General features: G+C 40.4%; 3 protein-coding genes and 1 long non-coding RNA gene across 15 annotated transcripts; 2 read left to right on the top strand and 2 right to left on the bottom strand.

The window, feature by feature from the left end:
• Positions 1-10,869: 10,869 nt before the first annotated feature.
• On the bottom strand, positions 10,870-17,929 carry C6H9orf40 (chromosome 6 C9orf40 homolog). Its single transcript, XM_030567336.1, has 2 exons — positions 17,486-17,929; positions 10,870-12,254 (listed from the first exon to the last, which is right to left on the bottom strand). The coding sequence occupies exons 1-2, from the start codon at positions 17,864-17,866 to the stop codon at positions 12,096-12,098; spliced, it is 540 nt and encodes a 179-aa protein (XP_030423196.1). The 5' UTR covers positions 17,867-17,929; the 3' UTR covers positions 10,870-12,095.
• Positions 17,930-21,356: 3,427 nt separating this feature from the next.
• LOC115654102 (carnosine N-methyltransferase-like) lies at positions 21,357-69,155 on the bottom strand. Of its 12 annotated transcripts, XM_030568071.1 has the most exons (16): positions 68,881-69,155; positions 67,309-67,369; positions 66,376-66,466; positions 65,315-65,363; positions 63,363-63,534; positions 63,185-63,256; positions 61,484-61,590; positions 57,370-57,454; positions 47,865-48,060; positions 46,660-46,823; positions 33,684-33,824; positions 31,624-31,716; positions 26,578-26,756; positions 23,846-23,959; positions 22,783-22,886; positions 21,357-22,480 (listed from the first exon to the last, which is right to left on the bottom strand). In XM_030568071.1, exons 1-16 carry the CDS (start codon positions 68,963-68,965, stop codon positions 22,364-22,366), a joined length of 1,830 nt encoding a protein of 609 aa, XP_030423931.1. In that variant the 5' UTR covers positions 68,966-69,155; the 3' UTR covers positions 21,357-22,363. The 12 variants fall into 12 exon arrangements, 11 of the variants coding, with proteins under 11 accessions (XP_030423931.1, XP_030423932.1, XP_030423934.1 ...); XM_030568072.1 differs by lacking the exon at positions 31,624-31,716; XR_004001093.1 differs by lacking the exons at positions 21,357-22,480; positions 26,578-26,756; positions 31,624-31,716 and having other exon boundaries at positions 22,803-22,886.
• Positions 69,156-69,314: 159 nt separating this feature from the next.
• Positions 69,315-94,585, top strand: OSTF1 (osteoclast stimulating factor 1). The gene is made up of 10 exons (XM_030567112.1): positions 69,315-69,573; positions 82,127-82,173; positions 84,201-84,251; positions 84,351-84,414; positions 87,765-87,818; positions 88,351-88,458; positions 88,994-89,043; positions 89,157-89,235; positions 89,704-89,802; positions 93,604-94,585. Exons 1-10 carry the CDS (start codon positions 69,540-69,542, stop codon positions 93,660-93,662), a joined length of 645 nt encoding a protein of 214 aa, XP_030422972.1. The 5' UTR covers positions 69,315-69,539; the 3' UTR covers positions 93,663-94,585.
• Positions 94,586-96,709: 2,124 nt separating this feature from the next.
• LOC115653624 lies at positions 96,710-100,236 on the top strand. The gene is made up of 2 exons (XR_004000970.1): positions 96,710-97,612; positions 100,113-100,236. It is a non-coding gene; the product is annotated as an uncharacterized LOC115653624 (long non-coding RNA).
• Positions 100,237-127,268: the final 27,032 nt, after the last annotated feature.

Here is a 127,268-nt window from a genome sequence, read left to right as displayed (position 1 = left end):
CTCATTCTCAAAACCAGCCAAGTCATTCTGGGTGACATTTTCCAAGAAATACATAAATTCACCCTGAGTCACACACACAGCATGGAAATTTTCAGCCCAAACAGTTACATTTTGGTAAACCTATAAACTGGGTCTTACAATGGAAAGTGTGGGCAGGGCCAGTGCAAGGATGTTTTGCGCCCTAGGCAAAACTTCCATCTTGAGCCCCCGCCCTGAGGTGCCCCCCCCCGTGGCAGCTCTCCCCCTCCGCCCTGAGGTGCCCCCTCATGGCACCTACCCTCTCCACCCTGAGGCACCCCCCCGCCCCAGCTTACCCCTGCTCTGAGCACCTTGAGCACACCGTTGCTGCTTCACTTCTCACACCTCCCAGGCTTGTGGCGACTAAGCTGATTGGTGCCGCAAGCCTGGGAGGTGGAAGTGAAGCAGACACGACGTGCCTGGGGTGGAGATGGAGCAGGGGTGAGCTGGGGCAGGGAGTTCCCCTGTGTGCTGCCACCCCCTTATTTGCTGCAGGAGGCCCTCCCCGCACTCCCTCTACCCCAGCTTCCTCCACCTAAATGCCGGCGGTGACCAGGGCGGCCGAAGAACCGGCTGCCATGGTTGCTGCTGAAGAAAATGCTGCCCCCCAAATCCCAGCACTCTAGGCGACCACCTAGGTCGCCTAAATGGTTGCACCGGCCCTGAGTGTTGGACAACTTTAGTAACAGACATTGCTACTAACACTGCCTACAATGTAGGTTCTGGTTCTGCAATGAGTTGTGCACAGGTACACCCCATAGGTTTCATTGTGGGTCCAAGCAGGGGCACACATCTGCCTGTGTTCATTTCAGTGAGGGACGGAGGGCATTTGGCATTTTCACAATTCCATGTTTCTCACACCTCATTACAAACTATATGAATTCTTTCAGTCATGACAGATTTTATGTTTTCCCTAGCATTGGACAGGGCTCAGTGTGGGTCATCTCTAATACTAATTGCATAAAAATAAAAAATATTTTATAGTATACTCCACCAGTATAATCACCTTAACTCTGTTGTAAACTTTACCACCATATTCACCAATAACTGAAACAAGGATTTTCTAAAGACCCAATATTTGATACCTCAGGATATATCTAACCTCATATCAGCTAACTCTGACTTGTGGGACTTGAGCTGCAAGGCTATAAAAATGCAGTGTAAATGTTTGGGCCTGGGCTGGAGCCCAGGCTTTGGGTCAGCCCATGCCTGAATATCTATATTACAATTTTACAGCCCTTCAGCCTGAGCTCTGTGAGCATAAGTCAGCTGACATGGGCCAGTTGCAGGTGTTTGTTTCAGTGTAGACATACCCTCACAGACCACTTAACTATCATTTTAACCATCAGGAATCTATGCATATTCTACCTTTTTACCACATTATCTCCTTGTGTCTGAATTACCGAGATGTTCCTATTACAATTTTCCTAGAAAATCAATCAATCCTATTTCAGTGGGACTCACCTTTAGATCAGAGAGCTCATTTACCCATTCTTTGTCTTCAGTGTATCATTTCTTATCTGTAAGGTATTACTAACAGCAACAACATCTACAAGAATAGGTGAGCTTAGCCAGGGGCTCTTTTGTACCCATTAGAATCAAGTCTTCAGAGTGCCACATTCTCTGCTTCTGATATTCCACCTAAGTGAAGTATCTTATTTCGACCACAATCCAGATATCATATAATCAGAACTGAACCAAAAAGATAAGTTTGAGAACAGCAGATGTTCTTTTCCAGCTTTGTTAAGGGTGTAAGAACTCTTCAAAACAAAGATGATTTTAGGGAGACTAATATCCACTTGTTTCCATGCCATATCCAGAACATTATAATATATGTCCACTATGGTCTGATGGATCAAGCCTACTGTTCAGGAAATATACGAAACCCAGGATACTTTACCAGCCTGGCTTTAGCCAGGCAAGATCTACTATAGGCATGTCCATATATAATTTTGTGCTGAAAGAGCCAACACCCAACTCTGACATACATACAAAGCTGCTACATAGGGAACTCCCAACATGTTTCTTCCTCCCCGAACACAAGCTTTTGAAATAGGGTTTATCTTTCACCTTTTCCTACATACTTGAGCAGAGAATAAGGGTTGAGATGAAGAAAAGAATGAGGAACAAAATAATTGAGCCATTACACACATTGAATCTATTTCCCCCATGTTAAGTATCCTCACAGCTTCTTGTCAAACTGTCTTAAATAGGCTATCTTGATTATCACTACAAAAGCTTTTTTTCTCCTGCTGACAACAGTTCATCTTAATTAATTAGCCTCTTAGAGTTGGTTGGGCAACTCTCCCATTTTCATGTTCTCTTTATGTATATATATCTCCTCACTATATGTTCCATTTTATGCATCTGATGAAGTGGGATGTAGCCCATGAAAGCTTATGCTCAAATAAATTTGTTAGTCTCTAAGGTGCCACAAGTACTCCTGTTCTTTTTGCGGATATAGACAAGCACAGCTGCTACTCTGAAAATAATTACTGGTAACAATTGTCTATATGGTTCCTTTCTCCATCTCTGCCTCTATGAACCCTCATTTGAAAATCTTTAATTCTAGTAAAGATCCTGCTCTAGGCCCTGAGTCAGGTTAGACCGCAGGCAGAATTCTAAGGTAGAGCGTAATGTTCACATTGAAATTTGTCCAGGAAATAGGATTATACCATTACTCCTATAAAAGTTGTCTATTAACTTTATATATGTAATGGTAATTGTATTCATAAACTTTTCATTATGCAATCTCTCTCTCACACACACCATTTTATCATATTTAAAATACATTACACAATCTTAATATAATGCAAAAAGTTGTTATATTGGGAACAGGGATAGAACTGGTCAAATAAAGTTAACCAAAATGTATTTTTTCCCCTACATTATTTGATCAATACTGTTTAGACCCTCATTTAGTAAAGCATTAAAGCTCATGCCTGAGTTTTGACTTCAATGAGATTTAACACATGCTTAAGAGTTTTGATGAATCAGGGCTATAGAGCCAGGTGAATAATTCAAAAATCTTTGTGTATATGAATTCTGCAAATATTTTATTTGTAAATTTTTCTTCAGTGTTTGCCCAGGTCTTATTTGGAATATATTTAAAAAAAAACAAAAAACAAATCTGAATTTGCTTTGTCTTTCCTTGTGATACCTAGAACTTTTTTTAAAGTTAATTTAAATTAGTTCTAATGTTCACCTAGCTGTTGAAGGGGTAAATATAACCAAGTGTATTAGCTGAAAATTCACTTCACACAGCAGTGGTTAACACATGCTATTGCTGCCAGACATCTCTACATGGATCAAGGACCATCCAAACACTGATACTGATCAGCAGCACTTCCAATATTTGTCATTAGAGGTAAAACTTAATGTTTTATTAGACTCAAAAAGAGTTTTTGAGTTTACAAAATCTTTTGGAATTCATTTAAACATTTAAAAAACATAACTGCTTTGTTTCTTTACAAAAATAATAAAAGTTATCTAAAAATGATCACAGCTGCCCAGGCAAATCCTAATGTAAGAGGACAAACTTGGAGGCACCTTTAACTCTTGAACACACAGGCACAACCACCTTGGTCCCACCAGCTTGGGTTCTGCATTGAGCCTAATTCAGTTAGACCCAAAAAACCAAATAATTCAGTCCTTCAAGCACTTGTGTGTAAATTTTCTCATTTGAGTAATCCCACTGATTTAAATAGGATGATTTATGTGTTAAGTACACACACATTTGAAGGATCTGGGCCTTAGTAAAGTGAAACATTTTTCTGGTTACAGATATTGGTGTAGGAATATTACAGGTTGAGAATGGGAGGATGGTAGCTATACATACTACATATTTCTACAGTGGATAGACCATTTGTTATGAGCAATCCATCCATGTTTTAAAACTGTAAACACTGAAGTTTAACATTTAGAACTTTGCTTTCTGCAACTATCCTTTCTGTAATAAACAAACAGTACTAGTACCTCTCCATGGTTCTGATCCTGCAAACCTATGCTCATGGGAAAGAATAGTCCTTACTCACAGGAGGAAGAGTTTGCAAGATCAAACTTCATGAGATGGGATAGTGTACAGCTTCAAGGGTTCTCTCCTAGTACCTAGGTTTCTTGTAGGATCAAGTCCATATTCCTTGAATAGTTGAAGTGCAACTATATACAAAGAGAGCTGAAGTGTGGACATAAATATGTTATTATTGGAAAATCTTATCATGCCCTCCAGAGTCTGCAAGTTCAAGTCCATGCTGAGTGGAGAGCAAAATGGTCTCTTTTAAAGTAATGAGATGTCATATTAATTCTGTTGTACCTGTCGTCTATGGTTATATTGTAACAATTAATTGCTAGTTCTGAGTGGCACAGAAATATTTGGTGTTAGTAACTGGCACATCTGTGACACAAAAATGAACTTTAAGTTGTATCAAGGATAGATATAAAATACAAAGAATCAATGTAATGGGAAATCATTTAATTTTGGTTAAAACTGTCTAGAACAGAAAAAGATACATCAAAAACCAGGAAAAACACTACAACAACCCCCCAAAATTCAATATTCTCATCAATATTTTACAAGCAATTTAGAGCCTGATCCTGAGATAATGAGTGAACAAGCTATTATATTCTTATGTATTTACTCTTTATTATTAAGGTGCTCAGTTACTACAATTGTGGGTGTCTCATAAAAACTTAGATAAATTAGCAGACAGATGGATCAATCACTTCGTTTTTGAGAATGCTATTTAAGTTTTTCTGATCTTAGGAACATATTAAATCATTGAGTGAAATCCTAGCCCCATAAAAATAAACTGGAGCTTTGACACTGATTTATATGAGGCCAGGATTTAACCCATTGTATACTCTTTTTAATTCATTATCTGTTGAAACATTGCTGTTTTGCTGAGTGATGCGTTTCTTTTTTCCAGTTTTCTAGAATTTGTAACACACTGCAGGCGAAATTCTGCTCTCTGCTATGCAAATGGTGCTCCCATGAACAGGTCAAAGGGAGTCACATACTTGCATATTAATTGTGTATGTGAATACAGGTATTGACTTCTAGTAGTATTTGTGTTTTGATTCTCTAAGGTGAACTGAAAAGCTATTTTTATAAATAAATTACTTAAGTCCCCAAATAAATACAAAATATGTATAGATGTGGACAATACAAATAAACATACTTTTTAAATAATTGGAAATGATTGTCTCCTTGATTACTTATCTGCTGAGTCCTAAGGGCTTAATCCTGCAAATGCTTACTACTAAACTTAGTGTTAATACTGTGGATGGCCCTATTGATGTCACCATTTTAGTGTCTACTCATGGCAATAAAGTACTACTCTTTTAATGTCTGCAGGATTTAGCTCTAAATTAGAATACTGTATTTCCCCTGCAAAAACAAATGCTCTTTCTATCTCTTATAATAGAACAATACAGAAGAAACAAAGACCTTGAAAATCAGGTCTTGAAAGGCAAAATGTTTCTTATTTTTATTCGTGGGGAATCTGAATGCATATATTCACACATAAAAGGGGAAACCCAAAAAACCCTACTACATAAAATAAGATTGACAGTAGATATCAGTAATTGAAGGAGGGAAAAAAAAACAACCAACCCACCCAAACCACCACTTCCTCATACTAAAGAATGATAATGCACAGTTAAGGCATCAAAGAAATCTTAACCTTACCTTGTAGTTACACCATGCAATCATATTACTTGTGATTAAGGCATTTTAGTATTTGGGTTCCAGCTCAAGCTGATTTTTTAAAGTCACTTCAGTTTGGATATTATTCATTTTAAGAGGTTTTATTTGGGGGGGGTGGGGGAATTCGCACTGCCCCCTGCCCCTCGCCTTCAGGGTGTCACTATAGAATGCAACTGAGAGCACAATTTGGCTGTCAACACTGAATGACTTTGATGCACCTGATTATAAGAAAAAAGCTATATATTTTCCTCCTTCATGCCATGTATTCCTTCTTAAATTGCATGTTAACTACAAGGAAGTACAAAGTATTATCTGAAGCATAGTGCTCCACCATTGAACCACAGAAGGTTTTCCATAATTCATAAAAATGAATACTTAAAAAGCACATTAATAACACTCTAATATGAGCATAGTAGCAAGATTTTATGATACTGTCTGGTCAAAATAGACTGTGATTGACAACCGACAATTGTAAAACTGTGCAGCATTTAGTGTATATCTCTTATTTATCAAATTAATGTGTACAGCATTTATAAAATTAGAAGCAAAAATTATCTGTTTGAGATCCGAAGAAGAAAAGGGAGAGGAAACAAACTAACAAAAAAATTACAGAATCTGGAATATAAAAGATCACAAAGGAAATCAACTCTGCACTTTCCCTTTATAAAGAAACAGTAGGTTTGACACTTAAGGTTTGATCCTGAGAGACTACATTATATATGTTTCAATGTAATTAGAAGTATATCATGCATTATTCCAAACAAGGGCATTATAAAACTTAGCTGTGTGTGGCGTCATACATTGTGTAAAAGTTCATGTCTGTGGTCCTATATACAGAAAACAGAGATAACTAACATTTTCCTTCAAGTTTTCATTGAGGCCACTACAACTTATTCTTTTAATTTCTTCTTCACAGCCTCGTATTTCTCATGCAGTTTTGTTTCCACGATATTAAAATCAGATCCCTAAAAAATTCTGTCATCATAGAACAAACAAAGAAAAAGAGGTGCAGTACTTCACAAGCCCGTTCCCACTTTCATCAGTTCATTCCAAGAAAATCCAAAGACAATCTGTCCGATTGCCCATACAGTCAACTATGAAATGATATTATCAGAAAACCACTTTCCAGTTTTTCAGATGCTAGCAATAAATAGCATTAAGGAACTGTTTTTACTTCAGACAAAACCAGTCCATAACACTCTGGAGCGATTTGCATGGTTTTAATATAGGAAGAATGGTTTTAAGTACATTTGTTCAATGATATTGGATACCATTTCATGGCACAAAAGTGCTCAAATTACCTTCATATTAACAGAAGAGTTCACTTAAAGAGAAACACTGATGATTAAAAACTGCATTGCTTACTGTATTGAAATCAAATCCCATAATAAAATATGCAGTTTAAATTCAAGAACATTTTAATGAAGCAAACATATTCTTGTTTTCACTAGTTACTGAAAAGAATCATAAATTAAAACTTTAAGAATACATTAGAAATTTCATCATACATTTCAAATGCCTGTTATATACAAAATTCTTAAATATTGCACCTAACAATAACTCTCGTTCTTATGAGTTAACATACTTACCTTCTTCATCCCTATGACTAATGAATAAACTTCATGTAGCCTTCAGCCATTGAATTTTAGACTGAAGTTTCCATCCACCACACAATCAGATAAAGCTTGCTTTGCAACTGCAGCTAATGGAAACAGTGCTGAGAAACAATTACTACAAATTTCCATGTGCTTAAATTGAAAAGCTTTGAGAGAGAGAAACAGGGTGATGGACTCTGAAAACTCTGGTGAAATGTTTTTACTGTAATAAAATTGAAGAGCTTGTGTTACCTTGTAATCAGGAACTTGTGCCTTGATCTGCCTTCAGTTGTGAATTACAGTAAAGAAATGATTAACATTCACGATGTCACTTGCTTGAATTTTCAGCAATAGTTCAGGATAACATTCCAATGAAAACAAAATATTCCGTTTTACAATATTGTGTATGCACACTGCCACCTACAGTGTCAAGGTTATAACTGAATGCTCTGAAATAATTAACCCAGTCAAATGTCCAGGTTGGTCTAAAAGTTATTTAACATCATAAGAACAGCCATACTGGGTCAGACCAAAGGTACATCTAGCCCAGTATCCTGTCTTCAGACAGTGGCCAATGCCAGGTGCCCCAGAGGGGATGAACAGAACAGGTAATCATCAAGTGATCCATCCCATCACCAATTCCAGAGGCTAGGGACACCATCCCTGCCCATCCTGGCTAATAGCCATTGATGGACCTATCCTTCATGAACGTATTTAGTTCTTTTTTGAATTGTTATAGTCGTGGCCTTCATAACATCCTCTGGCAAAGAGTCCCATAGGTTGACTATGCGTTGTTTGAAAAAAAATACTTCCTTTTGTTTTAATCCTGCTGCCTATTAATTTCATGTGATGACCTCCTACATTGTGTGTTAAGACAAGGAGTAAATAACACTTCCTTATTTATTTTCTCCACATCAGTAATGATTTTTTAGACCTCTATTATATCCCCTACCTAGTCCTCTCTTTTTCAAGCTGAAAAGTCCCCATTTTATTAATCTCTCCTCATGCGACAGCCATTCCATAACCCTAATCATTTTTGTTGCCCTCTTCTGAATCTTTTCCAATTCCAATATATCTTTTTTGAGATGGGGTGATCATATCTGCCACTCAAGATGTGGGCGTACCGTGGATTTATATAAAGGCAATATGATATTTTGTCTTATTATCAATCCCTTTCTTTACAGGATTCTCAAGTTTCTGTCTGCTTTTTTGACTGCCACTACTCACTGAGTGATGTTTGCAGAGAACTATCCACAATGACTCCAAGATCTCTTTGAGTGGCAACAGCTAATTTAGACCCCATCATTTTATATGTATAGTTGGGATTATGTTTTTCAATGTGCATTACTTTGCATTTATCAACATTGAATTTTATCTGCCATTTTGTTGGCCACTGACCCAGTTTTGAGAGAGCCTTTTGTAGCTCTTCGAGACTGCCTGGGAGTTCACTATCTTTAAATATCAGAGGGGTAGCTGTGTTAGTCTGAATCTGTAAAAGCAGCAAAGAGTCCTGTTGCACCTTATAGACGTATTGGAGCATGAACTTTCGTGGGACAAAGTAGGTATTCACCCACGAAAGCTTGTGCTCCAATATGTCCGTTAGTCTCTTTGCTGCTTTTATCTTAAGTAGTTTAGTATCATCTGCAAATTTTGCCCCCTCACTGTTTACCCTTTTTTCCAGATCATTTATGAATGTTAAATAGGACTGAGCCCAGTAGAGACCCCTGGGGGACACCAGCATCATCTAAGGAACACAAGAATTGCTTTGTCACACCAGCTTTGTCCATCCAATCTAATATTGTCTCTATGTCATACCAGATGCTTCAAGAAAACATGCAAGAATTATGCTAGGGGCATGTTAGCCCATAAGCGTCTTCCTGCAACCTCTTCCCCTACGAACTCACCCCAGGAATCTTCTATGAGCTTTACTCCTGGGGAAATTAAAAGTTCTGTGCACAGCCTTTTGAGCTGGCTGAGGAAATATCTGAGCCATTAGTGATTATCTTTGAAATGTCATGGAACACGGGAGAGATTCCAGAGAACTGGAAAAGGGCAAATATAGTGCCCACATATTTAGAAAGAAAGAAAGAAAGATGGACGACCCAGAGAATTACAGACTAGCCAGCTTAACTTCAGAATCCGGAAAGATAATGGAGAAAATAATCACGCAATCAATTTATAAACACCTAGAAGATAAGTAACAAGTCAGCATGGGTTTATCAAGAACAAATTGTGCCAAACCAATCTAACAGCTTTCTTTGATAGGGTAACAAGCCTTGAGGGTAGGGTGGAAGTGGTGTATCTTTATTTTAGTAAGGCTTTTGATATTGTTGCGCATGCCCTTCGTGTAAAAAACCTCCTTCACCAACTAGACACTTAAATGAGTGTTGTGCCCAAAAGCCATTAAGAGGCGTGATTTGTGTTCTAATCTTGAGAATGAGAACAGTTCTGAGTCTTGTACTAAAGAATACATGACCTAGGAGTGAGAATCCTGCACAGATGATATATAGAAAACAATGATGTACTAGTAACCAAATTTGCCTTTTCAGCATATGCAGTGTAAGATGTTTAATTTCACACACACTTTTTTTTTTAATTCTCTATTCTTCTGCCTCACATTTTCTTACCTGGAATTTTGAAGGTAACTGAGGCACCTTTTGAAACAGTAATTGGGTCTAGTCAGTGTTTGGTTCAATAGGCTGCTAAATAACTGGGTAGTGGAGTATGACTGTAACCTTTGTTAATGTGCATGTTATTTATGTTTTACAAAAACACTGCCAGAAATATGGTCAGCTTAAAATATCAAATTAAAAATAATTTTAGGTACTATGCTTGCACCTGACTCCCTTAATAGTTTGTGATTTTATATTATTTTCCTATTTTTAAAAATGATTTTTCTACTTTGTTGTTGCATAAATAACCCACAAGAACTTATGGAAATAGGGGGACTCACCACACACAAAGATGTCATCAAATCACAAAAAGAAAAAAGAAAGAAAAATCTTATTTTCTACTAACTTCTTTCAGTTATAGTAAACATAAGTGTTATTGAAAAGTACATAATTTTTTAAAAAAATTATGCACAAGTGATTTTTAAAAAAAGTTGACTGTGTCCCTTTAAATCCAAGATGCTGTAAAACAAATAAAAATTGAACAGTTAAAACAAAAAATGAAACCGTGATATAGTAGCAATGATTAGAGCATTAGCTACACCTCTGGAAATGTAGGATCACATACAAATTGAAATGAAATTCATTTTGTTTTGCTGTAGTGCAACTGAGGTCTAGTCAAATAAAAACACCAATACAACCTGACAAATATCCAGCAATACTGGCCACTTGAGTTCAATAAGTCTATTTAGAGGAACACAGCAAAGGGGAATATTGAGGAGAGAACGAGGATACACTGAAGCAGCATGGTAAGGAAGATTTCCAGCAAAAGCTTCATACTATGCCCAGGTCTAGCCCCTTTCTTCACCTCTGTGCGCACCACAAAAAATGAATTCAAGCTGCACACAGTGTAAAGACTGAAGACAAAGTACAAACACTCAAAAGGATTTTCCAAATGTTTACTAAGTAGGCAATCCAACTTAGTACTGTAAACAAACATATCCAAGCAATAACAAATTACAATTATGTAAATAACATTCTGAAGACAGAAGAAAAGTTGGGTAGTTTAAATATAGTACAAAAATGCTGAAATCTACATTGAAAACTTTATTGTTTTTAACAAAATAAGTTTTTTAAAAATTTACCAAAAACTTTCTCAAAGCAGATATGATACCAACAAAAATATCTCGTTTCCACCATACTTGGAGACAAATCACATGGAAATCAAAGTTCACTGATAAGACATCTAATTTCAGCCAATTACCACCGACAAGAGCTCTAATGTCCCAATCCTGCAGCAGCACATTAACTCAATGGAACTACATAGGTGTGAAAAGTTATGTATGTGCTCAAGTCTTTGCAGGCCCAGGACCTAAATCACTCAACCCTGAAAACGTGCCTAATCATTTCACACTGCTCTTCTTGTCAGCTTTGTACATCTCAGGTAGTTCAACTCCACAAAATGTTCTAAACCCAATGACACAAATAACGGGAATAGCGCTAACTTGAGCATGTGAAAAAGAAAACAAAATACCCACCAGCCACCCACTGCTTCGAGTTATCACTAGAGAGAAGGTGAAGTAACTTAGGGCAGCTCTGAGCAGAAAAGAATATCCCACCATAGTCATTTCTGGTTTGCACAGAAATCTGATTGATTGTTTTTGTTCAACATCTAAAGCAAAAACATCACAAAAGATTGTAAAGGTGGCTGTTTTGGTGTAGTTTTTTAAATAAGTGCATGGTATAAAAGTCTCACTTTTATGTATGTTAACTACATCCTTTCTGTTCACGGCAGGAGGAATGTTTTGGCATTTGTCTTCTACCGGTAATGCTCCAAGCTATTCATTTTGCTGGCTCTGAAAGTCCAGAAATAAATTCTGATTTTCTACAAATTGTTACACATCCATATTTTCAAATATTTCTGCCAGTCCTGCGTCAGTAGCCTTCTCTTCGTTGTATAGGTAAATTCACCTTTCCAGTTTATTGGCAAGTGTCCAACAATGACCCTTCAAAGTAAACAAACTCATTCTTACTTGTGCAGATTGACAAAAGTATAAAATTCTTTTTTCAAAATGTCAGAAACATACTTATTGTTCCAAAGTAATAAAAACCTGAACACGGACAGAAACAAGCCTCCTCAAAATAGATTTGCTACGAGGAATTAATTACTCAGGTCTCCATTTCAGTCTCTATGATTTCAGTCCTGGAAGTAGTTCTTGCATCTGACATGTTCTTCCCATCTAAGTCCAGAATGACAGACAGATCAATAACAGGTAATGGTGCTCTCCAGTACTGGAATGAGTTGTATTGCCAAAATTCTTCCTTATGCTTTAGAAATAAAAACAAAATGTGTTAATGTATGGCACTGCAGTAGAAAGAAGAGAATAACCCCCTTCGCAAAAGAAACTGAATCAAGAGAGATTTCCCAGATGGTTTTAGGGTTATATATTTTACTTTCTTAAATGTTTTAAATGTAATACATTAAAAAATAACAGACAATCCTAATCAAATAATTTGCTTCTGTTTTTGGCATAATTTAAATATTTTTGCAGAGGACTACTGTATTGTCTTTGAGTACCTTGTGTACAATCACGTCTACTGCAGCTCAGTTCGAAATACACGAACGCTACACACAATATCAAAGTCTGAGACTCATGAGAGTTTCTTAGCTTAAGGAATATTCAAGAACATTTCCATAAGTCAGGGGTGGGCAAACTATGGCCTGCAGGCTGTATCTGGCCCCTCAGGGCTTTGGATCTAGCCCCTCAGGATTGGCACCCCGCGCCGCTCCTGGAACCAGCCGGCACCACATCCCTGTGGCCCCTGGGGAAGGGAGGAGGGGCTCTGCGCACTGCCTTCATCTGTGGGTTCCACACCCAAAGCTCCCATTGGCCACGGTTCCCTGTTCCCGGCCAATGGAAGCTTTGGGTGTGGAACCCACAGGTGAGGGCAGCGTGCAGAGCCCTCTGCCCTCCCCGAGGGGCCACAGGGAGGTGGTGCCGGCAACTGCCACCCTGGAGCTGCTCCAGGTAAGTAGGGCCGGGCCCCACACCTCTCCTGCATCCCAACCCCCTGCCCTGAGCCTCCAACCCCCAACCCCCTTCCAGACACCACACCTCTCCCTGCACCCCAACCCCCTTCCCTGAGCCTCCAACCCCCAGCCCCCTTCCAGACACCACACCTCTCCCTGCACCCCAACCCCCTTCCCTGAGCCCCTTCCTGCACATCTCATCCCCTCCCACACCCTGTACTCCCTACATTCATAGCTCTGCATGCAATTTCCCCACCCAGATATGGCTCTTGGGCCAAAAAGTTTGCTCACCCCTGCCGTGTTATCAGTTATGAGAATCATAAGTATTTCCCCAGTAGAGAACTGAATGCATCTATGGTAGATATATTTAAAGAATGGTGGCTACAGTGAAAGCAATATATTAGAAAAGATTTCTGTTCATTTTTTCTTTCTATATCTACATATATGCAAATACAAACAAAGCAATGTTAATAAAGCATTTTCACCAGGGTCTATGATAAGCAGTGCAGATGACACTGATAAGACTGGAACAAATTCATTACTGATTTACTCTACAGACAGATTTGTTACAAAACTGTTTCTTCCCTTTCAGCTAGCAAATCTGCTATCTGTTTTTAGCCAGAGATTATTACTCAAATCAGCAGCATTAAAGTTAATGGAGTGAGACACTCCAAGCAAAGACTGTTTCTGTTGAAGAAACACAGACCATAAAAAGGGAACATAAGTAAACCTCCAAGTCATCCATTGTGGAATATATAAAATATCTGTTATGTATAAAAGTTGTTCCTCCAGACTCATGATTCCTTCCTAAACTAAGGGACTAAGCAAAAACAATTACTCCTGTCACAACTTAAAATGACATGTATTTCTGTATAATTTTGTTTTACTGTATTGTTTCTAATACTCAGAATCTTGAAACAATTCTTTCCATTTCTAATGCAGTCTGAAATAAATATGGTATTTCTAACTACTGAAATGGCAACATTCAGTGTAGACGTGGCTTTTAAAATAATAAAATTTTGCACCCTCTGCTGGCTCCGCAGTAGAAGAGAATAAAATGTGATCAAATAACAACATGGAATTATCAGGCAGTCATTTGGTGTCATAATATTAAGTGTTTGAACTCAACATGCAATTTTTATGACGATCTCTAGCCATTCTGCAAAGCCTACGTTCTCATACAAGTGCACTTTATTATCATCATCATCATTTATTATTTGTATTATCATAGTGCCCAGGAACTCTAGTCAAGGACCAGAACACCATTATGCTAGGCACTTTACTGCTTACTATCACAAACTGTGTTTTTCATTTATACAAGTTCTTTGGAAACAGACTAAAACAGCATGGTATGCCCATAAGCTAGATGTCCGCGCCACAAGCAGTAGGAGAATGTAGTGCCATAGAGATAGAAGAGCTATTTACATTTTAATTGAAATAAAAACAAAATTTCATTTATAATATAGAGGACTGCAGGCATAAAAATCCTTCAAATTTAAATTTTTATATTGCATAGTATCAATGATGCAAATAAAAAGTAACGATTTACATTGTCAAAGCTTACACAGGCTTCAAACAAGTTAGGGTATGATTGTGCTAGGAATTGTACAACCATATAGCAGACAATCCCTGCTCCCAAGTGGTTACAATATAGGGCCCCAATGAAAAGAAGTCACATGCTTAATTTGATATGGGACCACTCATGTGCTTAACTTTAAGCATGTGTGTAAGTTGTTGTAGGATCAGGACCTCAGTTTATTTATCTAAAGGAAAAAATAAACATAAAGAGAAAGACTCTTTGTATCATGCACAACCTACACTGCCAAAGAAAGGATAACTTCAGACCACAAAAGATCGCTGCATGTGCCAAATACTAGCAAAATGAATGTGTAGAAAAAGGTCAGATCTTTTGTGTAACTGTGGAATATTTTCAAAACAGGGCTTCGAAAATCTACTTGTTGAGGGTAAGTGGAACGCCTAAAGGCCATAAACCATCAATTTCTGCAGAATTTAATCTTTGGTTTTAGAAGACCGATTTTTCTAACTCTACTGGTACAAAGATAAACTCCCATATGTGACAAACTATGCTGTCTTCTTGAGTGTGCAAAAAGTCAGGTCTAGGACAAGTGCAGTTATTCACAGCTTTGTTGTGCTACTATTAATGACATCTATAGGAAGCAATACAATTATGAATAATGTCAAATTTCATTATGCTGCTGTTTGGGAGAGCTACGAGCAGTAGAAACCTCAATGATGGAGTTATCTGTGTGCCAGACCCCAAACAAACACATTAGAGGGGTAAAGTAACCCAGTAGCTCTATTATCAGAAAACTCCACCTCTTCAGGAGTGTGTATGTCTGATCAATTTGAAGCTAGATGACATAAAAAAGAAGCACCCTAAGCAGTTTATAGAAACTAGTAAATTTGTCAAGACTTATTTGTCAACATATAGCCCAAAAGATGGTTTAAGAACAGAAATTTACAAATCTTTATAAAATCTTTCTGCAGAATTTTCAGTAAGTCATATCTGTCTCTTTAGTAAGACTGAACAAGGTATGTTTACAGTCTTCTATATAAGAAAAAAGGTTTACATAATTACAATTAGAAATTACAATTACTCTGACTTAAGGTAAAAACAAAGATAAATAATGAACTCAAGATTTCCAATACAAATCCTTAAACCAACTTGTGCTACCAAAATACTCAATGGAGGAAGGAGTCTGTCTTTTCTCCTTCCAGAGATATGTTCTTGTATGAAGCCTGGCCTAGTATGGGTTTTCCATTGAATTGAAAAATCCTTCCTCACTTCATTTGTGGGATAATTCTACACATTTCATATGTACATTTCTGACCACGAGGGAAAGAAAGAGGAGCAGGAGAAGATAACATGACACTGTATGTGGAAATCAGAAAGCCCAACACAGCTCTCAGTTGAACATAGTTATGTCTTCAAGGACCCAGATTTTTAAAAATGGGTACCTAAAACGGGTCTTAAGTCTATAATTAGCCCGATTTTCAAAAATATTAAGTCTCCAAGAACTCCCCGTTAATTTGGTCAAGGCTTCTATTTTCAGTTAAAACACCTAAATTGGCAAGGAGATGAACTAACAGATCCTTTCCACCCCCAGCTTGATTTATAATTGGGGAGGAGGTTTTACGGTTGTTTTATTTAGGAATTTCTTTCAGCAAAAGTTAACTGTTTTAGAACTCTTGCCTTCTGTTGCCATTTAGTTTTATTTTTTAAATCTACATTTATTTTTCTGCCTTACCACAGGTTTAAAGATACGCAACAGGTTAGAAGTATGTACTTTCCCCCTACATTATAATATTGCATATAATGGACAGTATCACAGATCTGCAAATTGCACTTTTATCAGAATAATAATTGAACTGATACTTATTTGTGACATCTTCCCACTGGACCTGTTGCTTCAACTGGGTCACTCTGGCAGCACTGCACAGAACAGCTGTGCCAGGGAAAATTTTCAGTGAAAAATTAGTCTCTGAGAAACCTCAACTCTTTGGATTTAGGAATCCAGAATGTTGTCAGCCATTAACATTGTATATCTTTAGGACTCCTCTGCGTATTCCAATGTTGAAGAGAAAAGTCAAACTAAACTGTCATGCATTCAGGAAAAGTTGGGTTTTACCTTCTGCCTGGAGAATGAGTACAGAGAGGGAGAGTGGTGTTACAGATCCTTGCAGTGTCCCAGTGGGATGAAACACCCCCTGAAGGAGGCATGCGTAATCCATGGAAGACTCCATTTACAGGAGGCACAAGCTACACAGAAATCTTAGAAATACAAAGTAAGGTACCTCATCTAGTTAAAATTAGAGTGAAGTTTGTGCACTGCGTTAAACCAGTACATTTTGTGCAGGGGTGGTGGAACAATCTGTATAGTGAGGGGTGCTGAGAGTCCTTGAACCAAACTGTAAACACTGTATACATATGCATGGAAACTACTGCAAGTCAGGGGGTGCTGGAGCATACCCTAGTTCCAGCACCTATGGCTTTGTGGTTAGAGACTGATTCAAATAACCTTTATATATTGCTCAGCTGAAGAATCGCTTGTGTAGGAAAACACTAACTTGGTCCAGCTACAACAGATGCTATGTTAAAAAGCAGAGATGGTAAGGCTCAACCTTCAAACACTATTTACACAGAGGCAGCTGGGAGGCGCAGTTGTATCTGGATAGTGAACCACCAGGTGTTTCAAATAAACCCAACACTTGTTGGCTACAGCCATTAATGGCACGTGCTTTGTGTGGCCACAGAAGAGAGTTTGGTGTGAAGGACACGCCGTGCTTTCTGCCCTGACTTTACCGGGCTTGTACTCATGCGGGAGACACCCCAACGAGGAGCGGGGTGTGTCCGACTCTCTCCCATCCCGGCTTTCCCCTCAGTGCGGGCACGCCTGGCACAGGGGCTCTGACCCGCCGGAACCAAGCCCGGCCTGCAGGCTGGGACTCTCCCGAAGCCGTAACAGCCCCCTCCCCCCAATCAGCACGACGCCCCCACCCCCTTTACCTCATCGCTTCCCCGCTCTTCCCCCCGAGGATCCGGGCTTCGCGCCCCAAAGCCGACGCCGCCTGCCCGCATCGCCTGTTCCGCCCGGGGCCCTACGTCCCCCCCGCGCTGTTGCCGCATTGTCCCTCCCAGGCTGGCGGGGTCTCCGGACTCCTCCTCGGGCTCGTTGCCCTTGAGTCCAGGCCGCTTCCCCGGAGGCGCCTCGGCCTCCTCCAGTTTCCGCTTCTGGCCAGAGCCCCCAGGTACCGCGCGGACGGGGCTCCACGGCTCGGGGCCGTCCCGCGGCCGCTTCCCGGGCGCGCGGAGCAGCGCAGGCGGCTCGGGTAGGAACCGCTTCCAGGGCACGTGACACACTAGCGGCTCCGCGTGTCGCTTGGCCATCGGGGGCTGAGCGCGAACGCCTCTAGCACTGGAACCGCGCTACCTCTGTGACTCGCGCTGGCGCAAGCGCTTCTCTCCCAGCCGGCGGGGCGTGGCTAGGCGCGCATGCGGCTTACGGGACTTCTATCCCTCCCTCCCCTTCCGCGTCTCGCAGTGCCCGCTAGGGGGAGTGCGCATGCAACCAAGTCGCTGGTGCGCAGTGCTGGGCCTGCAGCCGTCATGGCCGACAACTCCACGCCAATGCAGGGGCGAGACTAGACACTGCCACGTGTTTTGGCTATTGCCGCGCGAACCTCTCGCCCGGCTGCTCATTTCTCTGTCACCTCGTCCTGCGCTTTTCTCAGGTTTAGCTGCTGGCTTCGGAACGCCCTCCTGTTTTGTAGCTACCCAGCAGGAGCGGGGGCCCGGAGCTACCCAACCCCACTAACCACCTGTAATTTACCAGGGTCCAGCTGTTTAGGACCCATGTTATAAACTAGAGCTGAGAAGTGCTGATTTGATTTAATCCTGCCCAGGACAGAGGAGCTATATTTCAGCCACTGTATACTGTACACTTCAGCACCTCCAATTCACCACCCGGATCCAGCTGTGGGCATACCAGTCACATGAAGAAGGATTTAGTATATCCCTGCTTGGAACATAGTACCTCTGGGGATGAAGCTCAAACCTGCATACCTTTTTTCAGCTTTATCCTATTACAAATTTTGCTGTCGCTTTGGCATAACTGCTTTCCACCACGGGGACTGATTATGATTTAGGTTTGGGATGGAGCAAGCTGACAATTCCAGTAAGGATTATCTCAATAAAATCAGTACCACACAGTGTGCATACTGAATTAAATGGTCAAGAGTGATTGGGCAATAATATAGGTTTAAAGGGACTGGTATGATCAACATTTACCCTAAATGTGCCTTATTTCAACAAATTTAAAAATGAAAAAGGCTTTTTAATCTATGTATAAAGGATTATAGTAGATTGTACAGGGGGGAAAAAAGCCACAGGAGACCATTAGTTGCCTTCTAAAGGCAGCAAGAGTTTATTTATTTTTATTTCCCTTAATGGCAGCATCTAAGCTTTCAATGGGCTTTACTTGAGATTAGTCTAATTTATTTTTATTAAAAAAACAAAAATCTCATTCCTTTTAGAAAGTCCAGACTACCTGCAAGTAAACCTTTACTGAAAACTGCTGTTAGTCCAATGTTTTCTGGATAGGGATCAGAGCAGAACAGTTTTTAAAAATGTGCAGGCTTTATGCTCCTAGACAGCATTTAAAATAGTAAATGCCTTTTTGCCCATGTGAACTTTAAAACTGTACTTTCAATTAAAGCAAAATTGGAAGCATGAAATATTTGCCTTAAACAGAAAGTTAAGTGACCTTATCAATGCCAAGGTACCACAGCTAAATGAGTGAGAGAGATTTTACAATTTATGATATTTTAAACTCACTATTATCCAATCCCATTCCATGGAAATGGCTTGATTCCCTACCATACCTTTTTTACTTTTAAAAGGATTTTCAAAGGGGATGATAGTGTAGCTAAGTTAACCACTAGATTAATGTAAAGAGAACAAAAACAGTTAATTTGATCCTTCCTCTAAACACAAGCCATTTAATAATTATTCTCATAGAAAATATTTATATAACTTCAAAATACAAAACAATTGTATGAAATTACAATCTGTGGATTAATATCCATCTAATTTACTTTAGTAGGCAATTTACAACAAGGAAACACAATATTAGAGGTAGATTAAAGTACCACGTGTAAATTGCCTTGAAGTTCCAATCAAATATCCAACAATTAACCTAGGTATGCTGAAACAAATATAGAAGTTGTTGCTAACAGCCAGAGGTGGGTGGGGGTGGAGCACACAGAGTCATGAGCCCCCCAGATTTCTACCAGGGTTGACACCAGAACATCAGAAATATAAGGGCTGCTGCAGAGGCAACTCATAACTGTTGATATTGCTGAGGCACAATTTAATGGTTCGGTAGTGAACGCTGGCAGCAGAGATGACGTGCAGGTGGGAGGCATGCCATATGGCCTGGTGACTGCAGCATGGCCTCACAGTCAGTCGCTGAGCCTTCTTCAGTGCAATGCAAAGCAGCTTCACAGCACCTCCCATCTCACAACCAGCTCCCTGCCCTCTGGCCAGCCTCACCTTTGGCCATACACTTCCAGTTCAGCCAGGCCTTTTGCCACAGGATCCCAGCTCCCTGGACTCTATTCCTGCCTTGGTGATGGACTCAGAGCTGGAACAAGGCAGCTGGGCCCAGTTCTCAGGGCTGCAGGTGCAGTCCCTGCCAGGGCCGGCTCCAGGCCCCAGCGCACCAAGCACGTGCTTGAGGCAGCATGCCGCAGGGAGCACGGTTGCCGGGAGGGCGGCAGGCCGCTCCGGTAGACCTCCCACCGGCGTCCCTGCGGAGGGTCCGCCGGTCCCGCAGCTCCGGTGGATCATCCATAGGCACACCTGCGGGAGGTCCACCGGAGCCGCGGGACACGCGAGCGGCAGAGTGCCCCCCGCGGTGTGCCACCGTGCTTGGGGCAACAAAATGGCTAGAGCCGGCCCTGGTCCCTGCACACACACATGCCTGCACAGCTGCATGAGGTTAAATGCAAGTCCTTCCCCTCTGTATAATGAGGTATCCCCACCTCACTCCCAGCAGCGCAGTGTGGCTTGTAAAGCACTTAGAGACATTGCTGGAGCACAGCAAGCTGATTGCTGCTCTAGACATGCCCTGTGATCCAGCCTCAGGCTCTATCCATGCTGCACTGAGACCTTCTGATTTCTGCCAGCCTGGGGGTAGCTTTGAACAACCTTTGGTCCCTGGGTAGTAGCCCTCCATCTATGCCCCACGTTCAGCAGGTAGCTTATGCTGTCTGGAGTAGGCTAAGCCCCTATGCCCTGTCTGTGCCCCTCAGCCAAGGGCATATGCAGGAGGCCGCCCTACCTGCTGCTGCTGCCTGTGAAAAAGGGCAGGTGGTGCCACTTGCAGGGAAGAGAAGGAGCCAGGATCCCTCAACTCTTACTCTGCATGGGCTAGGGTTTGGTGTCTTCTCCTCCTCTCTGCCAGATCCCAACCACGGCTGCAGGTTCCCTGGGCTAGTGCACAATGCCCCCTTAACCCCTTCCTGCCTGTACTGCAGCTGGGGGGACAAGAAGTGGCTGGTTTATAATCAGTGGGCAGCAGCAGCCTGGAGGCAGTAGCTGCCTTTCCATCAAGGGAAGGGACAGAGCTGCTTCCAACAGCAGGTATAAGGAAGGGGTAAGGGATGAGCTCTGCAAAGACAGAGACAAGGGGCAGGGGCGGAGCAGCTCCTGTGCAAGGTGAAGGTACAACACATAGGATTTGCTTAATTTTAAACTTAGTGACTCCCCATTATTACAGCACAGCCATACACTTTGGGCAGTTATCCCAACTGTGTAACTGCTTTCTAAAAAAAAGAAAGTAGCAGGATTTTTCTATTGTCTAATAATCCTTAAAATAAATGCTTCAAACACTTTATTTAAGCAACAGATAAGTTACACTGATAAACTTCAAATGGGCAAAGTGAGAGTGCAGTTCCTGAATTAGCAGACGAAGGTTAATTTACTCCTGCTCCTTTGTGTCATGATGCTTTGTTTCACTCCATACTATGATTTCATATATCAATATTCAAATTACCAAAGCCAACAAACTATTAGAATAGATTGCTAAGCTTAGCATGGCCAGAAAATTATAATTTAGAGTTTCTAAAACATTTTATCTTTTGTTTCTATTTTCAGTCCTACAGAAAATGGTCCTGGGAGCGCTAAGTCACAATGAATGCAGCTTTCAAGAAACATTTTAGAACTGTTCAAAAATTTCAGATTTTGTAAATATTCTATTTTTTTAAATTGATAAGAAATTCTTCTCTAAACTGTGGCTGAGCTTGTATTATACCTCTAAACATTCACAAAGCCACAAGGAAAAATGAAAACAATTAGAATTTTGTTTAAAAACTGAGGCAGAATACACAAACATATTTTGTTTTAAGCCTCAGATCGAAAGTGAAAACAACAGTCCCAGTTCTGATATCAAACATAGAATTGTACATCCTTTCCAACAGATCTTGAGAGCTGTATATTGTGCATGTTACAAACAGCTGCAGATAAAAGGGAAATTATTTTGGATTTCAGTACTGCTGAATAATTATTAAACCATTTTTATCAGGACAACCTCATGGCAGACATTAAAACAGGAGTTTTATACTTGTGAAAATGGGATGTTTGTATGCACTCTGATGAATGAGGGCTGTGTATGTGTATATTTTCTTCCATATTCACTAATAAGGTACAAATATGCATGGCACAGAATATATCTGGATAGCAATACAGGTATTAAGAAAATAGACACTCTCAAATTCCTGTTAAGAATAAACAAGGCACCACTGATTTGAGGTTGTATCCAGTCATTACCTAGTCCATTGTGTGTTATAAATTTTAGCATTATCTCCAGCATTTTTTCTGAAGAATCTATTTGAAACACTGCAACTCTGGTTTCCTAACCACAAACAATGCACATTCATAGTAGTATTTCATCATGGATAGTTCATTCACAGTGTATGTAGACAATACAGATTCTTTCTCCACCTGAAAATAAAAATTGAAGTTTTCAGAATATTTTCTGAAATAGCACCTGAAGCAATTCCCTCCAAAATGTGTGTTACTCCTCTGAACAGTCATCACTGTTATGTGTTTACAGTCAGTATTATTTACCTTTTAATGAATTAAAAACCAAACAGCTTAAATATAACTACAACTGTCAACATAAACATGTAAGCATCTTAAAAGTTAAAAACCTATTTTAAACAACATTTAAGGAAAAGCCCTAGTATGTATAGTTTTGGTTGACCCATCTACTCCAATAAGCATTACTCACAATCTATCCGTACCTCTAGATGGAATCCGTACTGTAATATAACATTTTTTATATCCTCATAACTCAATTCTATAGAAAGTTCATTTGCCAAGTTTTCAAAGTGGTAAAGGAGAGGACCTAGAATACAAAGATAAAGGGATTCAGTAACACTAATACCAATTTTATTGTCAGAAGTAAACTTTTACCTAAACTTTTATATGAAGTCAATTCTATAGCATTTGGGATAAATATGAAAACAACGAAGAAAAAATATGACACCCTGAGCTGTAAACTAACTGATAAGTAGAGCTAGCTGACAGCTGTGCCCGTATATAGGTGGTCTACCATTTTTCATTATTAGCCCGTTTTCAGTTGCTTACAGCTTTAGCAAACTAAAGTTTCAGAAACAAATGGTTCAGCCATCTGAGAGAACAAGATTGGGCGGAAAATACATTGTTTTGCCAACGTTAAAAAGAAATGGTTAATAATTTAAGAAACTGAGCACCTCAGTGCTTTGGAGTATAGATGTGACACTTTGGAGGGTGCAGTCCTCAGGCCTTAGCCCACGTCCAGACTAACCCGCGGCATCGGCGGGTTAAAATCGATTGCTCGGGGATCGATATATCGCGTCTAGTCTGGACGCGATGTATCGATCCCCGAGCGCGCTTACATCGATTCCGGAACTCCATCAACCCGAACGGAGTTCCGGAATCGACATGGAGAGCCGCGGACATCGATGCCGCGCCGTCCAGACGGGTGAGTACCTCGATTTTAGAAATTCGACTTCAGCTACGCTATTCCTGTAGCTGAAGTTGCGTATCTAAAATCGATTTTAATACCTAGTCTGGACGTGGCCTATGGGAAATGCATTTTGTTTCCTTATGAAAATTCACTCAGATTTGGCTGAATAATAAGAATCTGAAAATCACTGTTGACACATGTGCAGAGGCTTGAGAGAATAGGGTAGGTAAAAATGCTGAAGATTCCATGGCTATGAATGCTGAGCAGGACTTCCCCTGCAACTGCTCCTCCCACTCACCAGGGGCCATTGGTCATGTCAGGCAATAGAACTGAGAGCAAGAAGATGAATAATTTACCTAAATTTATCCATATTCCTCCTGGTTTGAGAATTTTCCATATTGTGTCAATGTAATCAATGACATTATGCGCTGTGTCTATGAAGAAGCAGGTAGCTATGCAGTCCCACATATCTGTACAAAGAAATATACATTATCGAGTGCACATGATCGGCTGCAACATCAATTCTCTGTATAAGACTTTACCGTTGGCTTGTATTTAGCATTTAGTATCAGAATATATAGATATTTAGTCACACCTAAGATCAGCTTTAGTTAACAGTAAAGAGAATGGCTAGAAGTTGAATATTTCCTGACATTTTATTGAAAGGAAACCAATGAAACTGTGTTACTGTAAAAGCAGGACAATAAAGGTATGCCTACACCGCAAGTAAAAACCCTGGGCTGGCCCGTAACAGGTGACACGGGCTCAGGCTGCTTAATTGTGGGGCAGACATTTGGGGCCATTCTGCAGACAGAGCTCTGGGACCCTCCCACCTTGTAGGTCGTAGAGCCTGGGCTCCAGCCCAAGCCTGAACATCTATACCACATTTAAACAGCTGCTTACCCTGAGCCCTGCCAGCACTGAGTTTTTAATTGCCATGTAGGTCAGAGGTTCTCAGACTGAGGGGCAGAATACATCCAAGGGAAGGCGTGCGTGTGTGTGTGAGAGAAGCTTTAGAAAAATGAAAAAAAAAAAAAAGAAACCTTACTGTGGACATTCCTCTGCACATATCAGGTCTCCAGATGACACAGTGCATTTGACTCTACATGGCGCTGTGCCAGGGGCGGCTCCAGGCCCCAGTATGCCAAGCACATGCTTGGGGCGGCATGCCACAGGGGGCGCTCTGCCGGTCGCCGGGAGGGCGGCAGGCAGGATGCCTTCGGCGACATGCCTGCCGAGGGTCCAGAGAAGCCACGGGACCAGAGGACCCTCCGCATGCATGCTGGCGGGAGGTCCACTGGAGCCGTGGGACTGGCGACCGGCAGAGAGCCCCCTGCAGCATGATGCCATGCTTGAGGTGGCGAAACGTCTAGAGCCGCCCCTGCGCTGTGCATTTTGAGATTTTCATTAAGCTTGCACAGTATTATACAAAGTCGTTGCCATTTGTACATTAATCTGTCTGCTACGATGCAGTGTGCGTATTTAATTGTAAGCACAGATCACAACTACAGTTTTGATTTTGCTCTTATTACAGTGGATCACTCATGCCATTGGGGGGGTGGGGGGTGGGAAGGGCTCAAGCAAAAAACGAAGCCGAAACTGATTAGAGCGAAACACTGCCGCTGCATACATTGGTATATGTGACAGGAACAGGGATGTGAAACTACTACACATACAAAGAAGGAGGGCATGATCAAATAACTTTGAGAACCACTGTGCACATACAGCCTTAGGGCCAGATTTCCATTAAGCAAGGCTCAAGAGCTGATACTTTAATTTAATTAATTGATTTTACACTCAATTGAGCATGGATACCACAACTGTGTACACAAAAGTAGGAAAACAAAAATGTACCCGGACTCTGGACCTCTTGAGCACTTTTAAAATCCAGAACAGAAGGCTGCCCATCCTCAAAATATTTGGTGATTTCACTTTGAAATATCTTTATCCCAAACCACAATTTTTACTTTTGTATTTTCTATTGTATTTAACCTTACTTTAAATTAATGCTTTGCATAGATATAAAGAAAGTCTTTTGAAGTGCAGATTTCCTTTTTCCATCCTCCCATATTCTCTGAAGTTATGAAAGATTAGGCCCTTTTAGGTTCTAATAAATATTTTTAAAAAATATTTATTTTTAGATTTATCTCTGACTTACAACAGCCTTCATTCCCTGGTTGAGCTACAAACATCTGAACAATAGCAGGGGGCTGACTACAAGCCACAATGCCTGTGGGAAAAGATATTACTAAAGAAACCAGCGTTTAGCAGGGCAAAGGTGTGGGTTCAAACACATATGCCAAGTGCAAGGAAGGAATAGCACCAGCTGGTCATATAGTATAGACAAGTAACCTCCAGATAAAAGTAAGAAATCCATCATCACTTCCAGTCTTACTAGTACTAGGAACTGAGGTGGAAAATATTTAAGTACAGTAAGTACAGTTATCTTCTGTACATGAATTAGGGGAGAAAAATTACCTCATCAGTTGCAACAAAAAATATTTATCCAGACAGCTTTCACAAATGACAATAAGAATGTTTGTGTTGACAGGAACATTGTGATTTTTCATAAACATCACCCCTTCGCACATCCTTGAAATACTGGTCATTGATAGTTAATGAATATCTATTTCTTTTATTTGTAAATAATTGTTTTAGTAATAATTTGTCATGTTGTCTATTTTTAAAACAATAAATAATTAGACTTCATTTATATCCGTGAAAAGCATAGGCTGTTTATATTGTGTATTTCTTTAACATAATCATCAGGAAAGAAAATAGACACGAAAGATCACAGTGTTGTAAGTTGTCCAAGATATCACCATTCTCATTAAAAGAACAGAGCATATATAACCCTACAAGGATATAATTTAGACATTTAAATATGCTAGAGCACACACATAACTTTTGCTTCTTTCAATTCAACTCATTTTGGTTGAGAAGAATCTAGGTGTAATATACAACTTTAGTGCCTACTTTAATGATCCAAGGCATAATTTGGTTTTAATTTTAAATAGAATTCTATTCTTCCATACTTGGTTTATATTTAGTGTGTTCATGAATTCTGACCTCTAATTTCTCTACTTACTGCACTCTGAGTAAATTTCTTGAAAATCCCCTGCTGTCATAGAAAAGTTTGCACCAGAAGGAAGACTGTGGGGGTCAACATCAGGGAAATAAACTGGTCGTATCTGATCAGCAGATCTCCTGTTATTGCTAAACTGATGAATCCAGGGATAAAGTTTATGAGAGTTAATTTCAGAGCATCTGCAAAATATGAAAGTCAGAATGATTCAGTTTCAACTAAGTGCTCAAGTATTACTTAGGAAAGTATGTGTTTTGCATTAAAATTGGTAAGTATAAAATGATTTGATTTTCAACAATATGTATGAAGAATTTAGTTGCTAATCTGGATGTTATAAAGTATTTCTGTAGGCTTTTACTTAGGTTATTATTCCAACTTCTTCAAGAGAAATAAAATACAGTTTTATTGAAAAGGGGGGGTTTCTTCTTTTTGCTTCCTGTATTTCAACCATGTTTTATGTCTAGTTTAAAAGAAAACCAATAGTGCAGTTATTTCTGTAAGATGAGTGAAAATTGCCATTACGTATGTTCAATTGTGCTAAACCATTAGAATTCTCATTAGTCGTCATGGAAAAGTGTACTTGTTTATTTTATAAATAAAGAGAAGAGTGATGACTTAAGTCCTAAGAATACCTATTTTCATTCTAGATTCTTGCTGAGAGTTGCCTTTCTTGAGTTAGAATAAGAGAGACTTTGTGGCACAGCACAGTAAAAACATTTTTCTGAAAGGTCATCCTTTAAACAAAAGCATGTATTTAGATTATTTCAATAGATCTGCAAAGTAAAATAATTTGCCATTGGGCAGTTTTACTAATATCATTTGAGCATATACATTTACAATATTGCAATTAATTTTAACAGCCTCATGCCATTCCTCTTTCTGTACACTGCAATGTGGACTAACACATAGCAAAGTAACATGGAACCCTTACAGACTATTTCCACTATGAAAAATGATTAAAATGACACGCTCCTATGAATTCCAACTTCTGCACAGGGGTCAAGGTGGACATTTTGAATGTTCAATGGTAGGCCCAAACTGAGGAAGAGCTCTGTGGCTTCACAAGATGCCCATGAAGTTACATCTAGGGAGCAACCTTTCAGAAGTTGTCTAGCTAAGGGAACACAAGATTTCCTTTTCTGCGGAGGTATCCCCTACTACTGACAATTTTTGAAAAGGCTGCCGTGGAAGAAAATAGGCTGAAAAGGTGCACTGTGTACTATAAATGGTCCTGACCAACAATAAACCGTAGGACTCTTGTGAGATTCGTGGATCGCAATATGGAAATGTGTGTCGTGAAGGTCGAGGGCCAAGAACCAATCCCCTTGGTCCAGTGATAGAATTATTGCTGCAAGTGTCAACATTTTGAATTTTTGGGCCTTCACAAAGGTGTTAGTAGCTCTATATCTGGGATAGGTCTCTAACCCCCAGTCTTTTTTGGAAATACCAAATACCAGGAAATACCTGGAATAAAACACTCTCCCTCTGTGTTGCACTGGAACCAATTCTACAGCACCAAGAAGAGGAGAGAGCATATTTAGTTTTGTAGCAGGTTCTTGTGAGAGGTGTCCCTGAAGAGGGACAGGAAAGGGGTGTTCATAAGCAGAAGAGAAGTAAAATAGATGGAGTACTCTAGGGAGTTGATCTCCAAAACCCACTTATCCATAGTGACTGCTCCCAAGCCTGCCAGGAGTGGTAAAGGTTGAGAAGTAGGTGGTTTTCTTTCCTGGAACCTCTGTCTCTTTCACTTAGGGTCATATGGTATCTGGGGGAGCTCGAGAATTGGGCAGGATGAAATCTCTTCACCAACGGGAAATTACTAAGCTCTCTCTTTTGGGCAACTGTATGGAACCTGAGAGAATGCAAAGTAGCCCTGGAGTCCTTTAATGTATGCAGAGATTCATCCATGCTGTCAGTGAATAATTTAGTATTGTCAAAAGAGAGGTCTTGGACCGTATTTTCGACCTGCTTTGGAAATCCTGAGAGCTGAAGCCAGCAGGCCTGCCTCATAACTACTGCTGTAAAAATTGAACAGGCAGTAGTATCAGCATCATTGACGGAGCCTGCAGAGGCCTGAGCAGCTGGCCTTCAGCAATAATTGGCTGGAATTGCTCTCTATATTTTGTTAGTAGATGCTCAATAAATGAGTTCAGCTTGACATAATTTGTACGATTGCACTTTGCCATTAACAGCTGGTAGTTGGCAATTCTGAATTGCAAAGTACTGACGAATTCGATTTTCTACCCAACGGGTCGAAGTGCTTATGCTCCTTGTGGTAAGTCACAGATTTAGCATGGTGCTGCCTCCCATATTCATTAACTGTGTCAAGCACCAAGGAGTTGGAAAAGGGATAAGAAAATAAAAATGTTGAGTCCTTAGATTGAATATAATTCTTATCTGCTCCCTTGCATGTAGGTAGCAAGGGTGTGCCATATAACCTTTGCAGGGTCCAGTACGGCCTCTAACAGACAAGGTAACGTGGACAGATGAAGCTGTATGAAGGATGTCAAGCAGCTTATTATGGTGTGGCTCTTTAACCTCTCAGGAGGAATCTGCAAAGAATCCACAATTCTATTGATAAGTTCCTGAAACTGCTTGAAGTCATCCACCAGGGAGGGAAGAGGTGGCATAGCTGCCTCATCCAGGGGTGAAGAGATGTCAGCTGGTGGAGAGACCTTTTCATCAGCTCTAGCTTCCTGTTTCTCAAAAGGTTTCTTCCCGCAGTTCTGGTCCGCTAGGGAGGGAGGGTGATGACTATCTTTGTGAGTAGTGGTTCTCAAGGCCTAGAAAATTGCTGATGATAGGATGCCCAAAGGTCCCGGTATAGCCAAAGAAGTCGTGCACATGCCATGGGTGGAGGCACCCATGGGCGTTCATACCAGCAAAATAGTCGTCAGGGCCATTTCTGATAAGTGACACCAATCTCCTCAGACATCTTTGGAAAAAAGCCTCAACAGGAACGGAGGGAGAGCTCTGCAGAGATATTTGGCAGACTGAGGCAAGATCTTCATCAGAATCATCCTCTTCCAAATCACTCTGTAGCTGTGGAGTACTGGAAGATGAAACCATCAGTACTGAGTAAACGTATGGAAGTCCTCACTAACAGGAGTAAATTGGAGCCATGTAATGATCAGTTGGGCATCTCGGACACAGCAAAGACACAGGGAAAGCAAAACTCCTGTGATACCAAGTGTTGTCGGTACCATGCCCATGGCCTGCACTGAAATAATAGTGGCTGAAGGAGTTGACGGTACCATGAATCTCAACTGCTCCAAGGACAATATAGAGCTGAGTGTGCTTCTCCAGTACTGGATGAGAAGAGAAAGAGCTCTTCTTGAAGCCTTGCTCCACTGATAGTATCAGTGACCGCCTGGAGCCCAAGACTCAGCAGCAGTGGTCCCCAAACTTTTCAGGGTCACACATTCCTTTACCTGTCTGAGCCTTGGCTGGAAGTGGGGCCGTGGCTCTGGGGGTGGGTTGGTGGTGGGGTGTGCAGACAGCGGTAAGGAGGCTGGGCTGGCAGTCAGGGCCCCAGGCACAAGGCCAGAAGCTAGGTGGCTCTCCCTCTCCACTCCAACTGGGGGCTGGCCTGGGCTCTAGCCACACTCCCCCCCCCCCCCCCCAGTGGGCACGCCCCACAGTCTGGGGACCTCTGCTCTACAGTCTTCAGGTTTGACAGTATCTGAGGAATCAGCAGCCTTGTGAGTACCAGGTCAGAAAGCAATGGGTGTTTAAGTACAGGAGTCATCCGAGATAACTTCTTAGAGGCAGATTTGCTACATGAAGAATCTCAAGGGACGGTCTTTATGAATATTATGGTAGGAATCTTGGGTCTTAGATGCCCTCAAGGAGCGCAGTTCAGAAACAGTGAAGGCAGCAGACTTATTCACAGACTGGTGTACACAGGGAGACCCCTGGCGAGGGGCAGAGGCTAGGTGCATTTAGATCTTCATCATGAGGTGTCCAAGTTTGATCTCTCTGTTTTTCTGGCTCTAGATTTTAATGCCAGAGAGCACTTTTGGAAAATAGGAGATTCTCTGAGACAACAGATGCACCAGGACTAACGGTCACTCATTGGGATTGCCTCCTGGCACAAAAGGGAACATTCTGAAACCAGGAGATCCCAGCATGCCCTCCCACACACAGGAGGGGAGAATCTATCTAAAGGATACTAAGAATAAAATATATATTTTTTCCCTACTACAGCCAAAATTACTACTAAGTACTAACTGCTAAAATAAACCTAATGGGAAAACACAGACAACTGCTAAAGCTCCATCTGAGACCAAGAAGGCTGAGCAGGAACTGAAGGCGGTTCACCCGCGCAGTGCTATGTAACAGCACAGAGCATGAGACTAAGTAACTTGCATGTGCAGGCTGAACGGAGACTACTACGAGAAATCTCCGATCAAAGGCGCAGGAGCCTCAAGCACACTTAGAATGGAATGCCCATAGGGACGTTACTTGAAGAACCAGTGGGTTACAGAATATATTAATTATACCACATAACTAACTAGGGGATGGACTAGATGACCTTTTGAAGTCCTGTCCAGACCTTTTTATGATTTTTGTATGGGAGAGGACTTTGCATTTAGGGGTCTCAACCCAACACAGGAAATCAGATGTATTAATCTACACATTATGAATGATAAAAGTGGGAATACTGAACATAAGCAGCCTCCCAACCACCAGATATCACTGCCTATCATGATGAACAACATGGTCATTATTTCCTTTTATTCCCTCCTCTACATTTGTCTGTACGTATACATCTGTTGGCTCTTGTTTATACTTAAGAGTATGTCTACACTGCAATTAGACCCCTATGGCTGGACCGTACCAACTCACTCAGGCTAAGGGGCTGTTTAATTGCAGTGTAGACATTGTGGCTCGGGTTTCACCCTGAGCTCTTGCAGGGTCCCAGAGTTCAGGCTATATAGCCTGAGCCCAAATGTCTGTGCCGCAATTAAACAACCTCTCAGCCTGAGCCCAAGACAGCTGGCACAAGTCAGTCATAGGCTTTTAATTGCAGTGTACACACAACCTTACACGATAAACTCTTTGGGGCAAGGGCCATTTTTCTGTTCTGGTTGTACAATGCTATCACAGTGGTGTCCTGGTCCATAACGAGGTTCCTGGGTGCTAGAGTAATTAAAAAAAAATAAAAAAAAATTGTTAAGTATAAGAATCAAAGTATTAAGTGTTTTCACAGGTATGTGTCATATCAGACAGATGAGCCAGTCTACTGGCAATCTGGTTCCTTTTGACCCTTGGGAGATGATAAATGTGATATCCTCCCATATACTTGCTGGCATTCCAACTAAGGATAAGAACAACTATTGTATCTTGATATCTTCCCCCTCTCACCCCTCACATCCACCTTCTGTTCTCCCTCTAAACAGCTCATTGGTAGTAGGATTGGCTATTTCCTTTCTGGAACTGTGATAATAGCCAACCATCTTCTCCCTCTGCTTCCCCATCAAATTCCCATGGTTCTTAAATTTGCATACAATAATGTTTTTTAACCAAATGTTAACTTCACTCACTTAAATACAAATCTGAACCAAGTGTTTGATGGCAAGCATGTCCACAGAGGGATGTTATTTTAATTACCCGTTAATAGTCCATATCAGTTTAGACGTATGCAAGTGGTTTGAGTAGATGCTAAAGGCAAACAATTATATAGGATTTTAGTAGCCATCAAAAACCAGCTACATTACCAGCATGTTTTTGAAACTTAAATTTTTTTTTTTTCAAAATGTGATTAACAAGATATGGACAAAGGAAAAGAGAGGAATGCTATCTACACTTTAAATCTAGATATAATCCATACGAGTCCTTTTTACTAAATTAAGCGCTAGAGTTTGTTTGTTTTTTTAAAAGTCAGTAAATAAAAATGCAAGTACCGAAAGAGAAAATATCGAATCATAAAAAAAATGGTTAGCAACTCACTTCATATGTGAAGCTTTTATAATCTTGCTGGAACAGACTCTGAATTTAGAACTTCTGCAGTGAGATCTTTCTAAATGAAATTTAGAACATTAGCCAGAAACTGACTAAAAATGGCACCAGATTCCTGCTCAAATCGTTTTTCAGATAATGTATTGTTGGAGATAGCTGGTGAGGTACAAAACAGAAAGTAGCTTGACACCTGGATAAAGAAAGATTGGAGCACTCCTGATTCAGTATTGTTTTGACTTGTCAACTGAAGAATGGTTATGAAAATCATTCTATTCTATATAGGTTCCTATACTGCGCTCATTAACACAGAAACTGAACGCCTTCCAGTAGTGCGTTCAGCAACATGACTAATATATGTCATTAATGGAAAATGAACATGGGACATCAACGTGTCATGCTTCTAATTACACATGGTGTAATGCTTATAAGAATCTTTCTTATCATAGCCTCACTTAAACTTAACATTTATAGTGGATTCTACTGCTGTGAACCTATGAGTAATTAGGATGAGAAAGCTTGCCTAATAAGTGTTTTGATATTTTAATAGCAATGAGGCATCTATTTATAAATTTTTCTGTCAAACAACAAAAAATGTATACATAAAATTAAATACTTTAGAAATCTGCCTTAACTTTTAGTAATAAATACAACCTATTTTATTTTTATTTATAAGTTTTCTTTGGTGCTTATCACCATAGTATCAGAACTCCTTGAACATATGAATCAATTTATCCTCAACATCTCTATGAGATCAGAAGTACATCCATTTTACAGATTTAAAACAGAAGCACAGAAATTATATAACCTGCTCAAGCTCAAACAGGAAACATGTGGCTGAGCCCAGATCTCCTGAGTTCCAGTTCAGTACTTTAACCACAAGGCAATTCTTGCTTCTACAATCTTTATGACATACAGGTATGGATATAATAAATTTTCAAGTCAAATTTTGGAATAATCTCCCATTCCTCCCTCCTACCCTCTTCCAGACATTTACATAAAAGTAAGAAATCTAAAAGATCTGGTTACCTAGATTAGGGATTTTGGAATTTATTTTGATTGATTATTACTTTGTTAAAGGATTGGTCACTGATCTTTGCCTCCCTAGTACATATAGGTTGCAACCAGCAAGTAAAATATAAGCTAAGTACCTGTTGAGTACAAAATTAGAAGAAAAGAGCATAAAGAGGCTCCATTCATTTCCTTGGCAAGCATAACCGAGCATAGCTATTTCCCAGGCCAATCTACCTAGCCCAGCACCAGGTACCAGGATATTAACTTTGGAGAGATCCCTGCAACAAAACAAAAATAGTAGTTAATCCTTTATCCAATATGTCTTAATAGAATGTCTATGGGTCTGGCTAAATACTGTGGTTTTCATATATTTAAGCAGAGATAATTCAGTAAGAATTTTCATTTAAATGTTAGGATTTCTCTGTAGACAAATCAGACTTGTTGTGGACAGGTGCCCCGGGGGGAAAAAAAACACTATAACAGAATAAGTTATGGAATCTCAGAGTATTCTTTTCTTTTTTTCTTTCTTTTTTTGCATATTAAAAAAATCTATAGGCAAAAACCTGATTTGTGAAAAACATTCACACCGAATAAAAGGTAAAATAATTCACACTTAGTTGTGGTATAATACAAAATTAAAAGACAGCTATTCTTCAAATAGTTTTCTTAACTTTTTAGACCATCCCTGTAAAACACAACTGTATTTGTTTGTAAAGGTGACATGCAAAATTAAAAAATGGGTTTGTGCCCTGTGTCCCTCCCCCCACTTCTCTGGATGCACAGTGACAACCTACTTAGTTTTTAAATATTAGAAATTCAGGTCTTGTTTACCCTAAAAGAGTGCTTTTCCTTAAGGACTATGGATAACTGCAGATCTAGTAGAAGCAGCGAAGAGTCCTGTGGCACCTGATAGACTAACGGACATATTAGAGCATGAGCTTTCGTGGGTGAATATCCACTTCGTCGGATGCATGTCATGCCCACGAAAGCTCATGCTCCAATACGTCTGTTAGTCTATAAGGTGCCACAGGACTCTTTGCTGTTTTTACAGATCCAGAATAACATGTCTACCTCTCTGATACTTGAGACCTAGTAGAGTTTGACATCAGAAACATAAAACAAATAAAATCATATGAATTGACATGGAAGTATTCAGATGATTAAAAATTGTCTGCTAATACATTTAACTCAAATACTTTTTTTTTTACATTCATCACCCCCTTTGATTATGGATTGGAGAGCTTTTTTTAATTTATTTACATCACTGCAGGGAGTCTACCAATAACAACAGAAAAGCTAAGACTTGATATGCCGGATGTTTCTAGAAAAGAACATGCAGACAAAAATTGAGGAAGGAAGGGGGAGAAAATTTCAGGCCTCTTTTATATGTTATAAAAGCAAAAAATAGTGTGCACTCAATTTCTTCCTCCCCCTTTGCAAGTCACCTTTAAGTCAAGAAGTCAGTACATGGATGTAAGTAAGACTTAAAAACTGCATCCAACTGGCATGCAGGACAACACAACCCCAATTTTCAAGATGTGGAAGTGGGAGAAAATTAAATGCAGTCTTCAGAATATTGAGAACCAGGTGGCCAGAATGGGCACAAAGAGTTGACATTACCATGTTTCCAAAACATAAAGAGGAGTGGGGAAAGTCAGTTAACTTTGGAAAGACTGACTTTCAAGAGACAAATCAGAAGGTAGTGAAGAAAGTGCTGACCAGCTTTAAAGATTGTATGCAGTGTAATTATAGCCATGTCAGTCAGGTAATATCTTTTACTGAACCAACATAAGTTGGTTCAAAAAAAGATATTACATCACCCACTTTAAAAAAAAAGTTACAAACTCGTTCTGTAACACTTGTTCCACTTCAGATGTGTGCGCTCAGTGCACTGTTGGAGAATTTCCCCTCAGAAGTACCCATCTGCTGCTCTGCGCTAATGCATGGTGGTATACAGGGTGGAGCCATCTCAAATCTACTCACTTCCTTTTTATTGGAGAGAATGATATGGAAGGTGACACATGGTAGAATGGACATATGCAACTTATGTCCAAGAACAACAGTTACGAAATAGGTTACTAACTGTTTCTTCTTCAAGTGACTGCACGTATCCATTCTACTTTAGATGACTCACAAGCAGTTTGATCCCACCTCCAGCTTGGAGCCTACCTGAATAAGGACTGGAGGACCACACACCCAAATATGGCATCATCTCTAGATTGCTGAGTCTCAACAATGTCAGGTAAAGGTATACACTGAAGACCAAGTTGCTAGATTTTGAATTTTCTTTGATCAAATCTCTTCCTGGGCATTAACCACAGAGCATCCAGGCTGTCAGGTGGAGGACCACAAGATTGGGTAGGAGGCAGTGACTGTGGTCCTGGGAGACTAGGTCTTGAGCCGATGGTAGAGTCAGCAGATCTTTGACTGAGAGGGACAGCAGAGTGGAAAATCAGCATTGCTGATATCATGCTGGAGCTGTAAAACTTTGACTTTGGCATGAGCCTGCCTCATTTTCAACAATATTCTTGGTATGCGTGGGAGTGGAGCAAATATATACAGGAGCACACTTGCCCAAGGCAACAGGAAAGTGTCTGTGAGGGACTCTGGACTGTGACCTTGTTGAGAACAAAACCAATTACACTTCCTGCTGACTTATGTTGCAAAGAAGTCTACATACGCAGTCCCCCACAGCCACAAAATGGATGTGGCAATGTCCTGATGGACACTCATCATGACTGGTAAATGATCTGCTTAACCCGTCTACCAGACCATTCTTCACACTTGGAATGTGAGAGGATCTGAGGTTGATTAAAATTGGTGATGCGCAAGTCCCACAGCCTGAATGACTCTTGGCATAGCAGAGTCAACTAGGTCCTCCTTGTCTGTAAGTACATGTAGACTTCTCTTGATATGAGGAAGGAAGACTTGACAAAGTAGTTGAATGGACGTCAATTCTCCGATGTTTATTTGCAGAGTTAAATCCTGTGTAGATCATAAAACTTCTGTCTGCAGAGAGCCCAAGTCAGACCTCCTACCTGAAAGCAGAAGCATTTGTAACTAGGGTTAAAGCTGGTTAAAGAAACAAATGGCACCTCAGACAAACACTTGAGGGGTCTGTTCCCCAGCCCAGCATTGCTAGAATTTGAGTGGGCATTTGCACTACCACTTCTAGAGGGTGATGATTTGGCAAGTAAACTGATGCCAGCCATCCTTGCCATTTCCTGAGATGGAGCTTGGCATGCTGGACTACATAAATGCATGAGGCCGTACGCCCCAGAAGCTTGAGGCAATTTCATACTGTCATGGTGGGATGACTCTTCAGGTCTAAAAGGATGCCCAACACCATCTGGAACTGTAATTGAGGGACAAATGTCTTGGCTTCTGCAGAGTCCAAGACTACTTCTATGAACTTTATTTTTTGCACTGGAGACAGGACTGACTTCTCTGTGCTGATAAGCAACTCTAGTGTATCAAAGATAGACTGGATAACAGTCATGCTTGACAGCAGCAGAGTCTTGGACTGGCCTCTCACCAACCAGTTGTCCAGGTAGAGAAAAAAACTTGAAATCTTGATTTTCTGCAGAATGCCACCACCACTGCCACACAGTTTGTGAACACACCTAGGGAGCTGAACAGGCCAAAGGATAGGCATGCAAATTGATAATGGCATTGGTTGACCACAAATCTCAGGAATTTCCTGGGGCTCTGATGTACTGCCACATGAAGACATGAGTCTTTCAAATTGACGGCAGCATACCCATCTCCAGGGAAGAGATAATGGAAGACAACATGACAATGTAAAACTTTATCTTTTTCCAGAGAGGCCTGCTGAGCTATCGCAGGTCTAGTATGTATCTGAGGTATCTTTTTGCTTCTGGGATCAGGAAATAGCAGGAATAAACTCCCTTTTCTATGAGAAACTGCGGAACCTCCTCTATGGCTGCCAAATGGAGGAGAGATTGCACCTCTCAAAGCAGAACTTCTTCATGAGAATGGTCCCTGAAGAGAGACTGGGAAGGGGCTTGGATAGAGTGACCAGATAGCAAGTGTGAAAAGCCAGAATGGGGGGGGTGGGGTGGTATATAGGTGCCTAGCTAAGACAAAGCCCCAAATATCAGGACATCTGGTCATCCTGTGCTTGGAAAAGGGGGGACAGAAATTAACTGAGGGGCGTATTTCAATTCCACTGTACTTAAGACCCACTGGTCTGCAATGATTTGAGACCAAGCACTTGGGCAGGTAGATAGCAGGCTGGTAAACAGAGGGGTAGGACCGGCTGGCATGATGTAAGGTGCTATGCTGTCCTTGGCATAAACATCAAAATATTTGCTCAGAACTCCTAGTCTGTCTGGATGAACTAGAAGCTGTTGCAGAAGAAGGGGGAAAGTCTCCATTAACCTCTGTTCTTTTTCCTTGTTGGGTCATGTTAGTGAGGAGTGAAAGCAACTAGTGATGTGGCTCCTGAGGACAAAACTGCTTTTAAATGCCCAAATATCAGGCTATGCAGCCTGTCAGTCTGCTCAGAGAACAGCGACAACCCTTCAAAAGGAAGGTCTTGTATAGTTTGTTGGATCTCGAGGGAAACCTGGCGACTGGAGACATGAACATCTGTGAATCATAATGGCTGATGTTGTGACCTTAGCAGCAGAGTTGACAGCGTCCATCCCCACCCGAACTGAAGTCCTAGCCACTAATTTACCCTCTTCAACAAGGCAAGAAATTCCTGTCTCGCATTCTCTGGCCATCTGTCTCTTTTTAATATACCATACCCCAGAAGTTGAAGTTACAGCACCCTAATAATCCCTGCAGTTAGCAATCCTGAAATGCAGCAAAGAATTGAATAAAGCTTTCTGCAACAGGTCAAGTTTTGTAGCAGCCCTTGATTGCAAGGTAGACAGTTGTTACCCTTGGTGCTTTCTCATTGGCAGCTGAGACCACAAGCAACCCCTGAGAGAGGTGGGGGTGTAGAGGTGCTCAAACCTTGGAGAGGGCTTGACAAAGGTCTGGCTGGGATCATTTAGTTGGGATTGGTCCTGCTTTGAGGACTAGATGACCTCCTGAGGTCTCTTTCAACCCTAGTCTTCTATTATTCTATGAGGGTACATGATATCTTCATGTGTGTGTGTGAATACATATATGAGAGAGACCTATCTCATTGAACTGGAAGGGACTCTGAAAGATCATTAAGTCTAGCCCCCTGCCTTCACTAGCAGGACCAAGTACTGATTTTGCCCCAGATCCCTAAATGGCCCCCTCAAGGATTGAACTCACAAACCTGGGTTTAGCAGGCCAATGCTCAAACCACTGAGCTATCCCTCCCCCCACTCTGATGTAGGGGAAGGAAAGATAGAGTCTGCCACACAACTTTGGTGGGCTCCAAGATAGCTACATTAATCAGCATGCCACCCAAGGAGGCCTAGCAGTTGCTAAAATGTAAATCAGATTGTGGGATGACATGCAATCCTCTTTCACTTGGATATCCAAGGCAGAAACCACCCTTTTTAAGAGGTCCTGGTGGGCCCTATAATCATCCGAAACCACTGCCTCATCAGGTAATGAAGAGGCCAAAGCCACAATTGGCTGAGGTGGCGCCTCCTCGGGCCTTTCAAAAGGAGAGTCACCTGAGCAATGTCTTCCTCCATGGTACTGAGCATGATACTGGGCATGGACTCCTGGTTCTGAACACCTACTTGATGTCACAGAAGGGGGCGGGCATGGAGAATACTCAGACATTAGTGAGAATCCCAAAGCGTTCCAGGATGGCCACTGGTAAAGCCCAGGAACTCAATTACTTTTGGCCCATGGATCCCTATAGGTTGGCCTGGAAGGGCTCTACTGTGGATACAAGAAGTGGTAAGCCCTCAGAGGGAAATGGCAAGGTACATGACATGACTGTGAGACGTATGAGCAGACCTTTTAGTCTGAAGAGAAATCAGCCTCTTCTGACCAACAAAGGGTGGGGGGCTGATCCTGTCAGTGCCTGTTATCAGCGTTGGGAGCCTACGGACGACTGTACTGGAGAAATCATCGCTGGCTTTCCTCTTCACAGCACTGTATGATCAGACATTAAGATATCAGGAGGTCTCCACATTATTGAACACAGTATTGTAGTAGCTGGCAAAGTGTGACGTGCAGTTGTCGGTACCATCTGAAAGGACATCTGTACCATGAGCAACACTGATACCTAGAGGCTGAACAAGTCCCTTGTCACAGCAAATGCCTTCTGAGTTGATGGCACAGGGATAGCCTCTAGTGGGTGGGCTGAAGCAGACCGCACCAATTAGCTCAATGATGCCATTCAGGGGACGGTCTCAATAATGCCTGTGCAGAAGTCAATGGTCTCAGCTTCAAGTTGATGATTTCCATTGTCTGCATGCCTGCCAGCCTTCAGTACAGGGGATCTCCCTTTCACTGATGTTGAGTCCTTGGAGGCCAACTTGCAATGTTTCTTTCTCAGCTCTGAGGAAGACAATCAATGCTAGGACTCAGCCAATAGAGGTGGAGCACTCCTCACTGAAGCCAAATGCTTTGGCATCCATTCGAAGCAAGAACTCTGAGATGGTGGGAGCAGAACTGACTATCAGGAGAAATTCAAGTCTGGCCTCTCTGTGTTTCTTGGTTCTAGTTTAAAGTCCCTGTAAATTTGAAACCAATCCCCGACATGCAATTCCCCATCATACTTCAGGCAACTTGGGGAAGGTGTCTCTCACTAGCACTGGTTTCATGCAGGAGTGGCAGGGCTCGTATCCTGGTGACTGAGGCATGCCCTGGCAATGGTGACAGTACTTGGAACAGGAACTGAAGTGTTTAAAAAGACAAACATTAAAAAGAAAATTTAACTAATCACTAAGTAACACTATAAACTATTAACCTATCAGTATTAGTAACAAGGACTGGGACTAAGGCAGAGATGATGTACTCTATCCAAGAACTAGAGTGGTGGTAATAGAGATTTTGAGGAAATTCTTTGCACCTAAGTGAATGAACTCTAGCCAATGACTGGACTGATGTTAGCTAACTTTTAAGGGTTAAACATTTATTCAGTCCTTGGATCGTGATAAATTGATCTCTACGTGCCATTTTAAAGATGGAGAGAGATGTCATAAAATGAGAGAGAGGATAACATAAGAAAGCACAAATCTACTGTGTGGACAATACACAGGATAAAGTGAACTATCTCAGTGCATTTGTTTTCAACCTCCATCATATTTTTGCATAAGAATTATTGTGAGTTACAACTTACTGAGACACAGAAACATGTCTTTGTATTATTATTTATCATCACTAGTAGCTATGTGATGGAAGCTATGATCAGAGGTCTGGACCAACGAAGCTGAGATTTTTCAAGGTTCTAGAATTACGAATGTACATAGGCAAATATAAATAAAAAAGTGTATTACATGTCGAGGAAGACTTTATTTTGTGCAACATTTATGTTTTCAAGATGTGTTGGCTATTTTATAGACAATGAGCCAGATTCTATGCTGATCCTTTCAGAGGAAGCACAGAACACAAGATACAACTCAAGAGGACTAGGGAGGCAGAGGTGCTATTATTACATCCTTTCATCTCCTGGATTTTGAGCTGCTCAGGATAATGGAGTGACTCCCAGAATAAGAGTATATGAGGTTGCTCTAATTTACAGTTGCCAATGGAGTTGTTCTGCATCCCAGAATTACAGGTATAGTGTATCATCAATCCCTCTCCTGCTCTCTGCATCACCACTCTGCCACACAGCATGATCCTGCACTGAAGGAATTATGTATGGACCACAGTGAGGGCTGGAATCTGGCCCAATATGAGACTAGAAAGCAAATGATGATGATGATATGATACCTGAGTTCATGGAGCTATAAACGAGCTGTCAATGTGGCTTGGGCATTTCTTAAAGAGAGAAAATATGAAACTGGCTATGTCAGATCCTCCTGTTCATTGTCTAGACAACTGTGCTACCTTATAGAACTCCCACCCATTTTATTCTCAACAATGAAGTGCATGAACCAATACAAATGATTCTAACTAGGTAATGCATGTATAATTCTAGCAAAATAAATTTTAAAAGAAACTAAACGGTGACTCATTGTATCCTGACAGTTCTCATACTTGCAACCGTTGAACTTTGTGTATATATTCCCCGACATTTGACATCTAGGTGAATCTGTTGAAAACACCAATCTCAATAGCATTCCTTAAATAACGAGGAGTCTTTGTGGCACCTTGGAAACTAAATTTATTTGGGCATAAACTGTCACAAGGACTCCTCGTTGTTTTTGCTGATACAGACTAGCACAGCTACCACTCTAAAACCATTTCCTAAATGTAATTTTCTAGGTGAGAGGTCACATTCATACCAGAGAGTTTCATCCTCAAAGTCCACTTAGAGCAGGCCACCATAAAAGAGAATTCCAGGAGGACACATGGCCATACTTAAAAGTTTAAGAGTTATTAACTCTGTATATAGTTAGATAACAGTCCCATTTTCTAAGTCTAGCCAGAAGTTTTACCCATAGGTGTGATCACAAGATCCTGTGGCTGTTTTTCCTACTAGAATTAAAGAAAAAAAATTTAATTTTCAACTTCCAACATCTCTAAGATTCCCATTTCCCAACCTTCTATAACCAACTCTGATGGGAGAAGGGGAAACACCATCTGCCCCATATTAAACAGCAAGAGTACCTTAAACACTGCACTCTGCTCAGATGGAGCACCTTGCATTCCTTTCCGTATCTTAACAGCTTGATTCCTCCTGTGAAGGGAAGCAGCTGCTCCCCACCAACATCCAAAAAGAGGAACCAGGTTAGTAATATCCTTTTTTGCCATACAAGTTTCTTTTTCTACAGAGCAGGCAAGGATGTTGGGAAGAAAACACTGCTAGTAAACTCCAAAAATAGATGAACGTACAAAATGGGTACTACTCTGTACTGCATCTGTTGCCCCAAAGAGACATGATATTCTGAAGCCAGAGGGCTTCCAGATTCTAGCAAATAAACCAACCTGGATATGAGCACGGACATGATATACTAAAGAGAGAAATAAATGTATTATGTAAGCACCACTCACATTTCCATCATTGAGTAGTCTTTTAAATTACTGTAGTATGCACTAAAGAAATCCCATGTATAGTATTAAAACATAGAAAAGATGTTTGTGCTTTTATTTCACAGAAACTCAGCTGAAGTGTAACTCAGATATGACTGAGTGGCCTAAACTGAACCAATGGTTAGATTATTTTTAGTGACAGCTAAAGGGACTAAAACCAATGCCAGACATCCAACTAGTATTTTAGAACAAATATCTTGGTAATATAGCTACTAGGATGGAAGTGATATCAAATATTTTGTCTGGTAAGTGACAAGAAATAACCCTTAAAACCAGCATGTATCACTGTCAACTGAAGCCAATCTATGCCAGGATATTGCTTCCTACATGTAAGTGTAAAGTTTGACTCGAGTTTGTTGATTACAAATCAAAGGTTTTGACTTTTACCACTTCAGGCATACAGTGTTAAGACCTTGAAACACAGCTAGCTTTTCCATGGCCAGATTAAAATTTTTCAAAAATTTTAACCTGAGTTCTGAGGGTTAATTTTTAACGTTAAGACCATTACTCTTAAAATCAGTTGAACACGATCCCTCCTTTAGCTCTGCATTGGAGACACATTTGTACAGAAACTTCAGTTAACTTGCAGTGGCTGATCCCATTTCTTTATTTATTTGTGAATTTATTTAGTGCATCTGTTCACACTCAACCTGAATCACTTGCAGTTCAAACACAACATGATTAATCCAATTCACAGAGCACTTCTGCCTTAGGAAAGGCCAAACAAAATTAAGATACTTGGAGAAAATTGAAGCTTATTGTTTCACATACTGTGCTAAAAGTATAAATTGGATGGAATTTTGATGAGTGCTAAGGGCATTCAGCACTTTGGAGAGTCTGATCCAACATGTCTTGTTGGAAAAAGTTATCAAGGAATGACAGCTTTTTCTAACTCTCAGCTCAAGATAGGCTTTAGTCTGAAAAGTCTACATATCTATTTCTAAACACGGTGAACAACAGATAATATACTTGCACCATAAACATTTTACAAATATTTATATCCAGCTAGTCTCGTAAGAAATGGGGGAAAAATTTAGACTTGAAAAATTTACTCAGAACTGCTTTTACACACATACCATTTTTAAATCATTAGGAACAATTTTGCTATCTGGCTCAATGCCAATAAAAGATGTCTTCCACCTTTCTTTAACTTCACTGTCCTCTAAATATGCCCTCAGGCAAAAAGCCTGGACAGATAGGCACTGCTATTCTGCATTATCTACAGTCTGAGTGGTCTCCAGGTGCAGCTTTTTGTAGAGCCACATTACAGTAATCCTGTGAGACAAAGCTATAACAACTATGGCAAGGTCCACATCTAAAAAGAAGTCATGATTTGCTAGCCAAACATGGGTGGGAAAGCAAGATACTAACTTGCTCCCATAACCTGAAGAGGCAGAGCAAAGAGCCACATAAAGGAAAAAATTAGGATTCTGAATTCTAAAGCAAAATATTTCTCCTACCTCAGTTTTTGGGCTCAAGTCCACATCTTTACTGTATTTCTAAACTATGGTCGGCCACAGTTATTTTATACTACTAAGCAGTTTATTCTGAATATGGTTTCTTCACAGTTACATATTTTCCTCTCTATCAAAGCCATTTGACATAAAAACATTAGTCATGGCTCCACAGTTCAGGTTTGGGTGAGTTCTGCATTTGAAACAGAGATTTAAGTTGCAGTATGAATGAAGAACACAATCAATGTATCTTCCCCAAAATTAAAGCTCTTTTTCAAAGTACAGAATGAATAAAAAGTTTTAAAATATTTTTTAAGCAAATGTTTTTCATTATTTACCAAATTTAACATACATGGATTCGTAAGTAACTGCTTTCATCTGTGGGTTACAAGTCAAAAAAAGATTTAAATTTTCTTTTACATCATTTTTCCTGGTAGGCACAGTGCACTTCAGATATCTGAAGTGAAAAGCTTAATATTCTCCACCTTTCATCCAATTTGGCTTTCATATAGAAAACTGAATTTGCAGTGGCAAGTCTGAAGCAGTTACAGGAACTGCAAGTGGTTTTGGGAGTCACACAAGCATAGCCTGTATACAAAGCAAAACTAAAAGAGGGATTCCATGAAGCCAAATATAAAAAACTAGTTAGTCTTTAAGACAAAGATTTGTCTTACACAGAGGCTCACATTTCACAAGAAAAAGCCACTGACAATATTGATGCTTGAACTGCACTAACATACTTATGAAATTTAGAACCATATAATAATGCATAAACAACTGCAACAAAGGGCGACTTTCTATTTTTATCATTTTTATGAGGGAATTTCTAAACAGAAGATAACTTTACTTAAATGTATAAAAACTAAACTTACTGTACCTTTTCTATAAGAGAAGACATTCCTGAATGCCTTGTATCTAACAAGGGAAGAGTATTCAAGTTATATTTTTGAAAGTGCTGTACAAATCTTATCCTCCAATGAAATCTTAGTGGGCTAAGTTAGTGGTTCTCAAACTTTCCAGACTACTGTACCCCTTTCAAGAGTCTGATCTGTCTTGTGTATCCCAAATTTCACCTCACTTAAAAACTTTCTTACAAAATCAGACATAAAACTACTAAAAAGTGTCCCAGCACGTTACTACCGAAACATTTCTTACTTTCTCATTTTTACCATATAATTATAAAATAAAGCAATTGGAATATAAATATTGTACCTAAATTTCAGTGAGATACTTGAGCCTGTTTTTCATGTCTGAAGCCTGAGCCACAGGCAGCAGGGCTGCAGCATGTAACTTAGCTTCCCGGGGCCCCCTGTGACATGGGGCCCCAGGCAACTTCCCTGCTTGCCAAACCCTAATGCTGGCCCTGCACTTGCAATACCTTTAAATCCATCCCGTCATTCCCCTAGGTACTGCAACCCCCATGTTGAGAAACACTAATCTAGATGAGTTGAATATGTGTACTCCTGGTTGAGAACCACTGGGCTAAGTATTGCAGTAACATTTCAGCTCAAGACAAGTTAAACGAAAAAAAATTGCTGATCTCTGTAGCTTGGATGTTTGACCGCATCAAAAACACTTTGCTGTAACGGTCAGCAGTATCTACTGCAGAAAACCAAATGACAGGTAGCAAGGAATATTTATACATAGAGAGGAAAAACAGTGGCCACCACTGACACTTAAATAAATATCATTTCACTTTTAAACTTATGACAATTGCACTGATTTAATAAGTAACTAAATCATTTATATTTATATTCTTAGGAAATGGATTTAATTAATGAGTAGTTTTTTTGTTGTTTCTCATTTTTACTACCATACTACTTTTTGTAAATAAATTTGCTCTTTTTAGATTATTGCCATATCAGCATTCATCCTACCTTCAGACACACAGACATGCCTCATTTTTTGTCAAATCATTTATCAAGATACACACACAAACACATGAGAATTTTACAAGATGCATTGTATCTTGTGTCTGAAATCAATATTAGGTCTGAACACTTGTAAACAGGATTGCAAATGTAATAAAGCTATAATAGGGGTGATAGGAACCTTATACTCCTTTCCTCTCTCACCAAGAATAACCACATTTTACTTCCCCTACCCTTCAAGGGATCATATACTATGGTCTTCTCTTGAGCTGAGGCAAGCTGGACATGGATCCTACCACAGCACTCACAGCAGCTGCCAAACTGGAACTTTGATTCCTTGTATTGTGCTGCTATAGAATCACTAAGCTTAACCATATTACAACTTTTTGAACTCACATAATAAAAATATATTTAGACCTATCAATATTGGCCCAAAGAGAGAGAATACTTAATTCTGCTTTTATTATTTCTAGGTTTAACGTTTTGTATTCTACTGTACTTCCCTACCATACAAGCACTTTTTGTTTATGCAATTAACCCAACATTATTTGCACTTATTTTAAAGTATTTTTAAATTCAAGTTTTTTTTTCAACCAGTCTCTACAAACTTTTTACAAGTGGCGTGCAACGTGGAAGGCCTATATATTTTCTCTTACAATAAATCTTAAAAACAAAGCACTATTTACCATCTCTCTTTTGGAAAGTTCTTTACAATTTCATTAATGATTGGCTGGTAGCAGGAATCTCTCTCAGGTTTCCCCGTTTCACTCCAGTCTCTTACAAACTGTTTCAAAGTGGACTTTAATTTATCCATGTCAAACGTTGAGGCTGGCACAATCTTCCCATTTTCCTGATTAAAGGGCAAATAAAAGTTAGAGAAAAAAATAAATCCAGAAAATTAAGATGTCAAACAACCTTAGCTTTGAATACTGAAACAGACATGCTGTAGCAGCTATATGGGTGGTTTAGTTGATAAAGCACTCGCCTCTCACCTCTGGGACCAGGGCTCAAATCCAGCTTACAGTCATATATGAAATGAGTTTGGTGGTATCAGCTCAGCCCTCAATAGACCAGGGTCCACATCACAAAACCAATATATAATATAGCATAATTCAGCACAACTGGTAGTCCTTATTCAGGAAAGGACAAGGGGTGAGCTAGTATGGAGACCGAACAACCTCCCACTCTGAGAGGGAGGTCCCTCCAAGCCATTGATGAGGCAGCATGGAGAAGCTCACACTGGAGCTGCCCAGAACTGTACCCAGCCTATGGATACAAAAAAAAAAAAAGAAGACTTCAGTTTCCGTCACTGCCAGTCCCTTAAGCTTCATAAGTGTAAAACGAAATTAAAAAAATAGATATGGCACACTAAAAAAGATAGATCAAGTAGGGGGGAAATTATGATAAAGTTGTACAGAACTATAATACCACAAATAGTTAATTTACCTAAAACACATAGATGATTAAGAATGTTGTAAACTAATGTACTACAAAAACACTACTTATGATCAATGCAGCCAAGTGAAAAGTCAACCTTAAAAAAAACTTGGGTAGAGTTAGAACTCCATTGGAGTTCTATCATACTGATCTGTTACTAAGAGTAATTACTGACACTTGCCATAGCAGACAAGTACTGTTCTCCTGAGGGATTAACTGTGCCTCTATATAGAAAAAATAGCCAGATATGCCTTTATTGAAAAACTATACAATATAATTCATCAGGCCTATAAGACATGCAAAGGTTGGGGGCAAGGTAATTAAGCAAATATGAATTCGTAAGGGGAGGGACAAAAGGAATGGAAACCTGAAATGAGAAAAAGAAATATAAAAAACTAACAAATGTACAGAAATTTTTACTTCTGAAATATGAAGAGAGTCCAATTTTACATACATCTTCTCCATATTCTTTATTTTCAAACATATGTTTGCACTCGTTCACAATGGTCTGCAAGATCTCTTGATTATGATCAATGCATTTCCGAATCTTGTCCAGATGAAGAAGAAATTGAGGAAGTAGGTTTTGTTGATTAGCTGGGAGGGATCTAAACTGTCTCTCAGTTCTGTTCACTTGCTCATGCATATTAGTTCTAGAAAATAAAAAAAAAGTTAAGGTCTGTCAGTATTTAGCTTCAACTATAAATCCAAAGAACCCACATGTGAAGATACCCCAGACTACAGCTATCATAACTTCTCCATCTTTATTCAAAAAGCTTAGATCTCATTTCACAATAGTCCCCTAACCAAGCCAAAAAACCTCAATTCCTAAGAATTTTATAGAGAATGTGGTTATTTTAGAATGCAAATTATGAAGCTGTTATCTATTCCCAGATCTGTGCATGTCAGCATCACCATCAATGGCATTGGTTCACAAACCAAAGTCTACATTGGTTTTAATAATATTAGAAATTCACAGAAACAGACTGATTAGACAAATGGTTTGAAAATATCAAGCTTTTAACTGTGCATTGAAGCAGTAAAGAAAATAATATTAAAAGAATATACATTATGCTGCATAAGATACAAGGAACTCACTTCACTTTTAATATCACTGTACAGATCCTGTAAAGACTTATCCACATGAACAGTCCAATGAAATCAACAGAACTACTCACAATATGGAAAATTAAGTATGTGGATACATCACTACACAATTGAGGCCTTAATTCTTTATCTTGAACCACTCATTAACAAAAAAGTTAAGTATGAACACATTTCATTGTAACTACATAGGATAATGTTGCTGTTTTCATTTTAAATTCTAATCTGTACACAATTTCCAAATCAATGTAATTTAAGGATATTCTATAGCAAGTTTAAGAACATAAGAATCCACATACTAGGTCAAACTAATGGTCCACCTAGCCCTGTATCCTGTTTTCTAACAGCTTCAGATGGAATTAGTTTAAGAGGGCAATTTATCGAGTGATCCATCCCATCATCCAGTCCCAGCTTCTGGCAGCCAGAGGTTCAGGGACACCGGAGCATGTGGTTGCATCCCTGACCATCTTGTCTAAAAGCCCTTGACTGCACCTATCCTCCATGAACTTATCTAATTATTTTTGAACCCACTTATATTTTTGGCCTTCACAACATCTCCTGGCAACAAGCTGCACAGGTTGACTGTGCATTGTGCAAATCTGTAGCTATTAATTTCACCGGGTGACCCCTATTTCTTCTGTTACATGAAGGGATAAATGACATTTCCTTATTCTCTTTCTCCACATCATTCATGATTTTAGATACCTCTATTGTATCTCTTTTCTAAACTGAACAGTCCCAGTCTTTTTAATCTCTCCTCACAGGGAAGCTGTCCATACCCCTAATGATTTTGTTGCCCTTCTCTATACTTCTCCACTTCTATTACATCTTTTTTGAGATGGAGTGACAAGAACTGCATGCAGTATTCAAGGCATTAGGATATTTTCTGTTTTGTCATCTATCCCTTTCTTAATGGTTGCTAAGACAGTCATGTAGACGTTCAGTCCCCAGAATTAGAACCTACTTCATTCACAGTTTACATGGGTATCTAAAATCGCTCATTTCATATTTCTATATTCAAGCATTTGGATTGTTTAAGAGACACCCTTTAATTTCAATAACCTTGGTACAGGTTTATAAAAATAAAGCTATTTGAAACATGTTTTATTGACAAGTTATTAAATATGGGGCTCACTTCAACTCAATCTGGTTAAAGCTCTTTGAAAAGAATTGCAGAGGAGGTGGTACTATAATTTAAGGATCAGGTTTGGTACCTAACATTGTTCAAACGAGACAATTGCATTATAATGGCCCCAGTTATTAAATCAGTCAATTGAAATATAGAAAGTATAATGTGGATCATAACATCCCAACTCTGTTTCATGTATTTACACTTGCTAAAAGATTCTACAGTGACAGAACACGTGATTTCCAAGATAATGTCACAAGCGTGGCTATAAACAGTTGCTTTCTCTAGATCATTTTTTGTTTTGGTTAAAACTAACGGATGTTTCTCCTCTGTTCTACACATTCCGTAGAAAGTTATTTTTTAGGCTTTCTACTCCAGCTTATTGTTTTTTGAAGGGTCATAAAGCACTATTCTGGTAGGAAAACAAGCTCAGAAAGTTAGTTATATGCTTCAACGTTAGCACTGAATACAATGCTGTTAACAGGCCTGTTTTTTGCAGTATTTGCATAGTCTGTAAAGTTCAATTTCAACAGTACAAAATAAATGTTCATTAATAATTATATACTTTTACATTTATTATCCAAATGCAATCGGGTTCACTTTAAAAAACAGAAAAACCTACTGTTCACTTCATCTCCCCTAATTAGACAACTTTGCCTTAAGGGGAAGATATGAAGACCCTTCAACACCACTTCAAGTATTTCTCCAGCCAACAAAGAACCGGCTTGACCGACATGCTCTGCTATCACTTCTGTACATGCACTCAGCTCCACTTCCAAATAATTTTCTATTTCCACAGTTATAAGAGAAAAACTAGAGAACTGTCATGGGGGGATGGGGAGGGCACACACCCCGGTGGCGGGGGTGCACGGGAGGAAATGGGCAGAAAGGTTACACAGGCAGTGATTTCCTGGCTCCACCTGGTTGGTTTCTCGGGCTCAGGGCAGGAGAAGACCCGGCCTGGGAATTGGGTAGAGGGTCTCGTCTCTTAGCCTAAGGGGGAGCCGACCAGGATCGGGGTCTCTCGGGTTCAGGAAACCCGGGGGGTGGCGGGTCTCCGGTCTTCCGCGGAGCAGGGTATCGGTTACCCGTAGTATCGGAAGGCGTTGATGATTCTCCGGAAATGCTCCCCCTCCAGCCGCTCCTCCTCCTCCTCCTCCATCCTGCTCACCGTCCCCTGCTCCGGCTGCTTTCGCCGGAGCCGCTCGCTGCTGAACGGCACCTCCCCGTCGTCGCAGTCAGCCCGGTCTCGCCACGGTCGCTGTTCCCCCCCATCCTCCTCCCGGCGCCCCCGGAGCATCGCCCTGACCGAGGTGGATCCTTCTCGCCTCAGGGCCGCGGCTGCAGCGGGAGCTGCGCTTTCCAGGACAGGCCGCACGCGGCCGACAACTCCAACGCCGTCCCCGCCCGCTTCCGGCACCAGAGAGGCGCCCGCGCCCCCCCGAGCACTTGCTTTATATGACACGAGGACACCACCCTCCAACGGCCATATACGACGGGCACGGCCCGCGCAGCCGCAGAAGAGCCCGTCCGACCCCTCCTACCAGCTAGTGAGTGTTCGTGAGAAAATGCGAGAAGAGTCAACGGCCTAACCGCGAACTGCCGCGGAAGGAGGTGTCACCCCTCCCCTCCAGTGGCAGGATCCACACCTGCTTCTTCACCGTGTGGCAGATAGCAGAGGGGGGGTCGCGTGCACCCCTGTCAGTGAGGGCGGGGGGGGGGGGGGTAGCTGGACTGCAGCCTGGCTACAGCAGCGTCGCTCTCAGGGGCCGGACTAGCTTGCAGCACGGCCCCAGGCAGGGGGAGTAGGCGACAGCAGGGAAAGGGGCAGTCGTTTGTAACGGAGGGTAGGGAAAGATGAGTCAGTGGGGGCTATTTTTCCATTGAAAAATATGTTTGAAGAATTGCTATACCTATCTGTAAAGATATAGGGTACGAGGGAGCAATTTCCCCCTCTCACCCTGAGTGCCCAAGCCCTCGGAAAGAGCTTGGTTGGATAATCTAAGCCCTATACCCAGATCTACAGCCACTCTTTTCTTAACCTGGCTACTATATAATTCTTAAAACATTAGTGCTAATAAAAAATTTAAAATCTGTATTTCAACAACACATACATTGTGATAGGCACTGTAACACTATTGGCCTCTGCTCCTTTTTAACTCCCGGGGCCACTTTGCTGTTAATTGCACTGGAGGGCAGGAGGGAGTCCTGTCCTGGAGCTGCTGAGTCCTAAGGATGGCCCATAACACCAAAAAAAAAAAAAAGTAAGAGCAGAGAGTGTGTGAGGAAGGAGGAGTCGTGATTGTAATAGGTGGTAATGAGGATGGTGAGGGCCAGGCACAGCTAAGTCCAGCATCTTGTTCAGATGAAAATAAAAGATGTCTCTGGCCACTTGTTCTATTTTATATTAACTATTTTTATCACTGTAGGACTTGAGCTCCTGCAATAATACAGCGGAATTGCTACATGTTACACAAATGATAGTAAATGATACACAAATGATGTCTTTTGGGATATTACTATAGCATAGATATATTTAAAAATATATAAGAATATGCAGGGGTATAGAGGTGTCTAAATAAGATCCCTCAGACACAGAAAATCTGAGAATAGAAGGCAGATAACCTTAACTGAGATTGGAGTTATAAGGGTATCTAGTTTAGAAAAAATCATCATCTATTGCAGTAGCCCTCAACCTTTCCACACTACTGTACCACTTGCAGGAGTCTACAATGTCATGCATATCCCAAGTTTCACCTCACTTAATTACTTGCTTACACAATCAGACCACGGTGTCACAAAACACTATTACTGAAAAATTGCTTATTCTCATTTTTACCATATAATTATCAAAGCAATATAAATATAAATATTGTTCTTACATTTCGGTTTACAGTATACAGAGTAGTATAAACAAGTCATTGTATGAAGTTTCGCTAGTTCTCTGTACTGACTTTGCTAGTTCTTTTTATGTAGCCTGTTGTAAAACTAGGCAAATATCTAGGTGATTTGGTGTACCCCCTGAAAGATCTCTGCATACACCCAGGAACATGCATACCCCTGTTAAGAACCACTGATCTATGGTAGAATACATTGCATTTTAAAGATATCTTTAAAATACAGCTCAAATCTATAAATGTATCAAGGATCATTGCTCTTAAGGATTTAAAAGTTAACTAACAGGTTATACCCATTTCTATTTTACCTTCTCCAACCACAGTTAGGAATAGAACCCAAATCTCTAATGTAACAATTGCAGTTTTATCTGTCTTATGGTACAATACTTATACACCAGAAACAGAGATAGAATCCAGGATTTCTGAGCATCAAAAATAAGACGTTTCTGGCAAGTATCAGCTAGTTTAATACATACTTGCTTTGCTGTCATGTGACTGCACACCTCCCTGCAAAATAAACATTTTTTATATATCTATTTAAAGCCATTTTTTGTTCTTGTAAACCATTTGAGAAAACACAGTTAGGGTATATTTTATTTTTTGTACAAAATTGAGATACAGAAGTTCACATTAGAAAGTATTTCATCTTAAACATATTTCTACATACACTTACACTATGCTTCTGTTTTAGTAGATCACCACAAATATATTTTCTGTTTACTATTAACAGTCTTAATATTGCATTCATGATCAGACAGTCAAGATGGCTACCATATTATAGTCATCAGGCTAAAAATATCCAAACAAAAACACATTTCTGTGCTACCAAAATTCCTGAAAGTCAACAATTCTAGAACTTTTAGGGCTGGAAGGACCCTGTAGTAGGTTATATGGTTTGCACCTTTGGTTTGAGTAGAATTAAGATATCTAGACCAGGGATATCTGGCACACAAGCTGATTTTCAGCGGCACTCACTGCCCAGGTCCTGGCCACCAGTCCAGGGGGTTCTGCATTATAATTTAATTTTAAATGAAGTTTCTTAAACATTTTTAAAATCTTACTTACTTTACATACATCAATAGTTAGTTATATATTATAGACTTATAGAAAGATCTTCTAAAAATGTTAAAATGTATTACTGGCACGGAAAACCTTAAATTAGACTGATAAACCTTCTGAAAGGTTGCCAACCCCTGATCTAGACAATCCTCAAAAGATAGTTTGTTTTCAAATAGTTTTAAGTCCTCCCTGTGTGTATTTATGTATTTTTATATGGCTGGGAAGCTGCTATTATTCCTTAACTGATCTAAACTATATTTTTCTGTTCTCTAATCATATTTATTTTTTCATTTATTTCTAATTAATCATTTATGATTAATGAGAATCTTATTATTTCCTTCTCCTCCTTTGTAGCATCTTTTTTGCATTTGTCATCCAGAATCTTTTACAACTCAAAACCTCTTATTTTCCAGGCTGCACATTTTTCATGAGATGTTAACACATCTGACCCACTACCAACCTCTGTTCTTATCCTACAACTCTTTCTAATAGCTTAGTAGTTGCCCTTCAGATTATCTATATCCTTTCCACAGTGCCCCAAACAATACACAATACTCCAGATGCATTCTAACGAACACCATGTGAAAAAGGAAGAATTCTGTTTCTGGTCTCAAGTGCAATACCTCTATTTACATATTCCCAAAATGGCTTTTGCCTCTTTAACCACATGTCATTTAATACTCATATTTAATATTTTATGAGCTATTACTTCTATTTTCCCTATATTACTAATGTGCAATCACTTTGCATTTGTGATTTTCAATTCCAAAAATATTTTACTTGCATATAAAATTGTGCACATAGCATATACCTACGGAAGTATATTTATGAAATATCCAGGGCTATATTTCCATACATTAAAGTAACTTTCAAATTCCTTATACTACATGATTAAATATTAAATCAGGTTGAAGTTTGTCACAGGATTACAGATGCCACTCTGAGCAAGGCTATCACTTTAAAAATACTGCACTAGTCTACTGGATGACCTATACTATTCATCAATATTTATAAGTCTAACAGAAATAGCAGTCACTACAGTAAAATATGGATTCTATAAACTGGTGTTACTGATGTACATACAATAGATTGGCAAAGTGATCCATCCAGACACCATAAAATTGACCCTGAATCCCTACTGGAAAGAATCCGAACTTCTCACATGGTTTTGCTGTGACCTGCTCACCTTAAAAAAAATAATACAAGTAAAGATATCAGTTCACAGATATTAGATGGCATCTACTATGTCTATCACAATTCTTGTCACCCGCCTGAAGCTCAAAATGTTATTCTTTCCCTCTACTGCTCAAATCTTGTCAAACCTCAATTTTTTTTGCTCAAACTAATATGTTACCACTTTCTCTCAAAAGCTTTCAAATATATCTCTTAACTCTGCAGTTATCCAGCAATTGATCTATCTGTTCCAGATCTGAAGCAGTTGTAAAACAAATGTTTACATTTAGTTTGTATATAATCCACATTAAGATACTAAATGTCTCTCTCATTCATAAGGATATGGAACATATAAACAGTATCATTGACTGTATTTTTAATTATTTTTCACTTAATTTTTTATTTTTCAATTAATGTTAACCTGCTTCACTGTGAATAACTAGTATTGGTGATGACCTTCTCTGCATGCCTGTTATGAATGCTATGTACTGGCACAAACCATAACCAGGAGATCTTTGGCTGGGGTTTTGCTACCTCATTCCCCCTCTCTCTTGTTTTATATATATTTTTAATAGTAAAGATCAGCCACAGTGCTGTACCCAGTTATCTAAATCATGTAGTGATGCATTTCAAAATTTAATTTAAAATTCAAATTTTAATGGATTTTGAGTTACAAAATAAATGTATAGATCTTGCTGATCAGTCTATACATTGACTACACTGCATCAGTATCAAAGAGGTAGTAAAAGCATGGTAGATGTTATACACCAGGGGTTCTCAAACTGGGGGTCGGGACCCCTCAGGGGGTTGTGACGTTATTACATGGGGGGTTGCGAGGTGTCAACCTCCACCCCAAACCCCGCTTTGCCTCCAGCATTTATAATGGTGTTAAATATACAAAAAAGTGTTTTTAATTTATAAGAGAGAGAGTCGCACTCAGAGGTTTGCTATGTGAAAGGGGTCACCAGTACAAAAGTTTGTGAGCCACTGTTATACACAGTAGGAAGACCAGACTTATGGGATCAACTATTAAGACACAAACTTTGCTTTTTCTTTCAGATAAATATGCACTGATTCTTCCACTAGAGTTCTTTTTAAGAACCAGTGGACACATTCTTTGACAGACTCCTGTTAGCTTACTGCTGCAACTCATTTAACTACTGCTTAATTTAAAAAAAAAAAAAAAAAAAACTGTGTGTATGCTTCTTAATCTAAATAAAGAAAAGGTGAGTTAACTAAAATTCCCTCTAATGATTGTGAGAATTCAGTAGAGAGAAGAAAATCACCCCAAAACCGCAAACCAAACAGTGTGGAATAGGGGATTAGGAAAACCAGATTTATTATATGTTCTGGTTCTTCAATATTTAAATCATTATTTGAGAGCCTTCCTATTCTCTCTAGTGAATAAATGCACAGGCCTAATTACTCCACTTAGGAAAAGCAGATGTTTGCTAATCTAGGGAAACATAATAAAAAAGGTTATTTCTAACATGCAAGCACCAAAAAGAGTGAGAGCAGAGAAGAGATCTAAAATGATATAACAACTCAGCCTTTCAGTAGGGTCAAAGAACCTGGTCAAAATCCAGAGTGCCATAAGGTCTTCGCTGACCAAGCTGCACCAACATAAGCTCAGTTTTTAAAGTTTTACTTTAAAACGCACCCATAGCAAGTGATTAGTATACTCTATTGCAGGGGTGGGCAAACTACGGCCCACGGGCCAGACTGCCCACAAACTCCCACTGGGGAGCGGGGTCTGGTGCACGCCAGGTCAGGGGCCACAGCACATGGCTCGGCCCTGCTCCAGCACTCCAGCCAGGATGCTGGGTCGGGGGCTGCACCACACAGCTCCCAGAAGCCACGGCATGGCCCCACTCCGGCTCCTATGTGCTCCAATGGCCCCCTTGGCACTCCAAGTGGAGCTGCAGGGGCAGTGCCTGTGGATGGGGCAGTGCGCGTGGATGGGGCAGTGCGCAGAGACGCCTGGCTATGCCTCTGCATAGGAGCCAGAAAAGGGAAATGCCACTGCTTCTGGGAACTGCTTGAGGTAAATGCCACTCGGAGCCAGGACCCCTGAGCCTCTCCCCATGCCCCAACCCCTTCCGGAGCCCTGATCCTCCTCCTGTTCTCCAAACTCCTCAATCCAGGCCCAGAGCACCCTCCTACACCCCAAACTCCTCATCCCCAGGCCCACCCCAGAGCCCACACCCTCAATCAGAGCCCTCATCCCCTTCTGCACCCCAACCCCAATTTTGTGAGCATTCATGGCCTGCCATACAATTTCTATTCCCCAATGTGGCCCTTAGGCCAAAAGGTTTGCCCACCCCTGCTCTATTGGCATACCACAGAAGGGTGAAGGGCTAAGCCAATACTGGTGTACTTGGAATCTATGGTTCCAGAGAGTCCAAGTATTTTAGATCTAAGGTTCAGACCACAGCTACCCTTCTATTTATTTAGCTTTTTGCTTCCTATTTAGACAAAACATAAGAGTTTTGTAACACAGGACATCAAATGCTAGGTATTTACATTATCCCTTAATATTGGCATAGATTTTTGTTAATGAGTTCCCTTATCCTGTTCCAATTTCCCATAAGATGACTTACTTTTTCCATGCTTCTAGCTCCCGCATTATATCATTATAAACATATGAAAAGAGGTCTTCCTCAGATTTTGTTCCATCCAAATAAACTGAGAAAGAGGGGGAGAGAAAAGTGGTCACAATATTAATAATTAAAGTGAACTGTAACTTCCTATACATTTGTATAGGACCCAGCAAAATCCCAAATGGCATCTGTAGGTGCTATCACAATAGAAAATCAAGAATACTTCCTTTCCTCTCCCAATATCGCTTAAATAGAAGTTCATAAATAGGAGATCAATCCACCCCAAAAATACCAGATTCTTTTTTAAAAATACATAGTCTATAGATGTCCCAAAAGAACAGAAATCCTAGTTCTATGGTAAGATGAGAAATTCAGCAGAAATTTGGGAACAATTACTGCCAGAACTTGTACAGAGAGTTAATACAAATTAATATTCTTCTGTGGCCCACTATGTATGCAATCTTGAGGACCTCCAGCTAAGTTGTAATAACTCTCCTAATGGGTAGAGGATACAATGATGAATGTGCTGTAATCTCTAATACTCCGGGTTGTTTAGGTTAAAAAATATATATATTATATATTTACTTTATTTATTTATTTGAGCAAGGCAAAGACAGATTCTTTGTGCTATGCATGCTCTTTTATTACTTTCCCTGTCCCTAAAGGAAATAATGGCAAATTTAACAAAACTGTTTTCCCTACCCAACTATAAATATGGATTGGTTGAAGTAGTCCAGGTCTATATTAGAAAAGGATAGATATGTTGGCAGATCCTCCTAGTGTGGATGCACCCTATTCAACTGGCAAAAAAGTGCTTATCCTAGTGTTAAATATATTAAAAAGTATTTTTAATTAATGGGGGGGGGGGTCGCACTCAGAGGCTTGCTTTGTGAAAGGGGTCACCAATACAAAAAGTTTGAGAACCACTGGGATAAGCTATATCGGCAAAAACACTTGTCAATATAATGGTCTACCTGCAAAAGCCCCAGTGTATAGAAACACTGCAAAAAGAAAAATCAAGTCATACCCCCAAATGACATTGCTATCCCAGCAAAAAAAATCTCATGTAGACCTGACTCGAGGAAAAGTTGGATATGGCTTCTTCATTGCTCCTTTTTGCAGGACTCACATTTATTCTATTAAAACAAAATAATAAAATCCTCACCAGACAGAATATTTGAGAGATTTTGAGAATGCTGATTTGAGTCTCTCAGCATCCTTCTGCAGCCCCATTATCTGAAAATGTCAAATTTCAGGCTAAGCAGGGTTTGTTCTGGTCAGTATATGGATGAGACCCCTCTGAGGAACAAGAAACACTCCCACTTCAGCCAGTACACCACTAGGCAATTCCTCAGCATAGCATTAAGAGGGCAAGAGGATCAACAATGAAAGGCTGGGATTGCTGGGGACAATATTGTACACACAGGGTTCCTAAGTTAACAGGGCTTTGGGCACCACTAGCTTCATTTCAAACTGTTGAACCTCATTTTCTCAGATTGCTGAGTAAGAACACATGTTGCAGGTGGTTATTTAATAAATTCTTCCATTTTCTGAAACCCTACATTCATTTTCCTCTTCTGTTTTCCATAAAAGATCCAGATTTCTGGAAATAGTCCAGCATCTTCTAACTACAGAGTGGGGATGTCAGTCTCCCTGGGCAAAAGATACAGTTTCTACTCAATTTCATAGTTTAAACACATACCACAAGTCCCATAATTCAGCAGCACTCCCAAAAAGTAAAACACAAGAAAGCAGATTCTCTAAGGGTTAAAAAACGCTACTACGGACAGAGTAAAAGTTTTTTTTTTCCACTTTTAAACAACAAGTTTTAACAAACAACAGCTACACAGTTTTGTTGTCTTTTTTAATAAAAAAGCAAACATACTTTGACACAATAAAATGGAATAAACCATTCCCAGAGTAGTTACCAGTGGTACACAGTCATGCCGGAAGGGCATAACAAGTGGGGTCCCGCAGGGATCAGTTCTGGGTCCAGTTCTGTTCAGTATCTTCATTATGATTTAGATAATTGCATAGAGAGCACACTTATAAAATCTGCGGATAATACCAAGGTAGGAGGGGTTGCAAGTGCTTTGGAGGACAGGATTCAAATTCAAAATGATCTGAACAAACTGGAGAAATGGTCTGAAGTAAACAGGATGAAATTCAATAAAGACAAATGCAAAGTACTCCATTTAGGAAGGAACAATCAGTTACACACATACAAAATGGGAAATGACTGCTTAGGAAGGAGTACTGTGGAAAGGGATCTGGGGGTCATCATGGACCACAAGTTAAATATAAGTCAACAATATAATGCTGTTGCAAAAAAAGTGAACATTATTCTGGGATGTATTAGCAAGAGTATTGTAAGCAAGACATGATTCTTCCACTCTACTCTGGGCTGATTAGGTCTCAACTGGAGTACTGTGTCCAGTTCTGGGCACCACATTTCACAAAGGATGTGGACAAATTGGAGAGAGTCCACAGAAGAGCAACAAAAATGATTAAAGGTCTAGAAAACATGACCTATGAGAGAAGATTGAAAAAACTGGGTTTGTTTAGTCTGAAAAAGAGAAGACTGAGAGGGGACATCACAGTTTTCAAGTACACCTCTAACTCGATATAACGCTGTCCTCGGGAGCCAAAAAATCTTACCGTGTTATAGGTGAAATCACGTTATATTGAACTTGCTTTGATCCACCGGAGTGTGCAGTACCGCCCCCTAGAGCATTGCTTTACCGCGTTATATCCGAATTTGTGTTATGTCAGGTCACCGTTATATCGAGGTAGAGGTGTATGTAAAAGGTTGTTACAAGGAGGAGGAAGAAAAATTGTTCTTAACTTCTGAGGACAGGACAAAAAGCAATAGACTTAAATTGCAGCAAGGGAGGTTTAGGTTGGCGATTAAGAAAAACTTCCTGTCAGGGTGGTTAAGCACTAGAATAAATTACTTGGGGAGGCTGTGAAGTCTCCATCATTGGAGATTTTTAAGAGAAGATTAGACAAACACCTATCAGGAATGGTCTAGATAATACTTAGTCCTGCCACAAATGCAGGGGACTGGATTAGATTACCTCTCGAGGTCCCTTCCAGTTCTATGATTTATCTGTAAATTAGTGTCAGGATGGGTTACTTCTAACAAGGCCCTAACTAAAGATTATGTATGACTATATGTCCCATAATCCAGCATAATCCATTTCAAAGTGACCCAAAGGAACAACTCTATTTCTGAAATGATCTTTCAAGGCCTTTTTTTCCCACCCCCAAGGCAGTTTCTATTCCATCCCCCATCTCATCTCTCACACGCCCACTGATTTTGAAACGTGCTTCAGCTAATTCACACATTTATTTTGGCACAGTTCATTCTAGTAGACAGCCTGTAAGAGGCTCTATATACACCCGATACACAGGGCCTTGCACTATCTCTTGCCACGGGGGTGAATTTCACCATTAACCTTTTAGATAAATATAAATCTTTAGTATGATATTGATCAATAAAAGAAAAAAGAATTTAATGCCTGATCATGAACAGTGTTGAGCATGCCATTCAATACACGATGAAGGTGTTCAGTGCCCATCACCTTGCTGGAAGTGCTCTACATGTTGCAGGATCAGGCTCTAACAGCATTATAAGTTTGGCATTATGCAAACTTCCCTACGTAGCTCTACCAAAGCACCAAAATCCTGACATGTCTCATGCCAGACTGTGTAGTGGCTTATCAATATGTACAATTTGGAGGAATCTATTAAACTTATTCTATCTAAGATCTAAATCAGGATTATAAACCACATTCTAATGGATCAACCCAATGAGCCATATAATTCCCCAGAATTTTTCTAGTTAAACATACACACACAAACTGGTTTGTCACATGGAGTTTAGGAATCACTAGTGAAGGTGACCAATACATTTTTGTTTATTCTTGTAGCTCGCAAAGGTGGGTCATCTCTACAAGATTTTCTTGCATGAAGATCACTCATCTACTAGCAGACAATAAATGCATCTAATACTGCTGCATAAATGCCAAAAAAATTCTGGAAAAATAGAGTGATTTGCAAAAATCACTACTTTTAATAATTTTTATATATTTAAAGATTATGTATACCATACCGATATTATTTGTATTTTCTTCCATTTCCCTTTTATGTTTCAGATACATAGGCCATACATGTCCATCGAAGTATCCTGGTTGATCTGCCGGTTGATAAACTCTGGTACTACAGAAAAACACATTTGCTTTCCTGTGCAAGTTTGACATTTTTTTTCCTGGTGTGCACTCATATACCCTTCATTGTTTATTTACTAAGAATATCTATCCAAAATACTAAGAGAGGGAGGCTGTGTATCTGCTGGTCACAGCACAGGAGACTCCTTAGTTATAACAGGATTTAGCATATTGCCCACAAGAACCCCATCAAATCACCTATTTCTGCCTATCATTTCAACTACAAAACTGAGTCAGAGCAGATTCTTATTGAAACAGATGTTTCATCTTAATTAAACTTCATTGCATAAGTAAGTTACATAAGAATAGCCAAAATACATTGCAATCACAGATAATATTTTTCACGTTGGTCTAAATTCTGAGAAGTGACTAGCGATTTTGGTTGCTCAACTTGCAACACCTGAAAGCACTGGCTCTCAACCTTTCCAGACTAATATTCCCCTTTCAGGAATCTGATTTGTCTTGCGTACCCAAAGTTTCACCTCACTTAAAGACAACTTGGACTTGCTTACAAAAATCAGACATAAAAAAAAATAAAAAAGTGTCACAGCACACTATGACTGAAAAATTGCTTACTTTCTCATTTTACCATTATAAAATAAACCAACTGGAATATAAATATTGTACTTACATTTCAGTGTATAGTATACAGAACAGTATAAACAAGTCATTGTCTGTATGAAATTTTAGTTTTTTTATGTAGTCTGTTATAAAACTAGGCAAATATCTAGATGAGGTGATGTACCTCCTGGAAGACCTCTGCATACCCCGATTGAGAACCACTGCCTTAGAGGGTCTGATTTTCAGAAGTGCTGAGTGATGATTAAACTCCTTTGATGTCTCTTAAGTTGGGCTCCTAGAAAGAAAGGCACTGAAAATCTACTAGTCACTTTTCAAAACATAGGCCATTATGAATATGGGAATTCTGTAATCAGTGAACCAGATTCTGACCTTAGCTACACTTGTGTCATTCTAGAATAAAGCCATCAACACCAGATTTGCAACAGTTACTCCACATTTGCAATAGTTACTGAACACAGAAAGGGGCCAGTATCTTACTTAAATAATACACAATGTAAATGCATGTCAACTCTGCCACTGAACAGCATTGTGGTGGCACAGCTTCTTGTAGCTGCAAGAGTTAACACTTTGTTTCTGTTCTCTCTTAAACAATACTTAAGTGCAACTGTACTGTAATTAAACCTATATTTTAAGTTCCTTGGGCAAGGAGCTTTTTACTTTGTGTCTGTACATTGGCAGTCTGAACAGTGACTGGTGTCCCCATGCACAACTACAATATGAATGATAAACAAGGGATGGATCTATACATTTGAGGGTTACAGATGCTGTTTGAACATCCCTGGGAACCACAAAGGCTCTACCCTCAGGGATGGAATGGTAACAAGGCAAAGCTCACTACCTCAGCAATAGCAAGATCACAAGAAGGGACTGAGGAGAGTCGGCAGACTCTGCTCTGAGTTGTTACAGTTAGTAGATGTGTGAGAACATTGACATACAGGAAGCTTTCTATCTTACGTGTACTAGGGCATGGTGATCTGCAGCGAGCAATAGTTTTAAAACATTACCTCCTTCTCCTCTTGCATTCTTCATATGGAATGGTCAGAAAATATCTTCTATCCCATACTTCATTAAGAGGCCTAAGATGACAGCATGTTTAGTCATTTTGTTTCCTTATTCACGCCCCCATTTACAGTTTATGTTAATGTGACATTTTAAATTTATTTGTAAAGTAGCGTTGCTTACTCATAGTTATACAGAAGAAAACCTTCAGCTATCAAAATGTGAACTTCTTCTGTACTTCTCAGATTGACAGGTGTACTCTTTGATTCTGCTGTTGAGACAGAAGAGCCTGTTGGGTTTTTCATCCATGAGCGTATGCTTGTCACCATTTCCTCCATATAAAGGGCATCAAGTACTAGAAAATACATAAAATGTTAGTTAACGTGTGTTTTGTTTTGGCTTTTAATTTTTGCATTATTTCTGAGTTAAGCAGAAACCCTGTCAAATAGTTTAAGATCTAAATGTAGGTTTTAAGTAAAAGAAGCAGGGTTAATTTAAAAGAAATGGAAATTTAAATGTTAACATTCCCATTTACTACTGGAACCTAAAACAACAGCACTGAATTTGGGCATGTGAAACAGAATGTTCTGCTGATTCACCTAGTTTCATGTCCAAACTGGAGTGGTTCAAAAGTTCAACTGAAAGTTACATAGCTGATGAATGTTGGTATAAACACAGAATTCAAGTTTAGGATAATGTTATAATAGCCAGGTATTAAAGAAGTCTTAGATCAGGCTGCAGGATATTAAACTGTAGTTTTTATAATTAGAGATGGCCTGATGCTAGCCTAGAATTTAAAGTTTAGACCCAGATCTCAATTGCAATTGGACTCATTTTAGTTATAATCTGCAGTATAGTCCTGAACTCAGTGAGACTTCTTGCATGAGAAAAAGGTTGAAACTTGGATCTGATCATGCTTGATTTAGGATCTGATTCTGGGAGGTGCTAAGCAGCCTTGATTCTCAGTCACTTCACATCAGGAGTTGAGGATGTTACAGGAAGTGCTCAGAATCTCCCAGGACATGTCATGAGGTGCAACTCTACAAAGGGGGAAAACGGAACAACTATTTAAAATTAAATTTCACTATTTGCTAATTGATAACTTTCTATATTACATCTGATATCATTTAAGTGGCCTGGAATCAAAATATAACTACTACTCACTTGAAGGGGGTCAGAATTTCACTTCTGGAATGCAGTTTTCTCTAAGTTACTGTCAAACAAGATATTAATATCTATATTTTAATTATTTGGTTTTAAGGTGCATATTGCTTGTTATGGGCCAGATTCTGATAGTCATGTTGACAACGTCCTCCACAAGTAGCCCTATCAAGTTAGTGGGGCTACTTGTGAAGCAAGAGGCTACTCGAAATGAGTAAGAGTGACAGAATATGGCCCTAAATGACGAAACAAAAATAAACATTTAACACTGTAAAATGGTATAATTGGCATTAGGTTTGAAATCACAACTACTAATGCTGTTCAGAAGAGTCTTAATATTGACAGGTTAATAAATTGATAAGGTTTCACTGTAAGCAACAGACAGTTGGCTGTGTCATGCACTATAATTTAGAAGACCAAGAATAGAGAGAATAAAGTCTGTTGCAGACAGTTTGTTTAACTAGCCTCTAGAAAAGGAAAGCACTGGATGAAGCAGTTTGGAGACCCATCACCTCAGAACTTTAGATACATGCTGTCACCAGAGGAAATGTTCATAATATCCTATGCTAAGTGACAGCTGTTTCTGGAGAAACAGAAAGGGCTAGCTAATTTGCAAAACAAAGATATAAAGTCAGTGATAAATGCAGGAAGTTAAAATATTATTGCTATTCCATAGTAATGGTATTGTGTAATAGTCAAATAAAGGTATACTATATTAAACTGTCCAGTATAATGATGATGAACTTTTAAAATACTGACTTTTTCTGTTAAACATCCTGAAAAAATCCTATATCAAATTACGTTTTCTTTACTTTTTGCCAGACATAACCCACTAACCATTTTTTAAAAACAAAGTAAAACACTGTCCCCTCTGATGACTGCATTGATCTAAAAGAAACAGACGCTAAAGTTAATAAACTACAGCTGACATTTCAATACATAATGTTCACAAGCAGTATACCCAATTTACTAACCATCATATTGCTTAAATCCATGTTCATCTATCTCTACTTCCGATTCTGGCTAGAGAGAAAAAAATAGGCAGTTATCAGGTCAAAAGGCAATAGTAACCCTATTACTCTGAATTCACTTGTGTAGTATTCATGGTGGAGATGTATAGAAGGCTGGAAGGCCAGTGTGAATGGCTTAGGCAGAAGGGTTGCGAGGATATGAAGCAGAAAATGTAACACAGGCGGGGGGAGAAACAGGAAGCCAAAGCAGCATGTACAGTAGGGGAAGACAGTAGGAGAATATTCAGTGTTTTTCATAAACAGTGGATTGCAACATAGCAGGAGTGTTGCCCACTCCCGCCCCCCCCCCAAAACTTAATCTTGATGTATCACTAGGGTCCCCCAAAATTACTCTTCAAATAAAATATAATTTTTCCCACGTCCCCCTGAAATAGTATTATCCAGGTAAAATTATTTACTAATCTACTGAAATTGATATTGATAATATATTACATATCATATAAACACAAGCATCTCTGGATTTTAATATTAACTTCTGAATAAACTACTGTTTCATTCGAGAACAATAACCACATCAGGAACAAGAACAGGCCCTTCTCACTCATATCGATACTGAAACAGTTATGCTTTTGCATTTTTTAAGATATGAAACAAAAACAAGCAACAATATTTAATTTTTTGTTGCTATTTTGTTTCTATTTGTTGTTTTCTGTCTAGAGTTAAAAACCTACAAAAATAATTTTAATTGCAGTAGCATGACACATTCCCTGAAATGCATCTGTTTCTCTACTCACCTTTAAATATAAATATCAGAGGATGCAGTGAGATGATTATTCTGTTGGTCATATTCCTAATCTTTTTTGGCAACTGAAAGCTTTAACATTATTATAGCATTCTTAATTGTATTTTCCTCTTTTCCAGATAACAGTTTATACTGACTCCATAAACAGGATTCATTTTAAATTGTCACATACTAGTAGATCAAGAAAAAATAATATAGTGTTGCAGGAACTACATTTAAAGTCTACTTTTATGTATGAAGTCATTCCATCAACTCGGGTTACCTTAAAGAAGTCATCTTGAGCGAGTATACTGCAGTTTGGAAGCTGTTTCCTAAGTCGTTTTGCCAGTGTTGTTTTCCCCCCATTTGTCACTCTGACTTTGAAAATTGAATAAACAATGTGTCAGGAAAAAAATAATGCATAACATAGGAGTGCAATGTGCACTAGCAAAAAGACAATTACAAAAAGTTAATTTTATTCAGAATAATTTGCAGTTTCCTAACATTTGTTTGGAAAATACTTAGTCCTGCCATGAGTACAGGGAACTGAACTAGATGACCTCTTCTGGTCTCTTCCAGTCCTACAATTCTATGATTTTATCATTTAACTCATTTTAGTCAGCTTATATGACAATGAAAAAGAGGAAGACTAGAGTTGATGTCTGAAAGGGTCAGTCTATGGTGGAGGGTGGAAAAAGTTATAAAAAATTAAACCAGTGGCATAGCTAGGAGTGGAAATTTTGGTGGGCCCTGACTTTCAGGTGGATTGGCAATGACAGACTGTACTAGCTCAGCTTCTCCCCTAATGCCACGCCCTCTTCCTGGCCCTGGTACCCCCAGACACAAGGCTTCACCTGCCAAGCTGGGCACGCGTATGGAGCGGCCCAGAAAAATGGCATGGCAGAGCTCCGGGAGCTCTGAAGGGCAGGTGCATAGATCCATCCTGGATTTCAGGTGCGAGTGATGCTCCGGGGCACTGAGGCAGCACTATACCCCTGCTCAGATTTGGGTGGGCTTGGATGCTAATTGCCCATCCAAGCCCATCTGTGGCTACTCCCCTGAATTAAATACAATTGACAATATAATATTAAGCTTAAGTTTTTAATTACTTAAAAAAAAGAGAGCTGTATTCACACTCAGGGATTGTTAGATCACAATATGGCATTTGAGACAATCTTACAATGTTTTAACAGAGACTGAATTTGTTTGCACTTACCCGCCAAGTCCAATGACTAACACCTTCATAATTTGTGTTCTATCCAGTTCCCTTCTTTCCACTGTTTAAAATAAGAACAATGAACAAACCTTTTGGACAATGACAAAAATCAGCTGCTACACAGGAAAATACCAATTACCACAAAAGGTCTTCTAAAGGTTTTCAACTTTTACCATGTCTATTCAGCTGTCTTCACAGTCTTACTAGGAGGGCTCCTTTAAGATCCAACCTGCAATTGCTTACTACCAAGCATAGTTTTTATTATCATGAGCAGTTCCATTGCAGAAAACAGGACTACTTAGCACAATAGTAAAGTGTTTGCAGATTGGGCCCTTGAAAGTAAACTAGGGAAGAGGGAGAAAATGAGTTTGTGTCCTGTTTTCTTTCAAAGTTTCTTCTGGGAACTTCCTTTTCTGCTTTTATTTTAACATTACAGTATCACAAATCTCAGATCTTGTCTTTCCAATTTTTTGAAGGACTTTTTGGACACTGAGAAGTGTTCCTTGGGCACTGTAACACTTTGGGGGGTTCACCCAGACCAAATTCTTCCATCAACCTAGCTACCACTTCTTGGGAAAGTGGATTACTTATGCCGACAGGAGGAGGTCCAATCTACACAGAAGCACTGCGGTAATGCAGCCATGCACTGTAGCATTTTAAGTGTAGACAAGCCCTTAGCAAATGACAAATATTTTATAATAAAGATCAATAAAGGCTTTTCAGCGCTGGTAAACTTTGACTCAAAAAGAAACACTCGTTGACAAGTCAGATACCATCTACACATCTGAAGAACTTTGAACTCATTAATTTGTCACTGTCTGTATCAAATATAGTCACAATTTAAGGGAAGGATTCCAGAGTAAATAAAAGCAGGCAACTTTATTTGTGTATGCATGAAAAATAAAGAAAAGTGGAAACCAAGAGTGGGTAGTAAAATATTTTGTTTGCAGTGTAATTGTAGCCATGTTGGTCACAGGATATCAGAGACACAAGATTGGTGAGGTAGTATCTTCTGTTGGCCCAACTTTTGTTAGTGAGTCAAATTTTTGAGGTAGAGCTCTGTGTAAATTTCAACACTTGTCTCTTTCACCAAGAGAAGTTGGACAAATTAAAAAAATTACAAATATACCATCTTATTGCATGCAGATGGTAACGTTATCATCAAGCTTACCATGAGCAGCCTACAATGCCAAACATTAAGGCACCAATCCTCCCAACACAGATGTACTGAATTAGTACTTTAATTCTGCATTTCCTAATTTTTCAACTGCTATTTTTAATTATGCCACTTCAAAGTACTGGTATATCCGTAAAGTATTTGCACAAATGACTTGAAGTAGCACAGTTACAAATCACAGATCACACACACGTGTAAGGAAATGCACAGAAAAATAAGGTTCCGAGAGAATTTTCAACTTTATCTGCCAATTTGGCAGCAGTGTACTACAAAATACGTAACAAGTGCATTTGAACTAAGCGACCAGCACTGCTGGAGCCGCGGCTTGGATTTCATGCGATGTTAGGGTGCGTAGATGGCTCCGTGGCGCTATGGTCCAAGGCGACCCGCGTTACCTGAGCTGCCGAGGCCTCTGTCGCTGCTTCCCCAGGCCGGTGGAGTGCACTGCAAGGCTATATAGCGAAAGCACCGATTATTCATCCAGGTCACTCGTTCCCCCCTCCACGGACCGACGCACCGCGGAACCCTGCCCCGCCAGCGGGTACACACCGCCCGCACAGAGCCTATGCCGTAGCCCGGGGGACAAGCGCTCAGGCGCCCCCGCGCGCAGAGACAGGCAGCAGCCGGCTCGCCTCCGCTTGGCTCAGTCCGCCCAGTCCTGCCCCATCGACTGTCGGGATTGGCCGGCTCCGGCGCTCAGCCAGCGCCCAGCCCACGCCAGGGTCGGAGAGGGGAGCGGCCCGCCTGCCGCCACGCGCGCGGAGATTGGTTGCCTCGCGCTCCCGGGTCCGCCCCGCTGTGCGCCTGGTCGCGCAGCCGCCCCTAGAGGGAGCAGCGCCCAGGGCCGTGCTCGCTGCTGCTCTGTCTCCTCTCACTTCCTCATCGAGCCGCGGGGACCCGCTGCTGGGACAGGCGCCGCCGCTCAGCTTTGAGCCCCGCGCCCGCTGCAGAGGAGGGGCTGCGCCGCCGGGCAGGAGCACGGACCGGCCAAGGGCAGTCTGCGGGGAGGCGAAGGAAGGGGTTTCCCGGCTCTGTACTAAGCCAAGCCGCCGCGATGTCCAAGCCGCCACCTAAACCAGCCAAACCAGGTAAGGGAGCGGCCCGTCGCCGCGCGCCTCCTACACAGGAACAGCAGCCGCCTTGCACCCCGCCTGTACTTGCATTACACGGGGTGCAAGGCGGAGCTCGAAGTTCGTGCTTGGTGCTAGACACGGAGCTGGGCTCTGACACGTGGGCGATGTTTTTCTTGTTCCCTTTGTATTTGTCCGGTGCAGGGCCGCCTTTGCGATGTGCTGAAGAGGGGGTGGGGTGGGGACGCTGCTCGGGCTGGCAGAGCGCCAGAGTGGTTATGGCTCCAGAGCGAGGGGCTTCCTTTTTATCTGGGACGTGGCTCGGGCTGTCACTGTCAGAGCGCACTTGCTACTGGCCGAGGAGAAGTAGGAAGTGAGCTGAGCTAGTCCTGGTGAGAGGAGGAAGAAGCAGAAGCAAATGCAATTAGTAAGTGCTTTGGAGATCATTTTAGCGAACTCGGTGCTGCACTACAGTTGCGGAAGGACGGAAACAAGCCTCGGTTAAAATGCTCTTCTAAGGCCGCTTGCTGAAGAATCTGCAACATATGCACGGAGCCTTATTCTGCAATTAAGGCGTGTCAGGCTAGAAAGTTGAAGTTGATTGTCACTGGGGTGCCTCCACGTGGGAAGAGGTGTCCTAACAAGCACCCGCCTTGGGAGCAGATTTCCTTACTTGCGATAGCATTCTGTGATTTAATACTTGGTATAAATCTGAGACTTGTGCCTAAAAAACAAGATTTTTTTCAGTCATCATTAGAAAGAAGGCATTACAGTTGTGACAGTAACTGATGAAAGGTCAGAGAAGGATTTGTGAACTCTCAAGGCTTGATTAGTAAAAGTGTTGAAATTGCCAAAGCAGGGAAGACTATCTTCTTCCAAAGCCTGAAAACACAGTTTGTCCTCTGTTGAATGGAGCCCCGGATAAGGATCCAGGGCTCCATAGGAGGTATTATCTATTGGGATCAAATGACTTTTAAGGTGCTTAGAGTTGTCACCCTTAAACTACTGAATTTTCTGTCATTTGCAAATATGTGACAATATCCTGTTGCTTAAATTTCCGTTTAAGAAAAGATGCTATCAAGATGATTCAGTGATTAATTTGTAATAAAAAAAGTGCCAAGGCCTGAGCTTTTTTGTTTCTTTCATAACTGACATAATAAATGCAGAGGTGCCAGGATTTTGAACTGCCAATCCTAGAAGTGCCCAGGCTTAGCTCTGACACAAATTAAGCATTGATTAGATCCTAAATCTAGTTTGCTGTTAAGTAGGGAATGGTCTATTTCCATTTAAAAAAATGCTAACACTTTACTAGTTCTTGTATTTTCTAAAATAAGTGTGTGAAGTAATCGAGGGTTTTATATATGCTACAGATCTTTTTCTCCTTTTTAGACTTTGAATTAAAAATGGTATTTTATCTGTCATGTAACTTTCTTTAAAAAAGAGGAAGAAATTAACTACCCCAGTCTGGATGCTTACGCAAAGGAAAGTTATCTGGTGACTTAAAATTCTTGATAGCATCTCTTTTAAAAAGAGAAATTGAAAACTATAATACATGCTGAGTTTACTCAAGGAAGTAAATTATTTAATTATAAACATGCACATTTTGTGAAGGAATGCATATTTACCAACGGAATCATGGCTAATGAGCCACCATCAGTTTTGGTTCTGTTAAAATTAATAACAAAATTGTCATTGGAACTTAGAAATTGCCGTATTGGATCAGACCTATGATGTATCTAGTCTAGTATCCTGTCAATTTTCAGGAAAGTGCTTGAAATCCACAGAAGACCGAGGTGGGATAATCTGCCCCCATGAATGTCTCATCCTATTCCATAATAGGTGGAGGGTGGTTAAGCCCTCAAACATGAGGTTTTCTATCCCTTCCAATAATCTTTTTAGCATTAACTGTCAAAACTTGGGATATTGCTATCTATACAAGTGTCCAGACCCTCTTTGATTTTTGTGAAATTATTGGTCTCCATGATACATTAGAACTCACTGCCACAGGGTAACACTTTTTCAACCAAAGCTATTTCCTTTATCAGTTTTGACTTTGCCGCTTCTCAGTTTCATTGAATATCCCCTTGTTCTTGTATTTGGAGACCAGGAGAACAGAAGCTTCGCCTGTTTATCTGAATGGAAGAAGGAAGGGCCTCTGGGCAGGACATGACGCTTAACCCTTACACAAATTTAATCTAACTAAACTCCCAAGTAAGGACCAATTTCCTGAATAATGTAGTTGGAATAGCTAACATCCTTATTTAGATGTTACAAAGTTTGTTTTAAAAATCTGGTATAGTTTTTTTCAATGACCAGAAAATTCCATATTAAGTGCTGTATTTTGGGGTAGAATATACTGTATTTTTAACAGATAAGAGGTTGAATCCCTATTTTAAGTGCAGAACTCAACTCCAAAGTAATTGTGGAGCTGTGTCTGGTGCCTCTAATAAAATTACCATGTGGTCACTAAAATATTTTTCATCTTCAATATCTTGGCCACTTACTGTATTTCTTGAAATACTTAAAAGTACTTAGTTGATATGGTTGACTAAATAGCCAATTCTTAAAAGTAACTTCTTTGCATTTGACTGTTTAAAGTCACACAAGCAAAATCCCTTGTAGGACCTGAAAATGGACATTCCCCTATCAAACTATTGCCCCCACAATGAACACACACCACCCATTAGGTATATAAATATTATTCATGCCTTTATCACCTCTTGGCTGGACTGCAGCAATACAAATATACCTGGGCATGCTGGCCAGCCCGGGTCAGGGTACAACATCAGGAATGGCAGGAGAGGATCTGGGAGCAGAGCATGGCCGGGCCACAACAGCTGCTTGGGGAGGCAGAGCCTCTCCTAGCCTATGATGCTCGCCACCCATGGGGGACAGCTTTGCACATCTGGCACAGTGGAACTCAACGATAAGAATAAAGCTTGTCTGGGTGGGAGACGGAACTTTCTCTAGGACTTGTCCAAAAATCAAGGAACATAACTCCTCCAGGATGTAAGGGCCATTACAGACCTCACTTGTTTCCATTCCAAGTGTAAGACCCATTTCTTTGACCTTGTCTTCTCTAACAAACGCATAGCAACAGCTATATTTAAAGAAGAAATAAATTTAAAAAAAAAACTCCAAGCAAGAACAGCACAAAAAGCCCTACCAAAACAAGACACCACCACACACTTCTCTCTTTGGGGAGAGGAGGAGAGAACAAATGTGACAGATGTATATTCACATTGCTTACTGCACTATGGAAGGCAGTCAGATGATGTGGTGATGAGCATAGTAAAGAACAGAAAATAAAAATCAGCTGAGCATTTAAATGCCAAGTTTCAGCCTGTGACTGATGTTGCCTGTCCTTGCTGAATGCTAAGTCCCTTTGAAAATGAGGCTTAAAGAAAATGCTGGTAGAACTATCACTGTTTGTCTTCCTGTAAAAGATTATAGCTGAGTAAAATTCAGAGGATTCCCAGTAGAGTTGACTCAGTTTTAAGAGCCAAGTGTGTATGGGTAATCTTCTAATTTACCAGACTGGTTAGTTAGAATTTCTTTTTTAAAGAAGGTTTTTCAATGAGTTTGTAATCTGTAGACCTATATGTACAGATAAAATATAAACTAGATTACCTCTCAGATACTTTCTAAAGGGATATATAGAGTTTTTTTAATTGACTGAACATTTCTAAACTTCTTAATTCTTGAGAGAATGAATGCCTTGTGCGCACATAGTTTTCACAGCAATAACTTGGCAGGCCATTTCAGGGGGAGGCTGTCGATCTTTTTTTAAAAGTATTAAGAAGCCATTTTTATATGAAGGCTGTATTGTGCTTTTCATCCTGATAAGGCTACTTGTATTAGCCTATAATACTATCATTGTCCTATGAATCTTTGTTTTGTGGTTCTAAATGTTCTGAAAGGTACCCACTCTTACAAAGAAGTAGACATATAAAGCTATGAGGACCATATCCAGAAGTATAATTTCCTTGGCAATGGGATACTCTGTAGCAGTTCTTCTTCCCATGGAGCACCTCCTGATGGTGGTTGGTCACACTGTGCTGGTCTTTCTTGTTCAGAGCTGCTAGGTGTTCAGTCTGTAAAACCAGGCATGCATAAGGAGTAGCAAGTCTAGCTACCTCTACTATGGGCTGTTACTACATAAGTGAAGTGGAAAAGAAAACAGGAGCTGTCTTCAGGTATTGGGGCCATCACCAGCAGAGGAATGTCCAGAAAAGCAGAGCAGAAAGAAGAGACAGACCAGGTGGCAGAGAAGTATTTCTAGTAGTAGATAGAAAATGAACAGATGGGAGGAAGAAATAGTTGATTGGCCTTTCTTTTTAGAAAGAAAGAAAAATCACAATGAAGATATCTAAAAATATGTAAGCACTCTCCTAATATCTGTGTTGCATATATGCAACAACTGTAGTTGACACAGGAATGTTATGATTGCAAATTGGACGGGGACTGAACCATGAGATAATCTATTAAGAATTAGGAAAAAAGTTTGAGAACTCTGGGGAAGAGGGGGGGCAAATGAAGATTACTTAAAAAAAAGAATCTTAAACAAATTTTGCTTAACACCTGAAAATTTAGTATTGGACAACAGCTGTACGTATTTAGTAGTCCTGTCATAATCTATTATAACTTCATTTGGCATGTAAAATCTGATGCTGCGTCCCTCCACCCAATCACCTCCGACTTCATGTTTGGGCATCTACAGTCTTTGGGAAATCATATAACATGTTTTTCAGCTGGTTAAGCCGAGAACCTGGTTCTTGGGTCAGTGGAAAAAGTGTTTCCTGAACAAGGGATTGCTGTATTTATTTTCTTTTATCCCATGAAAACTTTGCTCTCTACCCTGTATGTGCTAGGAAGCAAGATTAGTACAATGTGCCCTATTCCAGATATGTCTTTTCTTGGCAATTCAAATGAGGTAAATGAGAGTAAGATGAAAATTCAGTTATTCAATAGTCAACACTATGCAAGTGTTGGATCCTCCTTTTTCTTTCAGCTGCTCCATTCTATCCTCAAAACACATGGCCCTTTTCATAGTTTAACATTAAATTTTGTGTGTTGAGGATATTAATGCTATTTACAAAAATTGCAAACCTGACAAATTGAATTGCCATTGCCAGCTGTGCTCTTGGACTGTGCACTATGTCCAGTGGTGTTTCTGAATGAGAGTAATACAGGCAGTCCTTGAGTTTGACATTCAACTTACAACGAACGGCACTTACGACGTTTCTGAATTGACCCATGACAATTGGTTTCAACTTTACAACGCTCTGTCCTGCAATGGAGTGTATTGCAGTTCCGAGTTACGACGTTTCGACATACAACGCAATTTTCAGGAACCAATTGTGTCGTTAAGTCCAAGGACTGCCTGGACATAGATCTGTGGCAGACTTCTTGGAGTGTGCTATTAGCATCTAAAAATGCATTACTTCTACATCCTCCAGATTAAATAACTTCTGTTGTTTAAATTACATAGTCACATAGGTGCACAGAGCACTTCTCAAAGAAGAGGCCCTGGCCCAAGAACCTTACAGTTTAAAATGAGATATTGGATAGGGAAGAGGGATGGCAAGAGGAAAACCGAGGTATACAGAATAAGGTTATGCGGTCATTTGTGGTGTAACGTATGCATAGGGTTAGTTCCTATTTTTGACAACTTTTATAAGTGTTAGTTGTTTTAATGCAGCCACTAATAGGTCTTCACACTTGCAAACAAGATTGTAAAATATCAGTAGTAAAACTGATAAGGTTCTTGTTAATTTCATGGTTGAGCTAAGAAAAACTGAAGAAAAGGCACTGGATCAGTCTCATTCCCCAGAAGAGAACACTGCATTCATTCGTACTTGGGAAGTCTTTGGAACCAGAGGAATGTTGGTTTTTTTTGTTTTTTAAACAAATGCTTACATTCTGGATTCACTGATCGTTTAGGCCCCCTTGTTAGCCAAAGAAAACTTTCTGCTAGCCAGACATGACTAAGAAAGTGGATTTAAGGAGTACTGTATTGCTGGGGGTTTTTTTGTTTTAACACACCCCACACACACACACCGTCACCACCACCACCACCTTTATTATATTGAGCAGCTTACATAGGAAATACAAACTGTTATTTCCGGCCCCAGTCTGGACAGTCATTGCACTGGATGGACTGCTGTCCCTCTGCAGAGCCCAGCTCCATGTAAGTGCAGTAGTCTGCTTGCATACCAAAGATTGCAGGATCAAGACATCTGTGAATAAATGAAGTTCCCAGTATTAAACAGTGGAACACCTGAACTTCACTTGTAAAGTTATTTGCAAGTAAATCTTATGTTAAATAACTTTTCATACCTTTTCCTTGATGATATCCCAATGCTGTTTGTTTTTGAAACAACTATTAAATGCTCCTGGCACCTACATTATTTTAGGTGCTGATTGATACAGTATTACTGTAGCTAAGGTGCTCTAAATAGGCCACCATTAGCAAACAGATATGCATGGCCTTCCATTTTGCAAGTTTATCTACATTTAATCAATCTGTTCAATAGAATACTCATCCAGACCTATGCATTCAGTGGGACTTCTTGCATTCATAAGTCTTTGAAGCATCAGGATATTAAATATCCTGCATTAAATACTGTGATGGATGCATTAGAAATACCTATGCTAAACCTTGGTAGCTTTGCTAGGGCTAACAAATTAATTTCCCTAAAGTAGTTCCAATGAAAAATTTCAAGCAGTTGATTTTTGTCAGTTCTTAATACTGAACCTTTAAAATCCACAAAAAGAAGAACTATTTTGCATGAGTCTAGTGGTGAGAGAAATGAGACAAGTGATACCCAAGATCACTTGATATAGAACAAGCATGTTCTGTATACAATTCTCCAAATGGCCTTACCACTGCATCTTAATTCTGATTTGCAACATCTCCGCTATACTAGTTCTGGACCTGAGAGATTCATGAGTTCAGATTGCACAAAGTGGGAATATTAACAGGGCATCGGCAGCAGGGTGATAAAAATCAATTATTTAAAAAAAAATCAAAAATCAGATTTTTTACACTTTTTGGATTTTTTTGATCAAATTTTTGAGGGGAAAAAACCTATCTTAATTAAAACTCAAAGATATCTCATCATGGAATAGGACTTATAAATTCTAATTCTATAGTATCAGACAATATATTCATATAATGTTTAAGAAAAGTTTTGTAAATGAGTTTCAATAGTTCATGGATTAGGGACCCAATTTTATGGGGTTCCAGGAGCTTCTGTATAGATTACTTAGGTTTATCTTTCCATCTACCTAATGGGACTCAGTGCCCAAACTAGAACAGTTGTCCCCAATATGGTGCCCACGGGCACCATGGTGCCAGCTGGGGCATTTGTGTGCGCCCACCTAGTGCCCAGCCGAGGACCTGCCAGGGACAGAGAACTCTGGCTGCGGGCGCGGTGTTCTCTGTTCCCGGCAGGTGCGGGGCTTGCCTAGTTCCCAGCAGGGGAGAGAAGCTGCGGCCCCACGCCTGCCAGGGACAGAGAACTATGGGGCTGCAGGCACTGATGTTCTTGGTCCCCGGTAGGTGCGGGGCCCACCTACTGCCCAGCAGAGAAGAGAATCTGGGGCCCTGCGCCTGCTGGGGACAGAGTACTCCAGGGCTGCAGGCACGGTGTTCTCTGTCCTCGCGGCTTTTCTCCGGTTTCTCTCTGAATTCATATATTATGTAATATTAAATATTTTTTTTGTATTATTTAATGTACAAATACAAAATAAGCCTTGAAAAATTGTTGGCACCCGCCACACTCTTCTGAAAACATGAATGTGCTACTGGTCACAAAAAGGTTGGGGACCACTGGTCTAGAAGATACCATCAGAGATGTTTAGTTTTGCAGTTCTCAAACTGGATTTGTGTCTCCAGAGATAACAGCAAAAGTGTTTTTAAATAAATAATATATAGAGGTGAGAAATGACAGACCTCAACCCTGTTGTCTCTCTGCAAATTTGTGTACACAGAGTCAACCCCTTACTTCACTCTAAAAGTGCAAAGTTTCAAAAAGTTCAATGACTAGAAAATCATTGGGGGCAGAATAGATCTGGGCAAGGAGAAGAAGTGTGGAGATAAATGTGAGAAGGGGGAGACAGGCAGTAGAAACAAAAGTGAAACTGTTTGAGCAGCATATTCCAGAAGTCTTGAGGTCTTTCTGAGTGTAGCTTCATTGATTTGACATCTACCATACCATTCTCTCATTAGACGGGAAAACCTATAGTGGCAGCAGGTTGTAAAAGAGACCCAGTTTGGGAATAAGAACCATTCAAGAAATATGTTTGCAGATCTTTTAAGAAAGTCACACCAGTGAACTGGTAGAAGTCACTTAAGCACTTGGATTCAGAGACTGTTGAAGTGATAATCTCACTTTTAACAGCAGTAGCTTCTTCTGCCAGTGCGAAAATGATGGTGAAGGTGACTGAGTTAGCTGCAGAAGCCAGTATTTTAAGTTTCTCATGTTGACCTGGATGACAGTTGATTTAATTTTTTTAATTTCATTTAACTATTTTAGTTAACAATTTTAACAAAAACAAACCTGATTTTAAAAAACTTGAATGTTTAATAAATTCAAAAAATAAGTTAAAAAAATTCTAAAATTCATATGCTTGTTTTGTTAAAATATTATATGTTTGCTGTTGAAGAAAAAAATCCAGAATACATAACATTGTTTTAGTTAAATAAAATTATTTAAATGTTTGTCTGGTGATGTTCTCCTACTAATACAGCCTGGCAAATGCCTACAAATATTAATGATTAATCTGTTGAATTGGAGATAGTTCACTTCCCAATGACTTCATAAATATCTGCTTCATTTACCAAAGGTAAATGAAATAACAAAACAATCACTCATTTTCTGATATAGCTTTAAAACTAATCGGAAAAGTTTTCAAAATAAATCACTTTAAATATATATAGTGTGTACCTTCTAAAAATGAAATCTTTGAGTTGTGAAGAATATATATTAAGGTTAGAACAACCAACAAGAATGCACTTTTATGTAGAAATCCATGATTAAATTGAGTCTTCCTGACTAGTGATTTAAATCAAATCCATCGTGGTCTGCAGTGTTGATTAGAGACTCTGGAAAAAGCACTTATCTTTTTTCTCCTCACCTACCTGCCCCCACAACCTTTTGTTTAAAGGCAAATCATTCTCCTACCGAGTTTCTTCCTTGGCCATGGAAATAACTCACAAGTGTTCCAAAATCCATGGCCCCAACTCATCAGGGAGTTCTGGGAGATGGGGCATGCAGGAGCTACTGGATCTAATGCTGTTCTGAGGCCTGGGAGGTATTCCTTTCTTTCCTACCCTCAGCCCCATGAATATCTAGAGCAGGGGTGGGCCCAGGGGCAGTATCCAGCCCTCCAGATGTTTTAATCGAGCCCTCAAGCTCCCACCAGGTAGTCGGGTCCGGGACTTGTCCCACTCTGGCACTCCAGCTGGGGAGTGGGGTCGGGGGCTTGCCCTACTCCATGCAACTCCCAAAAGCAGTGGCATGTCCCCACTCTGGCTCCTATGCGTAGAGGTAGCCAGGAGGCTCTGCATGCTGCCCCACAGCTCCCATTGGCCAGGAACAGCGGGCAATGGGAACTGCATGGGCGGTGCCTGCAGACAGAGCAGTGCGCAGAGCTGCATGGCAGTGCCTCCACGTAGGAGCTGCAGTAGAGACATGCCACTGCTTCTGGGAGCTGCCTGAGGTAAGTGTCGCCCAGAGCCTGCACTCTTGATATTCTCCTGTGCCCCAACGCCCTCTCCCAGCCCTGATCCCCCTCCTGCCCTCCAAATCCCTCGGTCCCAGCCCAGAGTACTCTCCTGCACCCTGAATTCCTCATTTTTGGCCCCACCCCAGAGCCTTCACCCACTCCACCACCCCAACCCCCAATTTTGTGAGCATTCATGGCCTGCCATACAATTTCCATACCCAGCCATACAATTGCCATACCCAGATATGGCCTGGGGGTCAAAAAGTTTGCCCACCTCTGACCTAAAGCATGATCCAATATTTATGCTGTGTGTTGGGGCTAGTATTTAGCCCTTATTACCCAAATCAATTCTAGGCACCTGCTCCCAGATTTTGAACTGTGCCCAGTGAAACCTAATGGGTGGAAGGATGATGATGATGACTGTATGCCAGTTTCAAGGCCCATGATTCTAGAGCCAGCCCAGGGTTAGTTTAGTCCATTAGAAAATTAAATAAGCCTGAGAGCATAGAGGTGCTGCATCAAATCTCCCTACACCAGATGTTAAAATAGTGATTTATGACACTCAGGGTATCCCTTTAAGCTAATTAAGATAGCTTTCTGGCTATTTGATGTTGCAACAGCAATGCAAAGCAGTCACAGTAGTAGCCAGAATCAGGTCCCTGGAGTCCTATTTTCCTGTGGGAGAATATGAATAATTCAATCAGTGGGAACTGTTTGTATCCTACAGCAGGAGAACTGGGCCTCTGAATTCTAATAGAGTTGCATCAACTCACCCTGCCATGCATCAGCTCCATTAAATATTCGTTTATTACTTTACTTTAAATGTTCATTTTCTAGTCAGAAGAAATAAACAGCTCCCCAGGCTAATTTGCATTTCTTCTACTTCAGAAGCAAAAAACTTATTTTAACCAAATAGAGTTGATAGCTTTCCCTCCCCTTCCTCTCCGGAAGTTCAGCCTCACTCAGATGTTGAAAAAAGTAGCTTCACACATAAGGGATAATTTTGTTGAGGGGTGGAGCTGAAGAAGAGGAAGACAGGGAATGTGTTAGTAGTGAGTGTAATAGAAGAGGGGATTGTTACATGGTATTATGTAAAAACTGCAGGCTAGTACGGAAGAGTTGGAATTAGGGGAAGGAAAGAACTGATCAGAAGAACCCTAGTGTGAGAAAACTGTTGCCTCTTGTCAGGAAAACACTAGGCACTTATTTAAAAACAACCCTCCATTAAAACTACTGCGATTAAAACAAATTGCAAGTTACTCGGAGGAAAAAATCCTTTTTCTAATGAGAATATTTTTTCTTTTTTAATTACATTATAAAACACAGTTTTGTGCTCATCTTGCTTGTTTGTAACAGAACATAGTCACAGCACTTCAAAATGCTGCTTCTGATTTGCCACTGCAAGCCCTTTAAGGATTGCATTTTTGTAAACTGTATTTGGCTATTCATTGTTTTCAAACAAACCACTTTCTTAGTTGGAAAGAGAGTCTTAGAAGTCTCTGAGCATCATGTTTCTATGCCTATTAGTAGCATTTTATGGGAGCAGTAATCCAGAAGGGATACAACTGAACCACATAAGGTTCATAACCAGTAATCCAGAAAGGATACAACTGAACCACATAAGGCCAGCCTGGCTCTCAGAGAGCCAGGCTGGCCTTATGTGGTTCAGTTGTATCCTTTAACTTAATTAGCAGAAGCAGGTCATTGATTAGAGAGCATCAGTAGTTAAATCATTTACATGTTCTATGATAGACTCGCACTTTAAGGCCAGAAGGGACCCTCATGATCATGTGGTCTGATCTGCACATCACAGACACTCCTGTAATAGGCCCATAACCTCTGCCCGAGTTAGTGAAGTCCTCAAAGCCTGATTTAAAGACGTCAAGTTCCAGAGACTTCACCATTTACTCTAGCTCAAACCAGCAAGTGACCTGCACCTGAGATTGCAGAGGAAGGCCAACTCCCCCCACAGGGTCTCTGCTAATATTACCTGGGGAAAAATTCCTTCCTGCCTCTAGATATGGCAATCAGTTAGACCTTCAGTATGTGGGCAGAGGTGATACATGGCGGGTGGGGGAGGGGGAAGGATGCTATGCAGGGTCAAGTGCTGCCCCAGATTGGCCTGCCAGGGGAGGGAGAAGGGTTCTGTCATCCTGCTGCGCCTGCACCTGCCAAGCACACTCAGTCCCTGTCAGCAGGGCCGGTGCAACCATTTAGGGAACGTAGGCAGTCACCTAGGGTTCTAGAATTTGGCGGGCGGCATTTTCTTCGGCAGTAACCATAGCGACTGAAGATTCGGCCGCCCCGGTCGCCGCCGGCATTTAGATGGAGGGAACTGGGGCAGGGAAGCGCAGGGAGGTCCGCCTGCAGCAAGTAAGGAGGGGGGGGCGCGACACGCAGGGGAACTGTCCACCCCAGCTCACCCCTGCCCTGCCTCCTCCCCGAGCACGCTGTGGCTGCTTCACTTCTCCCGCCTCCCAGGCTTGCGGCTCCTAAGCTGATTGGCGCCACAAGCCTGGGAGGCTGGAGAAATGAAGCAGCCACAGGGTGCTCGTGCGTGGAGCAGGGGTTAGCTGGGGCGGGGTGGGGAGTGCCGGAGGGTGGTGGATGGGGAGCTGCTGCGGGGGGGGAGGGAGCTGCTGTGGGGTGGGGGGAAACAAGGTGGAAGTTTTGCTTAGGGGACAAAACATCCTTGCACCGGCCCTGCCTGTCAGTCAGGGGAGGAAGTGCAGCTTTGATTTTTTGAGCTAGATCTGTAATGCTGATGATGTATTCTGCCCTAAGGAAGGGAGAAGTATCTCCATTCCTCTGTCATTAATGTTTTTTCTCTTCTTTTTAGGACAGGTCAAAGTGTTCAGGGCCCTGTATACATTTGAACCCAGAACTGTAAGTATTTAGGTTTTCATATCACTCATAGAACAAAGTGATCTAATTGTGTGGGCTAGTGTATCAGGACTCTAAAAAAAAGCATAAACAGCCTTGTTACACTGCTATGTAAATAAAAACTAAAATGATTGGTTTAACAGAGCTATAACTAGTTTCCAGTGCTAAACAAGAATTCACTGTCCATTTCTTACTCAAGCTCAGATTCCTCGGCATGCAACTTCCATTAGGTAATGCTGTGAGCCCTGGTGTCTCCTTGGTACACCATGTCCACAATAGAGGATTAGCAGAATCTGAGACTTGGGCTCATTTATTTTTCCTCTTCCCAAAGGCAACATAAAAATTCAGCAGGACACTAATCCTCTTCCCCTCCATCATGGTTGCAGGTTTGAGGGCTACCATTTCTTGCTCCTTTTCTAGTCCCATTTAATTAGGTTAATTGGACTGGTAGTTAAGAGAAACTTAAACCAAACCGCCCCTAAAAAGTTTGCCATTTCGTACTCATGCTGAATAAGCACATCTTCTGAGTAGCCTTTGCCAGAATGGCTACTGTGGAGTACTGCCAAGAACTTAAGATGCCTTTCCCTAGCAGAATCCCCAGGATAAGAAGAGTATTTTTGGAGGGTTTCTATTACAAATCAGTAAGGTGGCAGTACAGGAGTTAGTTATCTTTTTGAAGTCTGCCTCCTTTAGAGTAGGTAAAAGGGTGTTAACGAGGCAAATATGAGTGCAATTCACTGCCAAAAACCTGACAGAATTAAAGGTTATTCACAGTGCCTTGTACCCTTACAGAATGTTAAGTGTGATTATACACAAGCCTCTGAAAACTAGGAAATAGAGTTACAGGATAGCAATTTTCAAAACAACTGAAGCATGTGTGTGGATTTTAAGAGCACTTTGAAATGTTGGCTCTTAAAACCAGAATTTTTGCTTCAGGAGGAGCCACTGCAGACTGCAGGCAGAGAGCAGCTAATATCCACACCCCATGTTCTCAGAAAGCTGCCGAGATCAACACCTGAACTCCTAGTACGTGGGTGCTACTTGGGCATGTCTGAGCCATTCATTTACTGTGGTGTCACACTACCTACAAAACATTGATTTGCAGTAGAGTTCCTGCCTGCAGCATAAACACACATGACTTTCTGTGCCTTGTCAGTTTGGTGCAAGTCAAATTGTAGATCCATTTTTTATGCTGACTGACTATTCAAATATTGCTTTCCAACTGGGCAGTAGGTGCCAGATCCTAGCTGAGATCAATACCAAGGGGATGGTTATCAGTTTGGGGAGGATCACAGCCTTAGGTAGTCCCAGGTAGGCACAAAAAGTTAAGATATTATTTTAATGTTTTTGGGAGGGGGGAGAGGAGAAATCTGTATCTCAGAAACCCTTTGCTCAAACAACCTCAAATTTGGAGGATCCGATCCTGGATCCCCTTCATCAGTTTCCAAGACATTTACTTGCACTGTGTAGATTTTAGAGCATTTAGAAAATTTGCTATTAAATGGTAAGCTGTCAGCCTTAATGATAAGAGTGTGATAGCCCCACTGTAACACCTAAGATTTCACACACGTGCCTTCCTCTGCTTTTCCCTTCCCCCCCAAAGTCAAGTTGTTGAGATGTCTTAGAATCTTTGACATTTCCTTCTCCACACTATTTTTGTTTTTTAAAAACTCGATTGCATGTCATCACTACATACAGGTAAATGACAGATTCAGTTTGCCCAAAAAATGTGTTGTGTAGAAGAATTAAACCAATACCCTATTTACTCCCCATTGCACTTAAATTATTGCATTCAATCCATGGTAGGAAGATGACCAGCTTCCTCTTCTAGTGTACATGCCTCATACATTACTGCCTGTCACATTTCTTACTGTAGTTTGACTTGCCAAGAATGTAAATGACTAGCAAGCAGTTGACTTGATACTGGAGATTTTGGGATGGTGCAATATTACCACAAAAACTAAAGGTGCTGTGCTCCTTTCATGTACTTGATTTATCTCTTCACACATATTTATGTAATTTTTTTTCAGCCAGATGAGTTGTATTTTGAAGAAGGGGATATTATCTACATTTCAGATATGGTGAGTAACATTATTTCAGTAGTCAGTCTATATGTGACACCACTAAGTTTAAAATTCAATAGGCTGTTTCTTAATTTTTTTCCCTCCCTTCCTCTCCAGAGTGACACAAATTGGTGGAAAGGAACCTGCAAAGGCAGGACTGGACTTATTCCAAGCAACTACGGTAAAGTCTAGAATTTATTTTTCCTCTTCGGTTACATGTCACTAAGTAGAAATTACTAGATATGATTTTTTTTTGGACACTGGTAACAGTGCTGCAGTTAAGGGTACAGTATCAAAGTACATCAGAATACTTAATCAGCATTTCTGAAGTACCTATATAGGTACTAGGTATATAGGTTATAAAATAAAACACACACCGCTGTGACTGTCCAGACATGCAGGCAGTTCTGTCCTACTTCTTGCATTAACTGTTGGTTTCCCACTCTGATATGCTGTCAAGTTTTGTTGTGGTTCTTTGGGAAATGCTTTGACTAAGGGGTGATCTTTGGTGGTGGTAGGACTGACTATTCTAGATATTTTTTTTGTGGAGGAGTTCAAAAGGCTACATCTGGCTCACCTTGGAACCCCTTCAGTCTATATATGTCTGTCAAAGGACATCTCTGCCCTATAGCACCTCCTTCTGACCAAGAGGCTTGCCTGAGTTTCCCCTTAACTCAAGCTCCCTGAAAGTCTACTCCAGTGACTCTCAACCTTTCCAGACTATTGTACCTCTTTTAGGAGTCTGATTCGTCTTGAAACCCTCAGGTTTCACCTCACTTAACTACTTGATTATAAAATCAGATTTAAGAATACAAAAGTGTCACAGCCCATTGTTATTGAACAATTGCTTACTCTCTCATTTTTACCATATAATTATAAAATTAATTAAATAATATTGTACTTACATTCCAGTGTATAGTGTTTAGAGCAGTAGAAACAAATCATGGTGTGTATGAAATTTTATTTTATACTGACTTCACTAGAGCTTTTTATGTAGCCTGTTAAACTAGGCAAATATCTAGATGAGTTGATGTACCTTTTGGAAGACCTCTGTGTAGCTCCAAGGATACACATACCCCTGGTTGAGAACCACTGGTCTACACAGTTTAGATATTTAAATTGGACTGCAGGAGGTGATTTTTTTTTATTAAATTGTGCACAAAGTCTTTTAAAAATAGAACTAAAGCTTACACAGTCTTCATCCATGAGTATTTGTCCTCTCTTTAAAGTTCCCTTCTTTCTCCCCAGTCACAATCTGGGCACAGCTCTTCCTCCCTGAGGGTTTGTCTTCCTGTGTTTCCAGCACCTCTTGCTTGGAGTTAGGCCTTCTGCCTGTTAACTCAGGGTCCTACAGGAGCCATCTTACTCCTTGCAGTGTCTGCATGCATCTGACAACCCATCTGCAGCTATCTCCTCCTTTGTAAAGTCCAGGTGCCTCCCCTTAGAGCCCAACTGGTGCACTGAGTCCTGCTCCCTTTCTTGCAGGGGAAAGTCACTCTGTGACAGTGTCTACCACAATGTATTTAAAAGATAATCAACTGCTGTGGTGGCTCTGAGAAGATGTCTGAGATAGCATAAGCCTGTTGCTTTAAAGAGATTTATAAATCAATACCAGAATATCTAGGTGACTAATAATGAATAGGGAGCGAATACAAATTGCAGAGTACCAGTGTATTGGGCTTCCTGTGCTTCTTTCTGCTTAGGAAATAGATCGCTGTTTTGTTCACCAACTGTGACTTCTTTGTGAATGTCCTATATAACCATAGGTAGAGTGGGCTGCAACAATCCAGTGTCTTGGTGACAACGTCATGTCCTCCTGCGATGGTGCTGACCAGTTCCTCAAAGTCTTTCCTTGTTCAACTACCACCTGAGTTGCAGCTTCTGAGCTTGCCTACCAGCTCAGGTCCTATTCAAAATCCAGCTGAAGGAGGTGTCCACCTTATAACTTTTATCCCAGTGGTTACATCAGTCACCTGAGATGTGAGAGACTCCAGTTTGATTTCCCCCTCTCTGCCACAAGGGGAAAAGGGTTTGAAGATGAGGGTCTCACACCTCTCCACAGGGAGTGCTCAAACACTGTGCTATGGGACATTCTAAGGTGGGGATCCCTTAGTCTCTCCTGTAGAAGCTGTTCCACAGTGCCCAACCCCATCCCTAAGCTACTTTAGGGCATAGTACATTGGGCTGAACACTGATGTAAACTTAGTATGGATAAATGAGAGAAATTGCAGGAGGTCCAATTCAGGGTATGTGCCCTGATACAGCAAGCATACCTATCCTATGATCTTGTGCCCCATCTGCTTTAACTGCAGAAGCACAAACTGAAAACCAATGTAAATTTGAGAATACTGATAGTAGGGAGATATTAAGTGCCATAATAATTGAATCATCATAAGGAATTGAGTGGAAAAAAAATAGTCAATGGAAATAGTACAAAATAATGGGAAAAGAAATTGAGGTTTCTGAGAGAAATACAATTGGTATAGAATAAAGAGTTCTGCTCCACATTGTATAGTGCTTTTAGTGTATTGTAGAATTAAGAAATTCTGTTTGCAGAGTGGCTAAGATACAATGATCAAATTCCACTTTTTCTTCCATATATTAACAGCATGTGTGTATAATCAAAAAATCTCAGATTTGCATTTTTACTTTGTTCAGGATTAATTAAGTGCTTCAATCTATGAAACAGTGCAGTTATAAACCACTGTTTGGGTGATATCATCAATGGAAATCTCAAAGAAGGTCTAGATAGCACACAGGATTTGACAATGGAATTAAAATCCTTTCATGTAAAGCAGGGACCCCTACCACCGCATTCCTCAGAATACAACTGATGTCCCCAAAGTTACCTAATGCTTGCACCTCAGTTTTTCAAAGACAAGCATTCCATTTGCAAACCAACTTCCTTCTGCACTGCTGTGGAGTTTCATTAGCTTTGCCACTTCCTACAGCAATAGCATAGCACCGAAAGACAACACACACACCTGCTTTATGCTGGGCATCTGGAGCTCACCCCTCACCGCCTTCTGATCTTCACCAACACCGGTCAATGCTTTCCTCCCCATTCCAAGTCTTAGCTGCAAGAATTCTCACAGGAAATGCAAACTTCAGAGTGCAGCTCACTAGATGCTGGTGGTCAACCGTTATAGTCACACAACAGTCACTTCACAAGCTTACATTAGGCTAAGAAATACCATGTGAGAAATCCTGGCCCAGTTGAAGTTAGAGATAATTTTGCCATAGATTTCCAACAGGGTCAGGATTTCATGCTGGGACCTCGAGCTCAATTCAAAAAAAGAGGCTGTAGAAGCTAGTGTGCACAGGAAGTAGAACAGTCTCAGTGACCCACCATTCTTGACCCTACTATCACAAGAGACAGGAAGATCACTAACCTCAGCACTTTCAGAACAAAATGCAAAATCTACTTCTGTATGCTAGTCTCTTGGACTTAATTAGCAAGAGTCTGAAAAAAATAAAATACAAAAATCTTTACTATGAGAAACTGATAAGAATTTGTGTGTTTCATTTCAGTGGCTGAACAAGCAGAGTCCATTGATAACCCATTGCATGAAGCTGCCAAAAGAGGTGGGTGTGGGTGTGGTTTGGACTGTGATACCTTGGACTTCTCATTTTGAGAATTTTAAATTTTGTAATGCCAAAAGAAGTCTTTTTGTGTGGTTTGTGTATGTGTGCCAACAGAGGCATTTTATTTGAATTTTTAAGACTGAATGTGCTGCATATTTTGGGTGGTTAACCTGAATATATTTGGTATTTAAATTCTGCAGCACTGAGTAAGCAGAGTGGGAGGAAAAAAGCGGGAGACAAGGGGGTAGGGAAATCTATTTACCAGATTGTAAATGGATGCAATCTATAATGTTTGTCCTGTTCCATCAGTGATTAGCTTTTAAGGTGGGGAAAAAATTGTCCTCCTAACAAGATGTTTAATAAGTTGGGACTCTTTTTTTCACCCCTCCATAACCTGTAGCAATAACTAATGCCAAACACTGTTTCTAATGAATTGCTAAATAAAAATTAAGATCTAATGCAACATAACATTCATACTGAGCTAAATGCCTTTCATGGTTCTGCTACTCAGTTTGTTTTCTGTTTGTTTCAGGAAACCTGAGCTGGTTGAGAGAGTGCTTGGATAACCAAGTTGGTGTAAATGGTTTAGACAAAGCGGGAAGCACAGCTTTGTACTGGGCTTGCCATGGTGGGCACAAAGGTACAGCATAACACTGCATCAGCTCTACTGATTATGTTCCAGTTTTCTTTATTTGCTGGGCTAATGAACCAGTTACTACTTAATCTGCTGTAATCAGTAACAAAGTCTGTACTCTTATGTAATTCAGGTAAGCAATAAATAAAAAAAAACAAGCCAGCAGAGAAGGGCTCCGATCTGTCAAATGTAATGCGTGTTTTTTAAAATGGAACATCTTTAAATCCTTTTACTTTAAAAGCATACAGACATTCTTAATCACAGTATGATTATTAAAAAAATGAGAGATGAAATGCAGGCTGCTGAAGGGAAGAGCAAAAAAAAAATGTTTGTCACTGAGGTTTAGATATAGAAGTGAAACATTAATGTATTTGTAGTGCTTGCTCAGCAATCTTCACAGGCTTTAATGATGTGGATTTTCTCTAACTGATTGGGTTTAGAGCCTTTCTCTGTGCAATCCTGACTTCAGTGCTGTACTTGGAATATAAGAAAGCAAGTTTTGGTTTCATAAAGTTTTCTTTTTTTTCTTCATTTTATTTAGATATAGTGGAAGTGTTATTTACACAGCCAAACGTAGAACTAAATCAACAGGTAGGAAGTTTATCCATTCAAACATTTACAGTGCTGTTATTGTTAATTCTTAGTGCAGGCTGATTATTTTTTGCTGTGTTTTAATCCTCTTGCTTTTTCCTGTAACTCCACAGAACAAATTGGGAGACACAGCTTTGCATGCTGCTGCTTGGAAGGGTTATGCAGATATTGTAGAGATGCTACTGGCAAAGGGTAAAGATCTTTACCAAGATTTTAATACTCTGTATGTGGCAAAGCTGCTTCCTGTGTGTAAATCACTGCTGAGTTTGTAATTTGCATATTTTACAAATTTGTTTTCTATAATCTGATCATGGTTCCTAGCTAGACCAGCATATCTTTGTAAACCATGCAAACCCTCAAAGTTGTCTGTACAACAGGCTGACCTGTCCAGAGTAAAATTTCACTCTGCTGTGGAAGACAAAAATGAGTACCTAAACCCAGTTAAGCAGCAAGGGAGCTACACAGCTCCTAAATAGGAACCTGATCCTAAGCCCACTGGGTATCTTTCTATTGACTTTGGATAAATCCCTAGATGAACTCCCCATTGCCCTTTCCCATCAGTCATGCTGACCAGGCTACTTGTCTGAGAAGTGATTTCATTTTACTAAAGTTTTGCTATGACAGTATTTTTGAACATATTTGGAATTTCTTTTTGTAAAGGAGCAAGAACAGATTTAAAAAACAATGAGAAGAAATTGGCTCTGGATATGGCTACCAATGCTGCCTGTGCTTCCCTGCTTAAAAAGAAACAAGGGACAGGTATTGTTTGTTTCTCACTTCTTTGTTCAGTTGGGACCATGAGGAGCCACGCTCTGACAGCTAGAGTTCATCAAAGCAACTCCATTTTGATGAACCCCAGGAAACTCATCAGAACTCAGCTTCTAAGTCTCCAGAAGGCTAGGGAGGTTGAGGAGCATGACTATCCATGAAGATCATGGGATTGGAGGGGGAAAAGAGAGGACTCCTGGTGGAGAGCAAAGATGGGGGTCTCCTGTGGAAGCAGGGCATTCCTGGAGGATGGAGTGTGATGGGAGGGAGAAGCAGGCAAACCCCTTGGCGGGGGCAGCGAGCTGGTTTCAAGGGGTCTGCCCAGCATGACTGGTGTTAGACTCGTTAGAGTCCAGGACAGAAAGCTGAAGTCCCACCCTGCAGGACTGCAGCCTGGGTCCCTGAGCTTCAGCACCTGGGGCTGAAGCTTGAGTAACTTAGTTTCATGGTTCCCCTTGTGGTATGGGCCCCCAGGTAATTGCCCTGCTTCCTACCCCTTAATGCCAACCGTAGCTTTTACATGGAGAAAAATAGTTGTGGTATAGGTGGGCCGTAGAGTTTTATACTATGTTTGGGAGTTGGGGGGGCTTCAGAAAGAAAAAGGTTGAGAACCCCTGCTCTATACTTCATGTGGTTAGCCATATGAAATGTTCTCATGCCTATTTCTCCCCCCACAGCTTATCCCAGAAGCAGAAACTACTCTTTTCTCTGTCACAACCATCCTGCTCCATTCTCCTCACAGCCTCCTGCTGGCTTGAGAAAGGGAGTTGTGCTCTAGTGTTTGTCAGAATATAATCTTCCCACAACCCACCCATATCCTCATTTCCCTGACATATTAACTTTTTAAAACACACACACACACACTCCTGATACAGGGCAGTTTAAAAAAGCTTAAAGTTGGTTGTTCAGGATCAGGGAGGAGATAGGTGGAAGTAGAAGTGAGATGGGGAACCTATATGAAGTGTAGATGGGGTGGAGAATGAGTTGAAAAGGAATTAGGATGAAGCATATCTCAGCAATGCAATCTAACAATCTTAATTCAAAGTTAGCAACAGTTTTGTTTGAGGGATAGTTTTATGGAAGCTTAACTAGGCAAGGAAGAGTTTTTACAACCACCCTTAAATAATGTTAGTGAAACATCTGACAACTCCTTAACTTTGAGTACTTTATGTAAGTAAGTTAAGTGGTAGTAGCATAATACTCAATTTCCTGCAACATCAGAGTCTCTCGTTTGTCATCTTGGGGTCAGAAAGAAACCACTGTAATAGGAGCCACATTGTTTTTTCCTCCGTTCCTATACATTTTTCTAGTGTAAATTACTCTCCATTAGATGTATTTTTTATCTTCCTCTTTCAGAATTCTGGGATTCAAGCCATCTGCTACTGAATCCTTCTCTGTTCTAATGTCCCTATTAGTTACATTACTTTTTCATTTTCCATCTACAGAAAGCTAATCTTTACTTCTGGAATATTTCCTTCATTCCTTCTAGACAACTGAGAAACAAAAGTCACATTGTTTTTCCTCAATATCTACCTAATCTATCACCAAGTTACCTTTTCTCACAATATGTAATTTGCAATATTGTTTGCCGTTTTCATTTCTACGTCAGCCTTTAACTTCTTGCTCACTTCTCTCCTTTACATTCATCTTCGATAATCTTCCTCCTTGTCAATAGGGTCACAGCCACATGTGTGCTTTTCTTTTTTCCCTGAATTTCTCTGATCATTCATATTGGAGTCTCTTCTTCCCCTCATTATGTTAGTTTCTCAAATGCATATGCATCTATTGAACTCTTTGCAATTTACATTTCAGTATTTCCTATGTACTCTTTCAGGACTCTCCTGTTCCTAGTATCAAAGTATCCAAGTTTAGTTCTGCTTTTAGTATATTCCCTAGAGCATGAATGTGGCATATTTATAGCTTCTGTGGTCTGCTTTACCTCATTTTACAATATTTTAATTTGTGCAGGTTTTTAATAATGCATTTGTACTTAATGGCACTGCATTCAATTGGTTTATTCTTTCCATAAACCTTATTTTTAAAGCATTAGGAACCCTCTTCTTTTGTTTAATGTCAAATCATAACAGCTGTGTTTAAAAGTTTGGAAGATTAGGGGAGAAGAGTACTCAATATAAGAATATTTGAGAAATTCTGATATTTGGAAAGTGTGATGCACTCCACAATAGTAAACTCAAGACATGATCTCTTCCCCAGAAAGTTTATACTATAATCAGGCAAGCAAATACAGTTAGGGGATAAGTATTCAAATATAAAGTTGCAAAGGGACATTAGAGATCCTTCATTGGAAGGCTGTAGAAAAGGTAGATTTAAAGGAGATACGTGGTTGGCAGAGAGCTGCAGGAAGAAGATGCTGAAGAGGAGGCAATGAAGGGAATTAGAAAAAATAAATGAGAAGAAGATAGAAAGGCGAGAAATGTGCTGAGCCTAAGAATGAGAAATAGGAGGCTGACCTTGGTACAAAGGTATTTGGAAGGTCCATAGCCCTTTGATAGATAAGGCTGTGTGGATATTTGCACTTATAGCTGGGACTAAACCTTTATTAAGCAAGATGGTGTTTATTAGCCACCTTTACCACCCTAACTCTTGAGTATTACATGGATTTTCTGAGATTTTTAAAACAAGTACTTTTGGGCTTCTGTTAGCAAAACAATTCCCAAGATCAGAGTTTAAAATTGACTCACTTCTCAGTTACTCCAAAATATAAGACATAGGCTGATTACTAAGCTGCTTGTTTCTTGTTTGAATACTCCATAACCTATATTTGATAAATTCTAAAGTTATTAACCAGTGTAGAACGGATTATGCATCAGTTATTTTTGATGGTGAATGGGTTGTACAACACAACTCTGCAGGATAAGTCACCTTTGAGGAAGCAGACAAATAATTTTTGATTAGGACTGCCTTCCATTCCTTTACTGGAAAGGATGTAAATGAAAACCTCCTTGCAGGGCTCATCTCCTGTAGGAGAGGAATTCCTGTCCAACAACAAAAGAATTCCCCTTCTGTTCATCTCTTTAAGGAGCACAAGCCAGGTGCTCTTCTCTTGACATTACTACATATCTGGGTGAGGAGGACCACTTTCCTAGTGTCCACTAGTCCTTTGCCCTCCCTCTCTGCTGTATCCAGTTTCCTACTTCCCATCTAGAAGCACCACGTTTAGATGTGTTTTATACATGCAGTTTTTGAAAGCATAAATCCATGTCTAAAAACCAATACGTAGTCAACAAGAAGAAGACTGGGGGTGGGGAAGAGAATAAGGGACAGTGGATGACAGGGGGGAAAAAGAGACAAAAGGTCTGCATGGGAATTAAAGCAGAGGATGAAGACTGGCTTAGAGCCTTGAAAGTGAGCTAGGGAAACTTTTTTCTAGTTCACCAATCATATATTCTGTGTTTAAAACTTTCCCATTAGAGAGGTTTAAATTGGGTCCAACTTTGTTCTTCTGGTGTGCAAAGCTTTTTAGGCAGCCAGGCTCCTGGAGCCTCACATGAAGAATACTGAGCAGCAGGCATGCTAGTGTCTCTCCTCAACTGAACTTTCTCCAACAGATGTACGCAAATTTGTGTAGAAAAGGTGACCATTTGACCAGCTCCTGGCTAGCGCCTCACCTACAAATATCTTAAATCCTAGGAAATGCCCCCCACAGACACAACCTCTTAATGTAGAGTTAGTCAATTGTGTTTGCCCACAGCATCACAAATTTAAACTATTAAAAATTTTGTTATATGCCCGATTCTGTCCCTGGTTAAAGTAGACTTGTTTTATTTTCAGATACAGTGCGGACATTAAGTAACGCAGAGGAATACCTTGATGATGAAGACTCCGATTAACTTTCTTCATATTGTCTTAAGAACTATAACCTCTATTGCCTGTCATTCCCAAATCATATCTTTGCAACTGTAAAAAAAAAATACCTTTATATAGAGTATTGAAGTCTTGCAATCTCTCACTATAACATGTAAACAGAGAGTGAAATCTCTTGGCATTTCCTAGCCTTTGTGGCAAGTTTTAAATCAAAGTTCCCTTGAAATCATCAAGCTGGAGGTCATATGCTGATCTCTTCCCCCTGCCCCCATCTTGCTGTATGGGGAAGGGATTTAGCCCTCTAAACATGCCAGGTGTCCCAAGATATCCCTTCAGGTACCTAATGTCTCTGCAATACACTCCTCAATCCTAGTTGTTTTCTTTGTCAGCACACTTGCTCTCCCACTGGCAGCACTCCAAAGTTTCTTATGTATGGATAAGAACTTGCTTAAAATAATATGCTGGCAGGGTGAGCATTATTTGACAAGCGGAAACCCTGCAGTAAGAGATGGGATAATGCAATGGTGAATGATCATGCTCTATTTCCACAGAGCAGGAAGAGACAATGTAAGGCTTCTTTTAATTTCCACCATATGGGAGTGGGTGTGTGGAGTGAAATGGCAGGGGAAGAGCTGCCCTGAGAAGTTTCTCTTTTTACTGTTATGAGCCCAGAGAATTTTGTGTTTGACTCAACTTTGGACTCTGACTTTGCTGTATAAATTGTATTGGTGTTGGAATCATTAGCATTGAAGTGAGGAGGGAATATTTTTCTTTTTATCCTGCCTAAGAATTTTACTGATCTTTTGCTTTTATTTTTAAAAGTGTTCTTGTTTTTCCTCTAAAGTACTTTACCTCAGAGCTGAAGTGTTTTTGAAAGATATATATATTATATTAAATTGAAAGTGTTCAAAATTGCCTAATCTGAATAAATCATTTAAAAACACTTGAAGTTATGGTCTCTTCGTATGAATTCAATAGAGCTGGCAAAAGTAAATTGAACCACTACTTTTTAACCTTCATGTGAAATTACTCTTTAATACCTTCCAAACAGCTGTAGTCAAGGCAATAGACTATGCTGAGGAGTACCTGATAAATATGTTCTGTCATGAAGTTAAATGGGATAATACATTATGTGTATGTATTAGCAACTTAAACAGTTCCAACACCACAGTACATTTTAAAGCAAAAAACTTGGCAATTTGTCAAGTTCTTACCATCTTGAAAAACAAGTTGGGAAGAGGGAAAAAGATAAATCAGAGAATTTCATAATTAACCTAGGTCACTCCATGAATGTGTCCACTTCTGTAAGATTGTTCGGTCATATTTCCTTTCAAGTGTAGAAGAAAAGGTGGTGTTAGAACACTGGTTAACTATCATGAGACAAGGACTGTCCTGTTCCACACTGTATCTCTGGTTGTGGTTAACTGACCATAGAGTTCACTGCAGCCAGATAACCTGTTAGACACAGCAGCCCTGGGTTTACAATGAGTGCTGAATCCTATTTAACATTGAATTAGTTAACATGATGTGGGAGTAGTTGTTGCTTGCAATGATAACTCTGCTGACTCTCTTCTCTTCTCCCTGAAGCAGGACTTATCCAGCAGAACCTGTATTTGGTCATCCCCCTGCAAGTTGCTCAATTGCAGCTAAAGGGGAGACCTAGCAGGAGATACCGTTTTAAGAAAAATCAGCTTCCACTCATATACCCATGAGATTAGCAGCCTCCTATCAGAGTAGGGGACTAGCTGTTTACCTCCAGGTCCCTCTGAAATGCTTTCATGCAAAGCCACCATTAAGGGACATTTGAGGAACTAGAGAGGGAGGATTGGTGACAGACATTAAGTTGGATTCAGAAGCCTAACTTAACTGCATGGATCAAGATTTTCAAATTTCTCTTCTTAAAATAAAAAAAAAAAAGTGTATGCTTGTGTCAGGCAGCTGCTGATACCCTAACACTGTTTCTGGGATCAAAATCATTACTAACTGTCCAAAAAAAAAAAAAAACCTACATTTTTCCTTGAACCACCATCAATATATTTAGTTGTTACAGCTGCTCAGTTCCACAAGATGTGTATAAGACACAGTGGTTTTCATCTACATCATTAGGTGCAAGCAGTTTCTGGGGATCTTCAATCTGTAAGTCTGTCTTAGAGTTTTAGGTCTGAATGATTCAAAAACCAGAATAAAACTCTGGACACTGGAAGAGGCAGAGTTCAGGGTGAGACCATGCAAAAGGGTATCATGGCTTTCCTCTGAAACCACAGTGCAGTACAGGCTTCCTGAAAGATCGGGGAAGTTCTGCAAAGCTAGCTGGCTTCGGGCTTGTAAGAAAACTAGTTTATTTTTAAAATAAACTCTGTGGCTCTGAATTACAAACTCAATCATAGTGCTTTCTCTGGAGAGAGACATCTGCCTGTATTTCCCTTCCGAAGCTGCTGGGCTCCAGACAAGAGTTCTATGCTTTAGGACACGGGCCGTGTTATCTTCTAGGTTTGCAGAGCACCTTGCTCATTTTGGGCTGTCACAGAATCAAAGGGTGGGAATGGGAGGAGGGGAGAAGGACCTCCACATTTGCTAAACACAAATTCAATTAGAGGATTCTTCACTTGTTTTTTAAATTAAATTGGAATTTTAAAAAAACTATTTAAAATGAAATCTAAATTTAATACAAAATACATTAAGGCCTAAACTTATCTCTTAAAACAAAATGCTGTTTTGTGTTTAATTAAATGCCAGTTACAGTCCTAATACAGCTAGACATTATGTTGAAAAAAAGTTAATTATATAGCAAATAAGCAATACTGTACATCATTCACCATTTTCTTACATACCAAAAGGTACAATTAAGAATCAGATTAATCTATATAATCGCTTAAATAAATTTAGAGAGTTATAGTATACTCTCCTAGGTAGCAAAGAGATGTGCCAAATCTAGTATAAAGGCTCTATTTCGCTAAAAATCAATGTTTTAAATGGTTATATCAACCAATGAGAACACACTTATTTTCAGAAAATAAGTACAAATGAAAATGTTTTTAAAAAATGAAAAAATACTGATTTAAAATAGAGGCTTTCCACTTGGTGACTTTAAATTGCTGATTTAAATCAACTTACCCTAGGTTGAGCTGTTAAATTTTGGGTTCAGAGTAGGAACTGAACTGAAATTTTGGATAGTTCTTACTTCAACCAAGTTAAGGCCCCTAGCCACAAAGCTACTTAGGCACCTGAGTTTGGGGGGTTTAGGCACCACTATGATCTATAAGATGTGCATCAAACCCTGTAGGCACTACATTCACTAGGTGCCTAAATTTTCAGGCTAGATGTTCCCTGGGTACATAAACTTCTACATCTGAGCATGCACACTGCTGCCACCCTCTGAGTGCCGAAGCATCTATCTCCCCCCTAAGCCACAAAGCAAATTGATGAACGATGAAAATAAGTACGTGCCTGCCTATCTCATGTGTGGGATCCAGTCCAGTAGGTGAGCTCAGAGTTTGCCTGCTGGCTCACATCCCATTCAAAATTGGCCAGGAGTCGTTATGCTCCTGATAATTTTTAGTCCAGTGGTTAGAGCACTCACTTGGAATGTGGGAAAACCCAGGGTCAATTCTCTCCTCTGCCTGAGTGGGGAAAAAGATTTGAACTAGGATCTCCCATCTCTGAGGAGACTGTAGCTCAGTGGTTAGAACAAGGTGTGCATCTAGGCAGGGTTTACCCATGAAGAGGAGTGTTTGCCTCTCCCATTGGCTGGCTTAGGAAGCTTCTTACCTCCCATGCTGACTTGTGTGGATCACAGTCTTAGACACCTCTCTCTCATTGTATAGGAGCCTACACACCTGACTCGGATGTTGTGGATTGCTGCGTTGTTCCTGTGATTTCCTAAGTGCCTAGAAGTTAGGCATTGCAACATCCAAGTCCTTTTGTGGAGCCAGGCCTAGGTGACTTATCCTAAACTGCTGTTGTACTGCTTTGCAAGGTGTGTTTAAAAACAAACAAACAAAAAATCCACACACCCACTCAGCCTTCTATCCCCAAGTGTCTCATCTTCCTGAAGTGCAATTAGTGTGCTTGTGATTTACAAGAGACAGTATGGAAAAAGATGAAGTTATGCTAAATCCTTGCATCATATGGCCCTTTCCTTTAATATTAGCTGCAGCTCAGGTCAGTGTTTGGCAGTTCCTAATAGTTTTAAATGTAGAGGATATTCCATGTACATTGTGGCTTTAGACATGATTTTTTTCAAATCCAGGACAAAGGATTTACTTTAGCTTATCAAAAGATCCGATTAACTGTAGTGGCAGGTGGAAGGAATTTCAAATGTTTAAGTGTTTGCAGCACAGATCATTCCCAGTTAGAAGTACTTTGTGTTGGACTGTTGGCTCCTTAAGTTTAAAAGTTCAAGTGATTTCATTTTAAAATAAAAAAAATAGGCCATCAGTCTCCAACTTCGTAAACAATGAAAGATGAAGCTTGAGGGGAAGTACTGCAAGACAGCATATTAACCACAGTGTACACTGATCATCTGAAAGCGTCACATACAAGCAGAAGCATTTTTTCAGGTCTTTGTACCACATGATTCTTTAGAGGAAGTGAATTTGATCACCAGAAACTCTTAAGAAAATCCAACAAGTTATTTGATTAGTTTCACTATAGGAGTGTTGAAGCGAGAAATAAGAGGGTTTATTTTTAATTTTGACCAATCTATGAAGTTAACAAAAGTCCCTCTTGAACAGGGGTTCTCAAACTGGGGGATCAGGACCCCTTAGGGGGTCACGAGCTGTCAACCTCCACTCCAAATCCCGCTTTGCCTCCAGCATTTATAATGATGTTAAGTATATTTAAAAGTGTTTTTAATTTATAAGGCGGGGGGGTCTCACTCAGAGGCTTGCTATGTGAGGCCTTGGCTACACTGGAGAGTTGCAGCGCTGTAAACCCACCACAAGCGCTGCAACTTACTCACCGTCCACACTTGCAAGGCACATACAGCACTGCATCTCCCTGATTGCAGCGCTGGCTGTATTCCTGCTCTACTTGGGGTATAATGATTGCAGCACTGGTGATGCAGCACTGCTCCGCAAGTGTGGCTACCAAAAGCGCTGTAGTTGGCCTCCAATGTATTAGGAGGTATCCCAGAATGCCTGTTCAGCCACTCTGCTCATCAGTTCGCACTCTACTGCCCTGGGCTCAGGTGACCCGCCCTTTAAATGCCCTGGGAATTTTAAAAATCCCCTTCCTGTTTGCTCAGCCAGGTGTGGAGTGCAATCATCAGTGAATCTTTCCAGATGACCATGCCTCCATGCACTAAATGAGCCCCAGCATGGAGCAATGGCTAGTTGCTGGACCTCATCAGTGTTTGGGGGGAGGAAGCTGTGCAGTCCCAGCTGCTCTCCAGCCATAAGAATTACGATACCTATGGGCAGATCTCAAGGGCCATGCTGGAAAGGGGCCATGACCAGGACGCAGTGCAGTGCAGGGTTAAAGTAAAGGAGCTGCGGAGTGCCTATTGCAAAGCCCGCAAGGGAAACCGCCGCTCAGGTGCTGCCCCCACGACCTGCCGTTTTTACAAGGAGCTGGACGCGATACTTGGGGGTGACCCCACTGCCAATCCGAGGACCACGATGGACAGTTCAAAACGGGGGCGAGGAGGGTGGGTTAGAGGAGGGGGAAGGGGAAGGGGTTGAGGAAACCAAGAGTGAGGATACTGGGATGGGGGGAGACACCCCGGAGTCCCATGAGGCATGCAGCCAGGAGTTCTCAAGCCAGGAGGAAGGTAGCCAGTCGCAGCAGCTGGAACTAGTTGGAGAAGGACAAGCAGAGGAGCGAGTTCCCAGTAAGCAGCTTTTAGTTTCAGGATGCAAATGTTTCGGGAGAGGAGGAGGAGTTTGAGCTGCATGCATGCATGCCTAGATGTGGAATAGCCCATTGGTGTGGTCTATCATGTCGCGGTAATCGGCCTCGGTAATCTCTTCAAAAGTTTCTGTCAGAGCGTGGGCAATGCGCTTGTGCAAGTTTATAGGGAGAGCCACTGTGGTCCTTGTCCCAGTCAGGCTAACGTGTCCGCGCCACTGTGCCGCGAGGGGTGAGGGGACCATTGCTGCACATAGGCAAGCTGCACAGGGACCAGGGCGGAATCTGCATTGCTGTATAAGACCCTCCTGCTCTTTCCAGGTCACCCGCAGCAGCGAGATATCTTCCAGGATTAACTCCTGTGGGAAATGTGGGGAGAGTGTTCAGTGTAGGTGCCCCCTGCAGCATTTTGCTCTCCCCAACGCACAGAAACCCCTGCACATCCCTGAAACAATCATTACTCACCATTTCCTGCCTCCTGTGGGTTAGGTGTGCTCTGTTTGGTATGGGAAAAGTATGCTAAAGTGAAGACTGTAAACTCCTTCACTATGTGGGAATAACTGGGTGAGATTATAAACAATGCAGTCTGTGTCCTGTTTTAACTGTTCCCATTTCTGTCTTTCGAACAGTGTCCTTGAATACTGGACTGCCTGCATCATCCACTGGGCAGAGGCTAAAGAACCTCAGGAAAAAGCCGCAAAAAAGCAGAGACGACATGCTGAAAGCAGTTATGGATCACTCTGCCAGAGAGAGTAAAAAACTGCAGGACTGGAGACAAAGGGAAAGCCTGCTCTGCCAGAGAAATGCAGCGGCTAAGAAGAAAAGCACAAAGCAGCTGATAAGCATCCTGGTGCGCCAAGCGGACTCTATCCAGGCACTCGTAGCCATGCAGGAAGAGCACTGCCGTGCCGGCACTCCCCCAGTCCCAAAGCTCTTTCCCTTGTGCCCCAATGTCAGCTCCAACCCACCTTCCCCAGCATCCAGGTTCTTACCACCACCAGCTGCCCCCAACACCTGTACGTTCACCAACCAGCCCTGAGAACTACGACCCTTACCCTCTGCACTCAACCCCCATCCCCATGCAGTATTTTCATCCTGAAGTGCAGCAGTCATTGCAAAGCACTCCAGACAGGACATATTCAAACCTGTGACTGTACAGTTCACCACCCTACCCCCCTGCCCTTTTAGGTTCCCAAAATGTTGTGTGTCTGTCAAGAAAGTTATTTTCTTTTCAATAAATGAATTCTTGGCTTTGAAAACAATCTTTATTATTGCAGAAAGTGAAAGAAGCATCCACTGCAAATCATTTTTGGAAAAACAGATTCCTACTATTGTAACCACTGCACTTCACTCTCGTGCAAGGCACCAAACATTACTGTTGGTTTTCAGCCTCAGATTCCTCCCTCAAGGCATCCCTAATCCTTGTAGCCTTCTGCTGGGCCTCTCTAGTAGCCCTGCCCTCTGGCTGTGCAAATTCAGCCTCCAGGCATTGAACCTCGGAGGTCCATTCCTGACTGAATGTTTCACCCTTCCCTTCACAAATATTATGGAGGGTGCAGCACGCGGATACAACCGCAGGGATGCTGCTTTCCCCCCAAGTCTAGCTTCCCGTACAGAGATCGCCAGCACCCTTTTAAATGTCCAAAAGCACACTCCACAGTCATTCGGCACCGGCTCAGCCTGTAGTTGAACCGGTCCTTGCTCCTGTCAAGCTTCCCTGTATACGGTTTCATGAGCCAAGGCATTAACGGGTAAGCGGGGTCTCCAAGGATCACAATGGGCATTTCGACGTCCCCTACTGTGATCTTCCAGTCTGGGAAAAAAGTCCCGGCCTGCATCTTCCTGAACAGGCCACTGTTCCAAAAGATGCATGCATCATGAACCTTTCCAGGCCAGCCTGTGTTAATGTCAATGAAACGCCCACGGTGATCCACAAGTGCCTGGAGAACCATAGAGAAATACCCCTTCCGATTAACGTACTCAGATGCCAGGTGGGGTGGTGCCAGAATAGGAATATGCGTCTCATCTATCGCGCCTCCACAATTAGGGAAACCCATTTGTGCAAAGCCATCCAGAATGTCTTGCACGTTCCCCAGAGTCACGGTTCTTCTTAGCAGGATGCCAATAATGGCCCTGAAAACTTGCATCAACACGATTCCAACGGTTGACTTTCCCACTCCAAACTGGTTCGCGACCAATTGGTAGCTGTCTGGAGTTGCCAGCTTCCAGATTGCAATAGCCACCCGCTTCTCCACCGGCAGGGCAGCTCTCAATCTCGTGTCCGTGCGCAGCAGGGTTGGGGCGAGCTCCTCACACAGTCCCATGAAAGTGGCTTTTCTCATCCGAAAGTTCTGCAGCCACTGCTCGTCATCCCAGACTTCCATGACGATGTGATCCCACTACTCAGTGCTTGTTTTCTGAGCCCAAAAGCGGCGTTCCACGGTGCTGAGCATTTCCGTGAATGCCACAAGCAATTGATTGTCACGCGCGTCAGGCGACTCGATATCATCGTCGGACTCCTCACTGTCACTTTGGAGCTGAAGGAATAGCTCAACTGCCAAACGTGATGTGCTGGCGACAGTCATCAGCAAAGTCTTCAGCAGCTCGGGCTCCATTTCCCCCAGAAATTGCACTGCACAGAGACTCACAATGGCACCAGACGTGGACGGAAAAACTGTGAGTGCTCGGATGTGAAGCGATGCACCACGGGGCTTTGCGACAGGAAGCGGAATGACTCGCACCCTTCCGTCCCCTTCCCACAACCCACGGCGCCAAAATGGGACGAGGTGCTCTGTGGGATAGCTGCCCACAATGCACCACTCCCAACAGCACTGGAAATGCTGCAAATGTGGCCACACTGCAGTGCTGATAGCTGTCAGTGTGGCCACACTGCAGCGCTGTGCTTGCACAGCTGTACAAAGACAGTTGTAACTCCCAGCACTGCACACTTGCAAGTGTAGCCATGGCCTGAAAGGGGTCACCAGTACAAAAGTTTGAGAGCCACTGCTCTTGAGGGTCTTTCCTAAATATTACTTGCAGAATTTAGATTGACAGTGTCTGGTGATTAGCACAGAGCAATTGCTTGGTATGTCAGAAAAAATTATTTGAACTCTGACAGCCTGATGGTTATGATGTAACAAATGTTTTCATCTTACCCTGTGCTCACAGGGTGATAACTGGTATAAGGTCTGTGCATCTCCCCTAGCCAGTATATTGATGCACCCTGCCATGACAACCAGACAAGCCTTCAACTTTCCAGTCTGCATTCCCTTCCTAGAATGCTGCTCTATTGCATTTCATTCCCCCTGCCAAACTCTCCAGTCCTCCTTTGGTGGGACCAGGGCCCAAATCTAATACTCATGGGACAGGGGAACTATTTTCTCTGTGTTAAATACCTATATTATATAAGGATGATCAAGAATACTTAGGCCTTCTCCTTCAGTGGATGGAACACAGCAGAGATCTATGAAAAATATCCTTGTTGACTAGTTCTGCATGGATTTACACCAGCCTGGAAGTCTCCCTGTGCTACTCAGGCCCAACAATATGTAGGACACAGACTGTGTTTAGTTTGTAGAGAGGCCTCCTCACCCTCTGCCTGTTGAGAAATGAGTTTCACTCAGCCTCAATTACATGCAGGGGAATTTACAGGATCTGCACTAATATAGATCCACTTACCCTCAATCTCTTTGGAGGAGATGCACAGGGGCAGCAATAGCATATGAGACTCCATTATCTCCCCACACAGATTCGCTTGGGATTTGTATAGGGGATGATGAAGGGTCTCTTCTCACCTCCCTCTTTTCCTCAGCAAAGATATAGTCAAACTGCAAATGCTGCAGTCACCTTACAAGTACATAAAATAGAGATTGAAAGATCTTTTATAGCACCCACAAGCATGCTAGGCATTTCCCAGGCATATCAAGACACATCTCTGGCCGGAAGATCTTGCAATCTAAATGATGACAAGTGAAAATATACAAGGCCCCAGCTAGTCCAACCCAATCTTTTTGTGTAACTTCAAGCCCAATATAACAGTTCATTTTTATTTGCTTGATCTGTTTTGTTTATTCTATAGCTCAGTGCATTGCTTTATTGCTGTGTTATTGACTATTTCACTTGAATTCATGTCTACCAGGAAAATCTCATCACAATGAAGTTAGTCGATAGTGCTCTTCGCAGACCTACAGTTATAATTAATTCCTAAAAGTTTACATCTGATTTTAACGGGTTTTTCCTGTTCAACAGAAGTTAAAGCATCTAGTTCCACATGTTAGTAATTTAGCCTGGACTTGACAAGATTTTAATTTTATCATCTTGTATTATTTCTGAGCATAGATAAAAGGTATGGCACATCTCACAATCTGAAATTCATAGTAGTAATTTTCTTCCTTCTCGGTCTACCAATTTTTAGATCTCTATGAAAATTAATTGATTTTTGCTATAAAGGTATTTCAGTATTTTTATTTATTTACACTATTATTTTGTTAGGAAATCTTCCAGAGATCTGACATCCTTTTGTCAACAGGCTCCAGGTAAAACAAGAACAGTATCAAAGAAACAAAAATAAATTCCAGGATTACCCAGATCCTGAGAGGTCCTTAGGAGCTTAACTCACATTACTTGCAACAGCAGTCAGGCACCTAAATACCTTTCAGGATCTGGCCTTGTGTTACTACATGCACCAAGGGACAGTCTGGTAAAGATTTTAATAATGGAAGAGAAATTTCTTAAAGGATGTTGCAGAAGCTCACGCCTCGTCTATATAAGAAAGTTCCACTAGTTTAACTAAAAGTGTTGTTTTAAACCAATTTAATTAGACTGGTGCAAACCTAGCCATGAGCATTTATTTTGGTTTTATGGCTTGTCTACACATGGAAAGTGACTGGCATAACTATTCCACTATAGCTATGCTAGTATAAAATTCACCCCTGTGGACACAATATTCCAGAATAAAAATGACTTTAGTTTAGATTACTCGATCTTCCAAATTTCCCTGTGTAGATGAACCCTCAGTGTCACAGCAATGAGATAAAGTGACACCCTTATTTGCAATAGAAGGGCTTTTAAAGTTTTTCAAACACAAGGGGACCAGATGTGAACCATTATCAGTCACATCAGCTGTTAGATTGTTTAACTGCTACTGTAAATGTGACAAGATTATTTTCAAACAGTTGCAGGAAAGTCATCTAGAGTAGTTAAATCATTTCCTTCCACTTCAATTGAGGAAGATTGAGTGAAATCCATTCATGATACCCACTGTTAGCAAAGAATCATTTTCCTTGTGGTGACTGACCCTAAGGCCTGGTCTACATGGTTGGGGGTGGGGGGAAAATCGATCTAAGTTACACAGCTTCAGCTACATGAACAACACAGCTGAAGTCAACATACTTAGACCTACTTTACCATGGTGTCTTCACTGTGGTAAGTCAATTGCTGACACTCCCCTGTTGACACCACCTGCGCCTCTCACTCCAGTGGAATACCGAAGTCGATGGGACAGCGCTCAGCGGTCGATTTAGCGCATCTTCATTAGATGTGATAATTTGACCCCTGCTGGATCGATCGCTCCGGAGGCAAGTGTAGCCATGCCCTAAGGGTGGAATCTTCAAAGGGACATAAGTGTTGCAATGCTGAACATCACGGTGCCCTGGAATCACGGGAACACCCCCTCTCAAGATAGCCAATATGTGATGCTGATGCGCTAAACCCTGGTTCTTCCTCTGAGATAGATGCCTTAGTCCAGGCTGCAGGGAGGTGCCTAGCTCTCCTAGAGATCCACAAACAGCAGCCCCTTTCCTGGCTTAGCCACCTATGTTGTTTCTTGCAGGAACGAGTTAGGCATTTGCCTCACTCCACACAAGATGGGGGGAGGAGATGGTGGTCATGTCCACCATATAACCTTTAGCCCAGCAGTTTGATTATTCACCTCAGAAGTGGGAGACCCCAGTTTAAAATCCTCTCACACGTTGCCAGTGAAGGAGGAAATTGAACCTGGATCTCCCACACACCCCTGAAGAGCACTGTTATTGGACTCAAAGTTATAGTGGACACCACCCTCCTCCAGTTTGCCTTTGAATGGGGCTTGATCCATTGTAGGCACACTGAGCACACCTACCAGATCAGGATCCGCATGCAAGTTAGGCAGATGAATGCCTGTTTTCTTCTGGTTTGTGGATCGCTCTGGGGCTAGGTGGGAGACAGGCATCCAGATGCCTACTAGGAGGGAGCAGTTCACCTGCCCAGAGGCAGAAACATAGGTGCAGAAGAAGCTTTTACTCTGAAAATTTAGGTGTTCAGTGAGTTTAGAAGCCTACAGGGTTTGGTGGGAGTTGTGGAGCCAAAATAGGAAGTTAGGGATGGGATCCAAAGAAGTGCTTAGGTGCTTAACACTCATTTCAGTACTTTATCCACTAGATCATGTTCAGCACTGGTAAAGCCCCAGCTCATGAAGTCATGTGACTACATGAAAATTTGAGCTTTCATTTTTTTACGTGAGTGTATATTTCTATCCCTCAGGGTTGCAGAAGAGCTTGAAAATACGATTCAAGTGTATCCTAAAAGGTAAATAACCCAAACTGCATTTAAAAAAACAAAAAACAAAAAAAAGACAAAACAGTTTATTTAAACTGATCTGATGATTTTTGAACACTCAGGGTTGGCAATAGTGATTGCTGCTTCTTTCAGGCACACAGATCAAAGGCAAAACTGGCTGCAGTGCAACATCTCTTCACACATATTCTAGAAGGGGTAGGTACTTAGCTCCGGCACAGCATCCATAATTTCATGTTAATCCCAGCAAATCTACTTTCAACTAATGTTACAGTTACAAAGAGCATGGAGTATCAAACATCTGGATGGAAATTTGCAGGGGGCAAAAAAGTCTGACCGTCTCCCAGCTCCGCAGCAAGTTTTGATTGCAGGATACAGTAATGAGAACTCATTTAAAAAACAAAAAGCCCCTCCCACTTTAAATGAATGTGTTTATATTAGAGAGACAAGATGGGTGAGGTAACAACTTTACAACTGCGTGTATTGATATACACTGCAGAAGTTAGAATTACAGAATTAGTATATTGTGAACCATGGTTTTGTAAGCTACACTTCTGAAAAGTGAAGTACACTCTATGAATCTGTTTTATTGTGTTTGTTCATTTACAGAATAATTTTGCTCTCATTTGACGGGACTGCCAGGAGTGCCCCTTTTGAAGTCAGTTACATCAGTTTCAAAATAGCATAAGATCAGAATCTGGCCGTAACACACATACTAAAAAAAACCAGTAAATCACTGAGTTCATTGAGATTCTATTACAGTTAATTTATCCCCTATTGAAGTTCAAATATTGTTAAGTTTTGTGTAACTCAATGATACCAGCAGAGCAGATTTTATAAGAATCATTGTTGCTCAACAGAGCTCTAAAACAAAGTTTAAGTGATTAAATCAGTTATTTAAAATGTGGTTCTACTCTGAAAATTGAATGTAAAAATGTCATTGTGAGGCTCCATGTTTGTCTCGTTGATTTCTATATCAAGTATGCTCTGCTTAAGTGTTTTATTTTCAACTGTCATCCTTGAAAAAATAACTTGGGCTTTGAAAGCTAAGCTGTATTCTTCCCTTCTCAGGCATCTGCAGCAAACAGAAGGTTCTGCAGGCCAAGATGGGGTTTTATAGGTGTCAGAGGGCTATCACCTTTCATGTGTTTGCACAGGTGTAACTGACTGAAACCAAGTAAACAAACCTGTTGATGCACAATAGAATCCAGTGCATTTTTGAACATGCAGTTGCACATGTACAGGTAAGAAAACAAACCACAGAGTATGGCCAATGTCTGTCAATTTCTAGCTAGTTAACTGCACAGTACTGCCTAATGAAGTTGTTCACATTAGTGAATATTTACTTGACTGCACAACTCCCTTCAAAGTCAGTTGAAAGTTATACATATCTATCATGGAGCAAACTTTAGCATTCTCTACTAAGTGCCAAGTATTTTGCAAAGATTGACTGAAACAAACAAGTTGGATTGCTAAAACAGGACAGATGTTATCTAAACTAAGAAAAGCACATTGTTTAATGATTTAGAGTAGTCAAATCTCATTGATGACTTTCCACTTGTCTCCAAAAAGCACAAAAGCAGCACTCTCCTGCCCGCACACGCAAAAAATCCTTCGTCAGTTGATTGTTTCATTAGAAAAACTAACCACATATTGGTTTTGTTGAGCTGTGCAGTAATTCTACAATGATCTGAATTAAACCTGCATTGTATTTGATGCAAAGTCGTCTGTTGATTAAGAAATTTAATTATCTGAGCATTGACAAGACTTCCATGTTCAAAATGGAAGCATGGGTACTGGCATGAAGTTAGGCTTGCATTTCCATCACCCTTATGAAAAGGAACTTTTTAGCCGTTTTCCAATAAATATAATCTTGATGTCCAGTCATGGAATTATGCCAGGACTGAGCCCCAAGTTGTTCAGGAAGCTCCTCTTGTGAAAGGAGAGGACTAGTTTGAATGAAGAGTGGCCTCGTTAGATCTGGAGATTAAATGCCAGATTTTGACAGAAAGGACAAATTCTGCTCCTGGGATGTGTGTATGTAGTTCCTACAGCCTTCAGTGTGGTTTCAATGCTCAAACATCCGATGGCAGAATTCAGCCCTTAATATAGTATGTCTACACTGCAGTAAGATAGCCTGATCCTGAATATCTACACTGCAACTTTATAGTCCCACAGCCCAAGCCCCATGAGTCCAAGTCAGCTGACACAGGTGTTTTACTGCAGTGTAGACATATCCAGAGTGTTCATCACTGCTGAATATTTGCATCTGCTTTGAGCGGATAGACTGACTTAGTTTCATCTAGGATTTTTCCTCCCTTTAAATTGTGTTTAGGCTGAAGGGGACAAAAAAATCCAAGAACAGTTGCTTTATTTTTGCACTGTTCTGTAGTGACTGGTTACCAGTTGCCCCCACCTTTCCCAATAAGGTTAGTAAATAGAATCTGCTTCTTTATTCTGTCTTCTCAACATCTTTCTTGTAATTCCAGTAGCATTCCATCAACTGGAAGAGGATTTAACTGTCACTTTTATATTAAATAATGACTATGTAGGCAATACAATTCACCTTATCCTCAATAACCTTGTCTACATTACACGTATTTGTTGTTGCAAGCAGTCAGCCACATGAGCAGCTACCAAGAGAGGGTCTTTAACCATCCGAAGATGACAAGCAATTGTCACCAAAGACTTCATACTAAGAAGAGTGGGCAGGGAATTCAGTAAAAAGACACATGGACAACAAGGTGGCATGCTATCTCCCTGGAATAAATATACTTCCCAACTTATTAAAAATGGAAGTTAACAGCAAGCAGTAAGGTCTAGTGGAAAAAGGAGCAGCCCAAGAATGGCTGCTCTATGGTTTTCCCAGTGCAGCCAAACATGCCCCTAGATCCCACTGAGCCACAACAATCCTGTGTTTTCTAAAAGGGACTTCTGCCATCCCCTTCTTGCTCACCGCAGAAGTACACTGCCTTACTTCTGGTCCCCACCCCCACCCCGCCCATCTCCCATTTTCATGGCTTTTCTAAATGTCGTGATATAGGCAATCTCAGCCTCTCAAACAGGAGACATTATACAGAACAGGTGTTAGCTAGAGACACAAACAGGCCCACACAGCTCAAGTTCCAGCTCGATCTGCCTTTGTTTACTAGAGACCATATGATGTCTGGAACTCTATACAGCATAAAGAAGTGTCTAGTGGTAAGGGAGGATTTGATCTGAAGTGAGGGGATAGCAGTACAAAACTTGTACTGAAAAAGAGATAGAGCAGACGTACCAATATAAAAAGGTAGATGTGGGATAAAGCACAAACAGTGAGTTTTCCCATGAAGTATTGATTCTTTTTTTCCCCAAAAAAGCTTTCAGACCTACAGACATTCCACTCTCCTTAGTAGTATCAACTATTCATAGGAAGAAACTTAGTTATCCTAATTACACATCTAGAGAGAAATCCTCGCCCCATTTAAGTAAAAAAATCAGTGGTAGTTTTGATGTTAACAGGACCAGAATTTCACCGCTGGAAGATAAGTTATGTATTTTCTGAGGCTGTAGCAGAGCTAACCAAGCCCATCTAAGACCTCAGCAATATATTGTCTATATCTTGCAAGTTCCCATTCAATGAATATAGCAAACTGATGTACATATTTACAGGTTATATTTCAAAACAAAAGTTAATGATAAAATATTCTGGGGGAGAAATGAAGTTACCTTCTCAAGCCCAGTTTGTTCTGAAGCATAAGGAGAAGTAGGTAACATTGATGTTTCATCCTATAATAGCTAATGGAACTGCAGTTAGAATTCTTGGTTCTTTGAATGCTCTCTGTGATGGAGGAAAGAACTGAGGCAGTTGGGATTGCACTGCCTTATATACACTTGGACATCCAACACCAGGAGAGGGTGCATGTGCTCAGCCCCAGCTTTGCAACAAGGCACTGGTGGCGCCTTTCCCACAAATGGGAATCAACTATTCTTAGTCACCCCTATGCAAATTAGGTCTTGTGCTGGCTAAATGTACAGGGGTAAATTTCACCTAAGTTCTAAATGTCTTTTGAATCTAACGTCAAGAATTCTCAGAGGAAAACAAACCATTTATTCTCTATCTCACATCAAGCAGACACTTGGAGGAATGGCCTCCTTTCAGCCTCCCTTTCAGAAGATTGGCATAAAGTACATTTTATATAAAAGTATGGCCCTAATGTCAAACAAATGTTGATTTGTTCCAATACAAAGGGGCATGTAGGCAAGTAGATAGCATACCCCTATTAATGTCTCAGCTGGGAGGTTATTACACATGCAGGAGCTAACATATGCCATCACTTTCAGCACAATGTGTTTCAACAGGAAAAGTCCTAAGGCACTTAGAAGGAACACAGCAGGATTTGATGAAGCCATAAGCCTTATTTTGTCACTTCCCAATTAAAGCAAGCAGTTTTTATTAACTGCAGCTGTGGGGTGTGAAAAATCTAGCTTCCTTTGTGTTAAATGTAGACATCTTATGATTTACATAGTGTAATGTATTTAAATGCATAGTACTGCATCTGAACAACAAACATTGTCCCTGTACCTTAAGATGGAACAGTAATTTTAGGGCTTATTCAACTGTATTTAGAAAATATCAGGCAAAATAGTTTAACCTTCTACTAGAGTTCTAAGGGTGAAATAACATTAGTAAAAATAAATGTTTGGGGCTCTATTCACAGAAATACATGACTATGTCTTTGGAGGGAGCCAACATATCATCAGCTGCAGCTTCAGTGCATGTTCCCTCATGCTGCTTGGATCAAGTGTCTGGACACGGAGATAGAATATTGTATTCCATATCTACAGTGTTTCTGTTTATCAAGAAGCTATAGGACACCCTGGACCAAAGAAATGGTCTTTATTGCCTTCCAGAAATGTGGAATATTATAACTCAGAATTTAGGTAAAAACTGGCTTTCCCCCCAACTAGTGTCCGAGTTTGCAATCCTTACACAAGCAGAGCCATTTAACTTGAACCCATGTATGGTCCTTATACTTTTGGCAATGTGACATACAGCCATTTAGAGCTGGACAGAAAATAAAGACTGAGGTATAATTTTACACAGCCTGTGACATGTGCAGACAGCAAGATGGAGCTGTTTTTTGATTTGCTAGGTTTCCCCAATTAAGAATATTTGCTTATAACTAGAGCAAGTGTTTTTAGGTTTGACCTTTTAATTGATTGGCAGCATGTTTGATGCTGTACAAACACCTGCTCCTGGTTGCAATCTAAGTTAGAACCAATTTTGAAAAGCCACAAATGCTTAGAGGCTACCTGTCACCACATTGTACAAGAATTACACATGAAATACATCCTTAGCCAAGCACAATCCTTCATGTTCCTTGCTTTGCATTATGCATGCCTAAGCCTCGCATTTCTGCTGGTATGGAAGCAGTTTTTCTTAAAATAGATAAAAGACTGCACGCCAAAAATTTTATTTTCCCACACTACCTCCCATAGTCACCTATCCATCTCTAAAGTCATGAACTAACAGCGTCTCTCTCCTCCACAAAGCTGACTCACATGCCTGCACCAAAGGAATACATTGATTTGGAAAAATTAAACTAGCTTAATCTGAAGCCAAGGAATTTTTTGAGTTTATACTGTACATCTTCCTGTGGCTTCTGTCCCCTCCGCAATCTGTGGTCATCTCTCCACAGGTCACATCACAATTTGCAGCTACAGCACTTAGAAAGATTCTTGGCCAAGAGACCTTGTCTTTAATTTGTCTGTAAAGCATAATGCACAAATGTGGGACTAGTCAAAAATAACACACTAAAGCAGGTTACTGATCTCTAAGGCCTTGTCTACACTAAAGAAATTTTTCAAAAGTTTCTACCTGTTACTTGTTCTAGTTCAGCTGAGGTAATGCACCCCAGAAGGATTCTCTTGAAGTACTCTGAGATATTGCTAGGGTCTAAAGTAAACTGTGACTGCTCAGGAAAAAAGACCTCAGAGAAGGCACCTTCAAAAAAGATTTAATAGAATTAGAAGAGGTCCAGACACAGCTAATTACTGCAATTAGAGACATGGAAAAGTAAAGGAGATTGAAGAGACTGGGACTATTTAGAGAAGGAATGAATCAGAGGGGAGATGTGATTGAGTGTCTTACCTCTCCACTATCCAGATGCATCACTCTCACCTGCTAGTGAGCAGGCCTTTTTGCTTTAGTCACAGGATTATCTACTCAGCCCCTCAAGGTAGCACCACTGAAATGTAGGGTATCCCAACACCTTCATCTATTTCAGGCTTCAACCTAACAACCTTTACCCAGGAAGCAGCTGTCCTCTTCGCTCAAAAGCCCCCCCTGCTTCTTTTTTTTTCCTGGGCTTCTTCTATACTGCCTGTTGCCTTCTTCCAGGCTCTTTAACTGAACATATGATGGGTTCTGTTCCCAGTCTGGAAAGAGCAACTCAGATCCTTCACAAGCTTCTTCAGCTTGCCTCTGTGTTAAGACAGGACACTCTCCAGCTCCTTCCTAATGAGAAACCACACTGGTACTGTTCTTCTCACTAGAGCAGCAACAACACCTCCTACTCCTACAGTTTTACTCTATTACTGAGATAGATGGCCCGCCTTTTATCCCACTTCCTTCTTCCCAGTGGACATTGCTCCTGGTGCACAGTCATGTGAGTGGGCAGGAAGGAGGCAGAATCCAGGCATGTGTCATAAATGAGACTTGAACCTCTTAAAGGTTCAGCTCATCCAGGTATAGGACACATTGTAGGTATTTATACAATGGGTGCTCTCTAGAGAAGGTAAACCAAGCTCTCTTATTTCCTTCTTTCTCATAATTCAAGAAGGAGATATACAATGAAGTTGAAAGGTAACCCATTTAAAATTGATAAAAGTAAAAGTTTTCAGAGAACTCATTGTGTTTAATTATATGGAGAAAGTTTACTGCCATATAATAATCACTGAGGCCAAAGGCTTCTTAGAAGGCCTTACAAAAGGATTAGCCCTTTATATTGATAATGATACAGGGAGCGTTCTGCGGAAAGCTGAACCTGCTGCATTTCAATGGTCCTGGAAAGGCAGAATGGTTCTAGCCCTCATTATTTATGTGATGGGCCCGTTTAGCTCACCTTAGGGTTGTCAGTTTTGATTGGATGTATTCCTGGAGATTTCATCACATGACACATCTTTCATTAAAGATTAATCTTTAATTCCTGGAGACTCCAGGTCACTCCTGGAGGGTTGGCAACCCTAGCTCACTGCTGGCCCCAAGAGCAGGGAGGTGGTAAACTGTCTTGTTACCTTTGTTTCTCTATCTCAACTGTATCAAGCCTGGTGCAGCTGAGGATCAAAGCCCTAAACTCCTAAGTGAGAGCGTGTTGTGCTACTGCTAGAAAGTTAGGCTGACCTTCTGAACCTTTTTCTGCACCTATGATTTTCACTGCTGCACATTCCTTTTCTGTATATACATAACTAATTTAAAGTTGTTTGTTTTGCTCATGTGAGTAGATCAACAGAAATAATTACTGATGTTGCTAGGATTTGGTCCATTGTATCCTATTTACACCTAAGTAAGGAATCTGCTTCTCCACTGCCTCACCCATTGTGTATCATTTGCACCAGGGAAAGAAAGTGCAAAGTGTCACCACTCTGAAAGGAGGATTCTGATTTAGTAAGATTTTGTTACTAAATGATTTGTACTCCTTTTGCATAGATATAAATAACTAAGGGGCAAGGCAGTGCAGGATTAGGTCTCCTGGCTAAAGCCATCAAGAGAGCCGAGATATAAACCCCAGATAGATTTATAATGGAAATGCTGTCAGGACCTTCACAGTAACTATTTTTCATATTTGATATGAAGTATAGTTGTGCATATGACAAATCTTGCATTGAATTACACCTCATGCAACTCCAGTGACTTCGGTGTGGTTCCATAGACTGTAAATCAGTGCAGAATTTGTCCTTATGATTCTAGTTTGAGAAAAATGTTCTGATAGCAAGTGAAGGTGTGTGAAGTAATATTTCTTTTTGGACCAACTTCTACTGGTTAAAGACACAAACTTTCAAGCTTTCAGAAAAAGAGCTCCTTGTAGCTCGAATGTGTGTCTCTTGTTCCAACAGAAGTTGGTCCAATAAAAGATATTACTTCACACACCTTGTCTCTCTTATATCCTGGGGCCAACATGGCTACAATACGGCAAACTGATAGCAAGTGTTAATTATTTTAACCACTAGAGGTCACTCATAGCAACAGTAAAAGCTCACTTTTCCAAGCTGCAGTTTATTAGATCTATTGCTCCCCCTTTCTTGTGTGTTATCTGACTGATACTGTATTCTTAAAGTTTGTTCAAATACCATCTACAAAATAGTTTCATACAGAATCATAAACGGTAACAACTCATGCATAAATCTGCAAGGATACAGCCAAAAAGTAGACTAACAAATACTCACTCAAATTGAGGAAGGCACAGTGCTGCATGTTAACACAATACAGTTAACCCAATGCCAAGGGCTAAATTCCTTTTGGTCTCAGTACATGTATTAAGTAATTCTATTGGCTTTGGTGGAGATATTTTGGATTGATACTAGAGCTGATCAGAGGATGACAATTCAGTTTGGCTGTAACTTTAGAGGTTTTGAAATTTGTTTTCGTTCCACACTGGAATGAAAACAAAACCTTTCAGACAATTTCACACAAATGGAATTGTGTTGACATGTCCATTTTCAGACTGAAATGTGCATGTGACTTGGGAATTGGGAGATCCAAATTCGAGCAGGGATCTGAACCTCCTTCAGTTCACTCCCGTGTCATTACCACCAGACTAGGGAGTGTGAGAGTCTCCTTTTCTTTCTCCCGTCTCTCTCTCCCCCATGAAAACTTTGTCACAATCAATACATTTCTGTAAAACATTTTGGCCTTGACAAAACTGCACAATTCAGCAAAATTTAATTTTGTAAAAAAAAATTCAACCAGCTCTAAATTACACTAAAATATTGGGATTTGACCCAATATCTCTAAAGTAAGGCAGTAGGATGACTGGTTTGTTAGAAAGGCTTGTAACCTAGTACAGTTCAGTTACTTATGATAACTGGGTACAAGCTCTCTAACAAAGGTACACAAACCTGGGTAATAACTTATTGTGAGATGATTTTGCTCACTGGGGTTGAAATATAAGTGTCTGTTTGGTAACTTTGCTCTTAAGGACAATTGTAGACATTTGAGAGAGGACATTTTATTTTGAAGAGCAGTGAGTGATGACTTTGTTCATTAGGTCGTGTGGGAAAGGGTTTTTTGTTTTGAACACACTATGCTAGAAGCAGCAAAGGAGACAGGGAGCAGAGTTTTTGGGGAAAAGTTAAGTGAGTTGAGAAAGAAAAGAAATGAAATTTCCCAAAATAATTGTGCCTGGACCTCCCATTGAGATCCATGAGAGTGGATGGCGCTCAGCACAAAACGGGTAGCTCTCAGGATGTTGCAGAAATGAGCCTTACATAGGGGAATGGAGGAGATTGCTGTATTGCACCAAATAGCAGCTCAAGGCTTCTGTGAAGATTTCAGTGTTTGGAAGCCAAGTTTAAGAGGAAAATAAAGAAGCTTTCTTGATGTTTAAGGTACAGTATTCCAAGCCATGTTACTTTTCAGTTATATTGACAGTCACCACTTATTTTGACAGGACTTAAAATGCTTGGCAGCTGTGTTGAACAAGGTATCATGTTTTGTCTGAGGAACTGAACATCTTAGGCTGTACTCAGAAGTACTCTTGGGCTGATTACATTTCTTGATACCCCTAATACACTTCCCAAATAAAGTCTAAGATCTGCCCCAGCTCAGTTTTGCAAGATCTTTATTTAGCAGAACTGCTAGAAGATTTACTTAAACCAAGATGTTAATCTATTTTTCCCTCAGGTGTCATAAACGTGACCCCAATTCCCATCCAGTTTTGTTCCCAGTGTAAGAATTACTTTCTAGAAACACAAACCCCCAAATTCAGGTAACTCAGTTATCATTAGAAAAGGAACTAACAAGATGTTTAGATAACACAAGCATATCTCACATCTTTCAGTTCCCCACTCCTCATAAATCCACCGTCTTTTGCTATGTCTGAATTAGATTGCAGATGTCTTGAGTCAGAGACCCTTCTTTTATGCCACAGAGCAAGTCCATGAGCAGCCTAATAACTGCAGCTGTCTTGGAGTAGGCTGCATGATTGGCTACAGAACCATCCAATTGGTGGAAGAGTCAGCAACCATCTCTTAAGCCCAGTAGTAGCATCAGTTTAGTGACTGCTCAAAAGCCATTGTTATCTATGGCTGTGAGTGCTCCAGTGCTTTCCTTGCTCTCAGCTCTACTCCTATCTTGCCTCACTCTAGGTAACCTGGCTCAGTTCTGATTCCTGACTTCTGGGCCTGGGCTCCTAGTCCTGGCTACTGACTTTCTGCTCCAACCATTGGGCATGACCCCCCCCCATGTGTTTGACAGGTGGTTAGCAAATAATGATTAAACTTTTATTGCCTTATCTCAAACTCTAAATTCCTTAGAATTTTAGAAGTATAAAATAAAACAAACATCTGAAGAATGCGTCTTATTCCTAAAGATCAGAAGCAGGAGAATCTATGGCCAACTATAACTAATAAAAAGGTACTGTGCATCTAATGTGGAGCCTAAACTGTAGTACATGAACTTATTCATTGAATATTGGTGCTCTTAACCTAGTTGGCTATGCCAACATCCCTTGGGTAACATTTAATCTACATACTTTAGAAAAAAAAAAAAACTATTCAAATATAAAAGAAAAACAAGAGCAATAGTACCTGAAGCGGATCCAACTTTATAACAAAAATAAAAGCTTTTTGGATTTACTGCTTACCAAGGTTGCATCCAGGCTTCTCTTCTCAAGGAAATCAGCTCACCTCTCAGAGACAGGGAATGGAAAATCAATTCCTTATGAGTGTTGACTGTGCTGACAGAATTTATAGTAACACTACTGCATCCTTCTTGCACAAGATGGATACATTGTGTTAATATGCAGTATTTTCACCTGATCTGATGGAAAGAGGAACCCACAGGGAAAGCGGTGGAGGGAGGGGACTGCTAGATATCCCCTACCTAGACTGCTAGACAGATTGGCAGTCACTGCAGAAAGCTGAGTTTTGAACACCGCAGTCCATTTAGATAGACCTTATTTTTTGTGAGGAAAATATCATTTCCCTGCTGGTAATTTTGTATATGAATGCCATTGTCTGAGTCCAGAAAGCACACCAAGCCAGATTCTGCTAAATTATATCAGTATAAATTCAGATTAACACCTTTGACCTTCATGACTTTACATCTTCAATGTCAGTTTAAACAATGTAAGTGACAGCAGACTCTAGCTTACTGTATTTATTCAGGTAACAAATGCCACACTATCAGTTTTCAAATACAGAGTTGAAACTGTATAACTTTTAGCCAATTATTGATGGCTGCCAAGTCCATCTCTATTTTTGGGTTCTAGTGGTTGCCAGGACAACTTTACTTGCAGATTCACTTGTTTTGTATCACTTAACTTTCTGGCTCAACCATGTTTTCCCATTGTTAATTGGTCCTTGCTAGACAATAAAGGTTGAGGGAAAGGGTTCCCAGACCCCTACTTCTTTATGTGCAGTACTTCTATCAATTTTACACATAGTTACACAGATGAAGATGGAGGGCTATAAAGCTTTTACTGCTAGAGGCACCAAGTCTATCAGAAGACTGGGGTTTCAGACCTGAGTTGTTTAGGAAAAAGCATATTGATGAAGCGCCACCATTGTATCTTTACTCTGGTAGAGTATCTTTGGCTGCAGTCCTCTGGCAGCAACATCTGTTAATAACCTATCCATCAAGCCCCTTGGGAGGGAGCTTTTCTATTCTTGCTCTTCAGTTCAATGTGTGTGCATCTCTGCACACACTCATTTTTCTAAGTGAGAGCTGTCTTCTGGTACACTGCAGTTATTAGCCCACTTGTAGAACGGTGTGATCTTGAGGCAATCCATAGCCATGTTCATAGAAAATAGGTGATGTAAGATGCAATAAAGCTTTTGCTGGAGTTTTCATTTGTCAATATTGAATTTGATCTGTTTTGGTGCTGCCTACTCACTAGCTTTGTTAGATTTCTTGAGTTTCTCAGAGACATCCTTAATCCTGGCTATCCTAAATAACTGTTTCACCTGCAAAAATTTTGCCACCTCATTCTTCACCCCATTTTCCAGATCATTATTGAACACCCTAAACATTGGTCTTAATACAGGTCCTTGGGCACACTACTGGTGTTGCCTTTTGCTTTGTAAACAATTGGCCTTTATTTCTTTGCTTTGATTTCTCTCCTAGCCAGTTTCTAAACTATGACACAGATTCACCTCTAATCCCAAGACATTTTTTCTTAGTAACCTCTATGGAAGGTCTTTGTCAAACAGTTTTTAAAAGTCCAAACAGAAATTCAAGCTTCTAATTTTATAAGAAATAATTAAGTTCTTAGACTAGTAGCTAGTTAAGCTTTTTGTATCTGCCCTTAAGAACCAATATCTTTTCTACCAAATAATTTGCTATTTCAGGACATAGCCCATTACAAAGTTACTGCCAAATCAATCTAAATATGCTAAAACCTATGATCAGTTAATACCAAGATGGCTGGACAGAAATGCAGGTCCTTCTAAAATTTGACAGTTCTGAATTGAGCTGTTCTATCTTCCATGATTTTACTTCTACAGTTTTCATGATTTTGATACAGTGACTAGGGCAACAACCCTCTTTGCAAACAGATGTTAGGTACAAATCCTAGATCTTCAAAATTAATGCTAAAAGAAGGAATGTACTTAGGATTATATTCCATCATTCATACGTCACTTTCTTCTTCCTCTCCAAGTAGGATAAGTAGTGGAAAACTCCATAATTACTCTGAATAATTTTGGATTTTGTCCATGGATGTTGTCAGTTCGTTGTTTATTAGATCCAGCTAGATTTTCCCCTAAGACTGTAACAATAGTGTCATTGCGCTGTAATCCAGCCGTCCCTCTAAAAACCTCCTCTGATGGCTTTTGGAAGTTTAGACCTCTTTATCAGAGTGCCTCATTATGGTAAAAGTGCAGGTAATGGTTTTGATCAAAGTCCTCCTTTGTGGTAGCTGGATGCTAACAGAGAAACACGATCTCCTTGAGAGCTTTACCAAGTGTAATTGAGAAGCTGAGGTACCAATCAACTATGAACAGGTAGCGGTTGCTAAAGAACTTTGGAATTTCCAGTGTGCTTGAGGACTGTTTCTAGGGATTTCAGCAAGAGTTCAAATAATGTTCTCAACACAACACTCATATATCTATGAATTCTAACTTTGCATTTATAACAAAGATATTCATTGTCTACTCTGAGTACCTTTGATATTGTTAAACAAAACCCAAATTAGCAGTATCCCCACTCCGCACCCCCAGAAGAATTCCAGCAGAGCCCACCCCCAAAGTGAGGATTTACCTCTTCCAACCCACTGTCCCTCACAAATAACTACCCCAGCTGGTTCCACCCTCTTCAAATGATCGCAAAAGTGAGACATTTTCAATGCCTCTTTCATCACGTGCAATTAGATCACTGTTTCAATAAATTGTCACTGGTTTCTTTTCCATTTCATTTTGATCAAAGATCCTTGCCATATTTTTATCTGCATGCTAGATGCTATCGTCAGCATCTTGGACACAGTATTCTGTGGTTTTCTTTTAAGATGTAGAAAGAATAACTTATTTCCCCCCATATGGATGCTTGTAGCTATTTCAGTCAAATGATCAAACATGAATAATAAATCGTTGGTATTAATGTCAATGCTAATTCTTTTAGTTCTCTTATTTCTTCACTTGCATAATCTAGCAGTGAACATGTAAATGTAAGTCTGTCTGCAGGCCTATATTTAAAATAAAGTCAACTGATTTAAATTGCACATTTGTGCTACGTTTAAGGGGATGTTTGCCTGAGTGAATCCTGGCAACTGTCTTATCAAATTTAAGTCTTTGCCTTTCAGTTGTTCTTATGACACAGTCACCATTTGAGTTTGCCATTTTTATGGGGTGGCAAATATGATCCGAGAGTGTTTCTGAATGAAGAGGACATTGAAGACCTGGAATAGGGACCTAAATCTACATCACTGCTGTATTTTGATGACAATGACACTAAAAATGTCTCATTTGTAAAATCAGGCAACTCAAGTTCTTCCACTTGGAGATAAAATTCCATTTATGTTAACTTGAATTACAGTAGCTCCTAGAGGCTCCAACTAAAATCAGAGTTCCAGTGTGCTAAATGCTTTACATACATATAGTGAAGAACAGTCCCTGCCCCGAGTAGTTTACAAACCTTGGCTCAAAATCCTGCAACTGGATCAAGATGGGCAGATCCCTACACCTGTGTAGAGCTCAAGGATTTCAAAGCAGAGCTAGCTGCATGATGAGAATCCAAATGGACAAAATGGGAGAAAGGAGTTGGTATTATCCCCATTTTACAGAGGAGGAAATTGAGACAGAAAGATTAGGTGATTTGCACAAGGTCACACAGGAAGTTTGGTGCAGAGCTAGGAATTTATCTCTGTTGTTCCAAGTCTCAGTCCAGTGCCTTAATCATAAGGCAGTCATTCTTCTCAAGGGCACAGTTCATCTGGAAAAATCTGAAGAAACCGATTCTCTGCACTTTTTGAGATTAGCACAAATCCTCACTATCTTGCTACTTAACTTTTGATAATGTTGACAATATACTTGTTAAGTAATCTCTGCTTTCTTTACTTCATGTCCATTCATTGCTTATTTCCTATTACTTCATTCAGCTCTAGGAATGTTTAGTGAGGTCAGTTCATACTCTGATGTGATCACTAAACCACCCATTTGCAGTACTGATCACAAGTTTTCACATTTACTACAGTTAGAATGTGAAGATAACATCTAGTGAATTATACACTGTGAAGGCTGAAAAAAGTAATGGGTGTTTTTAATTAAAAATACCTGAAATCTTTCAAGATGAACAGGTTGGGAAACCAGGCAGGTTTTCTTATCAGAATTGAGAAACAGAATCAATTAACTTCCTATATGACCAAAGGACAAAAGCGCACAGAGTTTTCATCATTTTAAAATGTGTTTTGAGTTATTTTTGAGCAGCCTACAGCAAACAAAAGAAACTGTTTGCAGGACAGTGATTTTTTCATGATTCTACTTATACTTTGTATATATTCCTCTTAAAATTGAACTAAATAAAATACATTCAGTTTTAATGTGGCACATACTGTACATTTGAGCTTATCATCTTCAATCTGCCTCATTTGAATGCATTTCATTAAAAAAGGAGAAAAGAGAATTTTTTGTAATTAGCTGGGTATTTCTTCCCTACTTTGTTGCTATTTTACTATCGTATTATTTATATTATTTTTAAATATAACACCATCTTGTAAACATTTGACCTGCTGCATGGCCCTATTTCTGCCCCTGCTAGTTTTTTGAGAGAGCTGGAATGCTGACCCAATCTTGATAGCCACGGAAGGACTATATAGGGCAGGCTTCATAGTTTTGTAGTGAGATGCACTTGGGGCCTGATCCAAATGGGAGACTCATCATTGACTTCAATGGGCTTGTGGCTTAGGCTGTTGCTCTATCAACAAGACAGAGAAACCCTATAATCAGAGGACTTCATACCCTTAGGATGTAAATTGGATTGCTAATCTAGCATTCATCTCATCATTTTCTTGTTCATTAGGGAAAGATTCTGCACTGCTGCTTCAGAGGACTGTAGTCTCCCTCAGCTTCTATTAAGTAAAAGGCAAGATGTACCCCTGTCTGAACTATGCTTCCATTTCTCCTGAAATTCACCTAAATGCTTCTTCCATAGGCTAGAGGAGAATTAATAAAATTGTTAGTGGTTGATCCTGCAGCCTTACACAAGCACAACTCCACTTGACTTCAGTGGAAGTTACAAGGTACATAATGTTTGAAGACCAGCTTCTGACTTTCAACTCATCTCTCCCATATCCTCTATTTAGTCTACTCCTCTCCTATGGATTAGGCCATTGAGCTCCTAGCTCTGCCCAATCGAGATTTCCATTTTTCATTGTACTGCTGCTTTTGTAGTCTGTATTCATTGAAGCTGATGCCTGGGGGACAGCCTACAGTGAAGGGGGAAAAAATTCAGAAAATTCTGATTGTTTTTAAGTACACAAATAAACAGTATGTTTATTCTCACTTATAACTAATTTATCTAAGTATTAGGCATAGCTATTAACAATTACTAATTAATATTTTGACTTTCTATTCCCTTCTAAATTGTCCTTTCAAGGATCTCAGAACACTTCACAGAAATGAACTCATTTAGGATATGTCTACGCTACACAACTTATAGCGACATGGCTGTGTTGCTACACCTGTGCCGCGAAAAGCTGAGCAGCATAGTCACTGTTTGTTGGCTCCTGCTGACAAAAATCTTCCACCTGCAACAAGCGGGTTTGCGTTGTTGGTAGGAGAGCCCTCCTGCCGACAAAGTGCTGTTCACACTGACACTTGGCAGCGGCAAAACTTTTGACTTTCAGGTTTGTTTTTTTAAAAACACCTCTGAAAGACCAAAGTTTTGTCATTCAATTGTCAGTGTAGACATAGCCTTAGGCTTACAACATCCTTGTAACATAGAGAAGTGTTATCTTCCCCACTCAAAGATGAAGAAACTGATGCAGAGGGAAGTTAAGTGGTTTGCCTAGTGTCAGAGAATGAGTCAGTGTTAGGCCAGAAACAAACCTAGGTCTTGGAGAGGACAAACAGCATACCTTAGGCATGCAGCTGTCTCAGAGTAACCAGACTGCACTTTATCTTTGCATTCACAATTATATCAGTCTGATGCTTTTTGTTATGTTTACTGGGGTAAGGCCCAATCTTGCCATCCTTAATCACATTCATAATCTTTCTTCATACAAGTAGCCCTATTGAAGTCAATACATCACTGTATGAGTAAGCTTTGGTGGGGTCAGACTTGTAAATTGTAAACTTAAGTGGGGTACTGAAACTTGCCTTCACTGCACATGAGCTTGCTGACTAAAGACCCTTTTGAAAGTGTTTGCTGTGACGGGAACTGTGCAGCAACTGTGAATGCTGTGGAGAAGTTTGGATGAATTTGATTGTTTTACTTTCATTTCTCCTCCCAGAAGCCCTTCATTTTTCAGTATCACCAGCTGTCCCAACAGCAGAACTGCAATGAACTGCAAGTTCATTGGGGGGGGGGGGCAGGATTTTGTCCTCTTACATATTTTGTAAAATGTACATTTATTGTGACATTAACTACAACAATAATGCTCATTAGCCAGTTTGAAAGGTCAGATACTTACAGAGATGAGGTGTTAACTGTTGGTTGTGTGCGTGGTGGGGGACACAACTGAAAGGTTCTAGTGTATGCAGCAGGGTTCTGGAAAGAGCAGTAATAAACCCTGGCAGAAATCTGGGGCTGGGAGGGATATGTGCACCCCGCATGCCCCTCCACACGTTGCCTCTGATATTATGCAGCAGGAATTCAGGTCTAGATAAATAATGATATGTATTTTAAAATAGGTGGATACAATCATTAGTATAGGTTTTATATGCATTTTTTTTCACTTCTACCCAATGACAATTAAACTAATTGGTTCATAATAGGCTTCTTGCTTAGTAGTATGAAAATAAAGGCACGTTTGTGCTAATGTGATGAATTTGAGCCTGTAAACTTATGGCTAATCATCTCTTCTGTGCTAGCTGCTTTCCAGGCCCAATGACACATGAAAATGTGAATAATACAGCATAAAGTGGATAGTAAGTATTACAACATAAAGTTGTGTCAGCTGCAGATGCAAGCAACATATTTACTTGTCAGGAAGTGTTTTTTTTTCTGTTGAAAATAGTTTTGTTAGTGGAAGCAAAAAACATTAAAATAATATTAATAATAATAGCCCCAATCTTCATGATGTTCCTCACAGGCTCTGGGATCTGCCCCCGCTGATGTCTTATGGGACTGAGCCGAGGTTTCTACATCTGCAATTAAAAAGATATTTGATATAATTATTTTTGGATCTAGCAAGATTATATCATAAATTCAAACACACTGATGTAGCTCCAAGAACTTAATCAATGTCAAAAAATCCCTAGAACATCCGCCGATCTAATTAAACAGAAGATGGGCAAACACAACAGCAGATGAGTTTAAAATCAAATGAAAAAACAGCTACTTTGGGGGATATATCTGAACTCACATGCACTGATGAGATCTGAGCTAGCAGCATCTTTCCAAGAAAAGAGTTCTAGGTAAGACTATGGATAAATGATTGTATAGCAAGGTGTGAGGATCTGGGGGATATGTCTGTACTAGGGGCTGTCATTAATTGCAGTTAACTCATGTGAGTAACTCCAAAAATTAATCACAGTTTAAAACAATAATTGCATGTTTTAATTGCACTGGTTAAACAATAGAATACCAATTGAAAATGTATTAAATTATTTGGATGTTTTTCTACATTTTCAAATATTGATACCAATTGCAAACACGGAATACAAAGTGTACAGTGCTCACTTTATATGATTATTTTAATTCCAAATATTGTGCATTGTAAAAAGTGAAAAAAGAAATAGTATTTTTCAATTCACTTGCATAGCAAGTACTGGTAGTGCAGTCTCTTTATCATGTAAGTGCATTTACTAATGTAGATTATTTTTGTTACATAACTGCACTCAGAATGAAAGACAGTGTAACACTTTAGAGCCTACAAGTCCACTCAGTCCTACTTCTGGTTCAGCCAATTGCTAAGACAAACAAGTTTGTTTAAATTTACAGGAGATAATGCTGCTGCTTATTTACAATGTCACCTGAAAGTAGAGCAGGCTTTCGCATGGGACTTTTGCAGCAGGCATTAGCAAGGTAATTTATGTGCCAGATACACTAAACATTCATATGTTCATACTTCAGGCACCATTCCAGAGGACATGCTTCCATGCTGATGATACTTGTTAAAAAAACTCATGGGTCAATTAAATTTGTGAATGAACTCCCTCATGGAGAATTGTATGTCTTGTGCTCTGTGTTACCAGCATTCTGCCACATATTTCATGTTATAGCAGTCCTCTATGATGAACCAGTACATGCTGTTTGTTTAAAAGAACACTTTAAGTGCAGATTTGACAAAACGCAAAGAAGGCACCAATGTGAGATTTCTAAAGATAATTACAGGACTCAACCAACGTTTAAGAATCTGCATTGCCTTCCAAAATCTGAGAGGGACAAGGTGTGGAGCATGTTTTCAGAAGTCTTAAAAGAGCAACACTCTGATGCAGAAACTACAGAACTCAAACAACAACAACAAAAAATCAACCTTCTGTTGGTGGCATTTGACTCAGATGATGAAAGTGAACATGTGTTGGTCCGCACTGCTTTGGATCATTGTCGAGCAGAACCCATCATCAGCATGCATGCATGTCCTCTGGAATCATGGTTGACGCATGTGTTGGACCATGGGTAGTGTGCTATATAATTGGTTATGTTTTGGCTATATACAATGTATGATTTATAGTAAGAATTAAGATATTAGAATAAATAAATAGGATAGTGGGTACAATTAGTACAAAAGTATTAATCATTTTTTTGAAATTTATACCTTGCAAGTAATAGACAGGATTCTGTCTGGGTCTATGTTAATTAAATTAGAGAAATTTAAAAGGCCTAGGCCCCAATGTAGGAAAAGATAGTTGCAAAATTTAGTAAGGCCTAATTTACGATGCCTTTTTTGTTTAACATAAAACATGCTACTTGTTACCTTTTGAAGGTCTTTGTAAAAAACTGTTTGTGTAAATAAGGAATGCACGCATTAAAAAAAAAAGTGTAAAGGCCATTGTTGAAGCCACATGGCCAAGGAAGGAGGAGTGAAAAGACTTAAAGACACCAGAGAACCATCAACGCACATCCATGGTTGAGGAGGGGCAAACTGACAACCCAGAGGTAAAGGCTGGCACCCTTAAAACACAAAATAATTGATTAAATCAAAACCAGACACAATGACCATCCCAGAGGTGTCTTGGGCCATCAAAAGATAACACCCACTGAAAAGTAACCGATCATAAACTGACACAGCAAAATCCATAAACTTCAATGAAATAAAAGGACTATAAGAACAGGGTGCTTTGCCATGGAGCTTTGGGTTTATCTTGCTAACAACTCCAGGAGCATCAGATCACGACTGACAGAGCCGGCTCCCCTTTGTGATCAATCCGGCTGGCCACTAAATTGATCCAGACTCTGGACTGGCAACTATACACATTGACTGGCAGGACTGTGTGCAGTGTGTCTGTGTCTGTGTCTGTGTCTGTGAGAAAGAGAGAGAAAGGCATATGCTAAATTGCTTTATTCTCAATAAATGTGACATGTTGTCTTTTCTCCTATTAAATATCTCATGTGCTTTTTATATAAGCATAACACATGAAGGGACAAATGAACCTTTAGTGCATCTGATATGTAAATATCTTGTGATGCCAGTTACAACAATGCTAAGTGAACACTTGTTTTCACTTTCAGGTGACATTGTAAACAAGAAGTAGGCAGCATTATCTCCCATAAATGTAAACACACTTGTTTTTCTGAGCAATTGGATGAACAAGAAGTAGGACTGAGTGGACTTGTAGGCTCTAAAGTTTTATATTGTTTTATTTTTAGTGCAGTTATTTTTTGTACATAATTCTACATTTGTAAGTTCATCGTTCATGACAAGAGTTTGCACTACAGTACTTGTATTAGGTGAATTGAAAAATACAATTTCTTTTGTTTTTTAAAGTGCAAATATTTGTAATAAAAAATAAAGTGAGTACCCTTTACTTTGTATTCTGTGTTGTAATTGAAATTAATATATTTGAAAATGTAGAAAACATCAAAAATATTTAAATAAATGGTATTCTAGTATTAACAGTGCGATTAATTGTGATTAATTTTTTTAATCATGGAATTAATCATGATTAATTTTTTTAAATCGCTAGCACAGCCCTAGTCTGTACCCTTTATGAATTCTGACTGCATCCTCTACACCTATACCTTTGGGGATCTACCATTGCTGACAGTCCCTGTAGCAGATATGCACTCTGACAGATACAAAGAAAGGTGCTTAAGACTCTGTGATCCTATTCAGGTGCAAACATATATGAACAATGGGTAAACTCAGAGGTGAAAGTAGGCCAATACGGGAAGGTACGGAGGACCAATAAGAAAAGGAGACTGGTTGGGGGGGGAG

Source organism: Gopherus evgoodei, chromosome 6 (genome assembly GCF_007399415.2).
Source record: "Gopherus evgoodei ecotype Sinaloan lineage chromosome 6, rGopEvg1_v1.p, whole genome shotgun sequence".
NCBI lineage: Eukaryota > Metazoa > Chordata > Testudines > Testudinidae > Gopherus > Gopherus evgoodei.
Note: the sequence above shows the minus strand (reverse complement) of the source record. Positions and strands in the feature narration are given on the sequence as shown.

What these genes read in the sequence shown, in the direction of transcription:
- C6H9orf40 (XM_030567336.1), bottom strand. Translation starts at nt 17,866, where the DNA reads ATGGCCAAGCGACACGCGGAGCCGCTAGTGTGTCACGTGCCCTGGAAG. An exon ending in AAGAGCGGGGAAGCGATGAG is followed by an intron (nt 12,255 to 17,485) that starts GTAAAGGGGGTG and finishes TTATTTCTAAAG; the next exon opens with CATAAGGAAGAATTTTGGCA.
- LOC115654102 (XM_030568071.1), bottom strand. Translation starts at nt 68,965, where the DNA reads ATGAATAATCGGTGCTTTCGCTATATAGCCTTGCAGTGCACTCCACCG. An exon ending in GAATGCAAGAGGAGAAGGAG is followed by an intron (nt 61,591 to 63,184) that starts GTAATGTTTTAA and finishes GTTTTTCTGTAG; the next exon opens with TACCAGAGTTTATCAACCGG. An exon ending in AGGAATATGGATAAATTTAG is followed by an intron (nt 22,887 to 23,845) that starts GTAAATTATTCA and finishes TTTGTATTCTAG; the next exon opens with GTCCTCTCCTTTACCACTTT.
- OSTF1 (XM_030567112.1), top strand. Translation starts at nt 69,540, where the DNA reads ATGTCCAAGCCGCCACCTAAACCAGCCAAACCAG. An exon ending in ACCTAAACCAGCCAAACCAG is followed by an intron (nt 69,574 to 82,126) that starts GTAAGGGAGCGG and finishes TCTTCTTTTTAG; the next exon opens with GACAGGTCAAAGTGTTCAGG. An exon ending in TAAAAAGAAACAAGGGACAG is followed by an intron (nt 89,803 to 93,603) that starts GTATTGTTTGTT and finishes TTTTATTTTCAG; the next exon opens with ATACAGTGCGGACATTAAGT.